At 42.2% G+C, this 144179-nt stretch overlaps 1 protein-coding gene across 2 annotated transcripts; it reads right to left on the bottom strand.

Moving 5' to 3' along the window:
- Positions 1 to 44596: 44596 nt before the first annotated feature.
- On the bottom strand, positions 44597 to 140000 carry LOC125882205 (matrix metalloproteinase-16-like). Of its 2 annotated transcripts, XM_049565938.1 has the most exons (11): positions 139464 to 140000; positions 119165 to 119313; positions 116539 to 116553; positions 116033 to 116155; positions 108389 to 108693; positions 79781 to 79942; positions 72373 to 72590; positions 60036 to 60174; positions 52952 to 53102; positions 52475 to 52590; positions 44597 to 46897 (listed from the first exon to the last, which is right to left on the bottom strand). In XM_049565938.1, exons 1-11 carry the CDS (start codon positions 139584 to 139586, stop codon positions 46563 to 46565), a joined length of 1836 nt encoding a protein of 611 aa, XP_049421895.1. In that variant the 5' UTR covers positions 139587 to 140000; the 3' UTR covers positions 44597 to 46562. The 2 variants fall into 2 exon arrangements, with proteins under 2 accessions (XP_049421895.1, XP_049421897.1); XM_049565940.1 differs by lacking the exon at positions 116539 to 116553.
- Positions 140001 to 144179: the final 4179 nt, after the last annotated feature.

Below are 144179 nucleotides of genomic sequence, written 5' to 3'. Positions count from 1 at the left end.
TGCTTGCCCTGTGCTTCTGTGCCCTTCTATGGACATGCCATCAATCCGCTTGTATCTGTGGTTATGCGCTTCTGACCTGTTGCATGTTATTTTAATGTCTTTTTCATATTTCTTATAACTTGCCAGGGACTGTAGATGAAAATTAGCCTGTATGGCTAAATGTGGTACCCTGGAAATCCAGAGTTCTCACTAGAGCACAATTTGAATTTGCTCAGCGAGTCACTCTGGCAATCAGTAATGATGCTCATTATCTATGCCCATGAAACTGAGCTGCACCAATCACATCGGTGTATCTGATGTAGGCGGGCCAAAGGCCAGCTAAATAGATGACAACAGCGCTGCGACGACAAAGTCCGGAATCAGTCAGTAAACATTGCAAGATGGCTATGGATGAACACCAGTTGTTTGAAACGGCTTTGGCCGCTACAGTGAACGAGTTAGACTTGGCTTTTTCTCTAAAAGAGGAACAGAAGACGGCACTCGAATCTTTCCTTTGCAAGAAGGACGTTTTTGCTGTTTTGTCGACCAGATACAGCAAGAGTCTACTACCAGTTAGCTCCACTGGTAGCTAAGCATATACATCACCCCGTGTATTGTTCTGATTTGTCGTAGTGTTATCCAATTGCGAGCAGTGATATTTTCAAATGCATGCTTGGTGCCGCCCCTTGTGTTGGGCTATTTTCATTACTCATAGCCAGACCCTAAATCTTTCTAGATTTGGGTCTGGATTTCCAGGCTATAAATCTGGCACATTTACGTGACTTCAGTGATCATGTTAATCAACATGCACTGTCCCTTTCTAAATAAAATAAACATAAACATAAACATATGTATTTTTTCATTAATAAAGACTTAAAAACATCAATAACCACCTAATTAATTACTTGGTTTGCAGTTCAGTGTTAAAATGTTAAATGGATCTGCGCTTGTTTAGCACCTTTCTAGTCTTCCGACCACTCAAAGCACTTTTACACTACGTCACATTCACCCATTCACACACACATTCACACACTCGTGGCCGAGGCTACCATACAGGGTGCCACCTGCTACTCAGTAACCATTCACACGCTCTCACACACCAGTGGAACAGCCATCGGGAGCAATTTGGGGTTCAGTATCTTGCCAGCAAGCTGGAGGAGCTGGTGACTGAACCGGTCATCTTCCAATTGGTGGACGACCCACTCTACCTCTGAGCCCCCAAATATTGTCCTCAAATATTATCCTTTTCTTTCTAACAACCAAAAAAGGCTAGTTGTATGCTAATGTCTTAGCTCACTAGCTAACGTTACAGTGTTACTGCTGATTTGTGCATGACAGTCCTACATTTTGACACATGTACATGTCACATTTCCTCCTTTGGTGGTGTACAACGGCCAAAATGTATCTTAAGCGTAGCTGCAAAGTTGGTGCACTAGTTACCGCTCCCATTCTATCACTGCAGGCTGGCAGGGTAGGAGCACCAGCTGCTACTGTTAGCCCGCAGAGCACCGCTAGTTAGCTGGCGATAAAGCAGTGTTGTTTTTTATTTGATGACTTGTTTGATCGACTGATAATGTGAAACTTAAGTAGTGGACGAACTGCAAGTGCCCGTGCTTTTGTATGTCCATCAGATAAATGGTAAATGTCATTGTGATAATACCAATTTTCAACATGGTTGCGTCCGTTTGTGTAAACGCTATCTACAATTAGGGATGACTTATCAGGGCCTTGAAGGGTTATTCCATTGAACAGGGGAAGATTTCAACCACTGGCTTGTAACTTTGTTCCAAGGGCCAAAATGAGACTCGAAAACAAGGGGAAGGGGTAAAAATAAAAACGGGACTGGTCGAGGACCTTGGTGTCAGACACAAACGATGAGATCTGCAGGACAGTTTGGCATACTGACATGAATATGGAGGGGTGATTCAATAACTGGGCTCTACACATTATAGTTATATGGGGTCATTTGGCAGCCTGTGTCTACTCTCCCACTGTGCATCTCTGACAGAAATCAATGGGACTCATTCTATTCCATTGACTTTCAATCACGTTTCTCCCAGTTCCCTTGTTCCCCACCAGCCAGCACCCACTGACTCATTACAGGGCTGGGTAAAGGTAACCCGGCCTCTGCAGCCGATGCATTATGGGGCCGAATGCCCGAGGGCGAAACGATCTCATCCTGTTCGCGGTGCTGTAATGACAGGGCGCTGGTGTTTATGCAGTAAATTTGCCTGCCTCACTCTCAGCAGTAACTTTTTCTTGTCAGACAATATTGACTCGCTGGAATCACTCAGAGCTCTCTGGTGAGGTCACACTCTGTGGCAACTGATGAAGTTTCTAAACCAATTATGGGCTCATAATAGTAATAATTCGGCAAAATCCAATACAATGGCTCCCTTAAGGGGCTGAAATTCTATTTATGGCGTGTAAGTGCCAAATGATCTAATTGTAAAGATGCCTCTGATTACATTTAGATCAATATTGAAATTATTTTAAAACGTTACGCATCCTATACAGTGACGATAATGTGTAACAGTATCAGGAAGATGTATTACATTAGCTCCCTGACATCTTTTCAACATTAACTGCAGAAGGCAAGAAGTAAGAATCCTGCTGCTTTATCAGATTAAACCACAGAAAGGGGCTGCAGCCCTGTGATGTTGTAGATTCACCTCGCAGTCGGTGTCTTAAATGAATTCTGATGTCTGTACAATCATTACAAGGATATCCTTTGGAGCACAGTACGAGACAAATTGAAACTTAATAGAAAAACACTGAAGAATCTTTTAAACAGCAGTAAGCAAACATCAAAAAAAAAAAAAAAAAAAAAAAAGCTGAGCTCACCAACAATGGCTGAACCTCTAATTAAGACTTCTAAGAAAACGCAAAGTTTCTAAAGGGTTAATGTTTGTTTATGATCCAGACGATACGCTCTACACAATCAAAAGGTATCTCAGCCCTGTGTTCAGTTGTCCACACACCTCTCCCCCACCATTGGTCCTGTGAGGCTAGCTGATACCACTTTCCTGTAAGCAAGTCTAGGAACACGGAGCAAACCTGCTGTTTCAGAGCCAGCGTTAACAACACACATATCCCATCTGTTCCATTAGTTCAGCAAAAAAAAAGGGTTTGAGGTCCATCTGAGCAGCCGCAAAAAGAAAAACAGATTCATCTCCTTTGGAAAATATTATTAGGCCTCCATAGCGGTGTGTACACAAGGTCTACCCGCTGCCAAGCACACAAACACAGATGACTTTTTACTGTCTCTTTGGCTTCAAGTGAGAGGTCAGCTGGGACCACTTCCTCCCCCTCCTCTCTTGTTCTCACTCTGTGTTGCACTGCAAAAAGTATCCACCTCAGTTTTATCTCCATCTGTGTAGTTTGATCAAATTTGAACTAATTTGTTCAAATTAATTCCTTCAGTGCAACAAATGCAGCCTGATCCCAAACTGCTTTGTAGAATAAAAGTTGGTCAGTGCATTCATGGTGGCTCTGTGGACGCAGCACACGTGGAACGCTTTGTGAGTTCTCTTCCACAGTATTTTGTGGATCATTGTGTTGCAGGGCGGTTTATTGATTAGTCAATCCGATCAGAGCTGATCAGACGAGACAGATGAATGAAAGGAGCAGCTGCTGCAGAGGCAAGTGAAGGCAAACTTTAGACCAAGCCCAATGAACGGATAAGTTTCACTTTCACTGCATCTGGAGCTCTGCTGCTCCGCCTGCACCCAGTAGACTCAAGAGTGCAATGAATAACACAACAATGCTCCTAATGAACAGTGCAGCTCCAAAAATAGAAAATCTATCCACCTTATTCCTGAGGACACTACTGTAGAGATGATTATGGGCGCAACTTCCAGTGAGACAGCAGAAGTAGCAGTAAGCCAGTTAGTCCCATAGACTGTCTGCGGTTAGTCCCAGTGGCTACTCTTGGTGGCTAAGTCATCAGAAATCAGAAATCATCTTTAGAAGGATCAGGGCCTGTATTCACAAAGAATCCTAAGACTAAAAGTAGCTCTTGTGACGTCATTCTCTGATTTTCCCTTGGTAAGATAAAAGTTATTCACAAAGCATCTTAGGCCTTAAGAGAGCTCCTAAGGTGAAAACCTGTTAAGAGGAGGGAGGAGGACTTTTAAGAAGCCTAAGAGTGTCTTAAACAGAGAAGATGGAGGAAAGACAGAGAGGAAGGACAGATATTCTCCGTATACTGAACGACAGACGCTAAGATGCTCGTGCAGGGATAATGTTTGTGGTTGACCTCGTCAGGGATGAGCTGCAATCTCCGCTCTCGCTTTGGATTGCAGCACGTACCAGCGCTTCTCATACTCATCGCTTGTGCGTAAAAGGAGAGGGAACGACGCATTGATTTGTCGGGCAATGCGCTCCCAAGTCTTCCCTTGTGCCGTGATCCCGGGACTGAATTTCCCTCTTAAAACTCCTTTGTTCTCCTCCACAAGCTGCGCCAACAGCAGGCACTGCTCTTCTATCCAGTTCGGCTTTCTCGTTCTTTTTTTCTCCATTTCATTCGTTGTTTTGGTCATTCTGCCAAATCAAACCGCTTTTTACAAGGAGGCCAGCAATCACAGTAATTGCTGACAGCTGAGTCTGCGTCCACCATTAATATCAAATAGATTAAGTAGTAAAATTACCAGCATGGCGAGTAAACATAACAATAAGCAAATCAATATAATAATCAGCATGTGAATGAGGTACGTTCAAACATTTGAAGCTGTGTAACAATTAATTTAATTTTGCTGAGTTTCATCATCATGACATAAAATTATTTTCTCGATTACACATTTCTTAATACAGTCTAAGCTCTATGATCGGTTGATTTCACTGTCCATTCATTACTATTCATTACATTACTTCATTACTATTCATTTGTTTTTGTTTTGTTTTTTTCTTTTTCCTTTTTGTAACAACCAATCACAGCTTTTAGAAGACTGCGTCATACCTAGCAACGGGGTCAATCACACCTCCTCGCTAAGATAAAAGTTTCTGTCCCCTCCTTGCTCAGAGTTGCTCTCAGAAACTTCCTGACTCACTCTTAAGCTAAGATTCCTTGCTAGGAATTTTTAGGCTAAGTTAGGAGCTCTCTGAGAGGACTCTGAGAATCTTTGTGAATACAGGCCCAGATGTTTACCTTGAGCTAGCTCGGGCCATGTTAAAGTTAACAATATAAATAACAATAACAATATAAAGAATAGAGTACTGTAAAAAAAAAAAAAAAAATGTTACCAGTGGAAATCACCGGTTTCGGTTCAACGCTGGAGGCTGCACATATAATTCACGCAAGGTATCATGAGGGCTAGGAATAAGGTGGATATGTTGCAGCAAAAACTTTTACCGTGGCGGGCCGCCAAATAAATGATTGTGTGTGAAACACTGGTGTTGGCGAAGAGCAACAAGGGAGTAGTTACTGAAAGCAATGAACATGCAGTGGGTCACACAGAAAGTGTACTTCTGACCTGGGGCCAGATCTTGGAATCCGCCCGCTACAGGACTGGAGTTGGACTGGACGTGAAGTTGACTGATTCTTCTGGCATCTTGACATGAAGCAGCAGTTTCTTGAGAATACACAGCCTTTACTGAAATGCATACAACAAAAATATGAAAAGGAAAAAAGTTGTTGTCAAGTTGTTGACAAGTGGTGCATTGGGGACCGATGGGGAGTAATATCAACAACAGCAAACACTGTAGACCAGACAGACGTTGCTATCGAGGCTGTTTTAGATCAACATATCATCTCAATATCACCTGATACCATAGTTTGTTTTACTTCACTCCACTGCACTCTTGACATGATGGTAAAGCAGGTATGTTGGCATAGCTACGCATCAGTGTGGACTTTAAATGATTTTAGATTGAGACGGATACGTGGGTCTCTAGTGAGAGTCTTGTGAAAATTGAATCCCTCGTACAGAAATTGGTTAGAAGATGGAAACAGTATAACAAGTTGACAATCCTGTCTTATAAGCAAGTGCATTTTAGGAATAAGACTGCTGAAAAAAGAATTTAGATCTTTTTCACATAATTGTACTTATTTCCAAGGCTAAAGCTGATCTGAAGAGCGGTCCAAACCATCACTTCCTTTATCTTGGTGAGAGGGGTTTGTTTCAAGGTCCTGGCATTTGGACACAAATTGAATCATTTCATTACTATTGGTTTCAAACTTTTAACTCACTGGCAAAATTTCGCTTCAGTTTCTTTGTGTTGTTCATTTTCACTGTGGATGATTTTCAGTGCATTTATCAGGTGTTAAGATTTTCATATAATATCTCGTCTTGGGTGCTTTTCAAAGAGTATTTTTGAAAATAAATAAATCTGAACATTTTGCAACGTACCAACGAAGGCAATAATTCTGCATGTTGCTTTTAAGCAGTGGCAGTTTTCACTGACAGAGATCAGACTCATGCTGTAACGAAGGGATTAGACCACATCTGGTTTCTTTTCTTCGAAATGAATGCAGTTAAATCAAACTGGACCTTCTTAGAAAACATAAAAGTTTATAGCCTGATTTAAGGGCTCTGATGCAATGTTGCAACCTGTCATTGACTCTTTATTACTCAGTGATTTACGACCGCTAACAATCTAAAAAAAAAAAGATACTGCAAGCTGTTTCCTATGATTTTTTGGAGTAGATTAGCACTGTGTTATAGCAGAGCTGATATAAAAGTCTTCAGTTCTTGCATGTAAAAAGTGCCATGAGTATTTTTTGCAGTGCTCTCTCTCTCAGCCCACTGTCCCAACATTTGTTGATCTATGACATCGTTCCTTCCACGTTGCTTTTGGAAAGTAGGACGTACGAGGGGAGAGACATTCATTAAGGCAGTCTTGGCATCAAATGATGGTGTGGAACAAAAAGTGGACAAGAAGAAAGAGAAGAGAGGGAGCAGCACAGATGAACCAAGGCCAGTTGAGGGAGTGCAGGAAGGAAGGGGGGACGTGGGAATCGCGGCATATGGACGGGACAATAATTGTGAGCGTGCGCGTCTCGGCACACATTCCTGTGCATGTTCTGCTCATGGAGTTGATGGAGATTGAGCCATTAAAGGCATTATCACCGTTCTGCTCAGGGGGACAATTGATGCCGACGCAAACAAAGACAAAAGCATCTCAACCTGTCTCTTTGCCATTTATCATTGTTAGGACGACAGCTGCAGCACTCCCAGTATCCCCACAAAATCCCCCAAGTGTGTGTGTGTGTTTCTAAGGATCCCTCTGTCTCACACTGTATATTTCACAAAGGAGGCAATTTACGATGATGGAAGGGAGATAAAGCTCAGGGAGAGGGAGGCGAACACAAGACGCTGTTGGAAGGAAGCAAATTTTATCTTGGCAGAGAACGGGTGGCCAGAGGGTCGATGGTGTTTTTGTATTCCAGATGCTTGCTGGAAAATGGGCTGTCGTCTGGATTTCTATGTGAACATAAGAGGAGACAGTGGAGGGACCCTGGGTGTCCCACTGCACAGCTGACTCTCTCTGTATATATTTGTGTGCATGTGTATATTCCTCAACATTCAGGAATCTCCAGATATCTATGCAAACAAACTTCCATTGTGCACTTGTTTATGCACGCACACGCTCGTGTGCCTGCCGACTTGATTTCCTGTGTGTGCGTCCATGTTTGTATGTGTGTCCAGACCCCTGAGGGGCCAGTCCAGGCCACAGAGTTGAGCACTGAGCGCTGAGTCAGTGCATTACTGTCATGGCAGATGTATCCTCCGGCCTATCCCCTGGCTCTCACTGCTAGCCCATAGAGATGCATTCAGCTGCAGCCAGCGGCACTTTGCGTGATGAGCCTGGGCAATGGCCTCAATAAGCACTGATGGCATGATTTTGAGAAAGAGAGGGAAGGAGGAGGAAGGAGGGAAAGGAGAGGAGAAAGTGGAGGAAGGATTGCTGAGAGAAGAAGATATAGATGTAAGGATGGAGTGATGTTGAGGAGAGTGATAGTGGAGACAGATGGGTAAAAGAAGGGTAATATTGGTGCTGTGCGTGCACTCAAATGGGCAAACTGCTGGCCATTAGAGATAAACAGTCATGTTCTCTGACTACGGCCAGCTCAGACACCTATCATTACCCTGCTGAATTTATTATGAGACACTGAGAAAAAAAACTGCATCCATTTCACAGTCACATTGAATCAATGACCGGAGCCTGGATGGCAGCTGAGTCCGCGGCACGTGTCAGCCGATGGCACGCTTTTAAAACCTCCACTAAAGCCTGGCACTGCTGATAAATGGAGGGGGGCCGAGGCAGGGGGTGCCATCTCATTAGCACTTCAGATCCATATAGCTATGACTTTTAAATAATTAGCAGTAAGGCTCTATGGGGAGCCGGGCACGCTGCCATCTCAAAAGTTAATCAGCAAAAAGGTGATTTATTTAGATGGAGATCATTGATGTGTCACGTGGTTCGGTTCACGCGTGCTGGTTAGCCAGATAATGTTTTACTTCACAGTTGATCAGATGCTGACCCCAGGTCAGTAAAAAGAGCATCAGTCAGCCAACACATTTCTGTGCCTAATGTAACACCTCATAATAACTGTAAAGTTGGACCAATCAGCAAAATACGGCGAGTGCTTAATAGAGTGGTGCAGTGATACTTTTTTTGATGGCCTTCCCAGAAGTTGTCGTCATCCTGGTTCCCTTATTAAAAGTCTACCACAGTTTACATTGGATTTAGAAGTAAATAAGTTCACATTATGTTGAGTAACATAATCTTCACAAATAAACACATTTTTTACGAGTTCTGCACAAAAATTGCCAGCGTAACTTTGTCAAGCAAAACACTGCATCCTTCCCTAATTTACCCATCAGTTCACTAATTGAATCTATATTTCTGTCAGACCCACTGATCAAAGGAGGAACCTCTATTATTTACAATGCACTTTTGTATGTGTGCTTTGATTGTAAACGCCTCCCCATGGTACAAGAGTCACAACATACTGGCGAAATATTTGTCAGTCGCTGTCAGCCGTCCTGGTTAGACCTGTGGATCCTGATCCACTGACCTCACTCTTTGGTATTAAGGGTTCTGATCTTGTGTTAACCAGCTCCCAAACAAATACGATGTTATTTGTAACCCTACTCACACGTAGATTGATATCATTAACCCTTTCCCCACCACTGATGAGATATTCCAGCAATCTGTGTTTTCACTGTTATACGATAGGGGGCGCTGTTACACATTTTCTGAAGCAGAACAGCACTGCCATGTCCAAAAACAAACGAAAAAGAAGATCCGCTGGAAACTGGAAGATGTTTACAGAAATGTACGAAAATGCCGGTGCCGACGGAAATGTTAAGTTTGCGTTGAATCCAATTTGGCACGACGTGGCAATGTATACCGCTACACCTCAAAGAGAATATTATTTTTTCATCATTATCATTAGTATTGTTATTTTTATTTACACAATACACACTGAAGAAGGAAATGAGAAAAAAAAACCTTTAAATGTGAAATTGATTTTGAACTTTAAAATGATTTTTTTAAGTGTTAATCAAAAAGAAATGGAATAAGATAGAAAAGAAAAACAGAAGGTTCTTCTTTAGTTTCATGTACATACTGTTTACATATTCATAGAACATTCTGTGGGTCTTGAAACATATGACCAAAAACGCTGGCAGTGGCTGGCAACTTAAAAATAATACTCTGGGAAAGTGTCAAGAGGGTGTGTAAACAAATTCCACCAGATCTGGCAACGCTTTGTAGACACATAAAACTCTCTCAGGCTTGTCTAGCCAGAGCTCCTAACCAAAAACCCACTGACTTTGAGAACCAGGAGTGAAAAAGTGCAAACTCATTTCTGCGTTTTAGAACTCATTCCTGCACCACTCCACGGCATCAACAGGAAGTGCCATAGTTTTATTTTGGAGCAGCTGTACATGGGTTGCAGCACTGACTGGTGACACGCCAGCAAAGTAATACTAGTGTATAAAATGCCCCTTTGCCAGACTCTTGGCCAGAACACTGCCAAACCATTTGTGGGCTGACATTATAAAAAGGCCCCGATGGCCCGTTACTGCCATAGAAGACTTTACAAAGACCCTGACTTGCTTTGATTAAACTCAATTCTTTCTGTATGCAGTTTAAAAACTGTTTGAAAACCTGTTTCTCATTTTAATGTTTATTACACCATCACTCCGGATACAGTAACTTTAGTCACCTCCTGCTTGTTGCCATGTGTCCACACAGCTGCACAGTGAAGGCAACACAGCAGCTTCACTCCTCTCTGAGTGTCCAGCAGTTGAAACAAGCAGTGAGCTCTTTAATTAGAGCAGCACAATACACTTTTCCCCCAAACATTACAAAAAAAGGAAATATCTGAGGATGCTGTAAATGAAATCCAGTATCTTTAAGCGCTGTAATCATATGCAACATAATAACAGAGCAGATAACAAACTAATGCTTACACCCTAAAACTGCTTTAATAGTACAGACTAGTTCATCTGTAACCAACTCACCACTATCGGACGTGTCTGTGTTCGACAGCAGTGACAAATCAGCATGTCAGTGGTGACATTTGTGCCACTCAGATGACAGATGACTATGTTAAAAGTGAGAGATGGCACTACAGCCCTGTGTATTCTTTAACTACAGACTATTGAACCCAGCTGAACCCTTTAAAACCAAACCAGTTAAACTAAAATGAAACCTACATTGGGCATCTTGTGCCTATGTCTGTATTTTATGTGCTGTACAACTCATATGCCAACACAAATATGGTGTAAGGTTTCTTCTTGCAGCACCTGAGCTGTTCACACATCTCCTAATTACACACAAAGGTAAAAGAAAAAAACATCCATGGGTATTTTAGAACTATAGTCACGTTCCTCGACAACAAACTATCAGTTTAACCACAACCAGTACAGCTTTACTTTCACTGCAGTTTTTGAATCTGGCAATATGGTATGTGATCACAATAACGGCATAACAATTAGACACACTGTAAGCAAGGTGATATATTGCGATCTTTTTAAAGAGGCAACAGACAGCATCTTTTCCTAAATATATCATTATGAAAATAATGTGGGCTGCACAGGGTAGTATACACAGTAAAATCAGCGTTTACATAGGTTACTTAGTGGCTTTGCAATCTTTGCATTTAGCTTCTGCCACCGGTGCCGAAATTTCGCAGAAAAAATCTGCTTTACGGCAGGAAACGCGTCATGTATTGCCAAACTGGTCGGTCAGCCAATCAGGGACTGGAGCTGGTCCTTATGAGGAGCTGGGCATGAGATAGTTGAGTCACGAGCACAAAGGCAGATGGACAAGGCTTGGAGACAAGTGAAAAATGGCCTAGCAAAAGAAAACAAGCTCCTCTGTCTGAGGAGGCAAAGAAGAGCAAAAAGGAGAGTGATAAAAGAAGAGGAAAAACAAGAGTAAACCTCAGTCAGGCGTTCAAGAGATGGAGGAGCTCCGTGACCGAAGAGGCTTTAACACCGGTGTCCAGCTAGCTTTCTTTCTAATGTATCACTAAGTAACACGGCTAAATGTTAGCTAGCCGAGAGAGGACTGTACTGTACTGGCTGCTAGTTCATTCCTAGCTGGCCAACATCGCAAATCACTGTGACCAGGGAGCGGGTAGCGAGTGTTGGTCGGCTGACATCCTCGTTGCCATTCTACTGCAGCCCTCGGACAGTGATTACCTCCCTCCCTTCCTTCTGTTCTCTTCTCACAGAGGCAGCTATCGACAGACATCGGCCAGCTAAGTTACGCCCAGCTAAGTGAACACTGAACTTTGTTTCCCATTCAATTTGAGCTCCAACCGGCCGTTTACATGTGCATATTGGTATAATTCCACTGTGTCTACTGTTGTTTGTACTGATACTGTGCATATTGGTATAATTTACTGTGAGCTGTTTGTACTGGTACTGTGTATTCTGCTATAATTATTTGCATTACTATATGTTTTTTCTTCAGGTAAATCTAATAATTGTTGCTCGGTCTCTTTACTCATTTATTCAGTATAGTGTCCACACACCTTCTCATTCTACATATACATAGAGGTATACTGGTGGCTTTACAGCCTACATATTAATTAATTTAGAGAGTCTGAGAGTCATATATTATTGATTATCTCTGATCCCCACGGTCAATTTGGTTGTTGCGACAGTGCGACGCAACACTACTGACACTAGGTGGCGCCAAGCTCAAAAAAATAAAATAAAAAAATCCTATCTGTTGCCTCTTTAAATCTAATCTTAAAAAAACTGTCAGTGCTAGCTAGGGGTGGGAATTGCCAGAGGAAGCCATAATACGATACTGTGTTATTTTCTTTGCTCTCTCAGAGTTGGATGGATTTGTCGAGCTAAGTGTGTCCAGTGTTGGTTGATTTTTCGGCGGAGTGGGTTTAGCATTAGCTTGGCTGTCAGCAGCTAACGCCATCTCTCGATGGTGGCTTGAGGTGAGCCCTCATGTTTGTAGTATTCCCACAGTATGCTCATATGACACTGTTTGCAAATCGCATGCCCGTCTTTCCTTCTGTGATGAAAAAAAAATCCAAAATAAGTCCAGACGTTTGATTTAAATGCCGATGGCGCATTTCTGATTTCTTTCTCTGGTGCCTCCATCTTTGTTTTGATGAACTTCCTGCCAAATGCTGCTGACTGAGACCTCAGGGAAGAAAACATCAGCACCATCTAGTGGACAACTGATTTTATTTTTCTAGTACCAAAAGTTATATTAAAATGTGTACTTGCAAAAATTACTAATGTATATAATAAAGGATCGATACTTGACGTCCGTGTATTGATACATCGCCACGCAAAGTATCACGATACCATGCTGTATTGACTGTTACCTCCACCCCTAGTGCTAACAGTGCGCCCTTTATGACTCTACCTGTTTAACAGGCTTGTGCTATTTGAGTTTATGCTAGCGATATATTGGAACATTGGAATGAGGGAGTCAAATGGCAGAAGTGTACAACACTAAGGATCCAGCAGTTGGGGGTTTACACACAACACAGAATCTTTGCATGTAATCTATTGATTAAAAAAAATCGAAACAGTATCACAAAACAATCATAGTGATATTTTCTTACACCCCTACCTCACTGAAACCAGATGAAACACCCAACCCTACAATAACCCTGGTAAACAATCCACTTCCTTCTTGATTTTGTGAGTTTGAGTTTGTAAATGAGTGTGTTACCCCGTACACACACTTGTGCCACAAGTGTTTCCCAGACGCATTTAACACTGATCACTTCTGATGCTGCAATTTGCTCAAGAGCCCTTCTATCAACAAAGAGACTTATTTTTGAATATTACTGAAGTCTGATAATGAGTTCTTCCGCTGAGGGTTGACTCGATAAAAAGCCTCCTAATCAGGAGCTGATCGCCCACCGACCTGCTGCATCCACCTCCATTGAGCTTGATTGTGTCGGCACTGATTTCTGGCAGCGTAGCCGCGCTGCATGACTTCTCCATAATGTGAGATCACTGCTGACGCCTTTGACTGCTAATTAAGATGGAGAGGAAGAGAGGAAGGAGAGAGGAATGACTCGCAGTATGACAAAACTTGTGCACTGAGAATAACTGACCAAATAAATCTGGATTTCAGTGTGCAAATGTGATAATTTGGTGGTTTTGTGGTTAGATTTAAATATTTCTTCAGACTTTGTGGGACAATATTGTCTGGATGACACTCAAATCTCACAAACAATGTGACATTTGGTTAAATTTACTTCGATATTTAGGGTTAAAAAAATGACATGAAGAACCATAGCCTTTTATTAATAGAGACTAAGTGTAATAATTATTCTGTGTTTGGTAAAAACCAGCAAACAACAATGAAGTAACCAAACTAGAACAATACAACAGTACATTCTTGGTTTGCTGGAACAATATAATCAATAACGTCTCAAGAACTTCATCTCAATAATCTCACGCCACTGGGGGACACTGCGCCTGCTGTTTGGAGGAAGATGAATTAATGGAGGGTTACACGGCTGCCAGTGTAAAAGTTGCATTGAAGCTGTGTGTTATATCTTCAGCTTCCTCTTCCTCTGACAGAGCATTCTCCCAACAAACAGACCCACAGTCATTTTGTCCCCATTAACTCTTGCCAACACCGCTGCTCCAAACATGATCACGCCTAGATATTAATGTTATGACTATGATAATCATTATGTGGTCTTGGTGCTGGAAACACACACACACACAGACACACACACACAGACACACACACACACACACCGGAGCTGGAGACCTAATTCCATTTCCCTCCCTGCCGTGAAACAAATCAAAAACTAGTTACGCCAACGTCTCTGAATGCCATCTCTGCTACCTCACTGCGACATTAATATCAACTATCGATAGGAACCTTCCGGGAAACTGTCGACTGGGGCCCACTTCTTAGCTGGAGTCAATTAGTGGAGAGGACGACCTCTTCAGATCTCCGATTATTATCCTCTCACTAAAAACCCTCTGGTTGATGCTAGTCCACCCTAATAGCATCGTAGCTGCGCTGCTAAGTAGAACTAATTCACATTTATGAAACAGTGTCAACGTGTGTGTGTGTGTGTGTGTGTGTGTACATACTTTAAAGCCCTTCAGTTGCTCAGTGGGGATTTACATCTCACCATACACACTAACAGATTGTTTTTCACCTGTTGTTCACCTGTTCAGTTTCAATATTACGAACCAAAGACAATGTAATTGCATTGTACTTTGCTCCTGCTGCTGCCGCCTGAAAAATAATATAGCATTAACAAACACATGTTAGCGACTGGTCACGTGTCAAACACAGTGTTCTAACTTTCTTCATAGAGACATTCTCATGGACCCGTAGAAGCACCGTGTTTACTAGTGTATTGACTTGAATCTTAGTTAGTTTACATATCTCAATGCTGTTTACATTTTGGATGTCGATCGTACAAACAATTGACTGTTTGCTCTCCTTTCCAAATCCAAAATAAAAAGAACAGCAGTAAAAGACACAGATTAAACAATGACAACAACGCTTTCATCTGTTTCTGTCTGAAATCAAGGACACATTTAAATATATCCATTCATTCATTTTCTGTAACCGAACTAAAATCCCATATACTTTACAAACACTCCTTCATTGAAAACATTTAACTTTAATTCAAATTTTGTTTTTAATCCAAGATGATCCGCCTCGAAAGCAAAGTTCTAGTCTCTGGATTAGTGAGATTTTGTGGGAGAGGAAACAGATTAATATCTACTCTAAAGTATATTAACATATCTCTCCTCTGTTGCCAAGATATATTACACACACATGCACAAACAGGACCTAGACATGCATTAAATGGAGAGATGTCAGAATGAGGGGGCTGCCTTGGACAGGCACTCTGAGCAGTTGGGGTTAAGTGTCTTCTCAAGGGCACCTCAGCAGTGCCCAGGAGGTGACCTGTCACCTCTCCAACTACCAGTCCACGCTCCATACTGGTTCTGTACAGGGACATGAACCAGCAACCCTCCGGTTCCCAAGCCAAGTCCCTATGGACTGAGCTACTGCCATCAAAGTTGAACATTTTTCAAACTGCAGATCAGAACACTGCTGGTGCATATGCTGCCCTGTCAGGTCCAGAAGAACTGCAACCTCAGTACCTACTAAATTCGAGCTACAATATATCAGGTAGGCTTGTGCTGGTTTGAAAATTTTCCAACCAGTTTGATTTAAAGCCAAATATCTAACCGAACCGATATATCGAATTATATACCTAATTTTACCACTGGGGGTCGCATTTGAGCTATTTTTCCCAATACAAGCCCATTATAGGTGTAATGCGCTTCCAATCCACTAGGTGGCTATAATGCTGTATTAACCGCCAATACACACAAAGTTACACAAAAAGAAGAAGAAGCAGAAGGACACTTCTCTCGCAGCAGTAGCAGACAGCTGAGCGGAGCTGCAGAGTCCGCAGTGCGTGAGCCTCTGAGACAAACTAAACAAAACACTTGTAGGCTCCTCCACTTCATTTAAAAACATACATAAACCTTATTAAGTTGTCATAATGCATGCTACTATGCAAGATAAGTAGTGAAATTAAACCGGTTAAACCGCAAATCAGCACAAGCCCAATATCAGGGTATTTAGATATCTCAAAGGTATGGTTTTAAAAACCACCAAAAATACAGATGCTCCTCTTTCTACTAAACTGATACGGAGATGCTGTATTGAGGCGATGTATAGTAATGCCCAACACGCTCCACCAGAGGGCAGTCTCTACTAAGGGAACAGGCAGCTGAGCTGAGAGAGAGAAAGTGACTGCGAGTGGTGGGGATAATGTTACAGGACTGGTTAAAAAAGAAAAACATACACTCACCAGCAGCGGCAGTTCTCTGGGTGAAAATACCTTGTTGATGCCAGAGGTCAAAGGAGAATGGCCAGACTGGTTCAAGATGATAGAAAGGCAACAGGAAGTCAAATAACCACTGGTTACAACCAAGGTCTGCAGAAGACCATCTCTGAACCAACAACATGTCCAACCTTGAAGCAGATGGGCTACAGCAGCAGAAGACCACACCAGGTGCCACTCCTGTCAGCTAACAACAGGAAACTGAGGCTACAGTTCACACAGGCTCACCAAAACTGGACAATAGAAGATTGGAAAAACGTTGTCTGGTCTGATGAGTCTGGATTTCTGCTACGACAACATGAAAGCATGGATCCACACATCTTCTGATGGCTACTTTCAGCAGGATAACGCACCATGTCACAAAGCTCAAATCATCTCAAACTGGTTTCTTGAACATGACAATGAGTTCACTGTACTCCAATGGCCTCCACAGTCACCAGATCTCAGTCCAACAGAGCACCTTTGGGATGTGGTGGAACGGGAGATTCTCATCATGGATGTGCAGCTGACAAATCTGCAGCAACTGTGTGATGTCATCATGTCAATATGGACCAAAATCTCTGAGGAGTGTTTCCAGCACCTTGTTGAATCTATGACACCAAGAGGGTCCAACACGGTACTGGCAAGGTGTACCTAATAAAGTGGCCAGTGAGTGTATGACTTTATTTTGCAATTACTTCCAACTACAAAAGCAGCTTCTCAGCCGCATGATTTTATTTAACACATCATCTCCTTTCACCCCACTGATGTGTCAACAAGTGTCATTGCTTCAGTATTCTATCGGCTATACGTATTTCAACCCATCCTTAAAAATGTCAGAGAGGTACGGAAGTATAAAAATATATACCGCCAAGCCTGGTACCTGTGCAACCTACAGTCCTGGAGGAACACAGGTATCAGTCCTCCTGACGTCGTGACGGCGCTCAGTCAACAGAAAGTATCTAGAGAAGTTATTTTAAACCATAACCAAGACTGGTCATCAATTCTCCCTTTCAGCACCTCCTCTCTCCCTCCATAACCTCACATCACATTCTCCCTCTTTGATCTCACACTGATCTGAGTAAGCCCTTATTTTGTTAACAGTAATTGGAGAGGCATGATGTAAGTAGAATGCAGCTGGACTCAATTTGTAATACAAGTGCAAATTTCATTTACTTAGGTACAGGGTGCACCTCTGGCTCTTGGCATCAAAACCACCTCTTCTTATTCATTTCCAAATAGTCAGTGAATCCAAGCTCGACAGTGTGATTTCTTTTAGAAAGGCAAAGCTGGTTCAGTAGGTCAGAGTTCACCAGCTCAACCCAGTGAGCCGTTACTGGTTAAACTTTATCACTGTGTCAAAGTTTTGACTCTCAGTCAGTTTATTCTCAGATCAATGCTCCACACACAGTTTAGTTTATATACAATTTAGCTTTAAATGTTAAGCGGTTGCAGAAAGAGGCTTCACATTTCCCTCTTTTTTCCTCAACTCATTAAATCCTCCCTCAGACTTCAAGCTTTGCAGTGAAGCCCAAATTGCATGCTGCAGCCTGTGAACAACATGGAAAACAAACAATTAAAAAAAACATCTCCAAAACCTGCCCCGTCGCTCTCCGCATCCTCAATCTTCTCTTCACCTTCAGCTTTCTAATAACAGTCTTAAGTTGACATTCACTTTTTCCCGGGGCAAAACACTTCTGCTGCTGCTGTCTGCTTTCTAATTGTAATAATAATTGTGGTTCCGCCTAATCTCAGCTGGGGCTGTGACCCCGGCCCGCTGTGAGCGGATTTCAGATAATGAAATAATTGCCCCAAATGCTTTTTTCCCAAGCAGCCGCTGAAACCTGAACCCTCAGACGAAGAGGCATCAACATTCATTCAGTCTCTATCAGCGGCATTTTCCACTTTAATTGAAATTTAGATTGTTGTTGACCCCCTGGGTGAGGCTTGGTGGGCCGAGCCGAGGAGAAGGAGGATAGCATGCAACTCTAATGGGGTGGGTTGGCCAGAGAATGCAATCTATCCATCATTGTATGTGTGTGCGTGTGTTTATGTTTTCATAAGAGGAGAAAGTCCAGATCATCGATCTTCCCTCGCGCTGCAGCCACTTCTGCATATGTATGTTTGTGATGATTAGCAGTGAACTTTACAAACACACACACACACACACAAAGGACATGTATTTCATTTGTCTCAGTAGCCGGCTGATATCACCACGCACCATTTATCATGCAGAAGGCTGTGATGCGACTAAATCTGAAGATAATTTCTGACTCATTTATGATCGTCCTACATGGTCGACTCAGGACAGTGTGTGTCTATATGTTCTCCTCCACTCCTGCCTAACAGCACCAGAGGGATATCTGAGGAGCACCAACACTTCTCCTGCTGATAAACAACTCCTGCTATTGTACGATTTTGTTCTGAATATCCGCCTCACTAAATAATGAGCAGCAATAAATGTATGACATTACTCATAACTCTCCATTTGTCTCTTTGAGCAGACAGTTTAAGATTTCAGGTCAGTTATCACAGCAGAGATGTATGCTAACGCTTTCATAGCTGGAGCCCGCTGCATCACTTCACAGGGGTGCTGTAAGGACACCCGCAGAGGGACTGAAATAGTCATTATAGGCTGTTATATGTATCAGCTGTTGATGCTTCAGAAAACAAGCCTGAACATTCAAACAATAGAGAGTCAATCAAGGTAATGGCTAATGCCCTGCTACAACATCATGTCCTCATACAGCAGTTCATATCATGTCTAATGAATTAGCAGCCCATGAACGGCATCATCAGGCTGAGTACTTAATGTAAAGTTCTGTAGGTCAGATTTAGGAAAAGAAACATGGTTGGGTGCAGTCATGTTAGGCATTCAGTGCAAAGTTACATATGTTAGGTTTAAGAAAGTAAAGTAACTCGGGTTGTCGACCAAACGTCAACTCGTCGTGATATGTAAACTCATCTTCATTGGTCGACTACAAACATGACGTATCATCTGAAACATGGAAGTAGCTACATGCCCATTAGCCCACAGCGCCATTAACAGGCGCTCGCTCAGTGTGTGACGTTAATCAGATTAAATTAATATCATAAACATGAGGGCGACTAGTCGACTAATGGCCCTAAATGACGACTATTGGTCGACCAGGAATTTTTTTGGTCCGGGGCAGCCCTACAGACATAGGATGAATCCCTTCAGCCGACAGCGTCATTAACAGGCGTCTCGCTCAGTGTGTGACGTGCACTTGTAGATAAAATATAGGCCTATATTAATGAAGGTTCATTAGTACGGTTTGTATTTCTCTGTAATATTCTCTGTCTTGCCCCGCCCAAAATATATCATTTAATAATTAAATTGATATCATAAACATGCAGGCGACTAGTCGACTAATGGCCCTAAATGATGACTGTTGGTCAACTAGGAAAATTCTTAGTCTGGGGCAGCCCTAAAAGTTATGTGAGCTAAGTTTAGGAAAAAAAACATGACGACATACCTTAAAATAGCTAACAGTTCACTTGGTTTCACGCGGGACATGGACTCTAATCTCCTTGGGGAAAGTCCTGCGTTGGTTTGACAGATCTGCCACCCCAGCCACCTCCGTAGGAATATGTTAGCTAGCCCTGCAGCTACACCACCAGTCCTCCCCTGACCTCCGTCTCCCCTTGGCCCCTTGCTGCTCCGCCGCTCCGGAGGATTCAGCCTCTCTTCTTGCCCACTCAGCATCCAACACCTGGAGTTCCTCATCTGTATGCTCTGGCTCAAACAGGTATGGCTCTGGATCTGTGTCCGCTACAAGAAACTCCTCAAAATCGCGTTCAAAGTCGTCCATTGCAGCGACTATAGTCCGGAGATATCGTTAGGCTAAATAAACAACTGAGTTTTGTTTACAGGCTATGTCTGTGCCTGTGCCTGCTCACCGGTGTATCCCACCACGGATCACAACGCCGGACATACTGACCCCAATGCTAACCACTGAGACCCAGCCACTGGACGTACAGACACAAAAACAATATGCATCATGTTGTCTCAATATGAAAATGATAGCGAAAGGGCATAACTCCCAAACCAATTCTTTTAACATTTGGCCTGGGAACCAGAGCCGCCGCCATGATGAATCAGCTTTTTTTTTTTCTTTTTTTTTTTTGGTGCGGTGATGACCTCTTCACCGCGTTAGGCATCACACGTGGCTGCGGTATTGCAGTGATGCGGTTATTGTCACAGCCCTAGTTATAAGAATTAGAGGCTCGTGATTTTGTGGGTCATCTACCTATTCTGGTGAATTACGTTAGGTATACATGAGAACAGTGCATGACAACAGCCTGACTGGAAACAATTACGTTACAATGTCCTATCAAGTACTGTTTTTCTAAACAATACAGAAGGTTTCTGTTCAACTTCACTGCGCCTTTGTGTCACCGCCTCCTGCTGCAGCCACCTGCTCACTTCCACTTTCCAGGTAAGGCGCAGCTTATCTCAACAAGCATAATGTTACTTGGAGTTTACAGCAACTCATACTTCACAAAAACATTTCTAACACCACTTGTCCAGCACACACAGTCAAACATGAAGCAGCACATTCTCAACAAAGTGCCTCATTACTGTAAAACGCTGCATCCCTAATGGGAAACTCCATGTTTACATTACAGTTTGTTCCTGTGAATTCGAGGTCAGAGGTCAGATGTGACTGAGGGGAATCACTGAAACATGAAGCCAACAGGAGGATTCCGCAGAACTGGACCCATTATGGAACGACTCCTATAATATGGAAACTACTCCAATGGTCGGGGCTGGATCGATATTTCTAGAGATACGAGTAAATGAGATGTATTTCTCTTGCTGTCTCTCACTGAAACACACACACATACACACACACACACACACTCACACATGGACGCATTCGGGCTCAGGCCCATTGTACCAGAACGGTAGTTATAAAAGCTTAGATACAACAGCATGAATAGTCGTTGTGAGTCCACTTCAGGGCCGCAGTGACCACAACCTCAGGATCAGTGAGTCTGAATTATTCAGACCATGAGATGGGACTGAAGGACTGAACATGCTGTTCAGGGACAAGAGGCACGCAGACGACACACACTCTAAGAGTAAAATATTACAATATAATGGCCACAAGACAAGTAGATTTAGTTGTCTATATCTTAAGCACCTGACCAATGACACAATCTCCCGAGGCCTGTCAGGGCTGCGTTCACAGTAAGTCTTCCACCACCGTACCTCAGCAGAGTTTCACCACAGAGCCGTCTGCAGTGTTTCAAATAAAGGACAAAGACAAAGCGTTTTCTCAAACTGCACAAACACACTTTGTCCGATGAGTTCTGTGCTGAGCAGCATTTAGATCCCGGTTCTTACGCTATTCATCAGACTAATTAAACTGGCTGGGGAACAAAAGCCAACTTAGCCCATCCAGTTTCCTTAATTGCTTTTGACGCAATGCACAGATCGTGAAAGATAAGATCCACAGTCAGTGTATTAGAATTAGTACAATTTTTAATTAGCCTCTTTTATTGAAGTCATTTTCATGAAGGCAATAAGAGACAGACAGACAGGGACTTTTTGTGACCACTGAGAGCACTCAAGTGAAGCAATGACCTGATTCTGATAAAAGCTATTGTTCTTCATTACGACGCTCAACGATATTGCAACAGTATGACAGGAAATAGTGAGGCAGGAGATTATTTCGCACATCAATATATCTGTTCGAACTGTTGTTCTAGTCATAAGAAGGTACTTTCAAACAGATTGTGAATATTAGAAGCTATTTCAAACTGAGCTTTTGCATCGTGAATAAAGACATCAACAATCACCTTGTGCAGAAGAGACATAGCACCAGAATTTGGTGCTTTGCCCCGATTGCAAATTTGCATCACTTGTGGTTTGAATACCTTTGATACAGGTGAGTATTTTACATTTCCATGTCATTTATTCGTCATACCCCATGTTGTGCAAAAGCCTTAAGGCAAATAAAAATGCTGCATTATTATAAAGGCTGCCCCCTACTGGTCGACCAAACGTTAGTCAACCAGAAAGGTCATTAGTCGGCAAGATTTCATTGGTCGCTTAGTCGCAAAAAACAAACAAAACAAACAAATGTGAAACTCTTTTAGGAGCTGCGCCTTATCTAAATAAATCAAAACCTATAAGACTGGAGCATGTGGGAATTTAATTTGAAAGGGCAGACACAGGAAGTGGCCACGCTCACATTAATCTCCAGGGCTGGTACCTGCGGTTATTCCACAGGCTAGTTAATAACATGTCGGGCAGGAAATCCAAAGTGTGGGATCATTTTGAGAAGGTGAAGGACGAACCCAAGGTGATATGTAAACTCATCTTCATTGGTCGACTACAAACATGACGTATCATCTGAAACATGGAAGTAGCTACATGCCCATTAGCCCACAGCGTCATTAACAGGCGGCGCGCTCAGTGTGTGACGTTAATCAAATTAAATTAATATCGTCAACATGCGGGTGACTAGTCGACTAACGGCCCTAAATGACGACTATTGGTAGACTAGGAAAATTCTTAGTCTGGGGCAGCCCTACAGACATCAGATGAATCCTGGTTGGCTGTTAGCCGTGCTGTGGTACTGAAGTGTTATCTGTTGTCAAGTTTATTGCTCCAGTATTTGTTCTTGTGATGTTGAGACTCTGCCCCTCTTCAAAATCCTCTCACAGTGCACTGGGTCAATTAAAAATAATGAGGTCAAGCTGAAGAGTTTGGGTTGAAGTAGTTTCATTTAACAACAATCATTTTTATTTCAGTGTATATTAAGGACAACTCTTAGTTTACCAACTGAAGAAACTGTTGCTTTGACATTATCTGACTAACTTAAATATCATCTTACCACATCTAGAGCTGTGTTTGAATACACAGTTTGTAATCCACTTGCTTGACATCGCTGAAGCTTTAATTCCCGCACAGACAAGAAATGAGGAAATGAGACGGTTGGATAATCATCTCATAAATTTGGGAGGTCAAAGTGTCAGTGTGCGGTGGGATTAGAGAAGAGATTAAAACGGATCTGAATCTGAGATGCCTTCAGTTATCGGACAAGAAGTGAGGTCTGCTGCGGCTTTAGTTTACAGTCCGGGGTGAATTAATATAGCTGAGTGTGTCCACTGAGAAATACATCTTACTTATTGATAAATACACGTCTCAGAGTTAAAAATTTAACTGTGCGGAGCATTTCAGATTGAGTGCAAATTTATGTTTCATATTTGGAATAAGCTTTGCCCGAGAATTTTAATCCAAACGTTTCAGCGTGCATTCCTGAGAGGTTTGGAAATGAGATTCTGCTGTCGTGTATAATCCACTTCTATAATGACTTCCCTGTAAAAGGGATAGATAGTCTGAGCCCACAGGGGTTTGCTAAGTAACTCTGTCAGAGAGCGACGGCTACTCACCGCGAACACAGGCGCTTACTATAAATACACAGCGTCTGCTGAGCAGCACATTTCCACAGCCCTGCTTCCTACTGTAAATAGACATCTCTCTGTGTGTCCTCACTGTACAGGTGACAGCACTGAGTCGCTGCCAGCTTACAGTAAAGCTTCAGCGAATCACTGCTTTGTGCTACTTTAAGGTTTCCCCACACAAAGGGCCGTCTGTGGCGCGCTGCCACAGTTTTATCATGCCTGCCGCTGAATCATTAATAATGAAAATTCCATTATGAAGTCCTAAATCGATTCATAAAGTCGTGCCAAGTGGAGCACAAGTTGAGAGTTTGATAGTGCAGAGGGGTTCATTTTTTTAAGCCAGTATTATACGGCTGATAACGTCACGCTGAGTCCGTCCTAATGAGCCTTAACAAGTGGAGTTAACGAGAGACATCAGAGCGGAGATCCTCAGTTATTCCACTCATGTTCCACACATATTCCATCCACATCAAAATTTCATCAGGTGGTTTGTCATACACAGAATGCCTGCACATCGGATCAGGTACACAGAGCAACATACACACTGCATTGTGACGGGACGCTTCCTGTAGGATACTACTCCAGGATCCATGTTTGGGGTCACCGATATACACAAACAATTTCCAACCCTCACTATACATGAGGTTGGCAAAATATAAACTATAAATCTGATTTACAAGATGGCATAGATATTGATATTAAGAGGTCCTCCATCAGCTGTCAGGGATGGATGATGACGAGGTGACAGAACAAGTCCAGGGTGAGGAAGAGGAGGGTCAAGGACTTCGAAATATGTTCAAATATTCACAATGTAAAAACAGCATTGCCAAGGACTGCAGACACATGGCAGTTCCTGTACCTAAATGTCAGACTTGCTGTCTCAACTCAACTCTGCCTTTTTTTGCAGTGTTAATTTCACTGACGAAAACTACGACAAGAATTTTTTTGTCAACGACCTTTTTTTCTCTGACGAAGGCAAGACAATGATGAGCCAAAAACAGATCTTTATAGTAAAAACTAAGACAAAATCTGTGTTTGTTTTCGTAGACAAGATGTGACGAAAATGTTATTGGTGGATTATCAGACACTGAAAGCCGAGAACAGCCACGCTTGCAATTATCTCCAAATGCCGCATGAGCAACAGGCTGGTAAACTCCAGTAAATAGTCTGCACCAGGATGTTTCGCTAGCCAGCAAAACCACTCAGTGGCTACGGTTACATGATAGCTTCTCATTCAGAATGAAATGAATCTGAATGAAATCATTCGGAATTAAAGTGTTTCCAGGTAGTTTACATGGGAAATATTAATTCCGAATGAGGGTTTACATTGGAGATCAGTTCAATCGCCTTTATTCAGGTCTGCGCAAGGTTTGGGGCAGGGAAGGTTTCTGATTGGATAGGGGGCGGGGCGGATGTTACGTGTTTACGTTTACCGGAAGAAAACACTGTAGTCCTCGCTCCGGATAACAAGATGCTTGACGACGCCGTTATTAGTGCCTTTTTCGGGCGTGTTTTGCTTATATTCTTAAAGCAGCAGTACGACAGCAACCTTGTTCTGCTAATGCTTCATCTGTTGAGCAGGAGAAGGGAGGCAGAAGACCGTGCTGTGGCGAATGGAAACCGGTGACTGCAACGAGTCCAACTGCGCTAGCTCAACCCGTTGCTATGCAGCCCGTTGCTATGCGCGCTATATACGTCATCGCACGAGAAGTGCAAGGAAACAAGCATGCGCAGAAAGACCGGAATGAACTTAAAGAGGAATGAGTGTATACATGCACACAAAATTCTTTCATTCGGAATGACAAACGGAATAAACCACCCCCTTTAATCGGATTTAATTTTCAATCGGAATGACCATTTACATGACCACTTTTAATCGGAATGGCCGTTCATTCCGATTAAAAGTGGAATTAAACTGTCCATGTAAACGTACTGAGTGTCAGCCAATGATGCTGGAGAAATGCAGGTTTGTAGGTGTGCAGAAATTATTTGTAGTTGTAGAATAAAATTGTCTAAATGAAATTTCTATACACCCTGTCACCTTAGTTCTAATTCTTGACACCTGAATTAGCCTGACTGGATTAGTTTAAAGATTAAAAAAATATACAGAAAAGATAATGATTAAAAATTGATCAAAATGTCATGAATTTTCGTCAACTCTAGACTGAAACTATGAAGGATAAAAATGACTAAAATAAGACTAAAATTAATCAGCCGTTCCATCTCAAGACTAAGACTAAAACTAAAATAGCTGTCACAATTAACTCTGCAATGCAAACTCAGCAAAACTAGACATTTAATTTTACTGTTCAGCTACTGGTTTCAATGTCTTTCTTTAGATTTCAAAAGAAATATGAAGCGAGGTATCCAAAAGTGGAATGACAAATAGTGATATAGTCAATAGATCAATAATTTAAAATATATATATTAAAGTTTGTCTTATGTGTTACATCAAGGGTAGTCTGAGTGGGCGGAAGTTCGCTGCATAGATCAGCCTCTCATTGGGCGGAACGAGCCACCTGCTGAAGTCCCGCCCTACCACCTCCGGTCGTGTAGCAGTTTTCAACTGTTTTCAACATGTCCTTTACTAACTTTTGCGGTGTTTGATCTTGCGGGGATGTAGCCATTTTTCTGCCATGGTTCACGTCCTGTAGGCGATATTTTTGTGGGCGTGTTACACCAAAACCTGTTTCCCCCCGGCAATATTTTTGCAAGTGCACCGTTGCTGTGGCACCGCCCAGAACGATTGTGATTGGTTGAAAGAAATGAAAAAAGCCGGGGCGTTTTTTTCTCCAATCTTAAAGTGAGAGTCGGCCCAGCCAGACCTTTCTTTTCTTGAGAAAGGTCTGGTGAGCGGGACTTCATCAAGGGAACATGGTGATGACCCCTGAGAAAATGTCACTGTGACAAATAAGTTCATCTTAAATGGGACAAAAGCCAAAACCTATTGACTTCCAACTTAAGCTAATATTACAGGGAGACAATATGTGCAAGACAACATGTTTACATTCCTGTAGCTAAAAAATCTTCTTCAGCTGAAGTCAAACAAAACAGAAATTGAGTCATCGGGCCACAGCACATTACTCAACATCTTCTGCCACTGGCCGGTCCCCTGCTGGATAATATCAAACCTGTCGCGAGAAATCTTGGAGACTGGTTTGACAGCAATTTAAGTTTTGAGCAGCATGTCAAAAAGCTTGTGCAATCATGTTTTTATCATCTTAGAAATATTTCAAAAATACAATCCATTTTACCCTTTAAAGACACTGAGACATGTTCCAGAGGTCCGGCTGAAAACTAAAGGGGCCAGAGCGTTTGCTGTCAGGGCCCCGAGTCTCTGGAACAATATGCCCGAGGAAGTCAGGTCGGCTGAGTCAGTGATCTCTTTTAAGTCCCTTCTTTAAACACTTTTATCAGAGAGCCTTTCCTGATTTTACCTGAGCTTTAAGTTCATTTACACTGTCTTTCATTTCCTCAGTAGTTTAGTTTAGTTTAGTTTCCACTGAACAACAAGAAGCCCCACAAAACAACACAACAACAGTGTACTAATCAAACATGAAAGCATCATACAGAAATGGACATGTCAACAAAAAGCCTCAGCAAGACTGTTTCAGTATCATGCTCACACCAATGCAAACTGCACACAGCCAGGCTGGAAGCAGGTGACAAGAGAGCACAACATGCAGGAGCTAGCAGTGAGCTGCAGCCACGTCACAACACACAGCTCATCAACAGCCTCATTGAACACACAAGCAGCTTTAAAATAATAAGTTTGCAACAGCAGCATGTTCTCACCTTGCTGAGGTGCAGCACAGGTAACTCCTCAGGTGTGCACCATGAGGTGAGCAGCTTAATGAATAAAATGGAGGACAGCAGCAGCAGCAGCAGCAGCAGCAGCAGGGCTGTCCTCATAACCCTCCTGAAGACACAGTGTCAGTGTTAACATGCAGGCTCGCTTATAACCTGCTGTATGATGTCTTGTCTCACACGAGCCACAGACAGTGACAGCAGTTTGCAGGTGGGCGGTGCAGCAGCTACGAACATGTTCAAACGCACCGCGCTGCAGCAGAGGGTGTGTTTGAATTACGTCTCCACAGAGCCAGGATGTCATGTGTGAGGGGAGCAGCTCAGGCTTGTTTTATCAGGAGCCTGTTTTAAATTACTGCAGTGATATTTTCATTTGTGTATTAATGAATTAATTATTTTATTCATGTATTTCAGTTGTTAAATGTGCCAGTGTACAGGCTTATCAGTGATTAAAAGTATGTTTTACTGCATTACTTTTATTTGATAACATTAGTTACTCTACAGACACCAGTTACTAATACAAAACATGTATTATTATAGGTCTAAATAAGATTAGACCTGATCCACAGGGGGATTCATGAGCTATCCATGGATATAAAGTAGACTAAATAATTAAAATTGATTTATTAATTTAATAAAAATCACCCCAACTTTCAGATTCAGACAGCCTCACCAGAGGTAATGTGTTGGAACAGCTTGCCTTGCACACATACTATAACATACAGCAACATGTAGACACATAAATTGATGAGTAATATAAAAATTAAATAATAAAAAATATGCCAAGGAGTTCAGTGGAATAAATGAAACAACAAATAATTTTTAAAAAGTTAATAGACAACTTATCACTAAAAGAGATTAAAAAAAAAAAAAAAAACAATAAAAAATATTTACAAAAAATTTAAAATCCTTAATTTATAATCCTACGGGACATGAACACCACTCTCCTGGGTGAAAGTCAGTGTTTGTTGAACCCATTCACCACAAATCATGCTGACATTAAACAATGGCCAAGAATAAGATCCAAATATTTGTCAGAATCTGAAGCCCTGTACTGGAGTATGTCAGGGGTAGTGGATTGTAATGGTCTGACTGAGTAGCAGTCGACCCTCCATCACTGTGTATGTGTATTTGATTTTACTAGTAATACTGAATTCCTGGGATGTGTTTTTTGCTTTTCTACCTGTGAAGATTCTGTGGCTGAGTTGTTAGATGGTGTACAGAGCATTTCAATCTCGTTTTTATAGTAAAAAGAACGCTGGTGGTGGTAGAGGTGGTGAAGAAGAGATGAGAAGAAGACGGAGAAGTGCTGATGATCAGTATGAGTAGAGGAATGGGCCTTTGTTGAGCTCGTCCTGGATTCTGGATACAACGGCTAGAGGTGACCGGGGTGGAGGAGGGTGCGACGATTCTACCTAAAATGACAGCTGACGACAGCAGAGTCAGATCATGGCGAAGTTTGCTTGGATACCTAGAGGAGTGAATAGTCAGCTGATTAGAGGAAGCAGTGGGAGTGGGAAGGAGAGAGAACTGTGAATGGATGAGCACAAAGAAAGTCTTTTTGATAGAACTTACGCCAAGCTTCATTCATTCATTCATTTCCTGTTGGGGGTCATGTGGAGAGCTGGAGCCTATCCCAGCTGACACTGGGCGAGAGGCAGGGTACACCCTGGACAGGTCGCCAGACTATCACAGGGCTGACACATAGAGACAGACAATCATTCACACTCACATTCACACCTACGGACAATTCAGAGTCACCAATTAGCCTGCATGTCTTTGGACTGTGGGAGGAAGCTGGAGCACCTGGAGAAAACCCACGCTGACACGGGGAGAACATGCAAACTCTAACTGTGCCTGTTAAACCTTCTTTGTCTGCTATGAATACTGAAAATGGCGTCCAGTAACAAAAATCTCTCACACATCTTGTTTTCCCAGTCCCATGCTGGGTGTAACCATGTGTTGGTCCATACGACCTGCTGTGTGTAAACTGACCTGATGGAGACTCTATGGACCATATAGCTCACAGATACAGCCTACAGGCCATTAGTAATCTGTGTGGGTGACACACACACAAACTTACACACACAACCACACCAGGACACCCATGAGTCATACTGAAGCACAGACGCAACACAGATACACTTACACACATGTCCCTCACACACAGAAACATATTTCAGGCTGTTCAGGCCACTGACCATACATCCTGTAAGAAGGACAGCGTGCAGCTATACCCCTCATCGCCCTGAGTCACTTCCTTTGTGATCAGACAGAGCAGCGTACATAATATGCACTTTGCGTTACAAGGCCACAGCCCACATTTCCTCTGCACACAGCCATTTACATCAGGCTGACTGCCTCATGGAGCTCCCTGTTTTCCCACAGTCATTTGTCTCACACAGCCTGCTGTCATCGCACTTTAACCCCCCGCTCCCCTGCCTTCACATGTTCCTTAGAGACCTCGTCCATGTTAGAGTTGACTCATGAGTTTATGTTTAATATTAGAGATGTGGATGTGTTTGACTGAGGCTAATAAAGTCCCACAGATTTTATCTTAATTGCCTGAGATTTGAGTGAAATTCTGCTGAGCACAGAAAAGAAAATCGTCTCTGGAAACCAACGAGGGTCCATCACGGCTGTAGCACCAGAATAAAGTCCAGAGCAGGCCCTTCGTTTTATCTTCAAATCGAGGCTTGAGACAAAGCAAAGGGAAAGCAAATATATGGAGTGCCAGCGGGTAGCCACGCAGTCAGCCTCTCCGGACTGTTTGAAATGCGTAACACTTCCTGAGCCTGAGTTTCCACTCGCTGAAAATAATCACCAAAGAGCAAAAAAAGAAAAGGAAAAATGTCTGGGGTGTGTTGATTTAGCAGATTTGTTGCTGAGGTCCTCAGAAATGGTAGTGCTCAACATGAAGAGATTGTATCCCATGTCTCCTGCTGATAAAACGTTATCACTGTCACAGGAAGCTGTGAAATCAGCGCAGGAAAAAATAAAGTGATATTTTTGCTCTTCTGATGTTCTCACGCTCGTGTACGTACTTCTGTAAAGGTCAGAATGCTGACTCTGAGTGCAGGGGGACTCCGCCTCGTTCAGTCTACTCATTATGACACGGGCTAATTAGTGAAAGCAGTCGTGTGATGTTGTCTGTGGCTCTGGAGGGAGCTTTGCAAAGTCACATCTCAGCTTGGGCTCAAGCATTGAAATTTATAATGGGAAGCCAGTGTTACAAACTGGGGCATAGTTTTTGAAAGATGTGGGCATTTAGCAGGGCAGGTTTGAGCAAAGACACAAATGGGTTGCATTATGGGGAATGTAGGGTCCAGTGTGTGTGTGTGTGTGTGTGTGTGTGTGCTGAGTTGCAGATTAATGCTCCATCTAACCTTTGAGATTTCTGACCTACATTACATATAATAGTTTCACACTGACCTAAAAATGTTATCTTGTTAAACATCACTTAGGAGGTGGGGGGTTTACGTTCAGCGTAAAGACTTGCCACATGTTTTTCCGTCCTTTGTTTCCACCAAATGTAAAGTTTATCTGTCTGATTTTTACAAATGTTGTTTCAAAGACCCAACAGGCAAAGCACAGAATGTGGAAAATCCATTTTTTGCTGTTAATTTTTCAATTGTGGGTGAGAAGATAATGAACAAAAAGAACAGCGGGAGTTCTTATTTCATGGCTCCGTGTTCAGTGACAGCATGTCAGCCGGGCAGGCAGAATTTTAATACAGGCCCTCCAGGTGCTGGACTGTCCCCTGTGAATGAGCCGTGAAAACGTGCTAAAGTCCAGACAGAAACTTCATAATTTGAAAGTAAAATGTGAAAAATAAAAAGCCATTTTATGTCCTTAATTCCTGAATGTAGGTATTCTTAATCAGCAAAAGTGAATTCTCAGTGACGATATGACTTGTTTCACACCCACAGAGTTGGCAGTGAGGAGTCACACAGGTTCAGGTACAACTGTTTTAACAACACATTCTCACTCTGACCTCGTCACGTATATGTTTGGTCATAGACTTTCCACGTCCAGATACAACGTGAAAGGGACCCTGGCTGCGTTGGTTGTTGAAGTTCTGCTTGTTGCATTGTCTTCTTTCAAGATACGCTTCTGTTTCCACAATTTACCATTTACATACAGTCTTTTTCAAAGTAAGCGCAATCCGTTGCTACAACAACTAACGCACGTGGTTCAGTGTACGCAACAAAAACACGTGGTTAGGTTTAGGAAAAAAGAACAGGGTTTAGCTTTGTAATCTTACGGGATGCGAACACCGCTTCCCTGGGTAAAAGTTGGTGTTTGTCGGGCCCATCCACCACCACTCCCACCCACCCTACTCAGACTTCCGCCACCTTAATTTTTGTTCTTGTCCCGCCATGTTTCCCCCTGACACCACCTAGCACTGCTAAACTATAACAGCGACCGGCTGCACATCATGTCGACGTTAAGGGATGGCTTTTAATCGCTGCAAATCACTGCCGAAGTGCTGGATTTCAAAGACGTCACTTGTACTTACTGTAAAGACACTCTGAGGAGTCAGAAGTTCACGTATTTTGTTTTAAGCCTTTTTTTCGCCAACCGAAATGAACATTACAATTGATATCATAGTTAGCATGAATTATGGCTGCACCTTGCTAGCCAAGCTAGCTAGCTAGCATGCATAGTGTCCTCAGGTGCTCAGTCAGGTCCCCCCTTCACTCCTCCGAACAGCTCCACCTGTCTAAATATGATCAGTTCTTGCACCGAAAAACCAAGATGGCTACAGCCAAAATGCCCAACTCAAGGCTTCAAAATGATAGTCCACAAACCAATGGACAACATCACAGTGGCCATGTCCTCCTTTTTTATACAGTCTGTATCAATGGTTCCCAACTGGTCCAGACCCAGAGTCCAGATTTCTCCCTAGTCATTAGTTCACTGTATACTTGTGTTTTGTCATGTCGTCATCGCAGTTGGTCACTCTCTCTACAGCAGGAAATGGCACTTCAAACTCAAAACTCTGTGGTCCATTCAGAATGGACACGTGACCCACTTCTGGACCACGACCAACCAGTTGTGAACCACTGGTCTACAGCCCTTTTTACCCAGAGATCTCGTCATAAGGACGCTACGAAGTTTCTTCATCACACCATCTTTGCTTTTAAACTTAGAACCAAACATCAGCAAAATGCTGCCCCAAGTGTGTGATTGTAGAAAGCATGCCAGTGTTCCAGAAGCAAAAGAGGCATGATGGTGGTGTGATGTATACCACGACACGATTTACCACGATTTATTGTCCCTGTTATATGGCAGCTGATGTTACTCTCTGCTCGGTGTGTAAGGAGCTCCCTTCTGCTGTTCTTCTTCTTGAGATAGCTGCTAACTGCTACTGTCTGCTTTTTTGATCCACCAAATACAGCCATTGCATCCATGGTCCCGTCCTGCCCGCTGTCTCTTATACACAGACATCAGTTCAGCACTGTTACTACCTCCACTGCTGGCTTAAAAGCGAACAGACAACTCTGTCCCACATTCTGCGATCGTACCTTTTTTGTTTTAAAATGATGAGGCAGAATAACGACGCAACATCCTCGCCTTGATTAGACACTGTAAAAGGGGCTTATAATTGCACTGCACTCGCTGTAAAATGAGCAGACCTACATTTCTGTTATTGTATTTGTGCAGTGAAGAGGCAGCAGTCTGTCAGAGGTTTGAAAAACAACAATAATGTTTCTTTTACGTTTGCAGGTATTTGGCGGTTGATGCATAGTAATGGCCTCTCTCACCTCTCCATTTTGAAATCTCATACATCTTTCTGAGAGGTGGGTATCAGTCAAAGAGAAAGCTCTCTCTCTCCCGCTCTGAAATCTGGCCACTAAAAAATGAAAACAGTTCATAATGTCTGGGTCAAGAAGCCGGCAGAAAATCTATCGGGAGGAGGAAGGCGAGAGGACAAAGGTGGTGATGCAGAAAGTTTCCTGGCAAATCGCTGTTGAGCCACACTTCTTTGAATGAGGACGGGATGGAGGAAGTTTTCAAGCCCGATTCTTCTTAATCTACAAGGAGACAGGTATTGACTGTTCCTCTGAGGACTGAAAAACACAAACAGCACAAGAAAAGAGGCTGCAGGTAAACAAAGACGTTTCAACAAAGACTATTCCTCCACAATCAAAACATATTATTTATAGTTAACCACAGAGCCAGACTCCAGAGCTCATAACTGCTTCTTGTGAAAGAGACAGAGAAGGGGCCCCGCATTCTGCAGCTGACCAATCAATGGCGTGATTAATGGAGCTAATTTTACCTGGACACTGCGGATCATTACTTCCTGCTCTCCATCTCCTCCTTCCTCCTGTCTATGTGGAAGTCAGCGTGGATAATGTGTTTGCTTCACTAATGAGAGTCCCGCAGAGAGACAGAGGACGGTGGAGGGTAAAGCCACGGATGACAAGTCTTCTGGGACTGCAGCCTGGCATGCAGAGATGCTATCTGCAGCAGCCGCTGAAAGCAGCGCTACGGCTTACACAGTCGTGACCTTCTCCCCAGTGTCCACCCCTGACAATGTGTTGACTTGAAATGCATACCTGTCTCATAACAATATTTCATTAGAGGATGGAGAGTTTAGGCCTCTGAAATGTTTCACTGACTTTTCCAGCTTTACAAGAGTAAAATTGTAGAAAAAACACAAACTAAATTGCAGGTAATTTACTTCAAGCAAATTGGTTTTGACCTTAAAATACAAATATAGATGGAAGTAAGAATTATTGAATGGATACAATTTAAACAAATATATTTAAACAATGGGTCCATGATTTCAGACAGAAGTCTCATTTAGCGACTGGTGACTTTAAAGCTAGCTGATTTTAGCAGCTGTAGCTAGCTTTGCCCGACAAATTTGGCTTCTTCTTAACCTGTAAACCCACAAATAAAGTACACTGAACAAAACCTTGAATGCAAATCCTTTGTTTTTACTCCCATTTTTCACAGATTTATGTTGAAGATCTTTTTCTTTGCACACAAAGACTCTTTTCTCTCATATTTCAAAGCTAGCTGACTTTGGCAGCTGTAGCTTGCTGGCTAACATTTGCCCCATTTGCTTCTTCTTAACCTGTAACCCCACAAATAAAGTGCACTGACCAACACTTTTGTTTTGTTCCCATTTTTCGCATGTTTAGATTTAAGATCTTTTTCTTTGCACATAAAAACTTCTTTATCTCAAATTTGTGATTTTAAAGCTAGCTGACTTTAGCAGCTGTAACTGGCTAACATTTACCCCATAAATGTGGCTTCTTCTTAACCTGTAACCCCACAAATAAAGTACACTGAACAAAAATTTGAATGCACAACTTTTGTTTTTCCTTCCACTTTTCACAGGTTTACATTAAAGTTCTTTTTCTGTGCACTTAAAGACTTATTTCTTTCAAAGACTGGTCGCAAATTTGTTGAAATTTGTGATTTTTAAAACTAGCTGATTTCAGCAGATGTAGCTAGCTAGCTAAAGTACACCCCATTTGCTTTCTCTTAACCTGTAAACCCACTAAGAAAGTACACTGAACAAAAATTTGAATGCAACACTTTTGTTTTTGTTGCCATTTTTCACAGGTTCAAGTTAAAAATCTTTGTCTTTGCACACAAAGACTTCTTTCTGTCAAAGTTTGGTCACAAATTGGTTAAAATTTGAGGTTTTAAAGCTAGCTTATTTTAGCAGCTGTAGCTAGCGAACATTTGCCCCACAAATGAAAGATCTTTTTTCTTTGCACACAAAGACTTCTTTCTCTCAGATTTTGGTCACAAATTTTAAGAAATTTTTCATTTAAAATTTTTATCAAATTTGTCATTTCAAAGCTAGCTGATTTTAGCAGCTGTAGCTAGCTAACATTTGCCCCACAAATTTGGCCTCTTAACCTGTAACCCCACAAATGAAGTAGACACAGAAAACTTGAACGCAACACTTTTGTTTTTTGCTCCCATTTTTCACGAGTTCACGTTAAAGATCTTTTTTTCTTTGCAAACAATGACTTCTTTCTCTCAAGTTTTGGTCACAAATTTCTTAAAATTTGTGTAAGCAATTCTCCTAATTCAAGACATGGCAACTAAATGACAAGTGTGGCACATCAAGATCCTGATTAAACGGCATCATTACTTCACAGGTGTGCCTTGGGCTGGTCACTGTAAGAGGCCGCTTTCAAATGTGCAGTTTTACTACACAACAGTTTTGAGGAAGTGTGTCTTTGTCATACCGACTGCAGGAATGTTCACCAAAGCTTTTGTCCATGAACTGAATGTTAATTTCACAACCATAAGCCATCTCAAATGTAATTTCTGCAATTTCATCCAGTGTCTTCAACAGCAAAATCACCTGACACCAGCCACCCAAACACCTGATGCAACATTGGTTTGAATTATCAAAGCATTTCAGCACAAACTGTCAGAAGCCGTCTCAGGGAAGCTCATCTGCATGCTCGTCATCCTCACCAGGGTCCTGACCTGACAGCAGCTCTATGACATAACTGACATGAGTGGGCAACTGCTCACCTCCGATGCCGTCTGGCACTTAAAGTGTTCTCATCACAGATGAATCCCTGGTTACACTGTACCAGGCAGATGGCGTGTATGGTGTGGTGTGGGTGAGCGGTATTTACAGGATACCATGATGAGATCCTGATACTGTCATGCCAATCATCTGTTGCCATGACCTCATGTAGCAGGATGACAATGCACGGCCCAGTGATACAAGGATCTGTACAAATTCCTGCAATTCCGGCATGTTTGGGATGCTCTGGGTCGGCGTGTACGACAGTGTGTGGTCCAATTCCTGCCAATATCCAGCAACTTCACTCAGCCACCGAAGAGGAGTGGGCAACAAAAACCTGAAGATGTGTTGCTGTTGTCATGTTCACTCCAGTGTAAATTCAGCTGTACTGGGACAGCTTTTGTAACATATCTGAATTCACCCTGCTTTAAGTATTTGGGCTCGTGAAGCCCTTTCAGAACCCAAAATAAAATGTGGTTAAGATAAGGTCAACATAAGGTCAAGGCTGGTTTTTCTGAGCACTTGCAAAGTTGACATTTTGGACATTTTCATCCAACAGCAACAATAAGTAAAGCGTCTCCTGTTGACCTTAACCTTGAGCTCAGTTTCAGGGTCGTATGTGTGATGCCCTTCTCTGGGAATTTAGGTTTCATGGCTGCAAATGCCACCTGAGACTACTGTTTGAAATACGAGTGAAAACAAGGAACTCCCTGGGGCTGCTTTTCTCAGGACGACCCCTACAAAATATGAACTTGTGACCCGTGCAGGAGAAGAGAGAAAAAATAAGCCCAGAGGGAACTGTACAATGGATGTGTGAGGCTGACAACATGAGTCAGCTGAGCTCTGTGACTCTGTTAACTATTAAACTACTGGATTGTGCCTTCATGGACAGCATAGGACTAAATGTTTTCCTTTGTCTAAATCAAAAGGTGAATCTGGTATGTCATCCATCCATACTGAAATACTGAACATAGCGTTACTTGATGATCTCAAACAGTCAATCAACTGATGGAGCAGCTGATTGATGAAGGGAGTCAGCTGATAGATCACATGATTCCTTTCTATGCAACCAATTGGTGAATCTCATTCAGGGCGCCCTATTTAAACTGCTCCGGCCTGCTTACTGTTGCTGCTTCCTCTGTAAGCCACTTTGCAACCCACTTCCCCCCCAGCTCCTGCTTTTCATGCTGTGTCTGACTTCTGTTTGTCATTGATGCTGCTCTGTTCTGTTCCCTGGGGGTCTTTGCTGTTGCTCTCCCTGCCTTTGGCTTTCCATGTAGGCACATGGAAGGGCAGGGAGGTGTGCTCTCTCTGCCACATGCTTTCCAGGTATGCGCATGGAAGGGCAGAAAGGTGTGCTCTTTCCGCCGCAGGCTGCATAGGCCTAAGAAAAGCAGAGAGGCCCCAGCACAGAGCCATACATATAATTCTGTTAATAATAACATTTTCTTTGACCAAAGTGTTCCTGCCTGAAGAATCATTACTGTTCCTTGATCATTAATTGTACTCATGTTGGTAGCAGAGATGGTACCAAGTCACTGATTTGTGAGTCACAAGCAAGGCTTAAGTCTTGTCACTCAAATCCAAATATAGTCCCAAGTCAAGACAAGGAAATTCTGAGTCAAGTTACAAGTCAAGACTGAAAGGTCCCAAGTCCGAAATGTTGAGCTTGGAGTCCCAAACATATCAAAATATGTGCGTCATCAAGTCTAATGCTGCTGATTTCTCCTTAGTCATTAGTTCAAGGTCCTCACAGTTTAATATATTCAGTTTTGTTTGGCCATGTCGTTGAATTGAATTGTGACACACTTTTTGAAAAACTAATCAAAGTCAACTAAAGATTTAAAATACTTTTTCATCGCCGGGTTTGGGGGATGGTATCGTGACTTTTCAAGCCAACAAGCTCTAGTCAAAGAACAGTCCCAAAGTATTAAGGGTTTAAGTCAAAGTCAAATCTAAAGTCATCAAATTTTGATTCAAACCCAAGTCATGTGACTCGAGTCCACACCTCTGCTTGGCAGTAAGCATATACTTGCAGAAGTTTGGGGTAAAAAAGGAGTCCTTGTGGTGGTGGAGCTTTTATAGGTGAAATCAGTTTCAGTATTTAATGGAGCAGATGGTCGTTGACTCTCAGCCTGAGTCTATATTATCTTAATCTACATAGTCAGATGATGCCTGCAGCTCCAATCTCATCAGCCTGATTGTAGTTTGTGCCATATTGTGCCCTCAGTACCATTAAACCAAATGTTTACCAGGAGGGATAGCAAATGGACGCTACAGGGAGCAAGCGAAAGTACAGGAAAGAACTATTTCTTTACTTCATTTAGGTCTGTTCTGTATTAAACCTCTTTCCCTTTGTGTCTCCATCCATTGGCCCCATACCACCGAAGTTAATGATGTGAACACAGCCCACATAACAGCAGCACTGGAGACAGCTGGAGAATCAGAAACCAGAAAGCTCTCAGTCAAAACATGGTGGGAAACCTAAACAAAATGTCAGCAATTAGAAAAAAAAGAATCTAATACTGTTACAGCAGAGCAGAAATACTTTCTACAAAAGCATAATGTGTCTCATTTGAGTGTCTGGAATGTACAATATGCCCTGGGTATGTTTTCATATGCATGTAGGTGTTATTCCAAGCAGATTTCAGGAGAAGGTGCACGGCTGAAAAACCATTTGGAACCAATGATGGGAATGATAGAAATTGGAAACAGATTACGAGCCCGTCTGGTCCGAGCAGCTCGTTCAAAGCCAGCAGGCACAGAAATGGGTATTTCTTTGTAGATGCAGAGCCCGGTATATTGCAGCAGAGAGGTGTCATTGATTTGTACATTCAATATCATTCTACATGGTGCTGTGTTAGAAACTTTAGTGTTTCATCCTCCATCGAAATTCTCCTGTCCTTACAGAGGTGGTTTATTGCTGCAGAAATATGAAGATGGTCTATTCTGTGGTACGAGGAGAAAGGCTCTCTGCATCTGAATGGACCTGAGGGAGATTGGAAGATGGCTTTCATCTGTAACACTCCACACAGTGACAGTAACCATTCTATTTCTCCACAAAAAAAAAGGAATAGAAAATCATGGCGCAGCTGGGTTCATCTCTTTGAAGGAATGATAGAAGATCTCTGAATGGGTGTGGGAGGAATGACATGAAAGGCTGACGTATGATCAAGCTGTGAAAAAAAAAAAATTGGAAAGTAAAGTTGACAAAAAAATAAATTTTAGATCCCAGGTATGGGTCTTTCATATTCAAATAGATAAGTTTAAATGTGTAAAAAAAAAAAAAAAAAAAAAAGGCATGTTTTTTTTTTTATCATTAGTAACTTTTTCCACGTCAAACCGTCATGTCCTGACCGAGTGAGCTTGAGTGTCATTGTGCGGGGAATGGCGGCGGGTCACGACCACGCATGCATGAACACGGGCATGAACAAGACAAGGATGCATGGCAACATCTTTTCAAATGTATTTATTGATCGACAGAGCGGAGCTTCCAAGGACACACTACAACAGAAGAATGATGCAGAGAGACATTCAGTGGGAAATGGTGTAAAATAAATTGACATTAGTTTGAAATGGGTGACATCAGAGCGCCTCCTCGAGCATGATGACATGACTGGACAGGTCAATTGACTGCTTGCTAAGCCAGTCCCCTGCAGCTGCTGTGCCAGTCAAGCTTTCTGTTCCCGCACAGGATTGTTAATAAGTTTAAGCCAGTGGTTTCCAACTGGTGGGTCGCAGGTCCTTTCTGAATGGCCCACGAGTGACTTGCAAACATGTAAAGTTTGTAAAAAGCACACTTTATTTTTAGGTAACCGAAAACAGGCTTCTCATTTCTGGCAACTGTCGCTAGCATATCTGATAAGCTAGCTAGCCACTTAAGCTAATGGTAGCTCCATGGATGTAAAGACCATTTCAAAACTGACAACTTAAATATTCTAAATGGGGTGTTTTGTATTTCCTGTTGGATTGTTTTGCAGTGTTTGTGAATGACACCAGCTGAAATAATGTAAACATGGACCCAAGCTGTTGCCTAGCAATATAATCCAAGTGAAACGGTCTTTATGATCTGGATAGCAGACCCCAAGATGGCGACTATTCAGTCCGATGAGAATTACTCGCCTAGCATATATGTCAAAAAAGTTCGTAAAGTTCGACGCCACTGCAGTGCTCAAGTGTTCCCGAGTGCCTAATGCATGTCATGTGACGAGGAACAACCAATCACAGCTGACAGATATCTTTCCTGTCTTCTGTAAATATCAGTCTGTGGTGAATATGGAGGAGTAGTGTAGGGCTGCCAGAGCTGTACATCTGCAATGCAATTCAAGTGAAACGGTTTTTATGATCTAGATACTTGACTCAAGATGGCGCCTGTTACGGGTTTTAACCTTTTTCATGCGGGCCAAGGCAACAGCTTGACCCCTGCTGACCTTCAACAAGCTCCTTTCAGCTGCTTCACTGTGCCACACTGATACCTGTCTCACGGACTATAGGCCTACACAAACAGCGCCTGGAAGAAGATCAGCTCTGCTCTCAGGATTTCAGGTAAATAGGCAATGATACGATGCTTGTTAAGGCTGCTTAGCAACCTCAGACGCAACCTGCTGCTGCACTCTTGAAAGCGTCCGACCTCGCATTTTCCACGCGATGAAAGACATGACATGTATACGACCCCTTTACAGACATCTTTTTTTTTTATCATGGTGGGCCACAGGGGATTTTTTTTTCTGCAATACCACAAGTGGCCACTGGGAAAAAATGGAAGCGAGGCTGGGTGGTGTTCCTCAGGGCCTGGATAGCTGTTTTTATGTTTCCGGTTGAGCTATTTTAAAGATGTTAAAATAAAGAAACAAGCAATTAACCCTAGTATTATGAGTATTATAAGGATCAAAAATCAGACTGCTTTTATTCAAACATAACCCTCTTTAGGTGCTTTGCTAACATACTTGGACAAGTCAGAGGTTAGTTTTAAGCTTTATTGTTCGTATTTTCAAACATGTTTTACTTTCAAGAGGCTTTAAGGTTGACGACCAAATGATGTGAAAGTGAGCATAATGCTATTTTGGAAAACAAGCTTGATGGAGACGCTTAAATCCAATCCAGAAATTAAATTTAGTCCAATTAAAGGCGGGACAGGGCTAACAACATTAACCTAGCATTAGTATCCTGGGCAGGCTGCCGCACAGAGTAAACACTACACAGTGGATGTGCTGGTCATAGACGGGGATTTTTTAAATTTACGTAATGATGCACTGGCCTTGCACTGCTCAGTTACCACTGTAAGCTAGCTGGATGGACATGCTAATGTTTGTAGCCTATATTAGTGCAGATAAACACGATTTGGTTACAGTTGCTTTGACTGGACAGGCGGGGGAGGGGTTAAGCAAACAGTCAGTTTTGAAAAGGAGGTCCTGAGATGTCACACACATACAGTACACTCATTAAATGCCATCAAATAAACATAATGATGCAACACACACATGATAACAAAGTGAAGAGGAGACTTAAACAATGGTTTCTTTATATAAAGATGTTCCTCCGGCCTCCCTGCTGCAGAAGACAGTACAAGTCAACAACCATTAATCTCTGCATGCACTTCCTTTATGTGTTTTAACCTTTTTCATCCGGGCCAAGGCAACAGTTTGACCCCTGCTGACCTTCAACCAGCTCCCTTCAGCTGCTCCACTGTGCCACACTAATAACCAGCACGAGGATATATGGTCCTTTACCTACAAGGGGCCATTAAGCAGTGCACTGTAAGGACCCGGGTTAAATGAAAATGTATTACTTTGGTTGCCGTTGTAATCACTCAAGTTTTGAGCCAATGACAGCCGGAGCAGGAGGAAGAGGAGGAGGAGGAGGAGGAGGAGGAGGGCTGACAAAAATAGCACCGTCGAAAAACAGCCCTGGTCAGTGTAGGTCAGTTTAGCACCGATATTTTAGCCTGGCAGTTGCAAAGAGGCTGCTGGGCCCACAGGATTTGTGCAGGCTCCAGTTGTGAGCTTGACATGCTTGCAAAAACACACATGCACAGTCCAGTGAGCGTGCACAGCACCGAGATGCAAAAGGAGATTCACTTATTGTGAGGCAGATGGAGACTGAGACAGATACACCGAGCCCGACAAAGCCAACTTATTACTTCTTTAACACCCACACTGTACTCTGCTCAGAGCACACACACACAAATAGAAGTAAAGGGAAGAATGCTGACTTTCACATTAAACTGCTTGTTTTACTGGTAGAACACAAATAGGCACATGGACACACTCAAAATCTGTATTTACAGGGACGGGGTGAGAGCAGACAATGAGTAAGAGCCTCAGGAAAAAGCAGCGATCTAAACATAGCTGAGCATATAATGCCTTTGTCTAAAAGCAGAGAGGCAATTTCACCACTGAACAGTCCTGTGATGAGAACCGATGAAGTGTTATCCCTAAGAGTGTAATTTCATTACACACAAACACACACACAGACTCAGTGACCACACTCAGTAAACTGACTTGACCTCACTTTCTTTGTTGTAAGCAACCGTAAGTCAAATGTGTCCTGCTGAAGCTAGAATAAACACTAGCGGGCCGTGGACGGCTCCTGTTTCACATTCAATCCGCAATAAATGCCAGCGCTGCACCGCTGGGATCGTACATCTAAAGCACAGATTTTTATCATGCCACCCAAAAATACAGCAGCACACAATGAAACTGCTGAGCTCTCAGATCAACACATACATACAGTGCTCTCTGAATCAAATGCTACTTCTGTATTTTTCTCTCTTGCTGCTGGCTGAGTTTATCTCTGGAGTTCAGAGTTCACAGAAGTTTGAGCCAATATCCTTATGCACTGTACGTCGGCCCTCTGGCTGCACTGTTTGCACTACACTGGCTCCAGAGGTTCAAGTTGCTTAAAGTCCAACTGAATACATTTAGCCGTTCCTTTTTTAAATGTGTTGTTAAGTTTTTATTATTGAAAGAAGGAAAAAGGTCTTTCTGTGTCTGTGTTTGATTGACGGCAGCTGGCAGGCTGAGCTTCCAAAGTCCAGACACAGAGTAAATGAAACTGTGTTGTAGCTACGAGTCACGTGCAGACTGCGATGTTAAAGAGTAAGCCAAAATTTGTACTTCTCCATCGAATGCATCCACGCAGACCCTACGCTGTAGCCTGACATGCACCTCCCCAGAAATGTAACTACATGTCATGGCGACACAGACTTCCTGTCTGTTTCTGTAAGCTGAAACCATTTCCCTCAGTGGAAACAAAGCTTTTATTTACTTGTATTCCACAGATAACAATAAACTGTGAAGACAATAAAGCCTCCACAAAAATAGCATTTTAAGTCTTGTGTGTGATTTATCCTGGCTTCATATGAGCAGAGGAAATCTCCGCTAGTTGCTAGGCTAATCTATACAATGTAAAATGCCATAGGCTTGTGCTAATAACGTTAGCATGTTATATTAGCTTGGAAAACGTGTTTAGTATAAGACAGTTGTTTTGTCAGAGAACCTTGTGAGTTGTAATGGAGCCGGATTTTGTAACGTTATCTTTGTTAAATGTTGCTGTTGTCCCTGGTTTTATATTGGAAGAGGAAAAGTCAGCTAGCTGCTAGGCTAATTTATACAATGTAAAATGCCATAGGCTTGTGCTAATAACGTTAGCATGTTGTATTTGTGGGGAAAATGTGTCCAGATAAAGACAAGTGTTTGTCTGTGAATGCTGCGAGTTATAGTGAAGCTGATTTGTGTACTTGTGTTTGAAATTGTCCCTATTCCCTATTAAGCCACGTTTATTGTGTGTTTAAAGTGTGTTTAAGTAAGTTTAAGTATAGTATAAATGCTCACAATGGCGTAGGGTCTGCTGCACAAGTATAAATCCCCCTTGAGGACCACGCCAGCATCTAACCAGACCAAACTAACATTTGCGGGTACGTTTCCATGCTATTTAATGTGCTGCACTAGCTAGCTATGTAGCCTACAAACAAGCATTAGCACTGCGCTTTTTCCCGGTGAATGTTAAGTGGCTCATTCGACAACCAGAGACACAGGACAAGATGTGTGTTTGTAAATTAGATAAGAAGGAGACTTATGTGGTTAAAGCTAATGTGGTGGTTTTAAAGGAAACATCAGGTAAAATTTCAACTTCTTCAATACTTCCTATCAGTCTCAGCTGTACTTTGTGTTTAGGGCCGATTAGCAAAGGTTAACTAAGATGGTGAACATGGTAAACATAACATCAGTATGTCAGCATTGTCACTGTTCAATTTATGGCGTCATAAATGTTCAATAAATGGAAATCTTTCTTGATTTCTTCATCATTAGATCAACTGGTCCCTTTTCTTTCAAAGTTTCAAACAAGTACCAGACTGCTGTGTGATGCACAACCTCTCAGAGTGACAGAAACACAAGCAAACACTCAGCCAAATCAGCTGTGGAGAACACACATGTACAGAAAGCACAGACCCGCACTGAACACACACACACACACACACACACACACACACACACACTCTAGACAAGTTAAAAGATGAGCAGAGAGTTGGAAGGCAGCTCTTAATCATATATTGATCAATTTATTCATTCTGTCAGGACACGTTTCCTCATTGTCCCAAAGTCTTACACAAAGAAGTCATTGTGAGATGTCCAATTTGTTTTGACCAGAAAACAGGAAAGAAAGAAAAACCAGTATGTGATCATGAAAACAGACACACATTCAAAGACTGCTCGCCGTTACGACAACGACACGACATTTGCTAACTGTTGGATCGTTTGCTGAAGCCAATTTGATTCGCCAATTACCCGTCAGATCTCCCAAAGATTTCCCAAATGTACCACTTGCATCTTTTACAGTTTGTTCTTAGATTTAACTGTACCTGGAGGTAAAGGGAGGGGGGGGGCTGGGTACACTGGAAATGTACAAAAATAAATGCAAACAGTATTTTCAAGAGAAAACTTCCTCCTCAGCGTTTGAGGGGTTCCAAAGCCACGTTGAGCAGAACCAGTTGGATGTACAGTAAATGCTTGCATGCACGTTGACACAGGCACTGATCTTGACTTGGTGTCTCACTTTGTGGGTCCTCAGTCAGGAGACAAGAGCATTCTGGGAACTGTGAGCTCTCTCAAACAAGGCAGTCAACAGGATTCTTTTTAAGAAATGGTCTGTCCATTCACAAATAACCATACAGAGCGACCATTTTGGATGCACGCTTCGTTAAACTGAAGGGAATATGGGCCAAGGACAAAAAATAACAACAGCAAATCCAATAACAAGCTCTCAGGCTCATGCGCCTGATGTCTGCTGTATGGAAATGATAAAAGCAACGGTAACAAATATCTTAACACACAAAAATAGTGGCTTTACTCCAGAACCTTTCGACATCATTTTACGATACAATACATTACTCTCAATACAGGCTGACCCTACTGTATATTCTGTCCAGAACGGCTCAGCAAGCCAGTGCTGAGAATTCTGGGTAACATAATAAAAACCATAAAATACCAATCACAAGAAGCTCCCGGGTAGCTTCTTTTACAAACAAACAAACACATAAACAAAAAGAAAAGCGGTATACAAATTAAAAAAACAAGAAACTCCAAGAACGGCAAAACCAAGCACAAGTCGTATGATCTATAATTAAGGCGAGTTAAAATATTGCAGAATAATTTGGCCCCTGTGTCTCAAACAGACTGCCACAACAGTCAGAGCTCCCCGACTCTTAATCGCTGCACGGATCCAGAGAAGGGAAGGAAGGATGAACTGAGGTGAGAGAAATAAAATAAAAATTAAAAATAATGTGATCCTCTTTGGAGAGAAATTGATTTTATTTGGTTTAGTTTGGTCTCTTCCTCAGGAGCGTGTTAAAGGGAACAGTGAGGACCTCCTTTTTTGAAAGAATTAAAATTAAAAAAATGGAAATAAAAAATACAGAAAAGGGGTTGAAAATTGGTAATTATAAGTTTATCTGCTTATCTTTTGAGCGCAGTATGAAGCGGGGGGGCACCAAGATCAGAAAATATAAAAGTGTTGTTTCATCAACAACCTGATATGACGGATGACGATGCAGTGCCCTGTGGGAAGAGTGTGTGTCCCCCTGAAAGTCTTCCTTCTGATTAAGAGCAGACGGGCGAAAAAATAAAAGAGGAATGGGACAGGAAGTCAAGTTTCTGAGATACAAAGTGATACCGACCCTCTTTGTTTTTTACTGGGACTGAATGTATCAGGCAAAGATCCCTCACGATCCGTCCCTCTGCTCCCCTGTTTGTTAAAAAGGCTGAGGGTTAGCTGAGTCAACTTTAAGTTCCTGGGGTCACCTTAAGTGTGAGGGGCCGCCGACAGGTTGTTCCTGTGGGTCTGAACGAAGGTATCAGATCACCCAACAGACGGAGGCGTGGCTGTGTGTTCTCACGTAAGATGTCCAAAGTCCACCGTCCTCCTCTGTGAAAGTGTGAGGCTGTCATCCTGTTTGCACCTGTCTCTCCTGCCGCCCTCGCCCCACTGTCTCAACTCTTCCCCGATGTTTCACACCCATTCCTGCATGGAGCGTTTGCAGTACAGTATGTGGCGTGGCGTGCCCTTCCTCTTGAACTGCACCACAGTGTAGACCAGCACCAGCAGGCACAGTGCGAGCACGCAGGGGATGACGATGGCGATGGCTTTCACTGTGTTCGCCTCGTTGTCCAGCTCGATCACCACTTCCGAGTTGCCGTCGTCTGTCGGCGGCCGGGCGGGGTCGATGGGCGTCAGCTCGCAGCCCATGAAGTCCTTGAGGATGGAACGTGGGTAGCCTGGCTCCACTCGAAGGAACTGGTTGTTGAACTTCCAGTACTCCTTACCCTTGTAGAAGTAGGTGAAACCTGAGGGAAGAAAACACAGAAGACACAAAAAACGGTGAGTTGATTTAAAACCAGAAAGTCAAGCGACATTTTACTGCCATCTCTGGTATAAAGTCAATCACCGTAATGGAAATGTCGTCACTTTCAAGTGTCTTACTGGCAAATACAGTCACCGACCACCTTATTAGGTACACCTGTTCAAGTGCTCATTAATTCAAATAGCTAATGAGCCGATCACGTGGCAGCAGCTCAATACATTTGGGCGTGTAGACACGCTCAATACGACCTGCTGAAGTTCAAACTGAGCGTCAGAATGGGGAAGAAAGGTGATTCAAACAACAAAATTAAACTGTACACCAACCCAAGTCTCTCTGTCACTGAACTCAGACTAACGTTAGCTTAACTTCCTCGTTAACTCATCATAAAACACACTTCATTCAAACTCAACAGACACAAAATTAAACTCACCAAATCAGTCTTAATTCATCTTGTTAGTCGTTAAATTTGTTAGTCCGTTGTTCCAACAATAACCACCTCTGGTTTGGTCGAAATATATTCTTAATTCACAGGTGTGGCTGAGCAGTGGCTCTCACTCGTTCTTCAGAGGCAGCTACTGCACATCATGTTACATATAAAAATGTCTGCTGCTCTGAACGTCCTGCCATGTTGATTTGAATGTGAATGTCTGTTCTACTCTCACTCTAGTTTAATCTACGACAGTCCGTCCTATTTTATAACATGATTTTGTGTTTTGCCTGTAAAACCTTTGTGTCAATTAACTGGTTCCCAGAGCTGTCGAATAAATGTAGTAAATTAAACAATATTTCCCAGTGAAATGTGGAAATATAAATGAATAAAAGTCTTTATTAAATCAGCTTTCTTTCATGAATAAATGTCAGTTATGATGCTGCTGGACCGCCACATTAATAAAGGTTTGTGCCTCCCTTTGTGTGCAGCAAGTGGGAGAGCAAACAGTTTTATAACAGCAGTGAACATTTTGTTTTTGAAAAGCTAAATTAACAAATATGGAAAGAAGCAGGATATTTATTATATTATCAGAATCAGAAATACTTCATTGATCCCCAAGGGGAGACAATAGAGAATTCTAAAAAGAATAAGAGTATGAAATAGAAGTATGTAAATGTAAAGCAATAAAATAAAATATAATATAATAAAAAAAAACAGAAATGAAAATGTACATCAAAATAAAAAATAATAATAAATAGAATGTGCATTATGCTGCAGTGTTAAACACTATTTTTTTTTTGTTTTTTTTTATATAAAAAATAAAATATATATCGTCACTGTGCTGGGGCTGTAAGTGTGAAATTTAACTACAATATATACCTCAGTAGAATAAAAGTAAACATAAGAAATATGAACAGTTTTGTGCATGATAAAGTTATTTACTGAAAAATATCGTGTCAGTTGAATTATTGCACCCAACAGATACTTATGAATTATGAAGACTGGATTAGATAAGGTAGAAACAAATTGCGAATTTTGAATATGCTTATATCTATTTTTTTTTTTTTCCAATCATTTTTTACTTTTGGACGTCACAACACTCTGAAGTCACTGAAAATATCTGGACCATGTACGCAGCCACAACTGGAATCTTATTCTACAAATACTGCTAATATAAGTATAGCCGTATCTTATCTGAAATTTTGTAGCGATATCAGGCTTAAAAAAAATTAATAGAAATTTAAAAAAAGACCAAAAAACACCTTGGAACAAACTAAAATCACTTTCACTGGGTTGTTCATACAACATGTCTGCCAGGCAGAGCAAAGTTCAGCTCACTTTCAATTCAATGGGAGCATTTTCTTTCATTAATCAAAATATCAAACAAACTTTGCCTTCTCTATCACCAGCAAAAACAAACCAATAATGCTCAAGCTGAAATCGAAGTGACAATAACTGCCAGTGCGTTAAAAACGAGCAAACCTCAGACAATTGTGTGTGCTGCTCTGCTGCTGAGCCATTGTTTCCGTTTCAGCTCTATTGTTCAGCTGAGACGTCTCTGACTGTCCCTCAGGACTAATTATATCTGGTCATAAAAGAGGAAACACACCCAACCAGGAGCCAAACCCCCGCAGCTAATATCACACAACAGCACAACAAATGTCACTGAAAGCCGAGCTGCTGGGGAGCTCCTCAAATCACAAGAGTGGCAGGTTTTTGTTTTAAGAGGGATGTGGGGGCAATTGTCCTGATGTCACAGCCATTCATAAGTCAGTGCTCGTCTTTTGATGCCCTGCCCTAGAGACTAAAAAAACACAACAGTCCCCTGTGTGTTTGTGTCGAAAGCAATAAAAATAGTGACAGAAGCAAAAACTGATTTTCTTTTCACCTGTTCCTGCAAACATTTTGACAATAAATAAACTGTAACATCACAATAAGAAGAATAAAGTGTCTTAATATGGCATTTTTCCTGCGTCATGATAACAACATGTCGTGAACCTGTAGTGTCTTCTTGAGTTGACACTGAACATGGCCCCTCCTGCATGTCACTGTCCCCGAGACGCTTGTTTTTGGTTAAATATATTCTGTGTAAAACTGAGCATGACAGCCAGGCCGAATTCCTGAGCTCTCGTCTTCCTCGCTGGCCCCCTTTACACTTTGCTTCTCGGGATTTATTATTCATGCACGCTCGTCTCTGGGAGAATATGAGAGGAAGAGCTCTGAGTTTCCAGCCAGATGGTGACATGGCTATTGTAAAAGCCAAAGATGCTTATGCAACTTGTTAGGTGAAGATGTTTCTGGTGAGGAAGTGACGAGGCACAGGACGAAGCTTTAAAAGATTCATCTTTGAAGGGAGAGCTCAGAAACTAGTTGAATCTGTGGAGTCACTTTGTCTTCGTCTATGAGTTTGTGAGACGAAAAGAGATTGTTTATAGGATGTAAATATTATTACGCCCAAGTTCATCTGTATTTTTTATCCAATATGTTTCTATATCTGCAGAAAACAAGAAAAAACATCAAGTGTTTAATTTCTGGCAAAGACCAAGGTCATCTGATAACAGAAAACGCAATTAAAATCCATATCTCTGTAATAAACTTTAATATTTGGTGTTCTTTAAAGTCCAGCAGACTGCGTGTGTTTACAGCAGACATCTTACAACTAATTTATGAGCAGAAGGAGATCACAGAGATCATTTTGGGAAAACCTCCCACATGCTATGTTGCCGAGAGCAGACTGAGCCAGGCAGCGTGTACCTTAGCCAGATAATTAGCTTAGCATAAAGACTGGAAGCAGAGGGAAATAGTTAGCTGAGCTCTGTCGATAGAAAGCTGACAAATGAACACGCTGTCTTGTATGGTGATATATGAGCGATAACTATTTCAGTGCTCTTAAACAAGACAAGAGAGCACTTCCTGTGGACAAGTAGCTACTCTGTGTAATTCCTAAAACAACCATTTGTTGTTTTTACAATTCTGTTTTTGTCCACATTTAACAAATGTGATAAAAGATGGTTAGTAGTGACCTTTAGGCCAGTGGGCTTTTTTTCCAACTGTAAAGTGAGGCTAACTGGTTCACCCTTCTCCAAATCATTATGCTAAGCTACGCTAATGGCCTCAAAGACTGATTTTATACTTAGCGTTAAGACATAAGTGGTACCAATCAAATTATTCCTATAATTTAATTTCATTAAAGGGGCTCTATGCCAAATAACAGAGCTAGCAGCTACTGGTGCTAACGTCATAAACAGCGCTTAACAATGGCAACAGTGCTGACAGAGCTAACAGTGTTAACCAAGGTGGAACTGGAGGGTGAGCAAAAACCGCCCTATGTTCGCAGTGCAACTAACGTGCACACACTGACGGACCAGTTTACCACAACAAACCACACAGAAGCTCAGACTACAACACACACAAAGCTAGCGTGACTCTACTCTCTGCTTAGGACGCCATGACTCTACAGGAAGTGGCCGCGCTCATGTTAATTTCCAGGGCTGGTACCTGCGGTTATTCCACAGGCTAGTTAATAACATGTCGGGCAGGAAATCCAAAGTGTGGGATCATTTTGAGAAGGTGAAGGACGAACCCAAGGTGATATGTAAACTCATCTTCATTGGTCGACTACAAACATGACGTATCATCTGAAACATGGATGTAGCTACATGCCCATTAGCCCACAGTGTCATTAACAGGCGGCTCGCTCAGTGTGTGACGTGCACTTGTAGATAAAATATAGGCCTATATTAATGAAGGTTAATAATTAAATTAATAACGTAAACATGTGCATGACTAGTCGACTAATGGCCCTAAATGATAACTCTAGGAAAATTCTTCAACACAGGTTGTCCTTTTTATGCCGAGTCACAGCTTGGCCCTCTCAACCAGACCAGTTACAGTCTGAGCTACATGTGGTTGTGTAGCAGGCAATGAAACACGAGCCAAACTACACACAACACCCTCCAAACTCTCATTTCAAGTTCAGCTAAGTATTGTGATTAGCTGAAGAAATGTAACCGCTCATGGGATATTTTTTTCTTTCCAATCTGGCAGCAGCTTCTGCCACACTTTTCTCCTACATTTAACACAAATGAAGTGAAAAAGAAGTTATTTAGAGACCGAGAGATCCAGATGAAGCAACAGATACATGGGCTTCCCGAGCACTAACACACAGTGAGGAGTGTGAGAGAGGAGAGGGAGGATGAGAGGTGAGACAGCCTGAGCTATTGCAGGTTAGAGCCAGGTCAACATCGCCCTGGGGCCCCTACACTGAAACGTGTTGCCTCACACACACTATCATCGGCAGCAGCAGCAGACTCAATTATGCCTGGTTATCTGGGTCAATGTTATGAGCGTGCCACTTGACACACTGTCTGCAAACAGCTTCCCCGCCAAATAATCGCAGGCCGACACATATACCAGCAGAATTACATGCGATGCACCCATCATCCCCTTGGATATCAATCCACCCTTCATGCCTCGATTGATGCCCGCTCCACCTGGCCTCACCGGCAGACACGCCCGGCTACAGATCTGGCAGCAGATCCACGGGACAGATGGCCTGAGCGTTCAGCACCACCTGCCCTGCTTTTTCCAGCCCAGGCGATGCCAAGTCCAGGCCCAAACCCACCTGGCATGATGCATCCAATGGGAAAAGCTTTTCCTGTCCTCACACTATCTGACGGGCCTATGAGTGAGCTCTTTGAGAATTACAGATCCCGCCTCCCCACCCTTGGCGAGGGCCAACTGGCTTAAACCGGAATGGGCGCCCAGCGGTGGTCTTGTCCTTTCTGCTTTCCACAATCCTGCTCCAACTGGGTCTTATGGCACACTGAGCAGGACGGACTGATTATGGAACATTCTGCTTGTGAAACAATTCAAAACTGACCTCTTTTCAGATTTCATTTGCTGTGCACAAACACTCAGACTCAGTCAGTCTGTTTCCCCTGATATCGCATGTATGGAAGCGTGCCACGCACTAAAACTCAGTATAATAACTGGGGCAAATTTCAATCAATGCTACCCTGGTTTACCTCCCGCGCTGCGTGTGCCAGTGACCAGCTGAAATCAATGCCGCCTGGCACATGAAGCGCGCTGTTATTGCCAATTCAGAGTATCGGACAGGACAACTCGTACCATTGGCTTTGTCGACGAAGGCCCCCTGTGGCGAATCAGGCACACCTCTCCACACTGTGACGGGCTTGGGATAGCCGGGGTCCATGGTTCTCATTTCCTCATTGTAACGCCAGTACCTAAACAGGAACAAACGATGAGCCAGAGGAAGACAAAACAAGAACTGTACGTCAGGAATGAAAAAAGTTGAACTGACAACAGATGTAACTATCTCTTATCTTGTATCATATTATCACATCAGAATATCTGACCCTCTGTCTCTCGCAAGTCCCTGAACTTTATAGAGGAGCAATACTAAACTGTCAATCAAATACAACAACCTTTGAGTCACTAGACATGTTAGACAGCACTCTCCTCTGCCATCATCAAAACACCAAATGAGGGAATATCATCATCCCACCGCTCGATTACAGCTTCAAATTTCTGAGTTCTTAATGTTTTTTGAGGGTTTCTCTCTGTGTTCTGTCCATTCGCTCCCACCTGTCCCCTTTAAAGAAGTAGGTCTTGGCCACGTCCTCCCACCACACAGCGGTCTCGATGCTCTGGGCCGGCATGCCGTGGCCGAACTGGGCAATGTCCTTGGGGTATCCAGGCTGCAGCACCGTGTCCTTAAACACCCAGAACTGCTTCCCTGCACATCAAGAAAAAGAGAGGGAAAAATAAATTAGAAGTAGAAGGACAAGTAACAGCTGGGATTACCCTCCAGGAGCACTGCACGAGAAGGGCAGATTTACAAGGACAGATACAAGCCTTGTAACAAATAGCGGGCAATAACCTGTTGCCTTGTATTACTGCATTTGATGTTGATGTTTCCCTAATTTAAAATAGGACACAGACATGGTGACAAGTTCTCCTTGCCCTTGCTTAGAGGTACTCTGGGAACTTTTCAGCGCTGGCAAACTGAGCCGGTTACTGCTCAGCTGAGATAAAAAGAAACAGCTAAGACCCTTGTGGGAAAATTGGCGACCAAAAAGTCACATTAAAACATTTTTTTTTTTTAAAGTTTACAAGCCCCAAGGAGCCAAACAAATACCTGAACTTTAGGATGCTTTCCGGAGGACTATAATAATAATCTTGAAAAATAAAACATGAAATATGTCCTATTTCAGGGGACATTTTGTGAGTTTGTCCCTCTTCTCCTTCTCTTTAAACCATCATTCCTGTGGAGTAATTAGGTTAAACAGCATGTATCTGACACAGTGTGACCCCAGGAAGTGCTTTCCTTCGTCACTAGTGGAGGTGTAGGGTGTGCCAGGAGGAAGTGGGTGGGTGGGAGGTGAGTGGAAGAGTAGTGTTGCAAGAGAGAGGAAAAAAGAAAGTGGTAGAAATGACAAAGCTAGGGAGGGGAAAACCGGAGTATATCAAAAATTATCTTTCTTTGCAGACTCATGTCACATATATTTTATTTTTTATTTATTATATCACTCTGCTTTCAGACAATTTCATTTGATTAAGTACTGGAATGAGGCCTCAGGCTGTCAACACTCAATATTCCATGCAAGGGAAACAATATTCATCACTAAGACTATGAATATGATAATATCTGTAAAATACTTTTCTACACAGTCTTTCAATAACTTCAGGACTGACAAAAAAATAAATGCGTCTCTCTTTCGGATCAAAACCCCTGATGTAGAGAAGTTATGTTCTCTGCATAGTTTCCATCTTGACTTCAACAAAAGGATGGTGTTCAGCCCCGTTTCCACCAAACGCTTTTGGTATGATACCTTTGGAAACAAAGACCCTACATCCTAGACCCTAGGTCTGTTTAGCATTTCCACCACAAACAGTGCTCTTAAATGTGGTGCTCTTAAATGTTGTCACTCACTGTATTTCCTCATGACTGGTGACATAGATGGAAGTCTGCACCTCGTTTATCGTCGACAGAATGAGGCTGCACGCCGACATTTTCAGAACAAAATAAAACAGGCTGCATTGAGAGTCTCTTGATCGGGTTTGTGCATTTAGTCCTTCTCAGACAAGCTCTGGGGTTTAGTGCCGTAGCCCACAGGAACAATGCTCTGTAATGCTGAAGAGTGAGGATTGGGATATATGCCGTTCTGGTTGATGTAAACACTTGACGAGCCACTCATTACTTAAAGTGTATGTCATAAAAACTAATGGAATGGTCAAAGTTGCCACAGTAAATTTAAGGTGTGCTGATGGATTCACGTCCCCAGAGCCAGTCTGCAACACCAGGGATCAGCCCGCCCCTCAAGTGAAGGTGTTCAAGTATCTCGGGGTCTTGTTCATGAGTGAGGGTAGGATGGAGCGTGAGATGGAGCGTCGGTTTGGTGCAGCTTCCACAGTGATGCAGGTGCTGCACCAGTCCGTCGTGGTGAAGAGGGAGCTGAGCCAGAAGGCAAAGCTTTCGATTGACTGGTCCATCTACGTCCCAACCCTCACCTATGGTCATGAGCTCTGGGTAGTGACAGAAAGAATGAGGTCGCAGACTCAGGCAGCTGAAATGGGTTTCCTCTGTAGGGTGGCTGGGCTCAGCCTTAGAGATAGGGTGAGGAGCTCAGACATCTAGAGGGAGCTTGGAGTAGAGCCACTGTTCCTTGACATTGAAAGAGGTCAGCTGAGGTGGTTCGGGCATCTGATCAGGATGCCTCCTGAGCGCCTACTGTTAGAGGTGCTTTGGGCACGTCCCACTGGTAGGAGGCCCCGGGGCAGACGCAGAACATGCTGGAGGGATTAAATACTGTATCTCATCTGGCCTGGGAACACCTTGGGGTCCCCCATGAGGAGCTGGAAAGTGTTGGCGGAGAGAGGGACGTCTGGGGTGCTTTGCTTGGCCTGCTGCCCCCATGACCCGGCCCCAGATAAGCGGACGAAAATGGATGAATGAATGAATGAATGATGGACTCACGTCAGCCGAGGATAAATAATCATCTTCTACCTACTTGTGTAACCAACTTTTTTAATGAGTCAGGTTTTCTGTTTGAATGGCAGACAAACCTGACAGACTACAAGGGACTTTTGTGAGATCAGCTTTAAGATCACCTGCACGCTTTTCTTTAACAAATACAGGAAATGGGTGTGAAATAGAGCGGACATTTTCACTCAGCACTCATTTTCTTGCTTCATAAAGGCTACGCATCTGACATTTAGCCCTTGAGAAGTGTTTACACTAGATGGCTGAGGTGAAGGAGGGAGATTTATGGATGGAAAGGAGGAACAGTAGGAGACAGCGTCGGCTGAATGTGGGAAGGAGAGACCTGTAGTGGCCTCTTTTTGGAAAGGAAATTCCTGTCATTTCACCTCTTTCTCTTACAGTGCTCCACTCATTCTGGGTCACACTTCCTCTGGCCCTGACACACACATACACACACACACACACGCGCGCGCGCGCGCGCTGAGATTAATAGAGTCTCCCATCCCCGAAAAGAATGAGTTCAACTTGATTCACAAAAAAACCCCAAACCATAAAAAGCCCATCCCTTCCCTCTCTATCCTACATTTAATGGGATTCTCCTTTCTTTTTTAAAAATTGGAGTCGACTCGCAATCGCCCTCCACATAAAAGTCTGGCTTCATCTTCAGAGCTACGAGGGCTGCTTTGATGTAGCGGCAGCTCCGGCATCTGCTTCAGTGTAACGACTAATCCCCTGCTTGCCCTCAACACTGTATGAAGAGTGTTATATAGGATGAAGACTTGTCCAAAAAAGAGACTCCTCCTCCTTACACAGGCCACACGCAAACACATGCTGTTCAGCCAAATGAATCACACATGTGCATGTGTTTACAGAAATTATGATGCAGAAATATACGCACGGACACCAGAGTTCCCAATGTGCTGATTTCTGTAAACAGATTTGACATGAATAGATGATATGACTGCGGAATATGTAAGCAAGATTTTGGTATTAGAAGACTTTAATTTGTTTGTAGTCAGAGTAGTATTGACCACCAATCACATCTGAACGGGCTTTGGATGAATGCAGGTAAACAGTGCACGTGGAGAGCAAAAGAGGCAAAAATCATTGGCCGAAACACAACACATCCATTAAGATTTTAAATAATATCACTTGATGCTCAGGGGATGAATTGCTTACGGTGCTCTGTTGTGTGCTGGTGTTATGTGCAATACTCTTCTGGACTGTTATTGTGAGGCAACAATACTTTTGCAGCTCCTGGGTCCAAGACAAATTTCCACACTGGGACAATAAAGTATATCATATCATATCATATCGTATCTGTCATTGTACGTTGATGATTTAGCTTTCTACTAACTTAATCAGCTGACTACTTGTGAAACAATCTGCTCATAGACGTCATCTCTTGACATTTTTTGCAGCTCAAGTTGCTTGCTGGGCTGTTAACAATAACTGGTGCATGGTAAAGCATGTCTTGGCCCAGATGCCGCTTATCTGGTTATCCACTGACTACATCGAAACCCCCCGAAATATTGGCAAACTGTTGTCAGACCGATGCTTAATTTTTCCACCATTTTGTGTGTATGACCTACATCTTTGTTCTTAATTTGTGAATAGTTTCTCTCAAAGGGGGAAAATATCCTGCTTGACACTAAACAGATGGACTAAAAACCACCAAATGCAAGGAACGTGTAATAAAGTGTGCAATTTACATTTTTGCCTGTCAAACTTTGAACTTCTCCACATGCAATCAAATCGATCTCTGTACTATCTCATTAGGACATAAAAGCCTTATAAATAGTTTAGAGAGTGTTTTTCAATTTAAGCTTTTCCAAAACCACAAACTTGAGAGCAAAAGTGTAAGGAATCTATTAAAATTTTGTTTTCCATTCTGCCATGGAAGCTGTAAATCTTAGCATTCCCAGCTAACTAGCATACTAGTGACACCGGCAACCTAGTTTTCTTTCCAAATGCAGTGAGCATATCGTTAGCTTACTACTCCATTATGTTGGAGTTCATAAATTCGTATACATAAGTACATAAATATATTTGCTTTAGTTGCTGTTAGTGTGTGCCTAGCATGCTAACGTTAGCGATTAGCATACTAGTGGCTATCGCCTGTACCGATTAGCATGCTAGCAGTTAGCATGCTAGCTAGCTAAATGGACATTATACGTAAATATACCGTTTAAATGTTTTGGTTATTAATGGAAATGAATACAACCTCATTTATCTTTGTTGTGTTTATGGTATGTTTGTCTTCTCAGCTTACTTTGGGTGTATTTCGAGTTATATGCTTGGTGTGATATGCTAACTTATCCTGTAAGTGTGGTGCTATGGCACTCAGATAATTATGCACCCTGTTGAAGCACTAGGATAACAGCTTCCTGGGTGTTCTTACTGAACAACACTCATCATCCAAACCCAGCACTAATGTTTATACCTGGTTCTCACCAATAATTTTACCATCTTAATTTAGACTCCTTTAGCAGGGGTCTCTAATAAAGTCAGCTGCAGCGTCTGTTTTCAACCAACTCATGGAGTTTTAGTGTCATTAGCTGACAAATGTTTCAGTAGCTACACCTGCAAATTTTAGCCACCTTCAGTCGATTTCAGCTGGTTATTCAGCAGTCCTCTGATCGAAATGTGCAGCCTGCTTTTGTTTGTTTACCTTTGTGTGAAATCAGTGACTTATTTTTCTAAAATTACTTCTTATTAATAAAGTTTTTCAAGTGGTAAGTCTGCCACTATTATTATTTGTAAACGCAATATGAGTCATGTCTGAAATGAAAAGCTTGATCGATGATTGTCACTGCTCCCTGGAGGACAAGTTATGTAACAGTGACAATGTTTTCAAACTCACCTCGAACCTTATTCGTACTGAAGGCTCTGCTTCTATCTCATAATGCACTTGCCAATACTAATATATGCAATAAGCTATTATCAGCAGACATATTGGCCCGGCCGATTTATTGGTCTAGCTTTAATCCACATAACAAACTCTCAGACATGCCTGCATGAGGTAAATGAAGCAAGCAGCTCTGTCTGTCCTCTGACACAAAAAGCACCAATCAAGCTCTGATTGGATCCTGCCTCCTGGGAGGAAAATGCATATTGACATATAGGTCTTGATGCATTTGCGTAACCGCGCCACTGCCAACATTTTATTTGATTAATTCAATTTAGATTCATAATGCAGCCTCTTACCTCCTGATTTAGGCCAATCAAATAGTTTTACTTCTACACGCACAGCTTTTTAGCGTAATGCTTTAAATCTGTCTGCATACTGTCGTTAACATCGAGACATTCGGTGTGATTAGTGAAGCTGACAAGCTTGATTCCATTGTTTTCACACCATGAGCTGAGCACACATTCTTGACTCGCAGATCCGGTGTCTTAGAAGAACAGGAACGGGCAAACATGGACTCAGAATTGGCACAAAGCTGCACTGCAGGAATGAAGAACACATGTTGGATCTATTTCTAATGTATACCAGTGGTGTCTGCTTACTGACCTGCTCTGTGTTGCCTTAACAGCACTGAGCTAATCAGTGTCTCAACCATGACCTCAGTGCAAACTAGACTCTAAAGCTTCCATCTGTGCATTTATTTTCATCAGGAGCATTCATCAGACAAGGCGCCGTGAGCGGATATTCAGAACGGCTGGTTAGAAGGCCTAGAGTGCTGCATTTTGTTTTATGACCGACTTTCTTCCTAATGTTTTATTCCAAATGGGGACAGACAGAATAAGGCCTTCTGGGAAATCAGCTGTGCGTGTTCAAATGAAAAATAGCATTCTGTTAGTATAAATTCTCTAAATCTGTGTGCAATCCTGTTGCTACCCAGCCCAGAAAGAGAGCGGGGCGGAGGATGAAGCGCCGAAATCAGACTCGCAGAACTTGTGGCATACAGGGGACCAAGCAGTCTGCATTTCCAGGAATTGTTTGGTGTTGAAAATAGAAACGGCTAGAGTGAAGATTTGTAGTTTTTATCTCAGCAGACTTTCATTGCTTACCTACGTCTCCTTTCATCACCACCCTCTCCATCTCTGTATGTCTCCCTGGAGTGTATGCAAATAGGAGTCCGCAGGACGGCTATGCTTGTTTGCTGTTTCTTTTAAGAGGCTTTAGACGTAATTAACTTTGAATCTCTGTGCTTGGGGCTTGAATATGTGGACAAATCTCTTCAGAGAGGTAAAAATAAATCAGACTTACTGTAACAGACAGTAGGTACTGAAGTTCCTCAGCAGATGCCATGACATTGATTTCGATTTTTAGCTACAGTGAAGATTAAAACTTAAACATATCACTACAAGCAGCACTTCTTATAACTCAAAACTGGTGGATTATGGCTGATTTTCGAACCAAGTGAGCAAAACATTACTTTAATCTTCCACAGATTTACATTAAACTCACACACAGATAAGATCAAGGCACTTCCTTGAGTGGGCATAATAACATACAGCCTCTGTTTATGCTGAATGTTAAAAAGACATGTGCATACAGTTTATACACAGGACATATCTAGGAAATTCCTGCAGATGAATAATACAGACACTGTATTTGGACCAGGCTCCCAAACTGCTGGATGAAGATGAATCAAAGCTTTTCAATGTGCCTCTGATAGAAAAGAGCTTCACACAGTGGCGCTGTGACAACAGTGATGACGGTGAAGCATGGGAGCTTACCTTTGAAGAAGACAAACTTGCCCTCGCTGTTCTCGTAGACGGCGTCTATTTTGGGCGGCAGGCCCCTCCAGAAGACACTGATGAGCATGGGGTACCCTGGCATCACCGAGTTATCTCTCACTCGCCAAAACCAGTGGTCCTGAAAGAGAACAAAGGATGCCGTTAGGAAACAGAGAGCAGCATGATGAAGGTCACTTAAAAGTTTCTTGACACCAAACAACAAACTGCCCTAAACCGGGAAAAAAATGATAATGAATTCTGCATATTGTAACGCAGTTGGCGGTAAATTAGAACATCTGATAGCGGTGAGCTGAGGCCAGCTTCCTCGCTTTCCCGCCCCTACAACAAAGCCTGCTGGTGATGATCAACTCAAGCTGCCGCTGTGATAGCCCTGATGGCTTTAAGATCCACACATACTTTCTCAGGTTGCCTGGAAAGCCCAGGAGACTGTCGCTATGCACGCAGAACTTGAAGAACATACTGGGAAACCCATCAAGTAACGGGGGCAAAGTGATAGCCAGGAGCTTTATGAGAAGCCAAGAGTGTCTGATTTCCTTCGGGGTGGGAGTGGGGCGGAGGGGAGAGAACGTGAGCGCGGCCAAGTGGAAGGTGTGTCTTTTTGATGTTGGATGAAACTTGATGACAGAGGGAGCCGGGGGGAGACCCAGCTGTGAAAGCCATTAGGACTCCGCGAGATGTCCCACCCTTTGGCGATGAATGGCCAATTGCGTCTCCCTAACGGGCCGGGCGCTCAGGCCCGAAAAGCCTGACCTCATAGCGAGGAACGCGGAGACAACACATCATCACACCCTGCTTCATTCAGAGTGAAAGCTAAATAAACAGCCCATTTATCAAACACTCTCCGCGCTGCTCTCTTTCTCTCTCTCTGTCTAATCCAATTGTTTCTCTGGGACTCTCCTCTCTCCCTGGACTCTTCCACCTCTTTCTTTTCATTTCCCCTTGTCTCTCATTCCAATTCCTCATCTCTTCCTCTTCCTCTCTTGCTCTATACCTACTGCCTCCATAGATTTCAATTGTTCAGCGTTTTCTTCTGTACACAGCCAGGCCCAGTAATTGAAAACAGATCAAACTGTGAAATCCAACCCATTTGAATCCTTTTGACTTCATAAAAGAGAAAATGTTCTTTCTCCCGCCCTGCCGTCCCACTCCCACTCTGAAAATAAAGCTCGGGCAAGCAGACTTCACTTGTTGAAAATTTCAGCAGACACTTTGCAATTACAGGAATGTTTCGAATAATCACAAGCTTGGTCGTAGCAGAAGTAAGAAATGTTTTATCTCTTAATGTTCGTGTTTTGTGTTCTGAGAGAAAGAGCGGTGTAGGGTTTGTCACGCATATGGTCTCATGACAATGCATGCAAAGCAATAAGGTTGAATTACCATACACTTTACATACATTTTGGACTGCTTGACTGCATTAACAAACTCTACCTACTGACGAGTTTCTGTCAGTCTCCAGGAAAGTTTGTAAAGCATAACACAAATTGTAGCAACTACCCTGCGAGATCTGTGAGCTCAAAGTTAACATCACTGTGCTGCATGAGGTCTGTGGCCGACTAAGTTCCCTTTTAGCTTCAGATAAATAATGGGAACTGCTCTGCCTTTAATTAATACTTCAGTGAGCAGGTATGTGGACATAGATCAAGTGATGAGAACATCACTTCGTGGGTGCTCTGCTAGAGGAATACTGTGAAACATAACTGGGAAAAACTATTATGCAAACATGAAGGCTATGAAAGGATGACTGATTGGGCCCGAGGGGTCCCCTACGTCAGAGCCTCTGTTTGAAGTGACTGTTGACATCTCTTGTTGGAAAGTCAATCGAATGACTGAAAGAGACTCAGAATGACTACAAAGAGGTGAAACACAACTACAAAGAGACGAAAATGACCGAAAAGAGACAATAACAGGCGACAAAGCTGGACTAAACGACTGCAATGGACTTGTTTTGTGTCTCTTTCAGTCTAAGTGTCTTGCTCCTATGTTGGTAGGGGGTAGTTGGGGCCTTTTACAAGTTTGTGGAGATCATTGTTTCATAATTCCTCCATGATAAAGACTTTGACAGTTTTTTTTTTGAATATTTTATTTCAAGCTTTTCAATTTGGCATGAACATCAGATTACAGTGAGTCCAAAGAGCTGCCAAATTTTTAAACAGGTATCATATGTGTTTTTCAGGACATAGTTGATTGTCTCTAGAGGCAAATCATTATTTCTGATGTCCACTTTGATATAGAGAGAAGGGAATCTGACTTCCACGTTAATGCAAATCACTTCCTGGAAACAGCAAGAGCTGTACCAATAAATTTCCTGGAGCTTTGATTTAGTTTCAAATTTGTGACATTTTCTAGGAGAAAAAGTCCTGGAGCTAATAGAAGTGATGTGTCCATAATTTTAGTGAGTGTGTCACACGAATCATACCAAAATGTTTTAACTTTTATCAGACACTTTTATCAAGTGACTCTGGTTGTTTTGGTTTTCTTTGTCAATTGAGTCTGGTCGTTTTGACAAGGACATAAAAGTGGAATTGAAGCTGTTAACAGCTTCCCTATTGGAAAGGGCTGTCTGCTGCAAGGTAAAGCTGTGAAAAAGTCTTAATATAGCATACACTTAAAGTGTTACTGATTTTGTTTGGGTGCGACTTTGTTTAGGTGTCTAAAAAACATTTGCTGCTGCCCCTGTCAACAGCAATACATCACTCAGCTTCCCTGGCAGTGCTCCTGCCTGCCGTTCCAAACTGGGGGCGTGCTGACTGACATCTACTGTAAGTAAAGCACTGACTTTGTGTCTCACACAACCCCACTTGAAAAGACGATCCCTTTCATAGGGATAAAATCTTAATGAAGTAAACAACAACAACAATAACAACAAAAGGCAGGAAAAAAAGAAACAAAACAAACTCTATTAAAAACCTCATCACAGCACACATTCCAGGTCAACCGTGGGTGAGCATCTGCCGCTGCCTCGTGTGTGTTTGTGTGTGTGTGAGGAGGTGAGAATATGACAGACAGTGGTGTTAGGATGACAGTGTTGCTGATCTCTCACTCGGTTAATGTGACGCACACACTTTCTTGGCTTGACTGAGAGCAGAGTGCAGGTGTAAATAATTCAGGGGGGTTGAGGATTAGGGTTGAAGCTGAGAACACAGTATCTATCAGCAGAAGAGAACTTGTTGTTGTTGTGTGTGTTTTTTCATCTCAAAGCATAGACTGGAACAAAACTTCTCCAAACCACATTAACATAACTGCAGAACATAACTTGTAAATAATGAAGTATGACCTTGAAATGCAGTCGTGACAGTAAGAAGCGCCGGTTCAACTTTTCAACCTGCAGCTGTGTTTCTCCATTACTGTTCATTCTTATATGGCAGCTCCAAAGATTATACATGTGGAAAAATATTCTAATTCAATAAATGTCAATAAAGCAGACAGTTAAATCTTTATGCTAAGCTAACTGTCGTCTGCTTTATATCTAGTGCACTTTACAAAATTCTTTCTCTTTGTGTTTCTATTTCTGTGTGGGGTGTTTAAGAATCTTATACCATCTGCTGAACTGCTTGTTAACGCAAATAGCTAATCAGCCAATCATGTGGCAGCAACTCAATCCATTTAGGCATGTAGACATGGTCAAGACGACCTGCTGAAGTTCAAACTGAGCATCAGAATGAGGAACAAAGGTGATTTAAGTGACTCTGAACGTGGCATGGTTGTTGGTGCCAGACGGGCTGGTCTGAGTATTTACTGGGATTTTCACACACAACCATCTCTAGGGTTTACAGAGGATGGTCCGAAGAAGAGAAAATATCCAGTGAGCCAAAATGTCTTGTTGATGCCAGAGGTCAGAGGAGAATGGCCAGACTGGTTCAAGATGATAGAAAGGCAACAGTAACTCAAATAACCACTGGTTACAACCAAGGTCTGCAGAAGACCATCTCTGAAGCAACAACACCTTGTCCAACCTTGAAGCAGATGGGCTACAGCAGCAGAAGACCACACCAGGTGCCACTCCTGTCAGCTAACAACAGGAAACTGAGGCTGCAGTTCACACAGACTCACCAAAACTGGACAATAGAAGATTGGAAAAACGTTGCCTGGTCTGATGAGTCTGGATTTCTGCTGCAACATTCAGATGGTAGGGTCAGAATTTGGAGGCATGTATCCATCCTGCCTTGTATCAATGGTTCAGGCTGGTGGTGGTGTAATGGTGTGGGGGAGATTTTCTTAGTACCAACTGAGCATGGTTTAAACACCACAGCCTACCTGAGTATTGTTGCTGACCGTGTCCATCCCTTTATGACCACAGTGTACCCATCTTCTGATGGCTACTTCCAGCAGGATAACACACCATGTCACAAAGCTCAAATCATCTCAAACTGGTTTCTTGAACATGACAATGGGTTCCCTGTACTCCAATGGCCTCCACAGTCACCAGATCTCAGTCCAATAGAGCACCTTTGGGATGTGGTGGAACGGGACATTCACATCATGGATGTGCAGCTGACAAATCTGCAGCAACTGTGTGATGTCATCATGTCAATATGGACCAAAATCTCTGAGGAATGTTTCCAGCACCTTGTTGGATCTATGACACCAATAAGTTCTGAAGGCAAAAGGGGTCCAACCTGGTACTAGCAAGATGTACCTAATAAAGTGGCCAGTAAGTGTATATCTACATTGATGATGTTGTAATTCACTATTTCTTAGCTTCTTTTAAATCTTAAAAAGGTAAAAAATATCGAATTGGTGGCATTAAAGTCTGTCCGATCTTCTAAGAGAAAAGTGCTCTGTCTCTTTCCTCCCAGTTACAGAAAAGAGAGAGATACCGAGAAGAGCGGACAGCTCACTGCCCACTTGGCCACTGTGCTCTCATTAATGGATGTCGGAATCAAAGCTTGTCTCCAACATCAGCGGCCAAGTGGCCAATCCTGCACCGTGAGGCACCCTCCGGCATCCCAGAATCCCCTGCTCTAAATCCGTCGACATCAAGGAAGGAAGGTCTCTCAGTGACTGGCAAGACCCTTGTGATTACACTTAAGACTAGTGAAGAAGAGGAGAAGGAGGAAGAGGGTGGCAGTTTCCTTTATTATAGGCTGTCTCAGGATGAGAGCTGGACTGATGAGGGAAGTGTTTTTTCTCCATTATACCTGACTGTAGCGCAGGAGGCTCTGATTGCATCCATGCAATGGTCCCAACTTTCTGAGCAAGCAAACCATGCATCATAATCAGGCAGTGAGCAGAAGTAAAGTCAATAAAGTGACTTTAAAACCATTCCTAAATCATTGTTTTTGAAAATATGTATTCTTTTAGGCTTTCACATAAATGTGATTGTGAACTGTGGGCCTTTAAATGGCTGTAAAGTATATGGAAGTCAATGGAAAAACCTCAACTTCTCAACAAAACAAAAAAAAAAAGATGTCCTGTAATGTACGTCCTGTTGATTTTTTAAAATGATCCGTCCATTAAAAAAAATTTTAAAAGCTTAAACTGTTCTGAGGGAATATTTGGCCTACAACCCTAAAGCCCAGTTTGGATTTTCTGGCTCTCCAACCTGACAAGATGGCAGCGAGCCATGAACTCAAATCCAGACTTCTAAACGTCTGCTGGAAGATGTCTGACACTTTATATCCATATTTTACTACTCTCCAAGCCTGATGGGAAATGAACGGACTCTTGGTAACTTGCTGTCTGGTCGCTGTCTGACAGTACAAGTGATGAGGTCACAGTCTAGTACACTTTTGGTACGGTGGGAGAAAATGCCAGAGAAAAGCGCCGTCTCTGTACACATGCATATACATGAATGAGCGACTCTGTACCATACGGCTTGAGAGTTCACATAAAGTTGAACCCGAAGTCCCTGCAGTCATAAAAGTGGTAGCTGTGTAATTGCAGTGAGGCATTTACTGGTGACACTGGATCCACACGGCCACACAGATGACTGCGTGAACCTTAAACGACCTTCTGTCGCCCCGCTGGAGAGACAAATGATCGACCGTAAAACTACCACCTTAACAAGCATGACTCCTAACCTGCCTTTGTAGATTAACGTCCCTCGGATAAATCAGGCACCTCTCTGGGTTGTTGGGAACAATACTTCTTACATCTACAGTTCATCTGTAACCTGTAAGATCCTTCAGTTGTGAACACATGTCTGATCTCGTCATTCTTTTTCTTCATATAATCAAAGTAGCCTGAAAGTACCATTTTATCCAAAATTTGGAAGCTTTATCGGTGACTGCAACCATATCACTCAAGTTAAAGGATCTCTCCACTGACTTTAGATGAGCTTGCTTCACACGCCATAAGAGGCTAGGGCTGGGTGACATGTCCTAAAGTTGCTAGAGTTCCCTCAAAAGCATCTCATTGATGCTAGGACTGGAAGATACAATCGAACATGACAGCATTTCTGACCAAATACCCTGTCTGATGGAACAACAATGTAGGAATGACTATTGTTGTTTCCCCACCAGGAAAACGTCATAAGACAAAAGACGATATGTAGTCTCGTATCTCGGTAATGATAAAATATCTTCATATTTCCCAGTCCTATAAGGAGCATTACCCCAGCTGTAAAAGAAACAGCTGTGTGAAGTCCTCCGTGGCTCTTACATTAACAGCTTGAAATAATACCCTTGATGATGTCGTCAGGGTCATATCGGCATGGGCTTTAAACTTGCAGTTGTGGTGAAAGGTTTTCATATACTCGTAAAAAACATGTATTCCATTTAAAAACCTTAGAAATTGGAGGCGTGGGGTTTGAAAGAAGTGGGCATTTAGAAAGCTGGCAGGTGTATTAAAGCACGGACTGCATCATGGAGCGTAGGACCAAGTGTATTCTAAGCTTGGCTGATACCAAGGACAAAGAGTCAAGATATAAATCTGTCTTTCATGTGTCGGCAACTACAGAGAAGTGAACACTGAATTTGTACTTTCCTCCTCTACTCATTACCTGACACTGATAATAACAAACTCCTCAGTCCTGCTGTAATATGGAAAACATTTGCCTTCACGGCTGCATAAAATTGCATATGGAACAGTTTTTCTCAGCAGTTCTTGATGAGCTGCTCTACTTTGTGATTCTGGAAGTGGAACATTTAAATATTTTGAAAACAATAACTTCTGTCTCTGTGGGGGGGAGTGAGACGCCTGGTTTCGACATTTCGGGTAGTCAAAAAACATTTTTAAAAAAGGGCCTGTGGATGCAGGGACCCGTCCTAGTGCACATCAGTAACGTGACAAAACTTACTAAGCAAGAAAAGGCTCTGAAAGTCTCGCACAGAAAAAAATGTTGAACCTTACTTGCATCCTGTTTATTGCAAAAGCAGATTGAAAAAAAGTTCTATTTACATGTAAATGAATATAGAGGCAAGTTACAAATCTGTAGACTTCAATATACTTTCAAAGGCAGAATACAAACAAGCAGGAATGATCACTGAGTTTTGACATAAGTATTCCTCAGAGGTGTTCTGTTAACATCCAACTGTAACTCACTCTTTCCTTTGCCTTATTTCCCCCTCTGGAGACAAACAGCTTCTGCTCTGAACTGTGCTAAAACACGGACAATATGGACCGAAATATTTGATTCTTGTGTGGGTGAGTATAACCAGAGCATCCACGATGCGATAATATCACGATACTCAAGTCGTAATACAATGGTATTGCGATATATTTCGATTTATGACCTTTTTTCAACTCTAATTATGTCCCCAAAGGACAGAACGCTCAGCTGACCAGAGTGACAGGATGGAATGACCGGTCTGGTAATGAACAAACTTGCGAAGGGAGCATCTGTGGATGTATCTGGGCCGCCGCAGCAGTCCAAGAGTTTTGATGGTGGAGAGGAGTGGAGTTATTGTTGAACTTGGGTAGTTTTGAAGTGCAGCATTTTGATGACGTTGAGCTGGGAGTTGATAGCCAGTAGCCAAGGGCTGGTTGACCAGAGTGCCAGGCGTAACAGGATGACCATAAGCACGACAGGTGAGGAGGGCTGAGTGCCGTAGCTGTACTCATGAAGAAAGAGCTGAAGGTAGCTGCTAATGTAGGTAATTTGTATTTGTATATTAAAAAAATAGATTCTCAGCACTGTGTGATGATACGATAATGCCACAATATCGCACTACTTTGCTGTATGGATCTTCCCCCCACCCCTCGCTCTTCTGCTGCAAAAGCCTCAAACAGGTCTTCATTTTTCTAAGTGAGAGTAAAGACTCACTTTCAGTCAAAGAGAAATCCATTTCAACAGCATAAATCCAGATTTTCCTTCATCGTAAACCTCAGTGCTCTGAGTGTATTTCACCAGATAAACTCTCGTAAAGTCGTCTCTCTAAACTCCCCTACTTTACACAGCTGGACCACCTGTGGACTTCAGGGGCTGTGAGACTGCTGAGATCTCCGCTATAATGACTTGGCATCGACTTGACTCTGCGCTTCCAAAACAATCAAGTGGGGACGGGGAGTTTGGCCAAGCTGTGCAGACCAAATGGACCCACACCATGAAGTAACCAAGTGGACAATCAATTGTATCGTCAGAAAAAAGGAAGAAGTCACCCTCATGAATGACAGTGACAAGAGACAGAAGTAAAGAAATAGCTGAAACAAGATGTAAGCACAGGCTGTAAATCATTCCTACTCCGTCAGCCATCATTTTACCTAGTCCTCAGTGTAATACGTCGACCTTGGCACGCTCTAAAGGGAATATATCTAACTCTAAAGCAACACAAACATCTGCAATTAGGATTCCAGATCAACTGTTTTACAGTTGGGCAGCTTCGTCTACCAGGAGGAAAGAAGGCATTAACACGATACCTCAGTCCTCTTGGAGGAAACTGGCACAACCCTCACTGAGAATCAAGAAATATTAGGACCACCTGCTCCTCCTGTGAAACACACTTACAGAGACGATCCAAGTCCAACCAGTCATCCCTTATTGATTTCACTTTACTAAACACATTTGATTCACTGGCTGAGGCGTGGATTATGCAAAAGGGCGAAGCAAATCATTTGTGAGTCATAATATTACTGGTGGTCCTAATGATGTGAACACTGTGGATTTACAACAGCACTTACATGTGCTCTGTAACAAATCACCCTTCTCCGTCAGTCTTTCCCCTCCGCTCCTCTACACCTTTGGAAAAATGTAAGCAGTTGCTCCTGCTAAAGGCCAACAGAGAGAAACATTCATCAAAGCCTTCAAAATGATGGAGCCAGGAGTCTCTTCACATTGGTGGTGATGCCCACTCCTACTTCATACACTGTATTAATTTTTACTTCTGTTTCCCATCATGCAAAGTCCTAAAATCTGACTTTTCTTTGAATAACACTTGAACACAACACTCTACACTGCACAGTTACACACTGCTATACCTTGTTGGCCCTTTGCTCGTGGGTTAATTATGTTCATTTAGATTATTAATTTGAAAGTGGAGGGCTTAAACAAAGAGGGGAGCCATGTTGTTTATGCTGAGCAGCAGTTTACATGGGTGGCCCCTGTGGATCGGCCTCCACAGTGAGCTTAGAAACTCATTTGGCACACAAGGACTGTAGGAGTGCTTACTATAAACTAAGCTACTGTTCATAAATATGGTTTGTAAAACTTTTATGAAGTGTTTTAATTGTGCGAGAAAAATATAAGCTCAATATAAAGAAACAATAGAGATTATGTAGAGAAATCAAGTAAACCAAAATATTTGTTGTCGCATTAACACTCAGTTACTAAAAAGCTGCTTGCTGGCCACAAAATATCATTTCAGCAAAATCATTTCAGGGTTTTCTTTTAATACAAGAAGATCCATCAGACTAGAAAACATCCAAAAAAAAAAAAAAAAATCCAACAGGAGGAAGGCTCATTTTTCCTGATCTGACATGGCAAAAACAAAGAGACTGCCGATGTCTGATGCATGTTTCCAAGGAGCCTATCACCAAGACAATAATCAGATTTAGGGAAATTGCATGGATTTCCAAAAAAATGAGAAGAGACATTTATTGACCATCAGCCGATGCTTTGTGTGAGAAGCCTTGGAAAAATAATTTGATAACAGGTTAGCAGTAAACAACATCAATGTGATGTTGGATTAGTTATGACAATATAAAGTAGCGGGACCTGCATGTTCCAACAACAGAAATTGTTTTTTAAAGAGTAGTGGCAAGACAATTTGTTAGTGCACCACCGCACCCAAATTCAATTTAAAACCCACAGATACACAAAGTGTAGTTAGAGCGTAAGTGGCCTTGTACCCAGGGCTGAAACTACTGCTCCTAATACTCTTTGCTGCAAATTCTGTAAAGCTTTGTGTAACCCATACAGCTTCATATAAACTCTGGGTTTTGCTGACACTGTACACAGGTGACGTGATTTGATGATGGCAACATTGCAAAAGAAAGGAGGAGAGAGAGAAAATGGTGAGGTGCCAGGAGAAGACAGCCCAGAGAAAATGACAGACGGTGTTCAAAGCTTGGTGTAAATTCAAGCTGAAACAAAATCAAAACTCTGTATAGTGAGTCTATTGTTAACCTAACTAGCCTGCTACAATAGCACCATGTCAATGCTTCAGCATCTCAACAAGAAGCATCCGGTCCTCGCAGCTGACGCACACAAGGGAACATTAACGTTAGCATTTAACATAAGAATCAATATGATTGCTACTTAAGATGAAGGTCTCACAGTGCTGGCTGTATTCAAGTTGCTACAGCTGCTAAGTGAAGGATCTTTCTCCAGCTGGCGTCCGTATCTCTGAATGGCAGAGACCTGTGCAATATTATTTTTTGTATATTTACCAGTGCTCTTTAATAAAGAAAAAGCGTAGATGACGTCAGTTTGTTAAATGGAGGCAAAACTGGGGAAGTATTAATAGGAATATTGGATTTCTCTGTAACGCTAACTTTGTAGCTCATTAGCTAACATTAGCTTCGATAGCAAAACAAACTGGACGAAGCTAGATTACTAAAGGAATTGGCAGCTGCAGCTCTACTTGACCCTTCACTTTCTAAACTTAAGGAAGCCAATTGCTGTACAGTTTCTCTGAGCTCTGCAGAAATCCCATGATCCTCATCACTCCATCAGACCAGGCAGAGGAAGGGTAACAGAAACTGCTGCATACACCATGTGAAAGAGATGAGGGTGTATTTAGACTATTTTAACAACCATTTATTACCTCCACCATAAAAACAAAACAAAACAGAGACAGTGTGCGCTCTGAGTCTAATTTTGGTTAAATACCTTCACAGGTAGCGGCTTTGGTTCCACGTGGGATTTATTTTTCGGAGTTTAAAGCACACAGTCAGAGAGGGGGCAGAGAGGACAGAGAGGGTTTTTCCCCTGGCACCACAAGCCTCTTATTTAACCATTGAATACTATCTATTTATAACCCCAGAAAAATACAGTCACACTCACAAAAAGCATCAGAGGCACTCTTTCTCCTTTCTGCGGAGAACACAGGACATCTTTGTGTTGCCCCAAGGTTTTTCTCTGTTCCTTACCGCATGTTGCCAAGGTCTTGTGCTCACAAGCTTAGACCAAGGATAAAGATGCATTAAGGGACATGTGTACCTTTTTCTCATGCAAGGGAATGAAAACCAGCCTCAGTTTGTTGGAGAAGGGAAAACTGTGCTGCAGAGAGCGTGGCATGGTGTTTCTTCTTAGTTAAATATCTACTTTGTCCAAATTCGTGCTCGGCTTGCCCCAAAGTAATCTGGACAGAGCTCGTTTTAGACATAATAGCTCCTTTAATTATACACTGAAACACACAGGCACTAATTTCAAGATAATTGAGGAGAGTCCACCATATTTCTACAAGCTATAACCAGTGTTAAACTCTTCTCTCTGAACAATTCGAACCAATATCTCTACTAACGTAGAGAAAAACTCAACCGAATAAATTTACATTGCATCCACATGAGCCATTTACACATTATACACACTATACACACACTGAACATGTAGCAGATTAGAAGGAAAGCTCCCACCCTCTGTATATTTAGGTAATCCTCAAAGCTCTCTAGCAAGCTCTCCACAGGGTGTTTCAAACCTGCAGGCCGTTTCCACTGGTCTGGATCAAGTCGTTCTCTTGTTACATTTATCAGCTGATTACGTTACATGTTACAGCCAGAAATGACATGAAGGAAAGGACTCTCTTCAGGCACGTATTGGTGGTTCGGAAATATGATATGAAATTAGATCTCACAAGTTTGTTTGGCCAGTAAAGACTGATTGCTGTGCTCTCACGTCGCTAAAAGATCCATGTTTGGGGTGAAACATCTCCAGGGTTCAAAATGACTCAAATGTGAAAATGCCCCGGGTTTGTTTTGATACCACAGACTCTCCGCTTACCTTGAAGACGAACATCTCTCTCCGCAGTATGGCGAGGGTGTTGAAGCCTCCGTCGCAGATGTTGGGTTTAGCGTTGGGGTGGGACGGCCTGTCTCCCGGGGGCAGCCTCGGAGGTCGTGTCTGCCTGTCTGGCTTACGGGGGTCTGATGGAGGATGGGAGCGGGGAGGGGGCGCCGTTGGCAAAGGCTTGGTGGGCTGGGGAAGCTTATCAGGAGGCCCTGGAGGAAGTCAGAGGAAATATCTCACTTGTTGTGATACATGTATCTCTCACACATATTTGCAACCAGAAATTCCAAAGTCCACCTTTTTTTAAGCAGAGTTCTGGAGGCAAAGACCACACTTTGTCATCCTCTACTGAACAACAATATACTGTGAACACATGGCATTTAATGCAGGTCAACACATGCAAAAGATTTTAAATATGCATCATGTCCTTCATACTCTTAAACTCTCCTTCAGCAACTGTAAACAAATCAAGGAATAAAGAAGATGGATACCACTTTCATGACTGTACGCTACGTACTGTATGAAGCTATAGCCAGCAGTTGGTTAGCTTAGCTTAGCACAGAAGCTAGAAACAGAGGGCAACAGCTAACCTGGCTTTGTTCAATGGTACAGATCCATGTACCAGCATCTTTAAGGTCACTAACACATGATACTGCCAGGCAACCAGTGGTGACTGATTGCCTACTACTCGAGTGACAATAAAACTCCAGGAAGTCACTGCTCTTGGGCAAAAAAATAGTCATGACTGTACAGATTAAACAAACAAGATGCAACACGTTAATTCCTGAACTTCCGAAACTGGTTGGAAGATTTTGTTGCCTGGGACAGAGCCAGGCTGTTTCCCCTGTTTCCAGTCTTTATGCCAAGCTAAGCTAAGCTAGCAGGCTGTTGCATCCAGGTCTGGTATGGATCTTTCCTGCAAACTACTCTTCTCAAGATGAAACAAAATATGACAGCAAACAAGCAGATACATTGCACACAAGAGGTTTGAATTAGGTCTTCTTCTAATTTAGTCTTCACTTTGAAATGCTACAACCAAAGTGTTTCGCCCATTACTTCATCAGGTTTCAAGGCTTCAACAAACCTGATGAAGCCATGGGCGAAACATGCTGTTTGTAGCATTTCAAAGTGAAAACTAAATAAAAAGAAGAAGCAATTCAGCCCTCTTGTGTGCGGTGCCATCACCTGCACCAAGTTACTGACAGCACTGTGCATAGCTCATGTGCTTTTGAATGAAGCGAAAGTGTATCAAAAAACCTAGCTTAAGATTGCAAATAGCTAGTCGCATGAACACTGAATATGGTGGGATGTAGCGAGCAGGAAAACTGGTTTGTATGTGACAGATTTATTTGATATTTAAGGATGTAAACGTGCATGCATATTTAGTGTGAACCACTTTCATTATTGCTGTGCCATTTATATCGGACCAGCCACCTGAGCTCACAGGAGAGCCGAATGTTTGAGCCAAGTCACATTTTTCACCTGTAACTACAGACAAAATGGCAAAGGACAAGGTAAGACACTGAGGAGGAAGTCTGGCAACAAGGAGCTGAAGACAAAAAAACAAAAAACAACAACAAAATAAGGAGAACAGGGGAGATAAAGGAGAAGATAGAAAAACAAGATGAGGTAAAATGAACATCAGTGGGTAGAGTTTAACACTGCCAAGTTTAGGGATTCAGCTCACCGAAGCATAATATGATATGTCAAGATGAATAAAACAGAAATAAAAAGCCCGCGGAGTAAAAATGTATATACTGTAGGGATAAAAATAAAAAGTCGTCCCAAATGGAGGCCCGGACATGCCTCGGCATCATTTCACATTCATGATTTACATGGGAGAAAGCAGGCGAGAGACGTACAGAGGAAAAACAGGGCGAGGAGAGACGGAGAGGGAGGCCAAGCGAGTGGGTTGTGTGTATGAATAATTGAGCACATGACGACGCATGAATAACACACAGTGTGACTGTGAAAACCAGGATCTGAGTTGCCATGTGTTGATTGGGGTCAACAGATGCAGGAATAGATGACTGCAATATGAAAGATGAAAATGTGACAGTCGGCCCCTCCCCCACCCCTCGTCCATAGAAAGTATCAATGAGTAATGGTGGCATGTATAAATAATGACCTTGAAAGCTACTGTAAACATTCAGGAGTTATGAATGATTAAATGACTCCACAAATGATTTAAAAGTCAGTGAATGAAAAGAGGATTAAACAGAACTGAATGAGCAACTGATCATTTAACTGAAGGAGCTGATCTATAGCGAACAATTAAACAAAGACAGACCATCAGACTCGCTGATACACTAGCTGATCATGAGATTAAGAGGGAATGCTACTCTGCTAGACACCCTCCAGTCCGCACAACTGATCAGCGGGTCTGCACGAGAGATCCCATTCACCGACTGAATTAAATCCCCTGAAATACATCCCAGATTAGCGGAGCCAAAGCACTCTGCTGTTATGTAAGCACTGGGACGACTCGCTGTCAGATGGACATGTAGACAAACATGAAAATGCATACACACACAACAGCATTACATTAAAGCCGTTACAGGGGAAATTAAACATGACATCTGGCAGATTTGGGGTCATTCAGTCTAATTTTAGCCAACGAGCCACTTCATTATATTCCCAATGATCTGAACGTCTTCAGGTGGTCGTACTGTGCATGTTAGATCAGAGGTCACCCGTGTGTCAGTCAATCTCTGCAGCAGCTCATTTCACTGATTAGTACACTTTAAACCAGCGAGCTCAGCTGGTGTGGTGATTGGCTACGGTGAAACTCTGCATACTCCTGCGCCTCAGAGGAACACGGATGGTGACCAGAAGTCTGAACTGAGAAGAGAACAAAAGAGCCTGAAGAGTGTCCTTAAATCATCTGGCAATTCTCTCCAAGACACAGATTAGTAACAGGTGTAAATAGAGTGTGCCAGGGCTGACATCAGAACCCGGAAGTTTAGCATCGCGCTGGTTCCCGGAAGAGAAAGTGAATGTGATTTTTGCATTGCGTTTTGGATTATGTCAGAAAATAAGCTCTGTGGCAAACACAAGTTTATGATACTTACAGGTTTTGTTCAGCGAGATAATCTTCACATATGAACACCTTTCATACCACATTTGAAGCTTTAAGGTAGGATCTGGAGGATTTTCAAACAAAACAAAATATAGACATATACAAATGAAATCCTGCTTAATCATCACCTGTGGGCTTCTACTCATGTGTGGTGGTGACTCTGTTTGCAGCGCTCCTGCCTTTTGACTGTATTTTGATGTTTTTGAGAGATTTCTCCAGCCAGTGAGAGAGCGCAGGTGCCGTGCCTGAGCGTGTCTGAGCGTGCACCAGCGCGAGCCTTGCCTGAACCTCTTCTGTGAAGCCTTCTTCCGTACCTCCAGGCCCCTTACACTCGGGAGAGTTGAGCCTGATAGGAGGGGCCAAATTTGAATGTGTGTTTACAAACAGCAACTGGAAAATCCTCCAGACCCTACCTTTAAATGTGATCGCCAGAAGTAAAACGCTAACGTTAGGCTTTAACGGACTACATGACTACTCCACGGTCGCATGACTCTTGACGTCACCGCCACTAAGCTTTCAACTGATTTTGGCCGCTTTATTTTAAAAAGACTGCCAGCACTCTCGCCTGTTCGGGGGTCATGACGTTTAATGTCCCCGACAGGGTTTGTAGTCATATTGAGCAACTTGTTAGCAACCGCCTTTTTTACGACACGTAAAAGCTTCAAAATTCACAAGTAGAGCATTTACTGACGTGTTTTATGTCGTAGAACAAAACCTGACACTCGCTTAAGCTTTTGTTACCCACAGACCTTATTTGAGGCATTTTAACAAATTCCCATTCAAAAAATGTATTGACTTTTAGACGAGAGAACCGGAAGTGCTAAAAGCGCTAACAGAGTTCCGGGTTTACTGGCACACTCTATGAGATCAGGTTAACTCATATCTAGATACAATCTGGACAGAAGATGTGTTTAAAATAAGGTATAAAAGGGGTTAATGATATTTGGAGTGCTCTGAACCCTTTCTTTTCTTTGCTGCTTGTGTAAACAGGAAGAACAAAATACAGCCAGTAAGTCTACTTTTATGACTTTACGAATGATCTAACTTTATCACTTATAATTACTTGAAGGCTGCAAAAAAATTTCATTAGTTTTAAAGCCAGTAAATATCATGTGAAGTTCAGGCTGTTAATTATTAATAAGAGATTATTATGGGTTTGTAAAAAGAGAATCTGAGGAATGAATGCAACCAGCAGGCTTTTCTTCTTCTACTCATCAGGGATGAGGTGACACAACTGGATAGGTTGGGCGTAGGAATACCTGGAGATTACTTGCTAAAGGTAACTCATTTAACCAGCAAACTCAAAAGGTAATCCCATGCCTAACTCCTCCCATCGTGTCACTCAAAGTCATACATGACCCAGATCATCCACTCCAGTATTTCACCCCCCTTACTTCTGGACACAGGTGTAGACTCGCCATGTGCAGAAAGGCCAGTTTAAAGTCATATAAGCACTAAATAATTAAATTTAGTCTCTTTTGTGTAAATTCTGTAAAATTCTGTGTAGTGTACGTACCTACTGAAAATGAATTTCCTCCATGAGAACAAATGCACTAATTATCTACCATGACCTCAGCACTGAGGTAAGAAAATGGAAAAGGGTACAGCTAGATGTTCAAGAGTGAATTGATCCTCCACATCAAGCTCATCGTACCCCTGTCAGACCTTTTCTTCCCACAGTTCACTGTGTGATCCTGCCTGGCTCCCACTGACTGCAAATCACAGTCTTAAATTCTACATCTCCTTCCCATTCACACTCCTACACCTCCTTTGTATGTAAATCTCTTACTCTCTGGCTTCTTTTTCCCACCTATAATTCTCTTTACATCTCACTATGTCTCTTTTTACGGAAACTCATTTCACACCTTTTCTTCATTCAGCCTTGATGTCGCACCTTCTAATTCATGTACATGTAAACTGTGCAGCTCGCAATATTGTCCCTGTTTAGCCTCCACACATCATTGCCGCTGCCACGACGAAGAAAAGGAGGCCAACTGCTACTGGAAAAGAAATGAGACTGAGAGCGGAGCTGCCATCACTTGTCCTGCCCTTCAACTCTTGGTACAACAGAGACGAGGAGGGAGGGGCGGCAGCAGCAGAGAGGAGTTAAACGCGAGAGGGATGAGGAGAGATTTGATCGCTTGCCCAGGTCTGTCACTCCCAGAGGGACGTGCCCTGACCATGTAAGCAGATGGCAGGTTCTTTTTTGTGTGTGTGTGTGTGTGTGTGTGTGTGTGTGTGTGTGTGTGTGTGTGTGCAGCCATTCATGTGACAGACCGGAGTCATCTCAGTAGAGTGTGACTGGTTTACAGCCTCGACAGCTGTACGGGACAATGCTGTCACTCCCCACCAAGTTGTTTTTGAACTTGCATGTCAAACTGAGGTTGAGACGACAATGTCAACGTAAAAAATCATGGGTCTAAAAACGATGGGTTCCTCCAAAAGAAAAAAAATCAAACAAAAGAGCACATGTCTAGATTACGGTCCCAGCAACATCCACCCTGATGTACCATTAATTCAACTCTGAGAGTGTAAAAATGACGACTACACTGATGCTCACATAATTCCGTTACTGTCAAATTGGATTTTACACTTCTGATACACCCGCCTCAGAGCTACATCAGCTTTATGAGCAGACAAAGCACAGCAGTCATCTGACACCTGCAAATGTGTGTCAACGAGGAATGTGTAGGTGCTGCGATGGTGACGTGCTCACCTCCTGTGAACTTAAATCTAGGTCTCAGTCTCAGATCTCCGCTTTAGCTGGTTCATCACAGTGATCTTATGCTATGACTGGGTTCAAATAGCACAGAAAACAGGGCTGGGAGACATGGGAAAAATCAAATACCTGACCAAATACCTTTTGATCACGGCGATGTGGTGGGGTTGACTATTGGTGCTTTCACAAAATAGTTATACAATGAGATTTTTGATAATCAGAAATGTGAATATAATGACTGAGTGGGTTAAGGAAAATAAGAGAACAGCTAGAGCAGCGTGGTATGTTCACTAAAAAACACTGCTTTACTGTAATGGAGCTTTTAAAAAGAGGAGAGGAAAACATTTACGATATGACTATATTCAAAATCTAAGACAATATCTAGTCTGATATCACAGTATTGACATACTATCAATATATATTGCTCATTCCTAGTAATACCAGTAACGAGTATCTGTGCCTTACTTCAGGCTTGGGCCCAGGGTGAATCTAAGTTTTTATTTTTGGTGTTAAGTATAATTTTGGGTATCCTCAAATAAGACCTTAACTGGACTGACACTGGGTGTCGCTTTCTTTTTGACGAAATTTTTTTTTTTGTTGCTCTAAACTTTGTTTCATGTCGCACACCTAGAGAATTTTACGTCACATATGTTGTTGAGCAATGTGATTGGTAGGACTACTATTGTCACCATGGAGATAGCAATTTTAACTCTGACCATCATTCAGCATCTCTGTCTCTGGAGCAGCCATCTGTCAGCAACGGCTCCTTTGGAGCTAAGACGACAGCAGCCAGCCAAACTGCCTTCACCAGGTTGACTGACAGCAGACATTCACTGAACCTAAATGTTTTTCATGTCAGTGCCACCGGAGGAAATCGACAGTATTTGTACATACTGACTCATTTATTGTATTTCCCAGCCATCCTTAGCGAGTGAGGGGAATCTGCCCCTCCTGATAGACTGGGAGCAATGTAGGTATGGTTAATAAGCTAAAACACACACATACAGCTAGATATCTGAGTGGCTTTCAGCTGTCTGTGCAGATTATGCTTCATGAAACGCAAATGAAGTTGGAGCATGAAAAAAACCCTAGATTTAAAAACTCAGGCTCATACCTAGATGAAGCCAGGAGGCTGTTGTTATTTTTGTGCTGTCACTCAATATAGGATGAATGTTCCTTGGTGAAGTGCATCCTTTCTGAGGTTTTGGGTTTAAAACAAACAGAAAATAAAAACAACTAACTAAACCTTTACTGTTACATGCCAGGAGAGAGACTTGGCTGGTACCCTAGAAAGACAACACGAATCTAAACTAAACAAATTAAAACAAAAACAAAACAAATAAAATAAAATGAAACTTCTATCTCAAACCGTCACAAGTTAAAACACACATATGCAGCTGTCTGTGCAGATTACGCTTCACTTAACGCAAAAGAAATACACTTGGAAAATAAAAAAATAAAAACCTGAGACTTGAAATCTTTGGCTGAAGCATAAATTGAGAACTACTGTGACTGTTTTATATCTGTTGAGTAACGCTCATCAGAACTGTCAAGCACCCTACCATGAATCAGACTCACATCTAAATGAAGCCAGGAGGCCTTACCATATATCTTCTGGATGCCCAGCAGGTCGTCCATGGGCAGTTTGAAGTTGTCAGTGTCCATGTACTGGTAGAAAGGAGCCATGATGGCCGTGGGGTCGTTGGAGTGTTCGAGGCCCAGCGCGTGGCCAAGCTCGTGGACCGCCACCAGGAACAAATCGTTACCTAGAAACAGAAAGGGAGAAGGAGGGGTGGAAAGAAAAAGAGAGAGCTGTCTGTCATCGCTGTGCTCAACAGTAAATGTGTTTGCAGCATTTTATATCTCTCACAAGTTGCACCTGTTCTGGTTGGCAGTGCCAGTGCAGTTCCTTCAAAATAAAGCCAAGTTTTGCACTGGCTGATGTAAATAAACAGCCCTTGAGGGAAAAAGTTTCGGGTTAGTTCATGGTTAGACAATAAAACAGCCCATGTATGGTCCTCGCTATAAAATGGATCCAAACATATGTGAATGTGTGTGTATGAGCTGGATAATCCAATATTGATGCACCTCATGAGTGGATTATGTAGCGAGCCACAGCCACTGATGGGATGTATTACACAGGCTCGTACACATGTACACATTCATATACACACTCCCCCTCGCAGAGCACAGAAACCCAGCGCTCTGTAATTAGCCTCGAGCTGTGGTAAGCCGAGGACTACACTGGGTTGACCTTTTGACTCAGAAGCCCTTTGTGGCCGGCAGCCAAGCCCCAACCCAATCCCAACTGTATTAGATTTGGATATTTGGGATTTAAATCCGCCCCTCCGAGTCCCATTCAAGTTCTTCAACCTACGTCACTGGTAACCAAAACAACAGCAAAAACCACTCCTCCTCTCTGATGTGTTGCCAACATGTCCAATCCAACCCATGAAGAAATGCATCATCATTGTTGAGAAACTCATGGGTGTACAATTAGGGTTAGGCTGCTGTGTCTTATGTATTATTTATAATAGCACACTGGTTGTCTGTGGGAAGCTATTTATCTGATTCCAAGGAGACGTCTAATGTCTCAAAATAAATGCACTTCAAAGGAGGCCCTCATCTGTCCTTTCATGAATTAAATGTTTTGGCAAAGAGTGATATCTTGGTGTTAAAATTATAAATTTAAAGACTTTTTTTAATACGAGTCTGGAGTTGGACAGGTCAGATGTTTTGCATGTACAATTTTCTGTTTCAAGGTTGTCCCTCCGATGCTTTCCCCGCTGCAGTCTCTTTTCAGTTTTACCTCTTTCTCTCTTTCTTATCACACGAGAGACTCGACAGGAATGAAAAAGAGCATCACTTATTCATTGCAATTCCTACTAAAGTGAGGCACTTATCTGCTGCAAATCTGTCACATGAATAACGCATCAGCAGATACAGACGGTGATTCAGATCACTTCTTAGCAGGTACAGTATAATGCTTAAGAATTTACGCACCAGACCACTACAGAGGAATGGTCTAATTGGAACCTTGTGGTGGATATTTGACTGTATAAATGTCAGTGAGTCTTTTTAAGGTTGATGTAAAGGCTTCCATTGCACGGGTTTTAAAGGACACACAGACTACATTTATATCCAGAGTTTTGCTGAAAAAGCCTGACTCCTCACTCTTGAGGAGAGTAGATATCTAGTAAAAGTACAGAAACTGAGGCAAAATTTATGCAAGCTTATAATATTGAACAAGTGTCTAGAGATAAAGTTTATAGCAAATAAAGAGAGGCACAGAAGAGAGAGGAGATAAAGAGAAGAGAGAGAAAGGGCTCAGTGAATTAGGAATCACTTGTGGAGGAAACAGGGTCACTCCCCTGCAACTGAGGATCCTTCATCAGGCCTTCCTCTGATGGCAGTGTGAGCATCGCAGTAACAGTGCTCGGTGAAGCAGTTGTAAACATCACAATATAATTGTCTAATTAATTGTAGTACAGACGTTGGTACAATTATTGCAGACAAATGTGACCAGGGTCTGTGCAGACCGGTAGGTTTTTTCTTATGGTAGATGTGTTGTTGGTGCGAAGGACTGTCAACACATTCAACTACTGAAGCATTTCCTGAAGAACGTGTGTGATTACTAGGGCTGCCCCGAATAGTTGACCAAACATTAGTCGACCAGAAAGGTCATTAGTTGGCAAGATTTCATTGGTCGTTTAGTCGCAGACAAAACAAAACAAACAAACAAATGTGAAACTCTATTAGGAGCTGCGCCTTATCCAAATAAATCAAAACCTATATGAGTGGACCATGTGGGAATTTAATTTGAAAGGACAGACACAGGAAGTGTCCACGCTCAGCAGTCAGACAGGAGTCAGGTTAATTTCCAGGGCTGGTACCTGCAGTTATTCCACAGGCTAGTTGATAACACATCGGGCAGGAAATCCAAAGTGTGGGATCATTTTGAGAAGGTGAAGGACGAACCCAAGGTGATATGTAAACTCATCTTCATTGGTCGACTACAAACATGACGCATCATCTGAAACATGTAAGTAGCTACATGCATATTGCTGTAGCTCTGGTTGAGGGTGAGAGGCTGTCAGTAAATAGTTTATTGGGAACAGGGAGACGGAGATCAGTGAGGGTACATGAGACCCTAAAAAAGAGGGTGGATCATGGGGAGTACCACCAGTTGGTCCAGGAGCTTCACCTTGATCATGCCCATTTCCAGGCATATTTTAGGATGACTCAGAGGCAGTTCGACAAACTGCTGTCCATCGTCAGACCGTACAGCTCTGGGTATCCAGCAACCACTACCACCAGTTTCTCCTCCATTGTTTATCAACTATGAAATCGTTGTCTTAACCACTACAGAAGGCCCGCCTCTAAAAGCATCCAATTGGACAATGGTAAAAAAGCAGAGATGACATGGGGCGCTTTTCCCGCAAATTCAACTCAAGGAGTTCAGAGCACTCCAGCAAAAACAGCAGGCACATAGAGCGCAGAAATGCGAGGCGCGTCGCAAAATTTCATCCTTTGATTTTATATTATTGGACACTTTTATCAACATTCGAATCCTTAAGTTATGGCCAAACATGTAGCCCTGCATGATTGAATCCATAATTCGTTCCAGTATCATTAAAACATCAGGATAACAAATTAAATATGGAAATATAAGCAAATTTTATACAATAACAGCATGAAACGGTAACAAAGTACGACGCTTAAGCACATGCTATTATGCTATTAGAGTTCTTCATGCACAGGTTAATGCAGTACAAGCACATGAGAGCTGTACCAGCTCTGATACTACAGATGCTCTGGTCACATCAGCTGTACGAGTAAAGGGAAAGACTGTCTGTCTTTTTCCATCTCTGTCTTGTTCTATCCCTCAATCTTGATTCAGTCTTTCTTTCTCCTGGGGCCATTTGAGGTCAGTGTTATTGTTGTTGTTGTTTCAGCTGCTTATGTAAGACACGCGGTGGTAGACAGGGACGTCCTGTTGGCCCTGGGGCCACAAACAAAGCCGAGGAGGTTTGCACTGCCTGGCTAATTATCAGCTGGACGGTATATACAGAGCCTACGCAGGGGATGGTAGAGAGTGGAGAGAGACGGTAGAGGGTATGAGGCAGACAGCGAAGGATGAAAGAGACAAAGAGGTAATGTGAGGGGAGAGTGTACAAGAGGAGAAAAGAGGCGAGATGAAGGCGAGAGAAAAAGTTACGGGAGGGAGGGAGAAGAGATGAGTGGGAGACAAAGACTCGAAAGAGTAGATAATTACGGAGATAAAAAAGGTGAGGTAAACTGAGGAGAAAGGGTGTTTGGAGTGATAGCTGCACGAGGAAAAGTTGGGACACAAACAGGACGATAAAGAGAGGGGGAAAAACTGAGGCAAGGAAAACGATAAGGTTTGGGACTATTTGTTATCTTGTGAGATGTTCTAATGTTCCCACAACCACAAAAGATGGAGATGATGAATTATACAACTGTAACCTTTGACCGTGGCATTTGTAACATCACCCTCCTGTCAGTGGCTGTATCTCAGCTCCAAAACATAAAGTAGAAAATAGAAAGAGAGGGCCTTAACAGCAGGATACAGACTAAGAAAACAATGCCAGGAGATGAAATACATTACAAAGCTGTGCAGGGTTTGTGCGATAACCCACTGAGGGTGACAGTATTTTTGTTTGTGAGAGAAGAGGAGATGTAGGACATTTTTACCATACTGTGATTCATCACTCTCATCTGTGCCATCCGCTGGTTAGAGCAAGAATTTAGCATAAAAAACAACACATTCCAAACAACTATTTAAAGCATAAAAACTACACTTGATCCAACAAAACAAAATTCCAGTACTTCTAAATTATTTTAAAGTATTTTTGTTTCCATGTTAAGCGGGCAATGATCATAGTGGCAGCAGCAGTCTTGCCGACTCTCTCCTCGGGGAAGGTCAAGGTTGTTGCTAATGAGATAGTGTAGCCAGGGAGAAGAAGAAGAAAAAACAGAAAAATAAAGAAGGAAAGATTTAGTGGAAGAGGTGGAGGAGGAGAGTCACTGGAGATTTATGATCAGAAGTACCTCTCTCTGTCTTTCCCCACAGGGTTGCAGTAAAGTAAACAGGGGTTGTGATTAGAAACCAGAAACCTCTACCTGCTCTTTCGCTATAATTTACCGGCTCCCTGCACATGCCACTGCTGCTACAGCCGACCTGCTGGCTGGAGGCACATGTGACATGGGAATACTGGGTTTCAGACATAAACACACAGAGACAAACACGTACCGGCCCACAAATCAGATATGGGGCCCTGGACACTGCTGTTCAATTGCAATAATAGCTTAGGTTGTCAGTGCAGGCCTCCAGGGGACTGTAACCCTCTCTGCTTCCTTACTGTTTAACTAAGCGCCTGTGGTTCACTCAATACATGACATCTGACGTCAGCTACAAGCACTGGGTGACCGAGACTGTCCTCTTGTTAGCTTCTCTAATCTTTGAACCCTTATGTAAGTGTTCCCCCAGCTTCCGGATGTTCATTATCACTCTTTTTTTGTCCAGTGTAGACAAATTACCAGCGCTATCAAGGGACCAATTGTTCCTCTCCAGTCAGGAAAGCTTTCGAAAAACACAACAACCCCTGCAACGTTAACACCATATCAACATCTTGAACCAGCAAAAGCCCACAAATAAAGCTATAACAACCTCCAATTGAACACACAAAGATGCCCAGCAGAGGCTGGCCATTTCTAACTCCTCCACCCTTTCTGGAGAAAACACAGCTGTGAGTGTTACTGCTGTTATCTCATTGCTGTTGTTGTGCTGTCCAAGTCTAAGCAAGCATAAGCACTCTCTTTGTCCCAAAGGACCTCAAATGTTTCCCATTGTTCAGCTCCCACAACTCCCTGGGTGGCTGACACCGCACTTTCAGGAAAGGTCTTGGAAAAACTTGCGCTGTGCGGTAAAGTGAATGCAAAAAGGGGTTAAATGCAATTTTAACATTCCTGAAAATGCAATTAAAACCTTTTTGGGCAGCAGGTGAAAGGTTCTTAACCTTTTTTGTTGGCTGATTCCCTCACAGTTCTGTGAGATGGATGTAAGAGCACCTTCTTCAGCACCACCCATCATGTTCCAGGTTTGAATTGTTTTTAAACTGGATGGTTTTACACTGTTACTTATATAAAAGTGTATGTTTATAATTATTTCTTCATACAGTTCAATCGTCAATGGCCCTGTTCATACCTGGTATTTCCACAAAGTAGACAGCACACACTAAACAATCACCATGACAAACTGAGATCCAATCACTCAAACCACTTGCAGAGGTGGTCTGAGACGCATCTGACCATATATGTTTTGTAGAGTAAAAGCTGCTGTGTCCTGATGCATCCCTGACAAGGTCTACCTCATAAATGCAAGACGAGGCGAGGCGCACTAAGGTCCCGATCATACAGAGAGCATTTTAGCAGCTGGAGGCAGCTTTTTGTAATTGTTTTTAATGAGAATGAAGCTTTTTGCTCGCGTTTTTTGCGTTGCAATGCGCCTTGCATTTCTGGCAAAGCACTCCGAACTCCTCAAGTTGAAGAAACTTCATCTTAGAGCGGAAAAACGCCCCGCATAATCTCTTCTGTATGTCATGTGTTTTTCCATTGTCCAATCGGATGATTTGAGAGGCGGGTCTTCTGTGGTGGTCGCGACAGCAAGTTTACAGTTGTAAACAATGGAGGAGAAACTGGTGGGAGTGGTTGCTGCATACTGAGAGCTACACGGCCCGACAATAGACAGCAGGTTGTCGAACTGCCTTGTCATCCTAAAATCAGTCATTCTAAAATATGCCTGTACAAACGGCCATCACTGAGGAGAAGCTCCTGGACCAACTGGTGGTGCTCCCCCCGTTGTTCCACCCTTTTTTTTAAGGGTCTCATGTACTCACACAGATCTCTGTTTCCCTGTGCCCAACAAACTATTTGCTGACAGTCTCTCACCCTCAACCTGAGCTACAGCAAGTACCCTCTGCCTCAACATTTTAGGAACTAGAAACTAATTACTGTGACATAAAATATAAATACAGGGTAGACTGATCACATGGGAAGGTTAGTGTAAGGACATGATGGGGTGGTTGCATAGCAACAATAACAAGGCGCAGCAAGTGTGGAGGCTCAAGGTTGGTTTGGTCATGTTTACATTTGTTCTACTACCACTTGGAGTGTCAGAAGCTGGGTTTTTAAAATATTTATCCATTACTTTTAGCTATTTAATCTACTTCTCCATATTTTTTGAGCTGCTACACAATCCTTTCATGTACCCTCTGGCACTGCAAGAGCACCCACAGGGGTCCAAGTACCCCTGGCTGGAGTTGATGAATGTGTGTGATGCAGAGAGGAAACAATCTTATTTTAGTCAATAAAATTAATCTGTGTCAAAGTGCTGTTGATGCAGAACCTCGCTGACATTGAAGAGAATGAGTCACACCTGATCTAAGACAGCTCTTCACCAGCTTTTACACAAGAAATGGCATTGGTTTTCGAGAAGATAAAATACACAGTAAGCTGGTGACCCTGTTCTTAGGTATTGTACCGTTCCTGACACTGGCTGAGAGCTCAACAGTGGAGAGCAGGAAAAAGAAGGAAATCAGCTGTTAACCACTAGCGGAGGTGAAGTTCACAATACTGACACTGTTGTTTGTCTGAGCCGCTACGTCATCAGAAATCAGAACAACCTTCACCCTGAAGGAAGCCGCAGATATGTGAAGTGAGAAGGAAAAGAACAGAGTCCACAAAGGCAACAGTGAGAGCACCAGCCATCCAGGAGTGCCGTGCCGTACTGACAAGCTGCCAGAGAATCTCAGTCCAGTGGTTCAGTGCCTGGCTCAGAGGGCCCTGGGCACACTGAGCTCTGCTGGCTGTCAGACTGGAGCTGTGTGCCTGACTTGACAGAGTGACCATTGTGAAGAATGCAGCCAAAGTACAATGGCTGCATTCTGCTCGCTTCACTTTTACACTCTCTCCGCTTCCAACATACCCTCACAGGACAAAACAGAAACACACAGTGTGCCATGAGGTGCATTTACCCACATCAGCTTTTAGTAATACAAATATGAACACCGAGGTTTTCACATGTGAAGTTCCAGGAATCAAGTTGGAGCTAAAATGCCTTTCCTTTCCTTCCTCTGGTTTGTTGCAGTCACAATTTGAGATTAAAATGTCGTTGGTAGATACTGTGTTTGCAGCCAGGATTACATGTGGCACCAACATTCAGTCAGCATTGATGAGCAGTCAAGTAAATCCAGTTTCTGTGACAAATTAAGCCAGAAAACAACATTGGATTTATTGATGTTGATAGATTTTCAATGTAACGAGTCCCTGGGAGCTGTAGGTGCTCATTTGAGTGGGTCCCCAATAATATCTGGTGTCATGTGGTTAAATTATGATTATATTCATATATACTTCATTTAGAAACCCACAGACTGTATAGATGTATTAAACAAATGTCACATCTTCAGTTGAGTATAGAGAGCACAAAAATCATCTCCCCATTATCAAGTAAATCAAATGTCATATAACTGTGATATAGAATAATACCTAAAAATTTAAATAAGCAGCTGTATGAATTTAACAGTTTGACATTTTAAGAAATAAGTGCGTTCCTTTTCTTTCTGAGAAGAGTTTTTACGTTTTCCTTTCACTCACTGAGACTATGAACAAATAGGGATGTTGTCGAACATGAGAAGTATGTGCAATGTGCTAATTAATTGACTGAAAATTAATTGGCAACTGTTTTGATAATGGCATCTAAGAGCAAGGGGGCTCCTGGTTTGAACCCAGGGTGGGGGAGCCCTTCTGTGCGGACTTTTCCTCCCACAGTCCCAAGACATGCAGGTTAATTGGTGACTCTAAATTGGCCGTAGTTATGAATGTAAGCGTGAATGGTTGTCTGATAGTCTGGCAACCTGTCCAGGGTGTACCCCGCCTCTCGCCCAGTGTCAGCTGGGACAGCAATGAAATAAGTGTTATGATAATCAAATAACTGCTCTAGTGATGTTTTAAACATTTCAAGCTTCTTAAAAGTCAGAATTTGATGTTTTCTTTGTCATACGTGATAATAAACTGAGTAACTTTGACATTTTCATTTTGGACTGTTTTTACGATACAACATACCATTTAAAGACATCACCTTGGGCTTTGAGAAATTACACAAGGCATGTTTCACTATTTTCTAAAAATTGGTTGGGCCGCTTTGCCGGCAAGCTGTGAGCGTTTAGACACACAGAGCCAGATTGGCGAGTTGATCCGAGGTGCCCAGTTTTCTGCCTCGTAGGGTAGACATATTGGTGGAACCTTTTTAGTTTAAACAGACCGACGCGGCCTTCCGCAACAGGAGGGGCTGTTGATGACGCTGCACATGCGAGCCACTGGCGGTGGATAAACAGGAAAGAGCTAATAGCAGGAATTAGCGAGCAGCTAGTAGCAAGAGGGAAACACAAACCTGACAGACACTGTAAAGATGAGCAACTGGGGAGACTGAGAATTGCGCGCCCTCCTTGTCCTCGCAAACAAAGAGGCCATTAACCGTCAGATGACGGGAGCGGTGAAGAACGGGCCGACTTATGAGAGAATCGCCGAAGGACTGACCAGCCGCGGCTTCCCTCCCACGTCACTGTTTATGTCACGCGCTGAGCTACACGTTTTGTTACTTGCTCACGCCCCCCATTGCCCCGAAAAAGGCGCATTCTGTATAAACAAAGTAGGTAGGCGGCATTTTGCTGCACTCCCTGATTTTGTTTTTATACTGCCAATGCTTAAAGAAGACTGATTGGGCTTTCCTGTAAATTCCTATTTAAAAAGGGCTAGTAATAAAAATAACAGATAGTTGCAGCCTGAAAATGTCGCATTATGTAGGTAAAAATAGGGCGCGTCGCCTGCACGGTAAAGCATTATTAGGTCATAATCGGAATGAGTGAATTCATGATCTGCTGCTGTCCTTATGAATGTCCATAGTAATATCCACATACTTGTAATTTTTGGTACGTTTTCTAAATCTGAAAATACAGTTTAAAGTTACTGTCTGTCAGAGGTCCTAAAGGACCACCATGCTGCCGACACCTCCAGTGAGCAACACTATGTTATAGAGAACAGTCTGTTGTTCCACTAGTTCTCCTTCCTCCCCTCTTCTTCTACCACTCCACTGTTTGCCTGCCCCCTCTCTGCCTCTGTTCCCCTCGCTCTAGGCTGTTGATATTGGTTGAGCAACACTTGTGCTGCTGAATCTATTACACTTAATTCTCACAAGCTTGTCAGAGAACAAAACCCCGACTGATGGGAGCAACATATGTACACTGGAGTAATTATTTATTTACAGAGGCTGCTACAGAGTGAAATTCTGTGCGTGGAACACTGCCAGGGATCCAAATATTGGCCGTTCCTGTGGACTCCAGGTAAATAAACCTGCAGAAAGGAGGGAAAAATGCTGCCAAGGAAAGGACATCCTTTATTCTTGTCATGTTTATCTCTGTGCAGCACCTGCGAGTGAGATGGGGGATGTGTGTACATTTTCATTGTGATCATTAATCATTAATAATGCATGTGCATGCAATGGTTGGCGCACACTTCTGCAGCTGTGTCCATAGACACAGCAAACAGCGAATAGTAATGTTTCTTCACCACAAAAATGCTGGAGGAAACTTTCTAAACTGAGCTTGTAGCGGTGAACGAGACAGAGAGGCAATGCTAACAGAATTTTCAATAAACCTGCAAAACCCGAAAGGCCAGAAGAATCTAGTAAAGATCTGATAAACGTCTTCAATAATGCTCCTCTTTTAATGTGGTCTGAGTAACATACTTTGTAAAGCACCACCCTGGACCCTCCTTAGGTCATAAAAACTCTCCGCTAAGTTTAGCAAAACAAGTGATGATTCACCAACCAATAAATCCTCAACTTTAACAAATGCCTGGCTTGTTACTTCTTTGTTCCATCTTCTTGGTGAAAAAGGAAAATGTCCACTGCTTTTCCACAGCTACCATCTGACATTTCTCTTCTCAATGCTCACTACAACGTTGAAGTGGCAGTCGAATAATGAATACTGAAAAAGGAAAACAAGCAGTTAAAATGGAAGCACTGAAAGAAGTTTCAATTGGTTTCAACTGTTCAGCTCCACGTCAGCTGAAATTTTACCTACTTTCACCACAGACACGTCAACTGGCATTTCCCCTGCTTTCATCTTTTACTCTACCACTCCTTTCATCTCGTACTCTTCAATTGACAACTCAACTGCTTTCAGTGGTTACACTTCATCGGCTCAATTTTAACTGCATTCATTGCTTTCCTTTCAACTGGTGTTTCTCTTTTCAATGGCTGCACTTCCACTGACACTTCAAACCATTTCTGGTCGCGGGTCTCTTTGAACATCAACAACATCAAAAAACACTCCAAAAATTTTCACTGTTCATACACAATTTACTCCAACTGCACTCATGCGAGTCGAGGCCGTTATCTTTCAGTTTTAACTGGCACCAATTTCCTTCATAACTTCACTGACACTTCCAGCTGAACTCATCGCCGACACTGACTGACATTTCAACTCCTCGCAGTGCTTGAAATTTAATCCTCAATCAGAATCTTCAACTCCTTTCAGCTTTCACCTCAACTGACACTTCAACTTCAGGTCACTTTAGCTGACATTTCCACTTCTTTCAGTGTTTATTTCAACTGTCACCTCGACAAAAATGTCGACTTTCACGCTTTCAAATGCTTCAACTGCAAAATTTCAGCAGAGACCTCAAAAGTTTTCTTCGGAAAATGCAACTGTTTCTGGTTATTTTCTATTTATGAGTGGAGTAAAAGAAAATGTTCATTGCTTTAAAACAGTTGCCAAAAACCCTCCTCGCTTTTACGACTGGATCAGAAGAAGCATTGTTGGGTGAGACTTTCTTCCAGGATGCTGACTACAAATCTGATATTTACAGACAAATGCTGCCTTTGTGGATGTGTCACAGAGTTTTTAGCCTGAGGTCTGAATGTACAGAGGTTACGAGTGACTCTCTGGGTTTGTAGCAAACACATTTTCCTATAATGACTTAAACAGTAACAAATGGCTCAGCGGGTCACCAGCGTGCCGCAGCATCCTTAAAGAGTCTAAAAATGTTCCCTACATTATGTATAACACTGGTAATAACACGGCCTGTTCATCCTTTCAGCACAGAATCATCACTAAAGATGCAAAGTGCATTCCTTGAAGACTGATAACGAGGCAGATCTGTTTACACTTTCTGTTTGCTAAGTATTATGGGTATGAGGTTATGAAAGCATCTGACTGACTAGTGGGAGGCCAAGCCTCCCCAGGTGCACCATTTGTGTGTGCTTCTGAGAGTGTAAGTGTGTGCGTGTGTGTATTCATGTGTGGGGGCGGAAGAGAGTACGGCCGCCCACGTGGAAGTTGATGCTGCTGTCAGTAGGCGGCCGTCTATTTCTAGTGGCAGCCTGGTGAGCAGGAACGCATGGTGATATCTCAGCTTTCTTTCTCTTTATTTCATTTTCTTTGTAAAAGTGTGAAAGCAATTATTTGAATTTCTTATCACTCTCAAAAGTGGCATTCATAGTTGGAAATTAAACTAACTTGGTGTGTAACCACCAAAGATATTTCTCACACAATAAGGAGGGTATGAAAGGTGCCGCAGCAGATTCAAACACTAGCGTATGATCAGGACACGTAGTAGCATTTATCTCACATCTGTGCTATTGTCACAGCTAATATTATCCAAATCTTATATTTCCCATAAACTCGGTGGTCTTCTGCCATAAAAAAGATTTCTGATACTCCCTCCTTCCTGTTATTGGCAGCTTTAGCTTAAGTAAAGAGCTTACAAAGTGGAATATGTTTTCCTCCTATGGATCTTTAACTCAAGTCAAACCTGCCAGTGCTGCGAAGTCTGAAATCTCAAGCTCCAGATTTGCACCATAAAGCAGCAGTTTCTAGTCATTTGCTATATAGAGAACCAACAGGCCTCCTCCTGCCACCAACTGCCAGCGTGGCAAGTCTAAAAACCTTAGCTCCCAATTTGTATCACAACATAGTTTCTTGTTTACTTTCTGTAAAGCAATCCATCAGATTTTCTGACACAGACACAGGGTGCTCGGCTTTTTTTAGTACTGATGCCTCTAATCAATTCAAAAAAGGGCTGAACAAAATGAATTAAAGGGCTTTAAACTGTGTGAATGCCATTTCCTGCGCTTACACATTCTTCTATCAATCTCGCCTGGTTTTGAAACTCCGTGTGTATATGCACGATGGTGCACATAAAATCTGAGCTGTGCACATAATTCTCAGCTCTACATGCACCGGTGCACATAACTGGGTGCAGAAAATATGTTGTGCCGGGCTGCCAACTCTCACAAATTGTCTGCGAGACTCGCGCAACTGACAGTTTTCACGCCACATGTCTATCTTTTAACATGATGTTAAACAGCTTCATATCTGGTAATGATAAAGAGGACACTGTCAACACACTGTCAACGCACAGATAGAAAAAACAGAGCCACATATTGCAACTGCAACACTGTTAAACACTCCAGTCAAGACCGTCGCTGCTTAGATTTTGATGCATGTCTATACATGCTGTTACTGTAGTGATACTTAGAGAAGCAAAAAAGGACAAACACAGACTCAAAAAGCAGTAATAATTTATGGAACAATTTTCAAAAAGATCTAAATTCAGAAACACTTATATCCACTGATGAATTTAAAGGCATCATAAAGAATGTGGTGACATAGACATGTGCTTGTTTTTCTTGAGGTCACTATGATTGAGTAGTTGTTTTTATTGTGGACTTTTGTATTAATATGCTGTATTTATTGCATTTTAATGTGTTTTGATCAGCTGCTACCTCGGCCAGGTCTCTCTTGTAGGACATTTTCAATCTCAATGGGAGTTAGGTTTGCTGAGAAACGCAGTGGATTTCTGCTCAAAATGTTTCTGCCTCTGAAAACACTACACATTTCTTTACAGCTCAAGTCAGCTCAATTGATATTGTATCATATGACTCTTATAAATTAAATGAATATATGATTTCCTTCTACAGGTTTGCGGAAATTTTCAATGTAATCCTGTTTAGGATGATCCTGACTGTAACCATGTAAAATTTGAAGTCACTTTACGGTGCCATTTTTGTCAGAATTATCGGGACATTCAATTTAAATTATACTATAAAACATTTATGATTTCCCTTTGTAGCTCTTTTTCTATTTAAGAAACAAAGAAAACGAGGTCTTCACAGGTGTTACGAGGTCAAATCCCAGTATATGTTTGATTTATATTCAGGCATATAGTGTCACATATTTTCAATGGCATCTGTACACAATCCATTTCTCCCAATGTTTTGTATATTTTTCCATCTCAAGTCTTAAAAGTAAGTTTTTCCATACAGTATATTTCATTTATAATCCCCAGCCATTGGGCCAGTGGTGGAGGATCAACTTGCAACCATTTGCGAGTTATAGCTTTCCTGCTACTTGCCAAAAATATCTTTGGGAATGTTTCAGGTATTTTTCCTGAGTATACGGTGACAGACTAGACTAAATCCATCCCAATTATCTTATGAATCTCAGCTGCAATCTCTTGCCAACATGGTTGTATTTTGGGGCATGCCAAGAAAACATGATAATGATTGGCCGCTGAGGTTCTGCACTGCCTCCGACAAAAGCCCTGATTTATGATTCCCCATATTTGACTGTCACAAAAAACGTCGTAGCAGTTGATTTTTTGGTCAATCATGACAGAGGTGCCTGGAAAAAGGGATAAATACACCAATGGGGGCAGTTAAATGCACCAGCACATGTACACAGATGTAGGTAGAGGCAAACAAACAGTACATCAAGAAGAATCTTGTTAACCATGCTTAAATAAGTCTCTAACAAAAGAGATTTTCTGTATTATTAAAGCACTATCCTTATTTAAAATCACATTTAGTTTCATTAGTAGATAATCTAAAAGACCACTTGACCTGCGCCGCCTGCCTTATCTTTGATGGACTTTAAATTCTGGTGTCTTTTCCTGGGAACAGTGTTCATATTTTTACTGGAAAAAGAAGCAGAGAAGGTGGCAGTATTTTTTCCATCCCTGAGCAGTGTCTGCACCTGTCCTGTCAGCCTATGAACAGCTCCAAAAACATCCACCAATCACAGGTTAGGAGTCAAGACAGCCTGTACGACTCCTGAGAAGCAGAGCCAGGGGAAAAAAAAACCCCTGCTGCTCCTTGAACATATGGAGCTTTATGTATTATCATCTCAGAGCTATGCACTGTGCTGTATATTGTAAACCATATATATGTCTGTTGTGGTGTATATTATATTACATTAAGTGAATTCATCATGTTCCTGGACTGGATCATGTCATGTCCTATACTGATGTATTATATTGCATCGTATCATATCACAGTGTTACATCACGTAATGTCAACTGACAACACTGCATCCTTGAGATAAACTGCCTACAAGGTAGTGAGTTCTTCCAGCACCCTTGAAATGTGTGTGTATAGCTTTCTGTGCTGTTTTACCGCCTGTGTCCTCCCACAAACTCTTCTACTTACAGTAACCCAACCATCAATACTGTTCCTACCACCTGCCCAAATGTAGCCACACTGGACGTCCTCAGGACTCACACATACACATGCTTCCAGTAAAAGATAAAGATCTGCGCCTGTGGTAAGAAAAAGCATCTGATTCTCCCCATTTATTTTCTCGGAGAGATAGAGCGAGCCGGCGGCAGAGTCGGGGAGATAGAGGGACACAGATAGAGACAGAAGGACATCGGGAAGATTGAAGATCTTTATAAAACACACTGTAAGATGAAGGAAGGTTTTCTGAGAAGCCGAACAACCTTGAAAGAATGAGCAATCACTTAACTTTTCTAGGTTATCCTTCTGATGAGCAAGAGTGGGAGACAAAAAACAGAACAATTAGTTATCAGTCTTTTATTTCTAGCAATATTTCAATCAATGGGTTTTTGAGGGTTTAAAAACAATGACGATTACCTTGACTACTTTACGAAAAAGAAGGCAAATCCTCCTTTATGCCGACGACACAATTCTTTATCTCTAAATGGGTCAGATCTTCTTCAGTGGGATTTATACCTCTACATCGAATCTACGCCTTATGTACAGCGTGCACCTCCCCAGAAATGTAACTGCACATCGTGATGATGCAGACCTTCTGTCTGTCTACCTTTTGTAAGCTTTTACTTTTATTTCACAGATAACACAATAAAGCCTCCACAAAAATAGCATTTTTTAGTCTTGTGTGTGATTTATCCTGGCTTCATATGAGCAGAGGAAATCTCCACTAGTCGCTAGGCTAATTTATGCAATGTGAAATGGCATAGGCTTGTGCTAATAACATTAGCATCTTAAATTTGTTTGGAAAACGTGTTAAGTATAAGACAGTTGTTTTGTCAGTGAACCTTGTGAGCTGTAATGGAGCCGAATTTTGTAACGTTACCTTTGTTAAATGTCACTGTTGTCCCTGGCTTCATATGAGTAGAGGAAATGTCGGCTAGCTGCTAAGCTAATATAGACAATGTAAAATGCTATAGGCTTGTGCTAATAATGTTAGCATGTTGTAATTGTGGGGAAAATGTGTCCAGATAAAGACAAGTGTTTGTCTGTGAATGCTGCGAGTTATAATGAAGCTGATTTGTGTACTTGTGTTTGAAATTGTCTCTATTAAACCATGTTTAATGTGTGCACCAACTAGTGTTTTGGAGGTGTAACTGCAGAGTGACACAGACACACCACTGCACAAGTATAAATGCTGTGTAAAATGTATAAAAGTATAAAGGCTGAAGGTGAACTCAACATGCCACAGCCTGGCTGAGAGTGAGTACGAGCTTTTAGGAATGAGCGAAAGAACACAACAAGACAAAACGATAGCATCTTCGCAAAACACAATACAGCACAACAAACGTTTCATCTCGATTATGTTGTTTTCATAATGGTCGGAAGCCAAAATTGTAACTGGGAATAAAAGTTGATCAGTGGCCAAGCCCTAATTTGGAGCCACATCAAAAACAGGGACTTCACCTCTTAACTTTATCAGGCCTTGTCCCACAAAGAAATACACATAGAAAGGAGTCCCTAGCTGACATTACAAACGAGACACTAATGAGACTGTCACTCAGAATATTAGACCAAATCAGTTGCAGTAATGGAGCAACATGCGGGGGCAGACTAACTGACCACAAGACCTGATAAGAAACCCTAAAAAGACCGTGACTATGCACAGACTGAATGAGTGTAGTGCGACAGTAGACAGTCAGACCTCACTCTCCAGACAAACTAAAACATCAAGAGACATTCTTTCCAACATTTGGAAAAACATACACTATAATTTCAATGTCTGGACAACAAGGAGGAATTACTCTTCACTCTGGGGTAGGGCTGGCTGTAAAATATGTTACTGCCTGTGGACGGCGAGCAGGAAATATCATCAAGTAAATCAAGCAAACAAAGATGGTTTCTCCATTTCATCCTTTGACTTCTCTCTAGATAAACAGTCACGCACATACTCGTTTTTGCCAGTTTCTTTTGTAGTCATTATTATTTCAGCAGCTTTAACAGAGCTTTGGAAACACATCAAGCAGCATGCCAACTAAGCCCAGTGAACTTAATGGAGAGTGCGAGAGTGACAAGGGAGAAGCAAAAGAAAAAGGAACAGGGTGGAAAAAGAGTCCACTGCTTCCTCCTCATCACCCAGTAGGAGAAGCATCCTAAAAATAAACCTGCAAGGACACCATATGCTCCTCTGCTCCTCACCCTCTCCTCTTTTTCCTCTTGTGTACTCTACCTGCTCTAACACCTCTGATTTTCTCCTCTCTTCTTTACCATTCTTCTGTTCTCTCCTTCATTAAAAGCCCCCCGGCTCCACAGAGACCGCTCCATGTAACAATGCTGCACCGTCCACTGCTAAGAAGCACAAGATTGATCTTCTTTCATTGTCTGCTGGAAAAAACACCCAAAATGATGGCCGCTTTGAATGTACAATCAAGTTACAGGATCGGACGTCAATGATAAACGGTTCTGCTGATCGATGCCAGGGAGCTGAGCTTTCTCCTGCGACCATCAATCAATCAGCTGATCAATCTTGAGCCCGTCCCGACATCCCCTCCCACGGCCAATCATCACTCTGTTATTGAGTGCCCTGTTATCTAATCCCGATACCTGGAAACATAAAATCTTGGTGTATTTTTCCTGCTTGTGACCGTGTGTTTTTCTAACCTCTTTGGCTTCGTTTTGGGGGTGAGGGTGAAGAAAACAATAAAGCCTTGGAATCTCTCATTTCCTGTGTGTAGGTCCAGCTCGCATGCTGTGTTATGTTACATAGTTTTCACTGATATTACTGGAGGCTGGCGGTCCTTGAAGGCATACCAGGCCTTATAAGTCACCCTCGGGTGAGGCTGGGTGTTTGTGTACAGTCATGGTATGCAGTGGCAGCGATGAAACTTTTTTTTTTTTTTTTTTTTTTGTCTGGTGCCAAGATGTTTTTTTTTCTGTGTGTAAAATCCAATCAGCCTAACTGTGACTGAAAGTCAAAATGGAATCTGTCTTATCTATTCCTGCGCGCATCGCTTTGATTTTTCACAAAGAAAAACACAGCGGCCTCAGCCCACAAAGATGACCTTGTGATAACGCACGGATGAGCGTCTGCTTGTTCGCCTCTTTCTCTCTCTCTCTCTCTCTCTTTTTTTTTTTGCAGAAATGGAAAACTGTCAAATGAAGATGCCTCCTACAAATGCGCTCTCCTTTCAAAAAGTGCTCGTGCCACATTGGGTTCTGATGAAAAGACAAACTAACGATCACTATCTCCTGATCCTGATTTTTTTCCCTCCTTATCCTGCGTTCGCTAAATCCCTCCACAATCCTTTCCTTTCTGCCCTCCAGCGCTCTGCATCCCAATTTTACCTTTCCATGATCATATTTCATCTTCTTACTCTCCAGACATAATATTCTGATCCAACCCCTGCCCTCCATCATCGTCTTCAGTTCATTCTCCATCTATCCCTCCATCTCCTGAGCCCTCACAGCTATTCATCCATCAGCCTCCAAAGCCAAGCAGTGTAGGAATGTAGGGTAGAGACAGGCGCTCCAGAACCACTTCTCTCTGGGATGTTGCACTCTCAATGGGAATATTGGCTTATCACCCGCCCCTCGTCTCACACTGTGCATCATCCTGGCTGAAATATGTTAGCAGCCCTCGTTGTGCAATCCTTAACACAATAACGTGTGAATTCTGCAGTGTAAGATGAAAAGATACAGACTGAGAGTGTGGGATGTACAAACAAAACAAGATCCAAGGACAGATCACGTCAATCTGTATCTTCTTAATATTTGACTTTATCCTTCTTTGACAGCTCCAAGAGGAAAGACAAACATGAACTGATCAGGCGAAGGTGCCAACAGCTCTGTTGTTATCCACCTCCAGCATGGATACACAAATCAAACAGTTGCCAAATGATCCGAGATGTTGCTCAATTTCGTAAAATCAACAATGAATGCTGATCCTTCTTGTGTACAGTATCTCTTCACATGTCAAGCATATCTCCACATTTGCCAACTGCCAAGTTGTGGATATCCAATTTACTTCTTCTGTCAATCCAAGATGCGTTCCACTTCGTTAACACGACCAATCTGATATGAACAGAGTTTTGATTATGATGGAATAAAACCCACAAACAATTTCCTCAAGCCAAACGTGCCTCTCTAATCCACTGTTGGGGATGTTTGTTCATTTAAATGTTGCTTAAACAAATCCTTTCCCTCAACTGCAAGCTCCGTTGTTAAAGCAGCACCAAAGGCTGACAACACACTTTGTAGCGTACGACAGAAAGAAGGGAGGGTGAATCCATCAGTCTTCATAGAGAAGAATTCCTCCAAACCTCTGTGTCAAACACTCTTCCCTCGCTGGGGCTCTGAACTTTTCTCAGGCATGATATTCTGCAAATATAAAGGTTGTGCCGCCAGGGTTTGGCATGTGTGGTGTGATCATGGAGTCTACTGTCGACCTCAGCACTTGTTTAGTGTGAAACAGAGGCAATAACGCAGGGTGGACCAGAGCTACTGTAAGTGAAAAACTGGTGCTGTTCCATGTGTCCTGAAAGATTTCAATATTCTGGTCAAATATTATTTAGTTTTTAGGTTTATTGAGTCATGTAAACAGACCACACACTTAACAGCCGTGCACTCCAGATCAGACTGGAGACGTGGCTGCTATCTTCCTGTGTTTGCACTTTTTAAACAGTAAGCACATTTTAAATTGTAATATTTACTGAAAATGACATAAAATATAACCAACAGTAAGTAGGTTGTTATTACTGCTGGTCGTTTGCCAGAAACTCTCAGCTTCCTGGCAAACTTTGTTCAGCCAGCTGCCACCGTATTTAGGCTTTCCTCAACTCACTCCTCATTTCAGCTTCATAAATCAGCCGCACCTTGTCCACTGCGGCACTTTCAAAGTGAACAACAGGAATAAATCGGAACAAGGTGTCTGACAGAAGTTCAGAATAAAAAGGCAGCACTGTGTTGCTGGCGTCCAGTCAGAACGGCCCAATAGAAAACATTGCAAACTAATTTTGTCGCTCAGTTGTGTGGCATCCAGCTAGGATACAGTGTTAGAGGGAATTGCTTTCATTGCACATTATGACCAGAGAGATTTAAATATGTCTGACTTTAACAGATTTTCCCGCTCAAAAACCGGACAAAGAAACCCTGCGCCTGACAGAGGAGGAATATTCACATTTACTTTGCTGGAGTTTACAGATCTTTTGCAGTCATGATGCACAGATAACACTGCTGCTGTTGCAAAAGTAGTGATGGTGTAAACGACCTTCGCCATGCTTAATTATAGCCATATAATTTGCTCTTATTGTTAGTTAGATTGTAAAAGCAGGTGCTCTTATGAAGCGTCTGCTGCCAGTTGTAGGAGAGAAACCAAACAAATGTTGTGTACAGCAAATACATCGTAAATACATCTTCACAATGAGACTCAAGGTTTAGGCTGGCTGATAAGAGCACAAGGATTGTTCATATTTTATTTCATATAATTGTTTTGAGAATGAAGCTTTTTGCCCGCGGTGTTTGTGTTGTGACGTGCCTCGTGTTTCTGTTCTCTAAGCGCCTGGCGTTTTTGAACGTTTGAACTCTGAGCTTTGAAACTCAAAGCTGAAAAAACGCCCGACGTCATCTCTTTTTCATCATCTTTCTTTCGTCATCTTTTTTCCCCATTGTCCAATTGGATGATTTGAGAGGCGGGCCTTCTGTGGTGGTTGCAGCAACAATGGAGGAAAAACTGGTGGTAGCAGTTGCTGGATACCCAGAGCTATACAGCCCGATGATAGACAGCACGTTTTCAAACTGCCCCTGAGTCATCCTAAAATATGCCTGGAAACAGCCATCATGGATGCGAAGCTCCTGGACCAACTGGTGGTACATCCAGTGATCCACCCTCTTTTTTAGGGTCTCATGTACCCACACAGATCTCTGTTTCCCTGTGCCCAACAAACTATTTACTGACAGCCTCTCACCCTCAACCAGAGCTACAGAAAGTACCCTCTGCCTCAACATTTTAGGAACTAGATACTAATTACAATCTGACTGACTACACAGGAAGATCAGAATAAGGCGGTGAGTCCGTGGTTGCCTGGCAACAATAAAAAGGCGCAGCAAGCGTTTTTTCACTAGTCGCATTCAGTGGTGTGCCTCATGCTTTCTGTGTGATCGGGGCCTTATTGTGATATTTAATGCCAACAACACGTGTCACAACACAACATGTCCACACATTTGAGAAGCTGAAACCAGTCACTCTAAGAGTTTTGCTTGGAAAATGACTGAAATGAAAAAGCAACATTCATAATTATTGTGTAGAAATACGAAATACAAAAGTAAGTATTTTCCGTTGATTGTCTAATCTATCAGTCAACTAATATTTTCAGCTTTACGTGCATGCAACACTCTAATATCAATACTATGCTGATTGCTGCTGATTCATCTTGATTTTTTGGTTCATATTTAAAGAGAAATCAGATCAAATTAAAAGATCAAACTGAAGATAAAGACAGACCGAGGATGAATGCGGGTGCTTAGGTTGATTAGGATTCTGATTACTTTGATAAAATGATAACGTGTCTACAGTCAAATCAATATCTCGATGACGGTGATGTAGCAGGAAGTCACAAGAGGTGGATATTTCATAACAGCCGAGAGGCAGCAAATGAATTCAGCTCTTTGGTGTAAACAAACGACTGTTATTAAAATATGCAACACACTGAGAAACTGTTTCACTTATTTCCAGCAGGAATCAATGTTTTGCAAAATAAATCCTCAGATCAGTCCCACTCTCTTGATGCTGGCACAGTGATCTGCTTCTTTCAATGTGTCTGATTTTGCTGACATCACACCACCTCCTCTTCTCTGTGATAAAAGCATCACATCACACACACATATAGAAAGCAGCCAGTGTGTAGTGTGTCTCCACGTCTCTGTCAAAATGCCATTAGCTAATCCTAATAAGAACCTCATTCTGCTGTGTGTGCTAAAAATCCCACTGAATGCAACTTTTGAGTAATCCTCTATCCTCAGATGGCTGAGTTGCAGCGTGAGCAAAGGTGCAGACAAAACGGTGCAGATGCGTGATGGGTGTGAGAGAGAGTGTTTATCACCATGCAGATGGGGATTCATCCTCCAGTGTGTATCAGTGACATCATCATCCAAAACAACAACAGTAACATCTATGGTGCGATTCTGGCAGCGGTCGCCGGGACGACCGATCCCTCTTGACAACAACGCAGGGGGATTAGGTATGACAGGCACGGGCAGCTTACTGGACAGGAGCTCATCTCCAGTGTGTGTCAGTGTGTGTGTAGTTGCAACTTTTAAAACACAATAAAAAAGAGGGAGAGGAGACTCAAAAAACGAGAGATGAAAGAGAGGAAAGCAAAGCCAGACACGCAGACATCATGTGCGGATCTGGGCTAAAACTTACATCATTCCCAGCTGTTCCCCACAAAGCATGGATACAGGAGAGGAGATGGATGATGGATGGATTACAAATCCTTAAAACTAGTTGCATTGAAAATATATGGAATTATCCACCTCTGCTGGCAGAGAGTTGGAGACAATATCTAGATTGAAATGAGCATCTACTACATGCATGTTTATAGTAAAGCAATGTAATTGGAGACTGATTTAGGCTTTTGTCTTCGCAAGACATTTAAACCCCAGTTCAGACCAGTGATTTGCGACGAGACGAAATTGTTCGAAAAGGTTGCAGAGAAAAATTGCAGCTGTGTGAACTGGCCGGTCTGAGCTTGACTCAAGCCGGCTGATAGTGTCACCTGCGACTCAGCTGGTCAAATTGCCAGCCACTGGTTTTGGAGCTTAAAGCATGCCACCTGTTTCAACATTATGGCATATCTATTATGAATACAGTCCATCTGATGCTGGTTTTGTTTCTGTTTTTTACTGTTTCATCACTACTACAAATGCAGCTGTAGCCAGTATCTCACTATTACTATCCTCATTCATATTTTAAGAAGCTACAAATTATATTCAGTCACAAAATAAACAGAAGTACAGAGAGTTGTTGCATAGAGATGATACACCATCTCATCTAGTTGAATTGGTGTGAACCGGTTATTAGAACATTGCAGAACGATGCACTTGCCTGTTTCAACTCGTCGCAAATCTCTGGTCTGAACTGGGTCTAAAACTGTGATCTGCGTCAAGTGCCGCCACTAGCACACACCAGACGCATCACGCTGCAGCTCGTCCTTCCTCCACCTTTGCATTAGCTTAAAATCATGTGGACAGCCCCTAATTAAATTTGACTTCTCACCTGAAGAGTTGATCTCCAGAGCTATGACTCGTCAGGTTATATCTTTTTGGCTGTTGTTTTTATAATGACGGGATTGTGGGTTGTTTAGCGCAGGATATTTATTGACATCAACCATTCTTCCTCACAGGAGACAGCAACAGAGTTGTCTGCATGCATGAATGGTTGTGGCATCTTATCTCACTGACCTCTTCCACCACCATTCCCCCACCCGGACTTCGCTCTTGACTCCAACCTCCTGACCCCATCACTAGAACCAAGCACCGAAACTTGGGGGACTGAGCTTTCGACGCCGCTGCCCCAACCCTCTGGAACTCCCTCCCACTCAACACCGGAAATGCAAACTCCCTACAGACATTCAAATCACTGTTAAAAACCCATCTGTTCAAACTGCCATTTCCCTAGTTTCCATTTTTTCTTTTTTTTTTAATTTTATTATCATTGATATTTTTCAGCACTGTGAAGCATCTTTGAGTGTCCTGAAAAGCTCTATATAAATCTGCAGCATTGTTATTATCATTATGGTGGGGAGAGAAGTGGAGCTGCCCTAGGAGCAGAGAAAAGGAGCTGCTACGGGAGCTGCTATGTACAAGCAGAGAGCCAGTGGGGAAAAAACGCATTTAATCCCAGGGGCCAGAAAACCTGGAAATAGGACAGTGGCATAAAGGGCTGTTGTGATGTGCATCTTGCCACCGCCGGTGTGGGGTTATACATTGACAATATTAGGAGCATCTTTTTGACACGCTGTGTTTGCCAGCGGTTCGTTTTGGCCTCAACAGTAAGGCAGTTATAATCACATGTTAGAGAACTGCTTTGATAACAATTAAAGATAAAATGATGGAATTCCAGAGTTGTAAGGAGCGTTTTGGTTCTGTTACTCAAAATGGACTTTTTAAATTGTATTTCTTGTCTCATCAGTACCTGAAGCAGCAGAGCAAAGCAGCTCCTTGCATTGCTTAAACAGCAGGACTGTTTTTGTTCTGAATGCACACTATGCTTTCCAACCGTCTCACTGTTACAGGTGTTCTTGGTGGTTAGACTGATGTATGGCAACAACAAATTGATTAGTTGTCAACCATTATATTAATCATTAACTAATTTGATAATTGAATAATCAGTCTGAGTAACTCTTTAGTACAAAGTCAAAGATTCTCTGATTCCAGCTTCCTAAATATGAGTATATATTTCAGTGTTTTTACTTTCTGTGTTTGTTGTATGTTATGTGTTTACATAAAAAATGTAGTATTGGTTCAATATATTGTTAGATTTTAATCATAATCATGCATTAATATAGGTATAGGTCTAAAAAATGAAAGTAGTTTCTCCAAAGCACAAATCAATGTTTTATTGCATTATGACAAGCTTCCAGTTTTACAGACAGCTAAGATTAAACAATGTGTACCAAAATGCACACGAACACCCACCTCTTCTCAATGCCAAAAGGCTACAACAGCATTTCAGAGTTTAAATGTGTTTTTCTAAGAGAAAAGAAAGCATGACTCACAAACACTGCAGCCAGAGTATCGATATCATGTCAGAAAAACACAAGAGATTGTGTCATGGCGTACGGCACTGATAAATGCTACACTGGTTGCACACACTCTCACGTGACTGTGTTTATTAGTCGTACTGACATTAGTAATACTACAGTACTGTTATCCTACAGGTTCTTAAATGCTAAGACCAAAAAACAATACCAGCAGTACCTGATACTTGTATTTTTGGTATAAGAATTGTGAATTTTCAAGATATATCTCAAGTATAAAAAATTCTGTCCATGGGCAGCTTCAAGCTGCATGAGCCTTCAGAGATTCATCTCAGTGTAACACCAGTCAAAATGCAGAAATAAGAGCACCCCCCGCCACGGCAGGCAGTCAGGATTCAGCCAGTGCATGTTCATATTTGGCAAGAAAGCCAGCTGGAGAGTGCGTAACAGAACCGCATGCATTATGGGATGCTTTCACAGAAGTGTGGGCCGCAGCAGGGCTGTATTAATATTGCACTGAGGGGTAGAGAGAAAGAGAGTGTGTCTGTATGTGAGTGGTGAAGGGGGTGAATCATAGCCTTCAATGACAGCTGCTTCTCCTTCCTCTGAGGCGCGACAGCAGGGATTTGTGTGTGTGTGTGTGTGTGTGTGTGTGTGTGTGTGTGTGTGTGTGTGTGTGTGTATGTGTGTGTGCACGTGCTCAGAATGGTATTCACCTGCACATGTGCACATATGTGTGTTTAACTGTTTAATGAGTGTCTATGGGCAGATCATATGGGCGATGAAACAGTTCACTTGAGGTGACTGTTATCACTTTCATTTTGTAATTCAACCTGCAGGAGTGATTCTTTTAAGTTCGATCAAACTACGCATTCTCAGAAGCCTTAAATATAGCCATTCACATCATATTATCTAAGTCTACAAAAGCCCATGCGCTCCTACTTAAAATTCAGTCTTCGACAGCAAGTTGCTCACTTCTATTTCCGACGCCTAGTGCTCAACAGCTCCCACTCATCTCCTCTGCTCTCCTCTCTCCCCTTTCCTCTTCAAATGTTTTCTTTACTTCTCAGCCTTTCCCGCTCCGTCTGTCTCTCATGAGCTCTTGAACCTCCAATATTTGTCTAGAGATACTCTGCCATTCTCTCTTATCCTCTCTTTCTCTGTTATCTCTGCTGCCTTCCTGCTGGTAACTCCTCTTTTTTCCTCTCATTTGTGTCCTTATTTCTTCAGAGCGTCTCCTCGTCCCTCGCTCAGTCATCGCTGTCACTGTTTTGACTCATGAGTCAGAGACAGTCATGACTCCCCTTGAGTTGTCTTGGTGGACCACGGGGCAGGCTTGTCCCTCAGATTTAATGAGGAATTCAAAGAAGAAGGCTGAAATCTGAAACATGTTGCCTGCTGCGACAAGCGTTGGGTCAGGAATATTAACGTCCCCCTCCAGACATCTTTTAAAGTGTGTTACACTAATATTTCATCCAACATGGTTTTCCCACATGGTCTCTAACTACAAAACACCAAATCTCTCTATATATGTATGTGTGTTCTTCGCATATCTCAGGAACTGTTCATCCAACCTACTTCACATTTGGCAGGCGTATTACTGGGGACCCAGTGATGTGCATTGTCGAATTTGGTGTAATTTGGACACGAGACACGTTCTATATTAATAAACTTTGAATAAACAAGCAAACAGCACTCTGTGCAGCGGCGTACACATACCGTGTCCATAACCGCCTTGAAAACGCGAGGTTGGGCGCTGGGCACTACTACACGACAAGCACCGAATCAGTGCAGAGCTGATCTTCTTCCAGGCGCTGTTTACAAGTGTGTAGGCCTATTGTCCATGGGACAGATGTAAAGCTCTGGGTAGCCCTGCACTAACACGATCAACTTTTCCATATTTATCTGACTGAATATTTACAGAAGAAGGGAAAGATATCTGTCGGCTGTGATTGGTTTGTAACCTGACTCCTGTCTGACTGCTGAGCATGGCCACTTCCTGTGTCTGTCCTTTCAAATTAAATTCCCACATGGTCCAGTCATATAGGTTTTGATTTATTTTGACAAAGCGCAACTTCTAGTGGAGTTTCACATTTGTTTTTGTTTTTCCTGTAACTAAGTGTCCAATGAAATCTTGCCGACAGATGACCTTTCTGTAGACTAACGTTTGGTCGACTACTGGGGGGCAGCCCTATTGAGTTGCGTGTTTTTCCAAATTCTACATAATTTCAGGGCACAATGAGTTAGAATAGCAACATAAAGTAATATTTTTCATATCTAAACATTATCTATAGCTGACTGGGGCCCAGGCGTGCAGCTCAGGACCCAAAGAAGCCCAGTGTCGAGAGTGAAGTTGTTTGAACAAGCGGTTCTTGAAAGACATGTTTTGAACCACAGTGTAAAACAAAAACTGTGAAAAAGGGCGAGAGGCACATCTACAAGTCAGTAAAGTCAAGGTCAGACATTTCAGAGGGCATAAACATAAGAAAAACACATTTTTAGCAGAGGGGTTCTTTAACCAAGAATCCAATTAACCTTCAAAACTTGCTTGGACTTTCTTCGCCCTATTTATCTTTACTTGTATTCCGTCTCTTTTACAGTATTCATTCAATTATTTCCTCCATCTGTTTCTCCATCTACTCTCTTACAAACCCCTGTCATCGCCACACTGAAGGCTGCACACAGGTCAGAGGTCAACCTGGGAGCTTAGTCGACAGGCTGCTGGCTGCCACACACACACCAGCAGAGAGCTGTTGGACTTCACTACAATGCTAAACAGCAACACAGCCGCTCAACATGCAACTCACACGACAGAATGACTTAGGGACCCAGCTAAAGGCTTACATACAGCCTGACAAGCTGTAAAGCTCTAAGGGCAAGCACTCGCTAGGGCACCAGCTCGAGGTCACAGAGGAGTGAGAGGTGCTATGATTGCTATATTTCACCAGGGGAAATATCTGCGAGCAGGCTTGGATGTTTTCAGAGTACAAGCCAAACTGATCAGGCTTCAATCACACCAGATCAGACTGGAATTCTGCAACACACTGAGCAGCAAAACCAATATACAGCAGGCATCACAATTCAACATGAGACCTGCTAGTAGAGCATCAAAATCTGTCAGTGAGAGTAGACAGGGCTCGACTCATCCGTTTCCTGCCAATCCTGCTTCCACAACACTCACTTCAAAGCTATGTTGTCACTTGTTGCTGCTGCACCTAGGGGTGAATAAAGCTCATCATTCCAAACCCCCTGCTGCTGCTGAGCTCTGTGTTTCTTTGGGGAGTAACAAGGTCAGAGCTTAGACACAAAGTTTGCTGACAGAACTTTGTAGATGCAACCAGCAGCTCTACAGGTTGCTCTGTTGGTTGGTTCACAAAAATTTGGCGGAAGGTGTGTGTTTGTGTTCATGCATGGTAATGGGAGTAGTCTGTGACAAAAAGGCGCAGAACTTCTACATGGACTCACGTAACATGACCAAACTTTACAGAAACTTTAAATAGACATTTCAGCACAACACCTTTCGTAACTCACGTACAGGTTGACGTGGACACAAATGTAAGATATCATTAGACTAAGCAGCGTTCTTTTTCCATCAGTGATGGTTGGCTTTGCCTCGACAATTTAACCCTGCCCCTTTATATAACTAATAAACTGCTTGCAGGTCCTGTCACTGACCCCAGGAGAGTACTTTTTTCTATAGCTTCCTTTGTTGGTCCACAAATATTTCCCCACCCTTTCTCGGCCACAGTTTTTGCCCTCTGAGGTTGAAATTTGGAACAAAGGTCACAGCTATTGTTTCAGAAATGTGCCTGATATCAACTCGTGTAAAGCCATCATAAAATTCCCTAAGAGCACTTATAAAAGCTTACCGTCATGGTTGGGGTTGCCCAGTGTCCATGGTTCATCTGAGTCAAAGTGCGTGTCACCTCCTATTCCCGGCCCTGGAAAGTAGGCGTGGGCCAGGAAGCCACCCTCGCCATCAAATGGCGAGCTGTCGCCATGGAAACCTGAAGCGAAGATGATGGTGATGTCCACGTCTTTCTTGGTCCTCTCCAGCTCGCTGTAGGGCACAGCCTCAAAGCGCAGCGGCGTCACGTTTTGCCAGACGTCAAACGCTCGCCGAATGGCGTCATGGGTCTCCTCTGCACCCACTTTGGGTGTCACGTTCTTTATGCTGCAGAGACACGAGATACAGGGGAGGAAAAGTTAGACTGGGAAAACACTAGAAGTCTTTGTAAACATTTCACACGAGCAGATAATTTTCTCTTATCATCATGCCCCAGTAAGCCTCGAATTGGGATTTCTCCTTCAACTGTCAGGATGAGCAAATCTATTGTAAATTGGTCTGATAAGACTCTTGGGTTCTCCGAGCGTTTGGTAAAACAAACACACCGAAAAGTGGCTTATTCTGCTGGATGTCCACTCAGAGGAAAAAATGAAAGATTAGAATCTAATCAGGCAAAGTAAATAGCTTGCACCTCCTCTGAAGCATGACATATGGTAGGATAGAAACAATACAGTCAGTTTAGTTTAACTTGTTAAAACTCAAGGGCTGAAAAAAGAGAATACTACTGCATGTCAATCTACATGATCACACCACGCCAAAAAATAAAATCTTCGTCACCATCACTGTTTTCCCTGCGTGCTGCCATTTCACGCTCATCGTGGTCGCCAGCAGAGAGCTAAATGGAGCGATTTGTGAGAGAAACAGCTGAGTCCTCCCCTGCCGGCTTTGAGTTGCTGCAGGTGTGGGGAGAGGACGGGACAATTTCCTGCCACTGGAATTTATTTTCTAATTAAGGATTATCAACAGCCCACTGCCTGCTGAGAGCCTCAGTCTGGTTTGGGCAATCAGGAAAACCTCACTTCACTTTATTTGCTCCGAAAATATCTCAGTGTCACGCTCTATTAAAATTTGGTTTCTCTCTCAGGATAGACGGATAGGTATAGTTTACATCGACCATCTTAGACCCTTGTAAACACTCGATACTCTGTGTCTTCTTATGCCTTTAGCACATTGTCTGTGTTGGGCGTAAAGCTGGTTGGTTGATGTTCTGTTGATAAGTGCAGAGTGTGAATTAAGTGTGCAGCGTAGCAGCACTGTGCCAATTTCTTTTTCTGTTCTCTTTCACAAGTCTTCTTGCTCAGGTGTTTCAAGTAGTTTCAAGAATTCCCTTTTTCTCCTCCCATCCAGCCGGTTTCCTCTGTGCTTTCCCTGACACCTCCTTTCCTTTGTTCCCATCTTCAATTTAGTTCTTCACAGCGTCTCTGTTTGGCTGTCAGGCTGTCATTTCCCATAATAGGAATAAATATTATCAGAACGTCTTTTGTCTTTGACTATTGCTCATCTTCTTCTGCATGGTGGGTAGACTGCTGCAAGGCACATTTATATACTGCGTATTAATATTGCATGTAAGCTCAGATTAATTATTGAATCAAACTCAGTGAAAAGGGAAGCATAAAGGCTGGGTATGAAATATAAATAGAGTGCCACTGAATAACTGGCAATGTTCATTTAAAATGGTCTAATTGTTTAAAGCGAACCACAATCTGCTGCCATCGCTCTCTCTGCTCTTTCAAGAAGGACTTGCTGTCAGCCGACGACCACTTTAGCAAAGATGCTTTAATTACACTCTCACAAGATTTGGCAAAACTTTAACTTTCAGCTAATGATTTTCTGTTTTGACAGACACACACTCAGGTATCATGAGGAAATGGGATTTACGTAATTATACTGAAAGACAAGTCTACAAAAACAAACCATCAGAAATTAATTTGTTGAAAGAGGAAGCAAAGCTTTTGGTGTCAGAGATGATTGAGTGAGCAGATTTAATAGTTAATAGCAGCACTGCAGATACATCTGCAAAGATAAAAGGAAATAATTAAACTGGTCTTTCTTTGGGTCAGCTGATGACCCAACTTGATGTTCTGACATGATTTATAGTGACTCAAATATCAATCGGCCTAAAGTTGAACCAACAATATTTTTTTGCTCTCACACCTGCTCTGTTTGGTTCAGATCAATCAAACTCAAGTTCATTTGCCCCCTAAGTGCAATTCATTTGGGCAGGTGTGAACACAGCGATCACGCTCGGGTGTGCACCAAAACAACCAGACCGAGACCTTCTTGAAGAGGTTGTCTCTGTCCGATTACAAATGAACTCTGGTACGGTTCATTTGTGGTGAGAACGTGTGCGGACCTGGATCTGAACCAACTGCAGTCACATGACACATTATTTGGGTTAAACATGAGCATGTTACAGTCCTGGAGGATTATTAATGTGCACCTCCTCCGGTACTGCCTTAATATGCACATTCAGCACATCCAATGCATCAAAACATTGTTTTCTAGTTGGAGCTGCACCTCGTTTTCAAACTGTATGGTTTGACTAAAATGAACAGTGACAGCAATATAGTCCACGATGAGCAGCGCTAAAATCAACCTGCGTAGTTGTCCCTCCATTGTGACATTAGAAAGTGTCACATTTATCTTGCAAGTGTACTCTTCTTCAACGTTTGCTTTACTTCCTGGATTTTTCCCACATGGAAATTCTGACCAATCAAGAGCAGCTTTCTCGCGCAAGGCATTTGATCTGGTCCGCTTGTAAAGGCTGCCGTGAGAACACGAACCAACTCTAGGCAATTATACAACTTTGGAACGAAATTAGTCCCTGATTCAGACCAAAGCAAGACAACTCTAGGTCTGAAAGCACCCTGAGTTAAATTAAGTATTGTGAGGACACAGAGCAACATCAGCATTTGGAGTCGTATGTGTGTCCATCTGGTGAAGGTCCACTCTTCTTTAAGCTCTGGTTTTGGTCTCCACCAGTTCTTGAGGGGCATATCTGGTTCCTAAAGCATGGAATGTTAAACTAAACTATGTTCACCAACTAGTCTCAGACTTCGTCTATCTGCCGTTTGGTACAACCAGGTAATGTAAAACAAATCTGCTTGCTTCGTCTGAAACAACACTAATGAGAGGAGTGTGAACCAATGTTATTATACAGTAGTTAGTAACTAACACTAAACTAAGAACAAAAACTAGGTCAGAAAAACATTTTAGTTAACTGAAATAAAAGTAAAAACTTAGTGAGATGATATTGTGTACTAACAAATGGAACAAAAATATCTAGGAAACGTCTTTAGTTTTGGTCTTTCTCAATTTAGTCTAATCCGTCAACACAACACGCTAAAAGCAGCAACAGTCCTGCTCTGATCTCTTGTTGCTTGCCATGATATTTCTGGTGAATGATATCAATCTGTGTGTCCTCGACCGTCCTAAAACAAGTGTGAGCAATAAACGCTTGCATCTCGAGATTTGCCGGCACGCTTGAATTACAGAAACAATCTTGAACATCAAATTGAAGTGGTGTTAGTGTGATGGTTGGCTGTTGAGTAAGCAAACAGCCTCTGTCTGATTGGGGCCACTTACGGAGGCAATACAAAATGGCCCTTTTGTCTTTTGAAGTGTTTATGCAGAGCAGAGAGAGATTTGTAACGTACAAGACAATCCTGCTATCAAATCAATATCGGCTGACCCAGAGAGAGTGTGCAGAGGCACAAATGTTTTCTCTGAGATTAAAATGAAAAAGAAAATGTTGTAGCACCTCAAGGGTTCTCCGTGAATACGTGTCCTTGTCTTGCTCATACTGGGGTTACAATGAAAGGCCTTAGCAGCAAGTGTGGCCTCTTGAGGAATACACAGACTTCATTTGATTCTATTACCTACCTCACTGTATGCGTATCCTATTTTAGGGCAAGAGAGAAACACACGCAGGGAGAAGCTATAAAACCACAAATGAAAGAATCCCAACCTGCTCTGAGGACATATAAAATATTAAACTTCATGTTGTGAGGTGATAATGATGCCGGATGCAACTCATGTGCTATAATAGTACCTGCATGCAGAGAGAACTGTGGGGATGCCAAAGCTAATTAGTGCCTCCCCACAGCAAGTACTGTATGTGGCTACATGGAAACTAGCACACACCTGGGGCGGCCATGCATTTGTTATACTTTCCAAATGCCAGAGTTGTTTTTCTTTTTTTTTATGCAATTATTTTTAGATGTTTCAGCTTACAGTTTACAGAATGAGGAAGACGAAGACCTCAAGCTGGACTCAAACCCACAACACTGCAGTTTTACAGGTCTACCTAAAGCCACCAGGAGAAAACTGACAGATTCAATGAAATGGAAACATGGAAATATGGAAATATTGTATTATCTCTTACTCTACCTTATCCTAACATCAACCTAAAGGACACAAATCTAATCAAATTTAATGAGAAATACAAATCTAGAAAAGAAGAAAAATTTTAAATATTATAATATGTAATATTATAGCCATAAGTAAAATGGTGGCACGGTGGTGATGTAAGGCGGCATGGTGATGCAGTGGTTAAGATACGATACAATACGATACGATGTAATGTGATGTGATACGATACGATGTAATGCGATATGATACGATGTGATACGATGCGATGTAATGCAATACGATGTGATACGATACAATGTGATACAATGCGATGTAATGCGATACGATGTGATATGATGTGATACAATATGATGCGATACGATGTGATACTATACGATGTGATACGATGTGATACTATTAGATACTCTACGATGTAATGTGATACGATACATTGTTGCAACAGTGTTCCTGGTTCAAACCCCAAAGTGGGGATGCCCTTCTGTGTGGAGTTTGCATGTTCTCCCTGTGTCAGTGTGGGTTTTCTCTGACTTCCTCCCACAGTCCAAATAGATCTGAATTAAAATGAAAGTGCAGTGCAGTTGTTGATGTGGTAGTTTGTGTGGAAATATGCAAAATTTCCAAGGAATGACAAAAGGTTCACAGCACAAAGTCTAAAAATTGAAAAAATAAAAAAAAAAAAAAAAATAAAATTCAATTAAACTTTTTTTTAATCCCATATTACAGTATCCCATATTACAGTAACACTAAGCACAGTAACTGCAATTTTAACATTCACAACCAGTAACAACCAGACATCCAGTGGGTTCCCCAGGTCAGGGTCTCTGTCTGGGCCCAGTTTTAGAACAATATGGTATTAAATACCTGGCAGAAATATTCAAATATACAATACACAAGTGTTTTCAAGGAGGAGAAGAAAAAAACAGTGCCTAATAGAGCAACAACAGGAGTACGATGAGCACAAGGGTCACTAAAATTGAGCTAAAATGGTGGAAAAAAACAGACTGATGACTAATAATCAACTAACTTAATTTTGCCTTATTTGTTGTGATGTCTATTGGACACCGCAACAAATCAAATAATACTTTTACAGTAAGTTAGCTTAACAAGTGCTAACTATGTGTGCAACAGTGTAAGCAAATGTAGAGCAACTAAAGGTGATCGCCTGACTGCTCAGTTTGTTGTGAAGACAACACAGCAGCTTTACTTCGTTACTGCAACAACCTATGTATAACCTTGTATTTTGAACACTTTGATACTAATATGTCAAAGTGAAGATGATTCAAAGTGGAAATCAAACAGATAGAGCAGTTCAGGATTCCCGGTTATGGATGTCTTTATCTGATATAAAACGTCTAACTACCTCCACTGCACCAATTTGAGTTAAAAGGAGCAGCTGCAGGCACATCTGACTAAAGACTGGGGGCCAGGCACACATCCACGTACAACACACACACATATATATGCATACACACAAGCACACACACTTTGAATGCTCCCATCCTATTACATAACCCTAATCTGTCAGAGAGCACCCTCTGCTTTCCACTGGGGTTTCCTCCTCTCCTCTCAACTCATCTCTTTCTCTCTGCAGCTGCCTCTCCTCCAACACCCTCCCTCCACTCCTCAATTCCACCTATCCACTCCTCCACTCTTCATCAAGCCTGCTCATTTTCTCTTTCCAAATCCGTGCTGTCGCAGATGAACCAAGCACTCGTGAAACTGGCTCCAGTGTAATTTTTTTAAAAGGAAAAATGAATAGGCAGGAAACTGGACAGTGTTGCCATCAGTGATATACAGTTCTACTTCGGCTGTACATCGCTGATCCACTAGATTATGTTCAGCATGTAATACTGCTTATACATTTATCCTCAGGGCAGAGCAAAAATAAAAACAAGCCCACTTCTTGAGGATTATCCCATGAAACACAGGGCTGGGGGCAAGGGATGGGAAAGTACATATGAAATATTACACAAACTGGGCTACTGACCTCACTAAATCAAAGGGGAAATATTATATAACAGAACCCTATACATTATTACTCATGTAGCTGAAAGCCAGAAAATGTGCTTGTGAATTATAAAATTGGAGATGAGATCTCTGGTGCATGTATGACTCTTGCGCTGACATTTTTTTCCCATTTGTGCGACATGTTCGGAAGGTAAAGCTGGCCGAGCTTTGGAGAACATGCTCTGTGCTGTGTTTAATGATTGTAGTTCAGCTTACAGCGACGTTGAACTTTGGTTTTTAGCTTTTTATCCATTATATAAATACTGTGTTCAGTAATTGCTCCTTTGATCCACAAGATGAAAGATAGGGACCTGTACAGGCAAAAGTCCCACCGAAATCTGACAGTTTCATATACGCTGCCACATCAAGGGAAGAGGAAGACTGTTTTTTTTTTTGTTTTTTGTTTTTTTAAAAAAAGGCTGTAGCGGAGGATAAAAAAAAGAGCAAGAACTGTATGGGAAAAATGATAGCAGCATGTTTCTTTTTATGTCTCTCTCAAATGGATGTGTTTTCATGAAAAGGTCAATGACACTGGTTACGTCGTAAAGCGCTGTTTGTGTGCACATGCCTTTGTGCGTGCAGATGTAGGTTATGTCTCTGTGGCTGTAGGCACGTACTGGGTTAATCTTGTTGACCGAACATCTTCACAACTGGACAAAAGCATCACTGATGTGGAGTCAGTGTGTGTGGCTGGGATTTTCTGTGCATGTCGGGGTGGTTATGGGTATTGGAGGGAAACTGGATCATTAGAAAATGCTGTAATGACACTGCCCTTAATGGGGATGCATGATATATATTGGGCCGATAATGGGACGTTTTTATAATTATGCATTATTCCGATAATTAAAATCATAGCCGATAAATTGTGCCAATAATACAAAGCCAGACTGCTGGCGACACATGTACTTTTAAACTTTGCTTGCGAGCCGCCACTAAACACAGAGAAGAACAACAACTGCAGTCGCTGTCAGGAGGGCAAAACATGTCACGGTATGGACGTCTTTCACAGATCCAGAGGAAGACAACAGGATTGCGCCAAGGGTCTGATCTACGACCGTTGAACAGGTTAGACACAGCGCTGAAGGACTGCCTCCAGAGTGTTAGCCTGAGCTAATTAGCAGCAGCGGCTAACTTCCAACACACTAAAAGGCTCAACTCTGTTGTTAAACTTATTAATAACTGCTTACCATTGTGATGTTACAGTTAATCCACATCGGCGCATCACTAGCCCTTCTACCAAGATAACAAACCTGGCCAACATAATCTTGACAAATTCAAAACCACCCACCTGTATGTGATATGTTTGTGTTGCCACTTCTGTCCTGTGAGGGCGTACCGCCGTTTCCTGACACTGAATCTGGATGCACCTCCTATCTGGTCAGGAACTCCACATCTGGGCTTCTTCATCCACCTACAGGACAGACGAGAGGAGGCCACCGATCAGCACTGAGGATACATCGGTCATACTGCTGTGGGTGCATGTTTCTTATGAAGTGATGAACAATGAAAAGAACCAATTCAGATGTTCAATTCAATGTAGCTCTTTACATTTAGGAACAGAAGCAGACGTTACTGATGAGTCTGCAATGATTCATATCAAGCTCTCTGTGCATTTGTATGAAGAAGCAATTCTAACAGCACAGAGATTCTGCAGGAGATGGATGACACACACAGGAAACACATACATGATAATACATGAACACATGAAGCTATTTCAGAATCTAAACACAGCACATGCAATTTGTGTACCAAAGTACACATTCCCTTATGAATTACACACTAAAGACGCCTCACCTTATCGTGTTATCGCTGCTTCCACAGAGAGCAGCAGAGGAGGAAGAGAGAGAGACAGGCACAGGCATGCTGTTAGCTTATCACATTTCTCTCAGTTTCAGCCCAGAGGTTGGACAGCTGTTAGTCTGCATTCACACCGCTGGCCACCACATTGCCACGTTACAGTTCAGTGGCCAATTTGAGCTCACTGCTATTTGTAGCACGGATGGCATTTCAGTGTTGGTGGGGACAAATGTCAGTGAACACTGGTTTTAGTGATATGCAGGTAAAAGGATACTGGTTCGGGCCCAGGGGTTAAAACTGGGGTTTTAAAACACAAACATATATATTAGATACGATTTATTCCTAATATTCTCACATAACTAATATCACTTTGATCCCACTGCAAAGCATGATTTGATAATACCTCTTATGTAAGCCTCATTTACCCTGTATGCACAAAAGGCAACATCAGAAACACTCCTCTTGTCACTGTAGTTACGGATAAGTGAGTTCTTCCTCTAAACCGTCACCATCCTTTTGTGCAGCGTTCAGGTTTGACTCATCGTACGAGGAGCAACTGAATGCTGTCCCCGCTCTCCCCTGTCTTCCGCTGAGTATTAATACTTTGGCATTTTGCAGCCTTTGATCTGACAACAGAGGTGTACTCTGTGTAAAAGGCCCCTTTGATCAAATTAAAACGCCCCACTTAATCCATGTTAGGGTTACTCAGTGTCTGGCAAAACGACTCTGGGTGCCTTCAGAATGCAAAATGGGATAAATGAGAGACTCATCCACCACTTGTCCCCTATTTCAAAGATGTCTACACCAAATAAGTCCTAACATTCAAAAACAGTCAATGACAGTAGCCTAGATTTGAGGTTACTGCATGTTTTACCTCCTGGCTGTTGTAAAATATCTATTTATGCCTGAGTGAAATCTAAATTTCAGCTTGTAGTGTTTATTAGTACATGAAAATCAACACCAACATATTAGGAATAATATCTGAGAAGTATGTCTCCCTTTAGGCTGTGCTGGTGTTTCAATAATTCATCTGACCTCAGGTTGTTTGACATGAGGAAAATATGGGATAACTTTGAATATTACGATACCACACTCCCCGACGCAGCACAAGTAATGTAACACAAGTCATCCTTCTTAACCTAGCGTGTTGTTTGTTGTGTGTTGTTTTAGGATTGACCGCCATTTCATCTATGAAGTAAACAAGTCTTCGTGTGTCTGTCTTTGTGCAGCGCGCTTGACCCACGCTAAGACATATGAAGACAGAGTGAAGTCTAAAAGAGTAGAGCAGACTGTCACTTGCTCTTTCACTTGTTTGAGCACTGGCCCAATCAGGCTGCTTTTTACGACCCTGAGCCATTGTGCAGTCTCTATCGTTGGACCCTGCCAAACAGCAAGGGTTCTTCCTAATTAGCCGAAGAGTTAACAGCAAGGTGTGCATCAGACAAAAACAGGGCCAACAGAGAGATCTTGTAGACTGTCGCAATGTGCACAAATGTCGCTAAGCCCCACCCCTTTGTGATGGTCTGACAAACTGTCAGAGTAAGCATGGAGCCCCCTAACTAGCCTAACTAAATGCACTCCCTGAAGAAATATTATATGTTTGGAGAAATTAAACAGAGGGGTCTACAGTCTGTGTTTGAAGGATATATCCAGGATGTCAAACTGACTCAGCAGCAACAACAGGTTAAAAAGACGAAGATAGTTAGAAGCTAAAGCCGAACTATAGGCTACAGATCACAGTGTAAAAGTGAACCACCACATCACTGCTGATCGCCACACAAGACAATGAATATAAAGGCAAACTTTGCTGATATTGAACCAGCTGTGTGGCATCACAGTGTGTGCAGATGAACGGTGTTTGGCTTTGCTCCCGTGCTGCTGCCAGCACCTGGACCTCCGCCGCCAGTGTGATGACACACAGCTGGTTCAATATCAGCAAAGTTTCCCTGCTTCCCTTCACTGGTTCCTGTACAGCAGGGTCGGTCGCTGTTTCACTGTTATAATCATTTAAAAGCAAAAGCAGCATGTGTATACATTCAGTAGGCTATATCTTCAGTAGCTAGCTAGCTAACCCTACACTTTTCACGGTTTGGTTTTGGTTTTGGAACAGGGAAGAAACGTATATTTTTTCCAACCTCTCCAGGTAACGAGTATCATTAATACACGACGTGCCCCAGGCACAACATTTAGCTCCAAATCCACAAAACCAGCCTGAAAATGAAGATTTTCTGCATTAGAGTCAATGTTGTTGGACCCTGGTCTGAGACTGGCGGGGTGGGACTTAGCAAAGGGTCAACTGACATCACCTTTATCATGAAAGAATGTTTTGTGCAGCTCTAATCAGACATTTTATCAGCAATCAGCCATTTAGTAACATGCACACAACAAGCTAATACCAGACATGAACATTTACACTACTAAATTAAACATTGCTTCTTCTTTGTGCAAAAATAGGCTACATGTGCATTAAGACAGAGTCACAGAATAACTATGTCTTCCCTTCTGTTCAAATTTTAATAACTCCCACCCATGTTTCCTTGTCTTTGAAAGAAACTCATCATGTACAGACGTAAGAACTCAAAGTCCCATAATGTTAAAATGTATTTAAAGGAGTGTGACTCACGCTATAGTGTTGCTATCCAGAGACCCTGTAACATTGAGGCCGTAGCGACGCTGCATGGCAGCGATAGCGGACTGCATGACTCGAGCAGAACGCAACACTGACATTCTGGGGTCTGCAGGGGGGAGGTAGCCATACCTCTGGAGCCATGCCTGTGGACAGAAACACACATAGAGGGAGGGGTGAGCCATTACAGTAAAGAGTTCCCAGCTGTGAATTCATAGTAACGTATTTGTTAATGAGAAACACTCTGAATGTAATCAGCTGACTTTCTCCGAATGAATGTAATGCATAATAAAATATTCCTCGTTTTATTTGCATCATTTAAATGTCATCAAGATACAACTTCACATGAGAGCTACAGATATGAGAGAAAGAAAAAGAGCAGCACACAACAGATTCAAAGGCACCTTTTCTGGTTAGGAAAAGGGCACGAGCGGAAAGAGAAATCTCTGTACAAGTTTATAGTGCAGAATGTCATCTGTTATCATGTCATTTGGCTTGTCGGGGAAAGGCTTTGGTGTAATAGAGCTTTCAGTGTGCCTATAAAATCCTGCCAGAGGGAATCACAGCTCAGATCTTTGGACCAGGGAGAAGATGGGGGATCGGCTGGGCTTCCCCACACAAGAAGCTTTAGGGATTTGGATAGTCCCAGCCTCTCTGTATTCTCTCAGTCTTCATCATAAAAATGCTAAACAGATTCGTCAACTGCTGCATATAGCAACACAGAGCCAACCAACTAATAAAAAGAAAATTCAACCTGTAAAAAAAATAAAATAAATTGTACTGTGTGAAGTGTAGAGAAACAACACTAAAACACTGGCCTGGAATCTCAAAGACGGCTGTCGACGGAAGGCTGTGTTTCTGCCTCACACTTTTTTATTCTTTATTCTGCAACACTGTGCTGTGAAACCTGAGCTCCCCTTTTCCTTGTACACAATGTTGTCGTTGCTTCAGTCATTCTGGAGGCCTGCTGCCCAGGAAAGCATACACACTGAGAATGAAATTCACTAAACAGGGAGGGATGCATGGTGTGAGAGTGGGTGAGGAGAATGCAATAAAAAGGCACACCATTATTCAACAATGGAACAAATGTGACTCTACAGCTTCTGTTACAGTGAGTGAGCCTCATGTCAGGCTCTGAGCAACAACAATGAGCTCTTTAGAAACTCACTGGATGGGCTGTTTGTAGATATTCAGAAAGTGCTGCACACTGGGACAAAAAAGAGACGCGTGTTACAGCAGTACAGCGTGATGAATATCTTTGTGATTTTTGTGATTGCCTACAAGTTAAATCGAGCTTGAGGCCTCGGCTATCATGTAAACGGGGAAAGTTAATGAGTAACATTTCATTTCTGGCGGTGTCTACATAAACTAAAGGGATGCTCTGAACACTATGTGTATATGCAATGGCAAATGGTTGAGTGCTGATTGTGCAAAGCAGATCCTCATTTTAAATGTAACAGAATATTAAATATAACAATATAGTGTGGGGATTACTGAAGATTTTTTTTGCCAAGAGTTAGATGAGCAGTTTGATAGCACTCTCATATCTGTCGACTGAATATGGACCTGGAGCCAGTGGATGATTAGCTTAGCTTAGCATAATGACTGTTAGCACGGGGGAAAGACCCCGGCTCATTCAGCAATAAAAGAAATCTGTCTTTCTGAAATTCATGTATTCACTGAGCTGTGAAGAAATATTTTGTGTGTCAGATTATTTCTTGTGCAGCAATGCTCATGAAAGCTGGCACAAAAAAGAGTAGCGTTTAGTGCCCGACCTTGCGTTTTCCAGGTCGATAAAGATGCAGCAAGTGTATGACCCCTGATTTCCAGGGCTGGTACCTGTGGTTATTCCACAGGCTAGTTAATAACATGTCGGGCAAGAAATCCAAAGTGTGGGATCATTTTGAGAAGGTGAAAGACGAACCCAAGGTGATATGTAAACTCATCTTCATTGGTCGCCTACAAACATGACGTATCATCTGAAACATGGAAGTAGCTACATGCCCATTAGCCCACAGCGTCATTAACAGGCGGCTCGCTCAGTGTGTGACGTGCACTTGTAGATAAAATATAGGCCTATATTAATGAAGGTTCATTAGTACGGTTTGTATTTCTCTGTAATGTAGCACAGTGTTAACAATGTTACTGATACTATTCTTTCTCACACCTTCAACTCAAACCACCAAAATATATCTTTTAATCATTAAATTAATATCATAAACATGCGGGCGACTAGTCGACCAATGGCCCAAAATGATGACTATTGGTCAACTATGAAAATTCTTAGTCGGGGGTCCAAGTGGTTTCCAGAATAACTGAAATGCTCACGTGTGCTTTAATTTGTACACTATGTCTGTATCTGCTGCCATTTCCTTGCTCGTTTCTGATCGGTACTGTCCGTCTGCAACTGTCGCCAGAGACAAGAAGGGAACGAGACAGCTCACTCCTTCGCTGCTGTCATCATCAGATTCGGAAAAAACAATGTGTGTAATCCTTTTTTACAACTTGCCTGATGTGAGCTGTTAGATTTACTAGCCCGGCTTGGCATTTCACTTGCCTGGGGTGATCCTTATTGTTGAGCCCTGCTGAATCTTATATCACTACAGCAGATATAACAGAAAGAGCCAAAGATGCAGTAACACATAAATCAAAAGTCTTTCATGCTCCCATTAAAAGGGATAAACAGACAGGATTGTACAGTATCTGAGCCAGACTGCATCTTTGTAGTTTATCTGTGCTGTGATTGGCACGCTGAGAAATCCCTGATGCTCTGCCTCCTCACAGCCCAGCCCCTGAGGACTGTAGGTAGGCACATGCACAGATTAACCCTCTGAGGGAATGACATCATGCCCAGCTCCTGTCGGTGTGGCAGATGTTTAAAATGTTATGCATGTGTCATGGGTCACATTTATTTACATCTCCTTGTATGTCATTTTTCCTCTGCTTCCCACTGATTTCCCACTGCCTCTCTTTCCCCCATCGCCCTCAGTGAGTGGGTGCTAACATTATGATGTATGTCATGTTCTCTTACACTCTGAGTACACCTCTGGGGGAGAGAGGTGCATGGGTGAGATTTCCATTCTGCTGCTCAGGTACTGAAACCGCAGCTCCATAATCTGGCACACATACATGCACAAGCTTAGATGGAGACACTATACACTTTCATGAAACACTTCACTCACAAGAGATCTAACACACGCTAAAGCCTGTCAACAGCCATGAAAGACACAACAGTATTCGGTGGGTCGGACAATACGACAGCCACACACGCTGCGCATACATGTTCATCAACAAATCTCTCTCCAAAACGCACTCATATATTGGTGAAGAAATTTGGTTTGAGGTAAAAAAAACAAAAAAAAAAAACAAAACTAAAAGTAAGTTTTTGAAAGCTTAAACCATGATTCAGGTTTGAAAAGCACAAATAATTGATCGACCCTCCGCTACACTCTGCCAAGTCTGGTTTGTTTTGAGCGGCTTTTTCTCCCTGAGTTTCAGATCTTTCCCCTGTTAAAATAGTATCACAGACACCAGCAGGCAAGGCTCAAAGGGCATGTTTTAATCTCTGAAGAAGTGAGCTGGAGCCCGGAAAGGCATGCACACAAACTTAAATTAAATCTCTGTAACACGGCAAACATTACGGGCGCGGCACAGTTATTGAAGACATTTAGATCTTACTTTTAATCCTTCAGATCTTATTTTTAACTTTCAAAATCAAGTTGAAACTTTCAGAACTCTTGTTTATCCCTCCAAATCTTCAATTTTATAAGTGTAAATCTGATTATACCTCCAGCAACATGTGCATTACATATTCACACTCATTTACAAGCATGCTTAAGCATCTGTAAGAGCCTGACTTGTTCTCTCCTGCTCTTTGCGTGCATCTTCTCTCCATCATGTCACCCTCTAGTCCCTTTTCCTCCTAATGTCTACTCTCCCTTCTCTTGTCCTGTAATCATCTCTGTTCCTCCCTCACATCTCCTCTCTGACATTGGACAGTTCTTTATTGTAACCACGACTGGCTCTGTCCTGTAACCACTGCCCCCGTGAATTCCCCGCTGCTTCTGGGGTGAAAGACGGGAAAAAAAAGATGCTGATGAAAAAGCACACAGTTTAGACGTGGCACTGCATATTTAGCTTAACAAAGTCCAAACACTGTGAGGCTGTTTTGCTCCTGCAGTCTCAGAATACTGCACAACTGGTACATTGCACCTGCTTTGAAAACACTATAGGACCACATTTTCAGTACAGAAACCGTCTATTCATTTCAAAGGAATTTGCATTTACATTAACATTTTTATGTCAACATAAATGTGTGTACACATACACTTCTTAGATATATTGAAACCCTGCTCAGAACATAAAGAAGCGCGTATGAAATGCACGTGCAGTGTGAGCTACACGGCTATTATTTAAATGAGAAGCTGCGACGAAAACAAGACAGTGAGTTGTGTTTTTTTTTCAGGAGGGTGTTGGCAGTATGTATTAAGTGAGGCGGTGTGATGTGTTTGGGCTCTCAGACAATGCAGCCATTATCAGATACAGAGATGTATTAGAAAAGAGGCGACGGGAAAAGAGAAAGCCGAGGCTGCTGTTAGATATGTCTGTCACTCACACATTGACAGGATATTGGACTCTGTGTGTGTCTGCATGGAGGTGAGTGAGGTTGGGGGTTGGGGGGGTTGTTCAGAGGATGAGATGGAGAGACACAGGCAGGATATGGAGGGTGTAGCTGTCACACTGGTTCTTTTTATACAGGGAAACTGTGAGACAGCACTATAAATGAACGCAGCAGAAAAACACAGACTGACACAGAATTACAAATGAGTGTTTCACAAACTTCGACGTTACATGATTACATGCTCAAAGGAGTGTTTCAATGTTTTAGTGCTGCACTACAATAAAGTTAGGGTACTTCTTTAGTCTAACTTTTAGTCTCTGGTATATATCAGGTTCCAAAAATGCCATATACCACATTTCGTAACCAATGGCATATTTCTGTTACGCCTCTCACCTCTAGTTTGCAACGCTGGCTTTCTATTATTAATTTGTTGCCTCCAAGCAGAGATAACCCAGAAGACATCACTACGACATCATTCAGGCTGTGCTCATGCACCGTTCATAGGTATACCTACAAAAAGTAACGCACCAGAATTCATATAACCTTCGTAATCTCGAGTAAGTAATTTGTGTATCTGGAAAGCTATGATCGCGTGACCAATGCGCTGATGCGAGCAAAGGTGGAAGTAGTATAGTGGTGCAGGAATGAGACCCTAACCAGGAAATGAGTCAGCATTTTAGCACTCCCAGTTACCTTGTCTTGAAGTCAAAAGTTTTTTTTTTTAAATGGGTTTTTTGTTAGATGCCTGAAATAAGGTCTGTGAAGACTTCAGACCTCACTTGTGACTGTCAAAGCCTTTAGGTGTCTTAAAAAGGCGGCTGCTAACAAGTGGTTAAATGAGACTATAGAACGTCATCATGCTGAACATGGCTTCAGGGCCTTGTTGTGGTGGCGACACTGAAGTCATGGGACTGTGGTGTAGTCCGTTTATAGCCTAACATTAGCTTTTACCTTTGGAGATTACATTTACACTTTAAAAACCATAAAAGTTGTGTTTATTTGTGAAGATTATTTCACTGAACCAAACATGTAAGTATCATAAACATGTTTGCCATTGTATCCCATTGGCTTTTGAACAAGGGCAATGCTAACTTCGACATCGGCCAACAAGAAAACGTCAGCCCTGCAGCACTCTGAAAAGTAAAAATCCACATAAAGAAGCAGATTGTGACTTTTCCCCAGAAAGCCAGTGTTCACGTCCTGTGAAACCAAGTGAACTTTGAATTGTTTTAAGGGATGTTGTCACCATGTTTCTTTTCCTAAACCTAACCTTCATAACTTAACTTGCTTAAATCTAATCTACGTGACTTTTCATAAAGTGCATAACATGACGATGTCTAACCACATTTCTTCTTTCCAAACCTAACCTACATAACTTTACTTGCTTAAACCTAGCCTTTCTAACTGTACCTGCCAAAATCGAACCTACATAACATTACATTAACTGCGTGATGTGACGATGCCATTTGTGGGGCGCTAATTCTTTAGATCTCACACAAACAGCTGTATGTGCATTTTCGTAAGATATACAAAATGGACTCCATTGGAAATGTCAAGGTTAAGACTTAGGGAGTATGATAGCTGTTGGAGATGCAGCAAAGAAGGGGGCACAATGGTCGACATGCTTTATAAATGTGAAATTGTACATGACTCCTGTTCAGCTATTGTCAAATGTCAAATATACTGGAAACAGACTTCACTGACCATCCAGGATTATGCATATTGGGCATTTTACCAATGGAGGCTAACTTGACTTCACAAGTGTGTTCTTGGGTGAAGCTAGCCCTTGTCACGGGAAGCAGGATAGTCCTGAGACATTTGAAAAAGCAATTAAAAGTTTAATCACCAAAAAAAGACTTGACAAAGTCTCTGTCACTTTGGATAAGTTGCAGTTTCAGTTCAGACAGCTGCTGTAGACCTAACTTTGAGCAACTACTCTTGTTTAGTCAAATATTCTACCTCTCTGCAACGCTGCTCGGTTCTCTTCAAAGCCCGAAGCTTTTAACTTTAACTTTTTCATTTCCTTACAAACTTGTCTTGCCTCAGTTCATCGGTCACATAGAAAGCCTTAAACTTTCATGGTCAAACTGACACAAACGTTGCCACAGTTGCACTTTCATAATCAAACTACACACCCTCAAGTTTCAAAGACGAGCGTAAGCTCAAGGCTCAAATCTATTAATACTGCATACACTTTCAAAGATTGAATCCACGTCTTTGATCTTTGATTCCATCATCATGCCGAAGCTTATAGATTATGTCTTGACTCAAACTTTATTAGTATTTCATAAGTTCTTTGGGAAGAGGCAAAAAATAGAGGGACATTGAATTAATTTGTTTTCGGGTCCTGTCGAACATTTAGGGACACAGCTAAAAGAACAACACAGCAGATATTTACCGCTGCCTACAATACAACAATTAACTGACTGCTAAGTGTTTCACTATTTCCAGGATGGTGACCCAACTTCTTAGAATCCTAGAAAAAGAAGAGATCCTTAAAATGCTGCTGAATCATTACTAAGCTCTTCGCCTTTGTCCTACGTTCTACTCTCCTATCTGTCCTTATCTCTGTCTGTTTTCTGTATTTACCCTCCCTCTTCTCTTCATCATTGATTCACTGTCTCTCTTCATTATGCATGGTTCCCAGTGTTCTACTGATGTAAGGATTCCTGAGAGCAGGAAGCTCCAGCTCAACAGTCCTCCTTATTCAGTAAGACAGAAATTCCTCCTCATCCAAATGGATAACGAGGGAGCTTGTAAGAACACTCAGTACGGTTCAATAGAGCTGCAGTTTAGAGCGCTTGTTGGCTGTAATAATAATGATTTAGAGTGGTAACCAGACTCTATCTAGTGCTGCCAAAGTTCTTGCCCATCTGGAATTGACAAACTGTCTTAAACCAAACCTAAGAATTATAAACACTGCACACTGGCTGATTGGGAACTCAACTGTCAACCAGTGGGATCTCTTTTCCTGCAGCTCAAAGAAAGAAATTCTTGGACAGCAGAGGACATTTAGTTCCCCAGATCCACTCTGAACCAATCCAAAAGCATCCAATCAAGTTACAGGAGAGAATTATGAACAACTTATGTTACATTACTGAGCGGCTGTTGGAAAAAATGGTACCAAAGATAATTTCATTTGTGTAGAAAAAGAACAGGTGGTCAAGAAAGAAATGATGTCAAAAACTACAAACAGAGACGGAACAACTTCCATTACATTACATTTGTTAAAGAGCATTTTAGGACATGTTTAGGACTCATGACTCAAAGTTTAGGACTTGGGACTTGTCCATCTTGATTTGGGACTTGAGTGCAAAGACTTGAGAATTACTGTTACTGTTACTTGCAGAACAATGACTTGGTCCCACCTCTGTCAAAAAGGAGTTTTAAAGAAATAGCTCTACATTTTGGGAAATATGTTTATTCATGCCAAGAGTTAGATAAGAGAAGATTTGAATCTCTCAAAAAGAACAAAGAAAGGGCAGCTAGAAAGTGGATGGCATGTAGTTTACGAGTGCAAATACATGTAGCTATCTTGATATCAGATAAAAATGTTTGAGGTTTAACAAACCAGAAATCATTTTTGGTGTGTTTGTTTGATCCATTCACCCCGATTCTCACCCACATCATGAGGCAACTGAATCAAACCAGCCAAGTGTGAAAACGTCATGAAACAAAAATAAGTCTCTCATGTGTAATCGAATAATTATGCCGTTAGAAAAATAGCGAGCCTTCCGGAAAGAGTGGCGTGCTATAATGAGGTTAAACTTCTCCAGAAATCAAGGCACTCTTGAAGTGGAAAGATAAGGAGTCCACCAGCATGCCCAGATGAAGGCTAAAGTGACTTAAATGCTTCAGTGCCTATTTTTGGGTTCTCCACACTTGATTTCACTCCTCTTTGATGTAGATTTCTCTCATGCTTCTGATGGGAGAGGAGCCCGACCTCACCTCACTTCTCTACACACTCCTTCACACAGTGCATTTCATTTTCACCTTTGTCACACTGAGAAAAAAACAGCTTGTGGTTTAAAATCTTGGCCCTTGTAGCTATCCTGAAAGAACACTTCAGTGCATTTATACAGCCATATCTATGAAAATGCACTAAGCTGGTTCTCGGAGGCTATTATCCAGCTATATAAGACCATTGGGGTACAGAATAGTCTCAAACAGAGAGTCTAAACACACAATCAGACTTAGAAAAGTCATTCCAGGTAAACTCCCTATGCTACCAACACGCAGACGCCACGCATCAGGAAAGAGAGTGACTCAGAGGCCTTGTCCTCATCCACATGCCTCACACAAGCACTGAACTGAGCTGAACGCGGAGCATTCATGTCCTCGGACCACCTTTCAACCACCTGGCTTGGCCTGCTACCTGACGAGCAGAAGGTGGGCCAATTAGCCTATGGGTGCAATCATAAGGCCAACCTGCGAGACGATGGAATCAATCTATTATGGATGAGACGTGCCTCAGGAAGCCCGGTTGGCATGGCAACGTGCTGACGGCGCGCGGTGGCTGCTGATGTTGACGTTTGTGACTGATCAGCTGACGGGACGGGAGCTTGGCCCCCTCAGGTTACAGGCACAGCATGCGACTCGTGCCAGAGATCACATGGTCATTAATTGTTTATGGTGGGTTGTGGATGTGGCAGCTCAGCTTCAGTTTGACCTTTGACATTAACGTGACTTTAAAGGGGAGCCATTATGCTTTTCCTTAATTTCTGTTATGTATATAATGGTACAGTTTGGGAAGGTTCTATCCAACGTGGCCAACGTTTCAAATAATGAGGTAAACGCATTCAAAAGTATACTCAGTGAGGACAAAGCTCAGGCTTCACACCGTTCTGAACACTCAACATTTTTCTCTATTTTAGAGAAAAACTAACGTCAGCTCATGATGGATTTCTTTATATGGTTTCTATTTCAGTCAAACAACTGCAAGTGTTTACATTACGTAGCCTGTACTACTACATGTGGACATGCTAACGTCAGGGAAACATTGCTAATGTTGTTAATTTCGAATCACAAAAACTGCAGCTCATCAAATATCCACTTGAGGCTATCTCCAAAACAATAAATCCCCATAGACCTCTATGTTGAAATGCCTGACTTTACAGCAAAAATAAACATGTTTACAGTCTGGTAATTACACACAAATTGGGGGGAGGGGGTTTATAACTCACACCATTTACATTTTATTAAGGCCCAAAGTTTAAGGACGGGGCAAATTGAGTGACAGGTTGTCTGTAAGGTGTCGCCATAGTCTGTGAGTCACAACTTGCACAGCTCCATCTTTGGCTGAAAACGGGTGTCCACTAGGGGTTTGCCATATCATCTTGTTTACGATAATTCCGGTGTAATTTTTCATATTATATGAAAAAAATCATATTGTGATAGTTGCAATATTTCGACTTGTTGACTTATTGATGTCATGCTAACATAACAAGCATTGCTAGAAGCCAAAATTATAACTGACTTTGCCGTGGTTCCAAAAGAGGAGCAGCTTCTGTACTATTGAATAAACTGTGGCGTCGTTAGGCCTAGGCACTTCTCAGACACTATTAGTGAGTTACAGCTCAGAGGAAACTCATTCAGCGGCTCCTCTGGCAGCAGCACAGTGTCTCTTCCTCTCCTCTCACAGGAGTCGATGTCGACAAGTGATTTTGTCATAAACCTTTAGTAATGTAAAACTACATGATGCTCACGGCTCGACAAAAAACTGTAAAACTATATCACCTATTTTGTTGCAATTCTATGTTCTTAAATTAGTAACATATTTTAATTTACTAATTTGTCATATCCTCAAGAATACTGTTATCACAAAAATACCCTTAAATATCGTGATATTATTTTAGTGTCATATTGCCCACCCCTAGAGTCCACACAGAGGCTCTGTCCACTTTTTCATACAGTCCACGGTGTAAACCTGAAAGCAAGCATAATAGGTCCCCTTTAAAAATGGTGAAAAATTTAATGAGAAGTCATATACAGTATAAAAAAAGTAATGTCAAGAGAGGTATCAAGTGATTAAAGTTTATAAAATGACCAGTGCTTTAATTTGTTAGTACCAGGCTTTTCTTTGGTCTCTAACTCAAATCCTTATTTGCAAAAAGCCACCATTAATTGGACTTTGGGAACCAGCATGCCTGCAAGTCCTTTAATTCACTTAGTCCATACGTCAGTTTTTGTGACAGTACCGTGAATCACACATTATTTCACAGGTTTTTCCACAGTCCTGTGATACACACTGCAATATTGGAGGTAATTAGGCTCAAACTGTTCTATAAAATCTCAGAATTATGCTTGTGATCAGAGCAGGTTTGTCACAGACCTTCAGTGAACTGCTCAGAGAGTGGAGTGTGTTTACAAGTCTGTGCTACTCAGAGAAGGTTTATAGGCAGAATGAGACAGAGAACATAAACTGTACCTTGTATATATAACAGTAGGACTCACCTTGAGTACACATACTGTTCCTGCATGTTTATAAGAGTTTATACATAAGTGCAGTATGCATCAGCAACATTAGAAACCCCATCATAAATCTAGTTTATGGTTTAACTGTTTCAGTCTCTTATCTAAAAGTCAGTCAAACACAGAGGTAACGCACTGCAAACAAATCCAGAGTGTGGGATCATTTTGAGAAGGTGAAGGACGAACCCAAGGTGATATGTAAACTCATCTTCATTGGTCGAATACAAACATGACGTATCATCTGAAACATGGAAGTAGCTACATGCCCATTAGCCCACAGCGTCATTAACAGGCGGCTCGCTCAGTGTGTGACGTGCACTTGTAGATAAAATATAGGCCTATATTAATGAAGGTTCATTAGTACGGTTTTGTATTTCTCTGTAATGTAGCACAGTGTTAACAATGTTACTGAGACTATTCTTTGTCACACCTTTAACTCAAACCACCAAAATATATCATTTAATAAACATGCTGGCAACTAGTCGACTAATGGCCCTAAATGATGACTATTGGTTGAACCTAGCCCTAGTATAATCAGACAACCAATAAGTGCATGCTATTTTATATCTTGTCTCTATATACACACACCTTTCATATTCAGAAGATCCATCTGTCAAAACAGAGAATGGTACCTCCATACTCTAGGATAACGTTTCACATTAATTTAGCAGACATGGCGCTCAAATTATGAGCCATACGCCACTCGATGCAATTTCACAAACTTAAGGTGACATAGGTGTGTCACTTTGTGTGACAGCTAAAGTGCTGGCAGGACAGAAACCCTGCCTTAGAACTGCCTGTAGGCTGCAAAATGTCAATAAGTTCCTCCGCTATGGCCGAGCTCCTGTCAGCACTTGCCTCAGAGCCCTCCTGGTTTTCAGTCTACTCATCTCATCAGTGAATGATTTACACTCAGGGATGCTGAGTGAATACAATTAGCTCCCTGCTAGGACAGAAAATCAGCAGTGGAAGACCTTGCCCCAAGTCCTTTATTAAGCCACAAATATCAGGTCTACCAATTATTAAAAAGTTAAGAAAGTTGAAATTACATTTTGGAGTCATTCCAGCCCTGATATTCACTGGGGTTTATAAAAATGTTCCTGTATGTTTTTTGTGTGAGAAACAGATCCATGTTCGGGGGTTACAGTGGATAAAAACAAACAATGAGGAGGAATCATGCCTCAACTATCACATGCATCACAAATATCACTCCCCCAAAATGTTTATATTACTTTTTCTCAAAATGACATCACCTCTCTCTATAAGTAGAGATATTATGTTACAAAGTCAAGTGAGTGTGCCGTGCAGCTAGGCATTGATCTGTCTGATTGGCTGATGGTGTAAAGGTGGATCTATCTGTTCAGTCACAGAGTCAGGACAGAGCAGCTGGGAGTGACCAGAGCTCTGGGAACAGGTGACTCGTGGGAACATGATCCCGGCCTCCTGGGAAAGCCTGCCGCCTCTGACCACCCTGAATTATTCATCGGTTACACGCAGAACCACTGGCAAGTGTGCCAGGGTCGTCAAGGCAACCACAGCCTTCCTGCCCACACCAGTAACCACAAACCCACACACATACACACATAATTTCACTGCTGCACTTGTATTCGTACTGTAAAATTTGCATTTGCAAAAGACTCCGCATGACTTTTAATGATAGCGAAACTATCATCTGCACCTCATGACCCCGATGCAATGTGATTACTGCAGAGGTTGAACAGGGCACTGCTTCATATTTAGCCCCGGGTGCTTACACACACATACACACACTTGAAAAATACTTAATGCACACCGTGTTCACCATCTCCATGGCCCCATTAGGACAAAATGTCACAAAAATGTCACCCTAAAATGTCACAGTCTGATCATACATACTGATCAGAACAGTGTCTTTTCTAGTGGGTAATCTTTTGGGGGTTTTCCAAAGCATTTTGATGACTTAAGATGTTGGAAATGAGAAAAAGACATCCCTGGATTATGACATCTGACACCAGCTGATATCTTATAAACTCACTCTGCGGAGAGATCTCACTCCTAAACGACCAAACGTCCACACAGCTGATTGATTACTGTTGCAATCACATATGCAAACATGCTGGTATAAGATTACATCACTGCACACAGAAACAGATTGCAACAGTTGCCATGACTCACAAAATTGTGCAGTGTAAAAAAAAAAAAAAATACCCCCACACACACATTTCCCCAAGCGTTTCTGTCAACAGCTTAATTGACAGCCTTACATGTGATGCCCCATTGGCATCTTCTAATGTTGCAGTTGTCAGTCACATTAAAGATTTAACAGCTCAGTAAGCTGTGACCAAAGATACATCTCAGAGAGAGAGAAAGACTGAGTGTTGCAACACAGGGAGAAAGACTGGGAACAACACACAACAATAACAAGTTGCTGCTGAGGAAAATCAGTCGAGTGTGTGTGTGTCTGCGTCTGTGTGTGTGTGATTATGAATCATTTAGGTCAGTGCAGGTGTTGTGTATGCTCTAGGATTGGGTGAACAGACTGACACAGACACCCCAGTGGCTCCGAAATCTGCTCTCTTACCAAAGCCAAATGACGTCAAGAATGCTGCTGAGTGTTTGTGTACTTGCGATCTGTGTGATTGCTCAGTGAAACGAGGGCGAAGCACACAAGTATAAATACACTCATAAGCGCCCCTGTGTGCACTCAGACACAGAAGGTAAGCCCATACATACAGAGTGTACTGTATGTAGGAGGGAAATATGGCTGTGCAGAAACAGCTACGATTTCAATATGTATTTTGTTAAAGATGAGGATGAAAACTGTTATGAAAACAAAGGAGAAACTAACTATTTAATGCAAATAAAAGCCTAAAGACTATCACTGCCTGATGACACACAAAAGCGCTAAATGTCAGAAGTGACGCATTTTTAATTTGAGGCTATTTTAGACAATTCTGTAGAGCAGAGTGGTTTATTAGGGTGCTTTCACACCTGCCCTGTTTGGTTTGGTTCAATCGAATTCAAGTTGGTTCAATCGAATTCAAGTAAGTGCGGTTCGTTTGGGCAGGTGTGAACACAGCAATCACACTCAGGTGCACATCAAAACAATCACACTGAGACCTTCTTGAAGAGGTGGTCTCGGTCCGGTTACAAACTGGTGCGGTTCATTTGTGGTGAGAACGTGTTCCAGCCTCGATCTGAACCAACTGCAGTCACATGACACATTGTTTGGGTTAAACATGAGCATGTTACAGTCCTGGAGGATTATTAATGTGCACCTCCTCCTGTACTGCCTTAATATGCACATTCAGCACATCCAATGCATCAAAACATTGTTTTCTAGTTGGAGCCGCGCCTCGTTTTCAAACTGTATGGTTTGACTAAAATGAACAATGACAGCAATATAGTCCACGATGAGCAGCGCTAAAATCAACCTGCGTAGTTGTCCCTCCATTGTGACATTAGAAAGTGTCACATTTATCTTGCAAGTGTACTCTTCTTCAACGTTTGCTTTACTGCCTGGATTTTTCCCACATGGAAATTCTGACCAATCAAGAGCAGCTTTCTCACACAAGGCATTTGATCTGGTCCGCTTGTAAATGCTGTCATAAGAACACGAACCAACTCTAGGCAGTTATACAACTTTGTGACAAAATCAGACCAAAGGAGACAACTCTAGGTCTGACAGCACACACACAAAAATGGGGACGGTAAGGAACAGGTCCACTGGTACCATCCACAACTTTTCACACTGTAAACAGAAAAAAAGCTACCAAAATGAAGTAAACTGTACCAGACTGCTTGGTGGAAACAGGCCACACACACACACACACACAGTTAAAAATGAACACATGCACACACAGCGAGGAGTGAAAACAAAAATCCGTGGAAGTGAGAGAACAACCACAACTGTTGACACACACACATTTACATTCTCACCAGTTGCTTCCCATTATTCAGATGCCACTCAGAGGCTGAGCCTGCCAACTGGTAACATGAGTTGTGACAGGAATGAAGCTCTACCGTTCTCCACATAGTGACAACAGCACTAAGTAGTTTGCATCGGGCTGGACTGGGCTTGGAGTGAGCGTAGTGCTGAAAACAGCTACTGTACTGATGTGAGGGCATGTGGCTCAGAGTTTGGCAGTAGGGCTGGGCAATATGGCTGAAATCATTAACATAATATTAATAAGAAGAGTTTACTATGTTGATATAGAGTATATCATGATATAGGAGATAATAGTTGTGTTATACATTACACCAGACCAAACTCTTCACACATGTAAAACAAACTTTTATAAACTAATTATGTTTGGTTGGTTGGTCAATATGGTATGATATCATCACGATACTTAGGTCATGATATGATATTATTGCGATATGCTGAGTATTGTGATAACAATAAATCGCGATTTATTACATTTTTTCCAACTGCAAACTATTTTCCCTGCAGGAAAATGTTGTCAACATCAGTTTTACCTCATAAAAGTTTTCAGCCTGTTCATCGACTTTAATCATTTTTATTGCAGCTAAATGTGACACAAAGCAGACAGCATGACGAACATCGTCATAAAACCTGTCAGAAATGCTGCATACACCTGACAAACTCAACTGTGGGCAGATTTAACGCCCTCTGCAAGGCCAGATTAAGAATTTGGGTACGACTGTGTTGTTAAAAAACGTCGGGGTGGAGTCACACACCTGGGTTCTAGTGTTTTTAGCGTGTGACAAAGCCTTCATTTTTGACAAGGCTATATAGACGCAGAAGTTTGCACATGAAGTAGGTGATGGACTGTGTTATTTTCTAAGCTCTTTCAGAGTTGGATGGTAGTTATATCGAGCTAAGTGTTGGTTGATTTTTCAGCTGAGCGGGTTTAGCGTTAGCTTGGCCAACAGCAGCTCACACTATCTCCGAAAGATGGTGCGTGAGGTGAGCCCTCATAGTTAAAGTATTCCTGGAGTATTCTCATATGACACTGCTTGCAAATCACGTGTCTTATCCAAGTCCATCTTTCCTGTTGTGTTCAAAAATCCAAAATAAGTCCAAACGTTTGATTTTAAAGCCAACAGTGCATTTCTGATTTCTTTCTCCTGTGCTTCCATCTTTGTTTTGATGAACTTCCTGCCAAATGCCGCTGACTGAGACCTCTGCTGACCTCACCAGGAAAAAAAAAAAACTTGAAAAAGCAACTGAAATTATCGGTGATCATACTGGTTATTGGCCATGAGAAGCAGGTAATTATCAGTAAGGGTTAGGGTTAGGGTTATCAGTAATTATCATCGGTGCATCCCTAGATTTTGGCATGGTCTATATTTTATAATCAGAACTCTGTCTGTATCCATTTTGTAGTTATGGCTAAAAAACAATAACTGACAAATGTTGGATCACAACCCAAATCTAATCAATTTGTTTCTGACACGAGGTCTGTCGGCCACATTTCATGGAAATCTGATCTTAGATTTCTGAGATACCTCTGTGACAGAGAGACAAACAGAGGGAACAGATAACATCTTTGGTGGAGTTAATGATCACAGCTGACAGTCAGTCGGCAGAGTCTAGCCAAACCAGCTTTTATTAATTCATTCATCCATCTGAGACAGGATGTGTTAACAGATGGGAGTACACCGGAGCAACTTTGTGCTCTCTTTGTTGTACAGCAGATTATCTCTGACTAAGCAACTTCGCTTTGTCTCTGGTGAGCGTAGTGGCATGATTCAAACACTTAATGTGACTCAGAGCGGAGCGCTGCACCTGATGCCTCTCTGTGAAATACTGAGTTAAACCAAGGCAACGCGATGCTCATGAGGCTTTGGCACTTCCACGCTGTTGCTGTTGCTGTCGTTGTTGTTGTTGTTGTTGTGTTCCTAGAGAAAGCTACTGTGGTGAGAAAAATCATCCATGAGTCAAAATATCACAAATCCCCGCAGAATGAAAAGAAGGTAGACCACAGAGCACAGAAATAGCTGTGAGTGATACAATGAGGAGTTTATGTAACCAGACTATTTTCTGACAGAGATGGGAACAAAAGCATTTAAGATGAATATATTCCAGTTTCTCTGCGATGTTTGCAAATTCTTAAAATGAACATGCTGGTCACAGGGTGAATTCAAAGCTTTAAGATAGCTGCTATCCAATGCAAAGAGTGCACTTGGCCTTTAAACCTGCTGAATATGATGTTGATCATTGAACTGAAAGCCTTAAAGCACCAGAAAGAGTTCAGACACACCGCTTTAGATAAAATGTGAGGATGGTTAAACACAGTTCAGGGTGGCTGTGTGTTTGTGGCGCTGAGTGGAGACGACTCTTATGCAATATTAAGTGAAATCTCATCCTAACTATGAGACAGTGTCAAACAGACAGGAAAAATAGATTAAAATCCATTATCTCCCTTTTAATTACTCCGCGTTATGTAAAAGCTAATGATAAAAATAACCCGAGATAGCTCGACTGCCTGCGTGGCCCACCTACAGTCCTGCATGTAGCCTTGCAGAGGAAGCATAGCGTTACTTTTTCACATAAAATCAATACGGATTGAAAGAGAAAATAAAACTCACAAGGAGATAAATGAAATTAACTAGTGGCTTTGCCATTGTTCGTGACATTGTCTAATTTGCAGAGAAAATTGCTTCTTGAGGAAAAGACAATCGGATAAACAAAAGCCGAGGAGCTTTCAGAATTATTCTAGCACAGACTGGCAGATCTGTAGTGTTAGACTGAAGTGAGGTGTTACGAGTTAGTATTCATTAGTGTTTTATCGCCCGCTGACAGGCTGTACTTTCTGTAAAATGTAATCCAAGGAAAACTCTAAGAAAGGAGAAAATTGGCAACACAGTAAACTCAGCCATGAAGTCTAATCCAGGAAGTCAGCACTAAAGCTGCCGTCCAAAAAGTTTTCCAAGAGACCGCAGTCTGACCGGCAATTACAGGGGAGGGCTTTAGGTGACCTCCCACCTCAAACCGCACCTGTTATTGAGAGGAAATACTCTCTCTTCATTATCACCCTCTGGAACCTGCGGTGAAAGTGTGCACACACGCAGTCATAACAAGTCGAGTGGATGGCTCCAATAAAAACCAGTTCAGTAGTGTTTAAAACATCACAGACACATGGAGGGACATCATCAGTCATCCTGCTGGATTGGGCTTTTGAGGCCAGACCTGGCAACACAGTTTACAAAGCACTTACAGCAAGACTACAGTCGAATAATATATCCAATATGAACTCTGTTGCACCGATTTAATTACTCTTACTTAGCCCACTCAGTGTGCATTATGATCTTCGCTGCAGCCACATTTACACCTGAGAACTCCACAGTACACACTCAATGAGAAACCTTTGGGCAAATTGATGCTGATGCTTAATTCTCTCACCTCTGGGATACTCAAGACGATGATGACAGTCAAATTAGGGGCTATAAATGGCTTGTATTACAGTGAAAAGCCTACTTTATACTAGCCTGTTATACTAACACATACTGTCATTCTATGAAGCTGAAAACACAGATATGAAACTACTGTAACCACATTTATTCACTGCACTCTCCTGACACATTCAAGAACTTCTATATAACACTTTTAATCTTATATATGCACGATGTTTCTGCTAAAAACAAAGGTTTAGTGTTTCCTGTTTTTAGACACAGGGCTAAGCGCACAAAAAAGCCAGAGCCTTTTCATTTCGAGTACAAATGGCAGACACAAAAAATGGGAAAGTTTCGGAGTGCCTTGACTACAGCACATTCACATGATGACAAAGGAAGGCTTGGAAAAGAAAGGGCAAGACGCAAGGGCTGGGGGAGGATAATAACATGCGAGTCAAGGCAGAGGACGTGGGAGAGCAGAATGTGGAGCCAAGTAAGGAACTTGAAATACATTATGAAATATGGCGACGATAACAATACCAGCCGTCATCGCCGATCGCTCGTGTTTATGTTGTTGATTATGTCTTGAAAGCAAGAAAAAGGCTAAGTGCTATTGCATGGCGTGGGTTTTGACGTGATTGACTAAGAGTGGAGGTTGTGTTGGATATTTCAAGGGTCATTGTCGACTGGGTACAAAAGAACAAACCTTTGTACCTCTCTCTAACTTCTCTCCTCCGTCTGTCATGTGAGCTCGGACGTTTTAACTGAATAACCTGTAGCATCTGGACTAAATCTGCTCCCCGTTCCTCCAAAGGGAACAGTGTGGCACGCCAAGCCTGCAAATCATGTGGATATGTGGATGTACGACTTGAATGGCTGTCAGTGGACATGCCAGGATGTTCCTGTGTGGTGTCTGTGTGTGTGTGTGTGCAGCCAAGTGTGAGACACAGCGCGGGGGTTACACTTTATGATAGCCGTATGCATTCAACTTTGGCTAAACAGAAGTGATTCGCCAAACAGACAAATAGGCAGACATGCCCTTGGTATAAAAACCCTGGAGGGAAGCTTGTGTTAGTTCTGCAGGCTCATGAAAGAAAGACAGAAAAAAGAATAAACATTGATTCTTTTTAAAAGCTGATTGAGTGTTAAAGTTTATTGGCGTAACACTTGTAGCCTGGAGGCTTTTAACAATCCATTATGTCGGGATATCAGATCAGAATAAGAGCTCCAGTTGAACAGAAACCTCTCTTTTTCCAGTCAGAATCTCCTCTGGCTGCCAACACTGCTGCCTGTGAACCCATAAGATCTGTTTCAGCTGGATTAAGCCTCAGAGCATGTGCTGCTTTTGTTACGATGGCTCTATCTGAATGCTTTAAAGTGGAGGGTCTTGTGTGCTGTGTTAAAATGAAGTCACGGACTCTTAAGAAGACAAAGATCTGAGCAGGGAGCCCCAGTGAGTTTAAATGACTGAGTATGTAAAGTTTATATGGGAGGATAACAGTGTTAGAGTTGAGTCGTGTGGCTTTTGTCAATTAAATTATATTATAAGGACATTAGTTTTGCTTAGTGACACTGCCTCCACTTTGAGAACATGAACAAGCCCAAATAGGGCAATAAATAAAGCTGTGATACAACTTAAACAGCACAAAAAGAAGTGTATAAAGGGACAGGATGAAGAACAACCCAGCTGGGCTCCTCACAAAGACCCTGTTGTTACTGAAACATCAACACTGCCTCAACATTAAACTCAACCCTGCTCCTCACATGCATTAGTCTTTAAATATAAGATGATATAATGGCGATAAAAGCTTCTTCTTTGTTCCTTCATTGAGATGCTGTCATGTCAACACATACACTGTTTCTTACCTCCACGCTGAACGGCTGCTCCTCTCCGTTCACGGCACATAAAATCCACAGCACCAACTGAAGGCATAACGTCCCCATACAGCAGCTATTAAGACATCTCCTATTGCGGACCAGTAGAACCATAGTGAACCCGCTGCTGTCGCCGTTAGTCACTGGTTAGTTTTATTTACAGTCGGTACAAAGGAGCGGACACCGGGGAGGTAAATCCTACACGTTTAGCAGCAACATTGCTGATGTCTCGGTGTCTCTGTTGCGGTGCCGAAAGCAGAGGAGCGGAGAGAGGAGAGAGGAGAGAGGGGAAACAAGGGGGAGAAGGAGCCGTTTCGTCGACCGCTCGCGCCGCTGCCTTTGCCGCCGTTTCAGTTGGAGGTTATCCCCGGGGAAAGTGTCGCTGTTAGCGCCTGTCAGCAGCCTCCCGGTCCCGCAGTCCCCGGGTCAGTCCTCCGGTACACCGGCCGTTGTTCAAAGCGGACGCGTCCAGCCCGTTTTCTGCACCGCGCGGCATAGCTGCCCGTTTTCAATCGTGTTTCCCACCGAGTGCGCATGCGCGTGCTGGCACGAGCGCCCCCATCCCCACTGCTAAGCCAAATTCTGCTATAAAAACTAACAGTGCTCAGTCCTGACTGTGTGTGTGTGTGTGTGTGTGTGTGTGTGTGTGTGTGTGTGTGTGTGTGTGTGTGTGTGTTTCACAAGCTCAGGTAGTGTCTCCTGTCAAATCAAATCAATCAGACTTTATTTATATAGCAGTTTTCATACAATAAGAACGCAACACAAAGTGCTTCACACAATAAAAACAAAAACAACAAACACACACACACACACACACACACACACACACACACACACACACACACACACACGTAAATTCAGAGACTGTAATGGTAAGGACTAAAATTAAAAACTGAGGTAATGCTACATACACTAAGTGGAGAAACACCAGAGGCAGGATAAAAACTAAATTTTAGATCTGTCAATAAATAAGTAAATAAATAAGTTAAAATAAATAAATAAGTCACGAAATAGAAGAATATGCCAGCTAAAAAAATATTTAAAAAATAATAAATAAATACAGAATAATCATAAATACGAAATTAAAAAACAAAATAAAAAAAAAATAAAAATCAATCCAGGCTAAAAAGGTAGGTCTTGAGTTTGCGTTTATAAACACCAACACTGCAGCCCTCATCTTCACTAACACTAAATCCACTTTCCAAATATGGCTTCTTTCATGACACCACTATTATTATTTTGTCATTTTGTGTGTTGATTTCAACACAAATACATAAACACAAACAGCACAGACTAAACCAAAACACATCTCTCCGTACACAGCACTGAGCCTTATATATCGTCGGGTGACCTATTGTACACATCGAGCCTGGAAACAAACAAACAAACAAACAAAGGTCCCTATGACAAAGCAAACGCAAAAGAAATTTCCATTAATTGTAGCTCATTTCACTCAAGTGTCTTGCTCCTATGACATGTTTAGTCCTCTGGTTCCAGACAAGCAAACATAATTCCCCTCTGTTATGCAGATTGGCTATCATTAACTCAAATGATGCATTCACTGTCATTAACTTCACCCACTCTCTATATACAGGTCTAACATGACTTTTCCAGTAGTGAAGGATGACTGTAGCAGCTTGATTATCTCTCTCCAGAAAGGTAGAACTGGAGGACAGGTTCACATGGCATGGATAAAGGTGCATTCCTTGAATACCCCAGGACACCAATATCAATTTACCAGAATACAGACAACTTATATAGGCAAGGCACATTTATTTACATAGCACATTTCGTACACAGAGGCAACACAAACTGCTGTATAGACGAGCCAAGTTCATTGTGGCCCAATTTCAATATCAATGTGATCTATAAAGTCCAATATACAAATCACAGTTAGCCTCAGAGGGCTTTACAGCATGCAACATCCCTCTATCCTTGGACCCTCACAGCTGATAAACAAAAACTTGTCCCTTTAATAATAAAATGTAGATGATTTAACTCTCCAAACACACCTTGTAACAAAAGGCTGCAGGTACAGCTTTTAGCAAAGTGCTGAACCTGGCTTATTTTGGGTATGTTTATAATTTTAATATTGGGAAACTACGGCAAGAAAAGTCATAATTGGTTTCTATTTTATAGCAATGTTACAACCAGGACATATGTGGTTGAAGCCTTGCTTTAATATAGCCAAAATTCCTTTTTCCTGATATAAATGTGTCAGTAAATAGATTAAAAACACTGTCAGTCATATGAGAATATAAAAGAAAAAGGTCTTTTGTGTTTACTTTTCATTGGTCGTCTCACAACATACAACTGCCTGTTGTATCACTGTATCACTGTATGTCTGTATGTCTATGCGTCTGTGTGTGTGTGTGTGTGGGTTTTATTTACTGTATATATTTTATGAATCCCCCAAGACCACTAGAGGGCGACGATAGGCTCAGTGCTGATGCCAAATAACCACAACCCTCAGTATAAGTGAGTCTTTCATGGTACCCAGAAGTCTCTCCTGTGTCTCAGCGCTGTTTCCAGTAGAGGATGATGATGATGCCATCGACTGTCATTGCAGTCAGCGTGCAGTGAGTGCTGTACTCAACGTTTCAAGGTCCTTCTTTTACAGGCAGTCCTTTCATCAAGGTCTGATCTCATCTTTACATTCATGGAGCGTATGATTTTATATCAGTACAAATATGTTATGTAAGTGCAGCTGCCTGGAAAGAATATATATACATTGACTCGTGGCTGTCTCGTAATACACAAACAAAACTGAATGTAATGAAAAAGCCTTTCTCTAATCTCCTTGGATAATAGAGAAGGGTCAGATCTAATGAGCCAGATCAATGATTTTCCACTTAGACTAACACCAGGGGATGAGGAACAAGTCAGTGTGTGTCAGTGTGCGTGTGCCACAGAAAAGTTAGGTGAGCCGCACCATTAGCCCATTGATGAGGTTTCAATTTGCACACACACACACACACACACACACACACAGACACACACAGACACAGACACATACACACCCACACACCCACACACCCACACACACACACACTAACCTCTGAGGGATTCTCACTGATCAAACAAATTGGAAACTCCATTTAAAGTTTGGAAGACGATCAGCAACATTACAGTCTGGAACACAACTGTTTATCTCAATGATCTGTTTGACCGCCGTGTGACCCGCGACCTTCGAGTTTCTTTGGGACACACTCTTAAATGGTGGTGGTTAGAAGCAAACGTTGCCATGCTAACTGTAACTCATAACAGGACTAGTCACGACACAGTTTACTGATGTGAATCAAATGTACATCTCGATACATTAAGTGAGAAACACTGTCTGACACATTGGGACATGTGACAGCTTATCACGGGTTGGATAAGGGATAAAGGATGTGTTGTGCTCTGAGGTCTGCTGACTCACACAGCCATTAGTTCACACTGTGTGTAACAAGGCGGATTGCAGACTCATGAATTGTTAATTTACCTTTTGCACAGCTGAGCCAGTGTTTGGAATTGTAGAGATGTATGGAAGACACGGACACGGATGATTTGCCTCATAAGTGATGAGGATACAGACACTAAAACCACCCTGGGAATCCCCAGTGGATCAATGATTCAACTTAAGCTGACAGCTTCTCATTTCTTCTCACTGTTGAGATCATGCTTATGTCCTCCTGTGGCTCAAAATAGTGTTTGTGAAGGTGGACAGGTTGCTGGAAACCTGAAAGTTTTCCATGTAGAGGTTAAATTAAGTGGTGCACTCGCCATGGCATTTCCACACTCAGGTTGCTTTGACACCTGCCCTGTTTGGTTCAGTTCAATCAAACTCAGATTCATTTGCCCCCTAACTATACGTTCAAACCAGAATCTTCCAAAGAGGCAAAGTCTGTCGAGGACGCCCAAGAAGCACGACTGTCAAAAATATCTGTGGCAGCTTTGGTCGCTCTAGTCGCTCATCACATGAATCACTTAACGTTCTATCATGCTTGTCGATTTAAAGAAGCCGCAAAGCGGACTACTGGCTTGAAAGCAGCGTAGTTGCTGCTTGTTGTTGTCCAGTCAAAAAGCTCATAGCTGGCCAACAGAAAGTAAGCATGCTACGTTGCAACATTAGCCTGCAATTCTCTCCTCTTTACTAACATTATGCACTTTAAAACTCACCAGACCAACCAACTACGTCCGTGACGCGGTCCCAAGCCTCATTCTTTGTATTTTGGTCTCTGTAACTGAACAGCGACACATTTTAAAGGACTGAGTGGGCGCGAACACAAGTAATCAGCTTCTCGATATCCATTGTCGGAACAAGTGAGCTGTAGGAACCAAAGATACATGGCTTGTTCTCTGGGACCCGCTCATCGAAGCACGTCAGTATTCCGACTGGTTGCCGCCGAACCGCGTCAGAGCTCATTACCATAAAGTTAAACGAGTTTTAGCTCCCCTCCAGACCCACTCCGGTCTCTTTGGTCGCCCAAGACGCCCGACTAATGACCAGGTTGCCCAAGTTGTCGGGCTCTCATTTAAAATGAATGGCTTCCACCGTTTTGGAAGCTCTGGTTGCTGTTGGTGTGAACGTACTTTAAGTGCAGTTCATTTGGGCAGGTGTGAACACAGCAATCACACTCAGGTGTGCACCAAAACAACCAGACTGAGACCTTCTTGAGAGGTGGTCTCGGTCTGGTTACAAACGAACTCTGGTGCGGTTGGTTT

This window comes from Epinephelus fuscoguttatus, linkage group LG21 (genome assembly GCF_011397635.1).
Source record: "Epinephelus fuscoguttatus linkage group LG21, E.fuscoguttatus.final_Chr_v1".
NCBI lineage: Eukaryota > Metazoa > Chordata > Actinopteri > Perciformes > Serranidae > Epinephelus > Epinephelus fuscoguttatus.
Note: the sequence above shows the minus strand (reverse complement) of the source record. Positions and strands in the feature narration are given on the sequence as shown.

Bases quoted from the DNA above. Each gene is read 5' to 3' on its own strand.
- LOC125882205 (XM_049565938.1), bottom strand. From the start codon at position 139,586: ATGGTTCTACTGGTCCGCAATAGGAGATGTCTTAATAGCTGCTGTATG. The intron at 119,314-139,463 runs GTAAGAAACAGT...TTCTGTCCACAG, and splicing joins AGCAGCCGTTCAGCGTGGAG to GCATGGCTCCAGAGGTATGG. The intron at 52,591-52,951 runs GTGGGAGCGAAT...GTTCCTGTTTAG, and splicing joins TACTTCTTTAAAGGGGACAG to GTACTGGCGTTACAATGAGG.